Source organism: Chenopodium quinoa, unplaced genomic scaffold (genome assembly GCF_001683475.1).
Source record: "Chenopodium quinoa cultivar QQ74 unplaced genomic scaffold, ASM168347v1, whole genome shotgun sequence".
NCBI lineage: Eukaryota > Viridiplantae > Streptophyta > Magnoliopsida > Caryophyllales > Amaranthaceae > Chenopodium > Chenopodium quinoa.
Window position 1 is genome coordinate 2,186,562 of NW_018744718.1, and position 131,082 is coordinate 2,317,643.

At 34.7% G+C, this 131,082-nt stretch overlaps 15 protein-coding genes and 1 non-coding gene across 22 annotated transcripts; 6 read left to right on the forward strand and 10 right to left on the reverse strand.

The window, feature by feature from the left end:
• The first annotated feature begins 15,348 nt into the window (after nt 1-15,348).
• Nucleotides 15,349-20,150, forward strand: LOC110703335 (probable sulfate transporter 3.4). The gene is made up of 12 exons (XM_021881127.1): nt 15,349-15,741; nt 16,187-16,235; nt 16,319-16,526; nt 17,351-17,522; nt 17,736-17,801; nt 17,921-18,034; nt 18,173-18,289; nt 18,410-18,536; nt 18,640-18,926; nt 19,020-19,210; nt 19,292-19,377; nt 19,616-20,150. The coding sequence occupies exons 1-12, from the start codon at nt 15,349-15,351 to the stop codon at nt 19,834-19,836; spliced, it is 2,031 nt and encodes a 676-aa protein (XP_021736819.1). The 3' UTR covers nt 19,837-20,150.
• Nucleotides 20,151-21,699: 1,549 nt separating this feature from the next.
• On the reverse strand, nt 21,700-27,505 carry LOC110703336 (protein SYS1 homolog). The gene is made up of 3 exons (XM_021881128.1): nt 26,936-27,505; nt 23,332-23,558; nt 21,700-22,163 (listed from the first exon to the last, which is right to left on the reverse strand). The coding sequence occupies exons 1-3, from the start codon at nt 27,157-27,159 to the stop codon at nt 22,156-22,158; spliced, it is 459 nt and encodes a 152-aa protein (XP_021736820.1). The 5' UTR covers nt 27,160-27,505; the 3' UTR covers nt 21,700-22,155.
• Nucleotides 27,506-27,589: 84 nt separating this feature from the next.
• On the forward strand, nt 27,590-27,663 carry TRNAR-UCG. Its single transcript has one exon. It is a non-coding gene; the product is annotated as a tRNA-Arg (tRNA).
• Nucleotides 27,664-33,685: 6,022 nt separating this feature from the next.
• Nucleotides 33,686-40,496, reverse strand: LOC110703337 (MAR-binding filament-like protein 1-1). Of its 2 annotated transcripts, none has more exons than XM_021881129.1 (4): nt 39,839-40,496; nt 36,188-36,231; nt 35,942-36,082; nt 33,686-35,735 (listed from the first exon to the last, which is right to left on the reverse strand). In XM_021881129.1, the coding sequence occupies exons 1-4, from the start codon at nt 40,125-40,127 to the stop codon at nt 33,939-33,941; spliced, it is 2,271 nt and encodes a 756-aa protein (XP_021736821.1). In that variant the 5' UTR covers nt 40,128-40,496; the 3' UTR covers nt 33,686-33,938. The 2 variants fall into 2 exon arrangements, with proteins under 2 accessions (XP_021736821.1, XP_021736822.1); XM_021881130.1 differs by having other exon boundaries at nt 36,188-36,228; nt 39,839-40,493.
• A 1,525-nt stretch (nt 40,497-42,021) lies between these two features.
• LOC110703338 (trihelix transcription factor ASIL1-like) lies at nt 42,022-44,321 on the forward strand. The gene has a single exon (XM_021881131.1). The coding sequence runs from the start codon at nt 42,821-42,823 to the stop codon at nt 44,057-44,059; it is 1,239 nt and encodes a 412-aa protein (XP_021736823.1). The 5' UTR covers nt 42,022-42,820; the 3' UTR covers nt 44,060-44,321.
• A 550-nt stretch (nt 44,322-44,871) lies between these two features.
• LOC110703339 (pentatricopeptide repeat-containing protein At3g16010-like) lies at nt 44,872-49,981 on the reverse strand. Of its 4 annotated transcripts, none has more exons than XM_021881133.1 (4): nt 49,858-49,981; nt 49,313-49,406; nt 46,813-48,648; nt 44,872-46,115 (listed from the first exon to the last, which is right to left on the reverse strand). In XM_021881133.1, the coding sequence occupies exons 2-3, from the start codon at nt 49,386-49,388 to the stop codon at nt 46,817-46,819; spliced, it is 1,908 nt and encodes a 635-aa protein (XP_021736825.1). In that variant the 5' UTR covers nt 49,389-49,406; nt 49,858-49,981; the 3' UTR covers nt 44,872-46,115; nt 46,813-46,816. The 4 variants fall into 4 exon arrangements, with proteins under 4 accessions (XP_021736825.1, XP_021736827.1, XP_021736824.1 ...); XM_021881135.1 differs by having other exon boundaries at nt 46,813-48,609; nt 49,313-49,434; XM_021881132.1 differs by having other exon boundaries at nt 49,313-49,434.
• Nucleotides 49,982-53,083: 3,102 nt separating this feature from the next.
• LOC110703341 (heat shock 70 kDa protein 14-like) lies at nt 53,084-58,635 on the reverse strand. Its single transcript, XM_021881136.1, has 10 exons — nt 58,468-58,635; nt 56,701-57,893; nt 56,098-56,325; nt 55,858-55,953; nt 55,550-55,759; nt 54,740-54,931; nt 54,504-54,650; nt 54,268-54,417; nt 54,046-54,176; nt 53,084-53,701 (listed from the first exon to the last, which is right to left on the reverse strand). The coding sequence occupies exons 2-10, from the start codon at nt 57,868-57,870 to the stop codon at nt 53,494-53,496; spliced, it is 2,532 nt and encodes an 843-aa protein (XP_021736828.1). The 5' UTR covers nt 57,871-57,893; nt 58,468-58,635; the 3' UTR covers nt 53,084-53,493.
• A 5,804-nt stretch (nt 58,636-64,439) lies between these two features.
• On the forward strand, nt 64,440-65,828 carry LOC110703342 (protein MAINTENANCE OF MERISTEMS-like). The gene is made up of 3 exons (XM_021881137.1): nt 64,440-64,977; nt 65,058-65,483; nt 65,567-65,828. The coding sequence occupies exons 1-3, from the start codon at nt 64,741-64,743 to the stop codon at nt 65,675-65,677; spliced, it is 774 nt and encodes a 257-aa protein (XP_021736829.1). The 5' UTR covers nt 64,440-64,740; the 3' UTR covers nt 65,678-65,828.
• Nucleotides 65,829-68,852: 3,024 nt separating this feature from the next.
• Nucleotides 68,853-87,543, forward strand: LOC110703343 (regulator of telomere elongation helicase 1-like). Its single transcript, XM_021881138.1, has 23 exons — nt 68,853-69,222; nt 69,642-69,886; nt 70,403-70,551; nt 71,430-71,511; nt 71,675-71,822; nt 74,083-74,245; nt 74,432-74,608; nt 74,825-74,943; nt 75,039-75,084; nt 76,782-76,929; nt 77,024-77,178; nt 78,304-78,395; nt 78,483-78,590; nt 78,678-78,746; nt 79,622-79,708; nt 81,783-81,842; nt 81,920-82,035; nt 84,050-84,107; nt 84,205-84,307; nt 84,885-84,955; nt 85,066-85,644; nt 86,556-86,701; nt 87,274-87,543. The coding sequence occupies exons 1-23, from the start codon at nt 69,121-69,123 to the stop codon at nt 87,353-87,355; spliced, it is 3,105 nt and encodes a 1,034-aa protein (XP_021736830.1). The 5' UTR covers nt 68,853-69,120; the 3' UTR covers nt 87,356-87,543.
• A 391-nt stretch (nt 87,544-87,934) lies between these two features.
• Nucleotides 87,935-89,592, reverse strand: LOC110703166 (transcription repressor OFP14-like). Its single transcript, XM_021880909.1, is given in 2 exon segments — nt 87,935-88,810; nt 88,812-89,592. Coding segments are annotated over 2 exon segments (891 nt in total). The 5' UTR covers nt 89,271-89,592; the 3' UTR covers nt 87,935-88,378.
• A 3,388-nt stretch (nt 89,593-92,980) lies between these two features.
• LOC110703344 lies at nt 92,981-96,434 on the forward strand. Of its 2 annotated transcripts, none has more exons than XM_021881141.1 (2): nt 92,981-93,747; nt 95,636-96,434. In XM_021881141.1, the coding sequence occupies exon 2, from the start codon at nt 95,685-95,687 to the stop codon at nt 96,231-96,233; it is 549 nt and encodes a 182-aa protein (XP_021736833.1). In that variant the 5' UTR covers nt 92,981-93,747; nt 95,636-95,684; the 3' UTR covers nt 96,234-96,434. The 2 variants fall into 2 exon arrangements, with proteins under 2 accessions (XP_021736833.1, XP_021736832.1); XM_021881140.1 differs by having other exon boundaries at nt 92,985-93,747; nt 95,680-96,434.
• Nucleotides 96,435-103,634: 7,200 nt separating this feature from the next.
• LOC110703345 lies at nt 103,635-106,515 on the reverse strand. The gene is made up of 3 exons (XM_021881142.1): nt 105,819-106,515; nt 104,805-104,876; nt 103,635-104,002 (listed from the first exon to the last, which is right to left on the reverse strand). The coding sequence occupies exons 1-3, from the start codon at nt 106,386-106,388 to the stop codon at nt 103,979-103,981; spliced, it is 666 nt and encodes a 221-aa protein (XP_021736834.1). The 5' UTR covers nt 106,389-106,515; the 3' UTR covers nt 103,635-103,978.
• A 1,526-nt stretch (nt 106,516-108,041) lies between these two features.
• LOC110703346 lies at nt 108,042-115,096 on the reverse strand. The gene is made up of 4 exons (XM_021881143.1): nt 114,394-115,096; nt 113,576-113,751; nt 113,163-113,386; nt 108,042-110,157 (listed from the first exon to the last, which is right to left on the reverse strand). Exons 1-4 carry the CDS (start codon nt 115,076-115,078, stop codon nt 109,329-109,331), a joined length of 1,914 nt encoding a protein of 637 aa, XP_021736835.1. The 5' UTR covers nt 115,079-115,096; the 3' UTR covers nt 108,042-109,328.
• LOC110703347 (translation initiation factor IF-2-like) lies at nt 115,023-116,034 on the reverse strand. Its single transcript, XM_021881144.1, has one exon. It carries the CDS (start codon nt 115,464-115,466, stop codon nt 115,050-115,052), a length of 417 nt encoding a protein of 138 aa, XP_021736836.1. The 5' UTR covers nt 115,467-116,034; the 3' UTR covers nt 115,023-115,049.
• Nucleotides 116,035-118,533: 2,499 nt separating this feature from the next.
• LOC110703348 (B3 domain-containing transcription factor VRN1-like) lies at nt 118,534-122,051 on the reverse strand. Of its 2 annotated transcripts, none has more exons than XM_021881146.1 (5): nt 121,879-122,051; nt 120,151-120,307; nt 119,465-120,050; nt 119,176-119,333; nt 118,534-119,019 (listed from the first exon to the last, which is right to left on the reverse strand). In XM_021881146.1, the coding sequence occupies exons 2-5, from the start codon at nt 120,265-120,267 to the stop codon at nt 118,705-118,707; spliced, it is 1,176 nt and encodes a 391-aa protein (XP_021736838.1). In that variant the 5' UTR covers nt 120,268-120,307; nt 121,879-122,051; the 3' UTR covers nt 118,534-118,704. The 2 variants fall into 2 exon arrangements, with proteins under 2 accessions (XP_021736838.1, XP_021736837.1); XM_021881145.1 differs by lacking the exon at nt 121,879-122,051 and adding an exon at nt 120,566-120,907.
• Nucleotides 122,052-122,556: 505 nt separating this feature from the next.
• LOC110703350 (methyltransferase-like protein 22) lies at nt 122,557-129,155 on the reverse strand. The gene is made up of 9 exons (XM_021881147.1): nt 128,945-129,155; nt 126,407-126,526; nt 125,588-125,661; nt 125,019-125,121; nt 124,541-124,591; nt 124,257-124,398; nt 123,948-124,086; nt 123,034-123,139; nt 122,557-122,917 (listed from the first exon to the last, which is right to left on the reverse strand). Exons 1-9 carry the CDS (start codon nt 129,078-129,080, stop codon nt 122,829-122,831), a joined length of 960 nt encoding a protein of 319 aa, XP_021736839.1. The 5' UTR covers nt 129,081-129,155; the 3' UTR covers nt 122,557-122,828.
• Nucleotides 129,156-131,082: the final 1,927 nt, after the last annotated feature.

Below are 131,082 nucleotides of genomic sequence, written 5' to 3' on the forward strand. Positions count from 1 at the left end.
TGTTTGGATTTACTTGTTGGTTGATAAAACTGAGGTTTTTCGAATGTTTTTAGCATTTGTTGCAATGGTTGATAGGCAATTTTCTCAAACCATTAAGGTGGTGCAAAGTGATAATGGCATTGAATTTAATTGCTTGCATAATTATTTTAGTGCTACTGGTATTATTTTTCAAACCTCTTGTGTGGGGACTCCACAACAGAATGGAAGGGTTGAGAGAAAACACAAACACATTCTTGAAGTTGGGAGAGCTTTGAGGTTTCAAGATAATTTGCCTATTTATTTTTGGGGGGAATGTGTTCTTGCCGCCGCTCACCTAATTAATCGTACACCCACTCCCTTGTTACAAAATAAAACTCCATTTGAAATTTTGTTCAATAAACCTCCCTTATTTGATGCACTTCGTAATTTTGGATGCTTATGCTTTGCTCATAATCAGAAAACTAAGGGAGATAAGTTTTCTAGTCGTAGTAGAAAGTGTGTGTTTATGGGATATCCGTTTGGTAAAAAGGGGTGGAGGTTATTTGATTTGACTGCAAAAGAATTTTTTGTCTCGAGGGATGTGAAATTTGTGGAAGAGGTTTTTCCTTTTGAGAGTCCAGAAGCTGTGAATATTTCCCATAATGAGTTTGATGCTCCAATAATTCATGAGGATTTTGCTGAATTGAGTTTGGAAGAAGACAATGGGGTTGGCGGCATTTTGGGTGAGTAACAAGCCCAATTCGTGGATAGCCCAAACCCAGCGGATCCGCAAATAGGGCCATCTCACGCTGGGCCTTCAGCAAAGCAGCGCTCCAAAGCTGCTGACTTACCCTTTGAAAATCAAGCGCCCGCTGGGCCTTCACATTGGCAGCCCAATGATGCCACTGTCTGGACTAATGGAAATCCAGCGTCCGATGGGTTTTCGCAAGAGCTTCAACATCCCATTATCACTATTTCTGATCAGGATACTAATGGGCTAGCATCAAATGAGGCTTCTATTGAAGTCGGTTATAATGACATTCAAATGGATCATGGTTTCCGGGAAAAAATTCCCAATGTTCGTCATCGTGATTATGTGACTCACTCAGTTTTTGCTAATAGTCCATCTCCGTCCACTCCGTCTCCAATCCCTCCTCCAGGTACGCCTTATCCTTTGGCACACCCTATATAAATTGTGATATGTTTTCTGTGAATTATCGCAAATTTCTTGCAGCCGTTGTTTTGGGAAAGGATCCAAAATCCTTTAAAGAAGCAATGAAATCCGAAGGTTGGCGACGTTCTATGAAAGAAGAAATAAGGGCATTGGAAGATAATGGAACTTGGACATTAGAGCATCTTCCTCCCGGCAAGAAAGCTCTAGGTTGTCAATGGGTGTATAAGACGAAATTTTTGTCTAACGGTGATATTGAACGTCTCAAGTCTCGTTTGGTTGTTTTTGGTAATCATCAAAGAGAAGGCATTGATTATGGTGAGACCTTTGCTCCGGTTGCAAAAATGACTATTGTTCGCGCTTTTCTTGCTATAGCAGTTTCAAAAAATTGGGAGATTCAATAGATGGATGTTCATAATGCTTTCTTACATGGTGATCTTGAAGAAGAGGTGTACATGAAATTACCTCCAGGTTTTGAGAGCTCGGATTCGAGTTTGGTGTGTCGTTTGAGAAAGTCTTTGTATGGGTTGAAACAAGCTCCGAGATGTTGGTTTGCCAAGCTCACTACAGCTTTGAAAGGGTACGTTTTATTCAATCTTACTCTGATTATTCTCTTTTCACATACACTAAAGACAATGTTCAGATTAATGTCTTAGTTTATGTTGATGATCTTATTATTTCTGGGAATGATTCCGCTGCATTAACTGTGTTCAAAGCTTATCTTGGTGACTGTTTCAAGATGAAGGACCTTGGTCCTTTGAAATATTTTTTGGGCATTGAAGTTGCTCGTAGTAAATCAGGTTTGTTTGTTTGTCAACGAAAGTACACCTTGGATATTGTTTCTGAAGCAGGGCTATTGGGTGCGAAACCAAGTGGTTTTCCGATTGAGCAGAACCACAAGCTTAGTCTTGCTAGTGGTGAGTTACTTGAGGATCCTGAGTCTTATCGTAGACTAGTAGGGCGGTTGATTTATCTCTCGGTGACTAGACCAGAACTGGCATATTCGGTTCATATTCTTTCTCAGTTTATGCACGAACCTCGGATTGAGCAATGGGAAGGAGCTCTCAGGGTGGTTCGTTATTTAAAGGGTACTCCGGGACAGGGTATTTTGTTGAGTGCAGATAGTGACCTGACTTTGCAGGGTTGGTGTGATTCAGATTGGGCGGCGTGTCCTCTTACTCGTCGTTCGTTGACTGTTTGGCTAGTTTTTCTTGGTAAATCTCCTATTTCGTGGAAAACCAAGAAGAAACCCACGGTATCTTTCTCTTCTTCTGAGGCTGAGTATCGATGCATGGCTTCAACCACACATGAGTTGAAATGGTTGAAGGCATTGCTTTTGAGTTTGGGTGTCCAACACCCTAAGGCGATCAAGTTGTTTTGTGATAATCAATCTGCTTTACATATAGCTCGAAATCCAGTTTTTCATGAACGTACAAAACACATTGAGATTGATTGTCACATTATTCGTGATGTTATTACAGAGGGCTTAATTGCTCCTTCCTATGTTTCCACTAAGGAGCAACTTGTAGATATTTTCACTAAGGCGCTTGGGAAGTCTCAATTTGATCATCTTCTTTCCAAGTTGGGCATTTACAATCCCCATGCTCCAACTTGAGGGGGGTATTGAAGGATATATTTTGGAGGATATATTTTGGGAAATTATTAGGATATATTTAGTTTCCATATTTTATGCTTAGTATATATTTTTATGCCTAGCATAATATCTTTTTAGGATATCTTTGATTATTTTCTAATCTATCGGGTTTGGGAACGATGTATTATTTATTGGCCATGGCCATCATCATTGTAATTCAAGTGATTGATTTTATTCAATTTATCATATTCTCATAAATATTTTAGCAATATGAAAGGTTAGTGTTAAATATCACATGTAAATACACTACGAGTTGTCCCACATCGAAAATTAATTACTTAGCCATGTTTGTTTATAAGTTTGATTTATCAAGAAGTTACTAACTAATTTTATTACGAATGGAACCTAGTCGGTTTGAAGAGTCCAGTTCGATCATCTTCCCATACATGATGACATTATTTTATAAATTTATTTTATTTAATTAAAATTTTAATTAGCTATATTTATTATAATTACTAGTTCTCTGCCCGAGCAAGACTCAGATGTTCATAGGAAAAAAAATTATATTTATACAATTATATAAGCTTGTATTTTTTTTTATAGATTTCGTATGCATTTAATATTTTAATTATTTAAAGTTGTTATTGTTCTATTATGTAGGCTTTATAATTTTTTTTCTTAATTATCATCTTACGGAAAAATAAAGGTTTTTGGCGGAATTTTTTTTAATATAGTCGCGACACGTTTATTTCTAGAATAATCCTAGTGATTACTTTAGTATATACTATTGAATTGATGATTAGTATCAGTATATGAAAACGAATCTAAATAATTTAATTTCTCTTCCTTAAGGTCCTTTCATCATTCAATTTTTCTATAAGCTTTATATGTTTTAAAAAAATATTGCTATTGTCAAAAAAAAAAAAAAATGATGTATGTATTATTAGTTTTGGGATTTTTTTAAAATATTGATGCATAAAAATGAACAAATCTATTAACTATTACTAAAACAAAACTTTGTTGATGTCATCACTGTCCATATGTCACTCTCATAATAAAAATTTTCCCGCCTAAATGCATGATGATGTCATCTTTTTTTTTTGTGAGCTATTATATTTAATAGATTTTGAAATTTGAATAGTAGAAACTTCTATATTACAAATACAACCTAGCAATTTATCCTTAAAAAATGAAATAATTTTAAGTTGTACACTAATAAATAGACTCATACATTAAAATATGTATTAGACAAAGTTAAACAAGTATTATATCATAATTTTGATGAAAATCTAAAATTTTCAAAATATAGATATTTTATACAAGGTTCATATTCTTATTTATATTTATCCTTTTTTTTAAAAAAAATATATATATACAAATTATAAAAATAAATTTTATATAAACCGTGCATCGCACAGGTTCTAACCTACTTTAGAATATTTTATTTGTTTAAAACGTGCATCGCACGAGACTAATCTAGTGTAAATCTAAAATAAATGGCTCTCACAAGTCTCAACATAAACTTCCTTCCACCACCACCGCCTCCTCAAATGTACATACACACATGTACAAGCGTATGGCTTACCCACCACCATTTGAGATACAGTTCATCATACATTTCATACGTATTGTAACTCAAAAATTACATAAAAATTAAAATTCCAAATAAAATTGATAATATATATTATGCATGTAACATCATAACACATTAAAACTATAAAATAGGTTATCATATATGAATTAAATGGTGTATCGTGTATGATCCTAAAATAGGTGAAGATATGGTCGGCACTCCAAAAATCCTACAAAATTGATAAATCCATGTTCAAAGGGCAGTATTGCCTTGGGCCCCAAACTCACCTCAAAATAGAATATTCACCATGGGATTTGGAGGTCCACCTTTAGCATTAGATTTTATTTTCCCTATTTTCTTTCATTATTCTTAACTTTAATTTTGTTATTAATTCTTCAAAAATTCATTATCCCAAGTTCTATTAATAAAATTATACTCCGTAGTAATTACTAAGTAATTCGTAAGTCAAGTAAATTTGAGGTTAGATTTTAAAATTAACGGTTGAATAATATACTTACATGTTGCCGTCTTTAATTACATTTATAAAAATTATACATAATTAAGCATGGTAAAAAAATTTAACACATTGACCTTGTGAATAGTAAATGGGTAGAACTAACTTAGGAAAACAGATAGATAGTATATGCATTCGAAAACAATTACTCTTAGAAACACGTAATAGATTCAGCCTGTAACATGCACACATTGTTTTTGATAGGTGTGTATGAATTATCACAACACACTTTCAAAACCTTTAATACACATAGATACTTTATTATTAACTTGTCAAACTCGTAACTAAAGACGTACTCAAGCATACACAAGATGGAAGAATCAAATTCCCTACCAAGTGATATATAAGCAAAAAATTGTTGTAAACCCTAACTTCAAAATTAAAGCTTATACCACATATCAAATTAAAGTTATTAAAGAATATAAAATCCCAATGGTGGTGTGACAAGTGTACACATCATAACATAGCTTGGCCTAAAAAATAGGAGAAGAATATTCCATTTCACCTAAAGGAGAAACAGTTAGATCCTTGACAAAAAATAAAATGATTAAATTTGGTTCACCCATTGTGGTTGTCCCATAAACTAAATTTCAATTTGCATAAATTATAATGGGTTTTTTTTTTTATTACCCTATAAATATGGGTATGTGCTACATGGAAGCTCTAACCTCTCGCCGCGTATAGAGAATATCAATGTTGTTCCTTTGACTTTACTTTTAAAAGTTGGTTTAAAATGATCCCAAACACAACTACAATTAAAATTCGCAAAACAATTTGGCCTTGAATTGATAGTCACGTTGATAATAATGTATAAATAGTACTTGCTTCAATTTTCAAGTGATGAAACATTATATTAGAAGGCGATAATATTTGTAATATAGTTACAATAACTATAATATATGTAAAAGTTACTATATAAGTTAAGATTGAAACAGAATGATAATAACTAACTTTAAATTAATTGAAATATAATATGGTTTGATTTACAAATTCTATATCACGTCTATATTCACCTTATTTTCATTAATTTTAAGAAAAATAAGTTCAAATGATACAAATTGCTCAACTGGGATAATTATAGGAGAATTGGAGATAAAATTAAATTATATATAATTTGAGTAAGTTATTTTGAAGAAAGGTTAGTAAGGAATGTTCAAATTTCTTCAATTCAATTTATAGCTAAAGTATATTCAGATAAGTTTAATTTGCAAGTTTGAATAAGTAAAAGTCAGGTGAATAAAAATGCACTATCAACTTTTAATTCTCTTGTAGGAGCTGAGCATTCTCTAAAGTTGGAAAGATCAAATTAATTAATATCCGTTCAATTAAGTGATATAATATAGGTTAAAATTCAGTCAATTGAATGAAATTAGTCATAGTTGAAGATATTCTATTACCATTACATCAGTAGTGGTTCCTCATGTCATGTTGGAAGAAGGCACAAATAGAGTAGTTTAAGAAGTTGAAACTTTTGACTAGCTATGATATGATTCTCCAATTGACAACCCAAAAGATTGGTTCTAATTTTTCACCGTTTAAAGATAGTTTTCTTTTCTTTTTTCTTTCATAATTTTAGAGGAAATTTTCCAACTCGTTAACATTATTGACCACATATATAGTATGGCATAGAGTTAGCATATTTTAGAATATCCTATTAAACTTCTTATGTTTAATTAGCTGGTGAATCGAACTATTCTTTTAGAGGAAATTAATGAAAGAATTAACATTTTCAATTAAAGGGGGTGAGCTTTAAGCGAGTGGTATTATTGTTTATAATAGTTGGATCGTTCTCATACTCTTGAATTTTTGATGTACATGGAAACTATTGTACATACGTATCAATTCTAGCCTCTAAGAGATGCTATATACTTCGTATATGTTTTTAGTAAACTCATTCATCATCATTGAATTGAATGGACTCATATAATAATTATTAAAGGTAAGGGTTGCTAATATACGAATGAGGTATTATAGTAGTAATGTATAAGTGTATAACAACATTGTTGAATTAGTAGACTAATATATAGATAGATAATCGGTTTACACAATTACATATAATAAAAAAATATGGAATATATTAGCTAGCATATATAGCATTTTCATCCAAATATATAAATAAATATTTCGTCTTTTTCTTTAGTCTATTTTTTGAAATCATGTACAATATCTTGAATGAGGACCTTTATATAAATGTAGTGTTATTGCAGCTCGTTGATCGATAGATGTATAAAGGACGTGTTAATGTGTTGATGTAATATACTAATATGTAAGTACATAGTATAGCACTATAGCAATAGCATGCAAGAATGCAAGATTGCAAGGTAAGGTTATTGTGGCCCGTGCCAATTAATATAATGGTGTTCATCGAGAAGAGTCTTATCCTGATTGTTTGTGCACGGCCATGCAATGCTTTGGCTAATAAAGCACATGCATGTATGTAATGTGTGCCACTAGATAGGGCACTCCATGTCCACACATATAACCAACATGTTGTATGTGAATATGTGATATATTAGTCCTGATAGAGTATAAAATATAATTCGTTCTGGACTTCAATCACCATTTTAAATTTTTGATTGAGATGATTGTCTAACATGGTATCGGAGCTAGCGTGATACAAAGGTCACGGGTTTGAATCTCATCCACCCCTTAGTGGAATATTAAGCGCATGGTATGAGAACTGAGAATGCCCCATGCTTCATCCACACTTCAATATTGTCATAGGTCGTCGGATCAATTTGGGTCACTATTGGAAAGGATCGAGCTGGGTCTAATTGAAATTGAATTATGTTAAATTATTGTACCCATGTAGATCAATTTGATCAGGTCATTTTTCGAGTTAGGTCAATCCAATCATCACATGGTGATTGGATTAGTGTTTTGCACCTCTCTTTGAACTATTATAGGAAGTTAGATATTGTAAACCATAATACCTTATCAACAACTAATCAGATACATTCCATAGAGTTCTTAATATAAGCTTGCTTACATTACTGCATTGTTGTAGTTTAATCCACCTAATTTTGTGGCATATATATATATATATATATATATATATATATATATATATTATATCCGTTGTTATAATATCTTGATCAGATTTACTCAATTATAGTTTGATCTCTAAGTCAAATAGGACAAATTCAGAGATTGGTTAACAGATTATATATGTAACCTTTTTTCTTTTTATCTAACTATTTATTTAATTAACAATTTTTTTTAGAGAAACATCACCATAAAAAGAATTTGTGTAGCAAAAAATGTCACTTTTCAAAAGAAAAACAAGGACCAACATAAAAAGTACTTATGATTATTATGGATATGCAAGGGGAAACTAAGGGGGGGCATAATGTTAGGAATTTTGAGAAATTGGCCAATAAGATGTACGTACAGCTCAATTAGGTAAAAAGGATTCCTACGAAGTATAATTTAATTAACAAAATCACTGTCAAATTTGTAGACCTTAATTATTTTAGTAACTGATTTTATTTTAGTAATATTTTGGTCACCAAGTTGAATTATCATTGATTCCTTAAAATGTAATGGAAAGATTGACAAGTACTGATCTATCACCTTTCTAAGTTTCTAACTTCTCACTGGCAAGGAGAGTAGGGTCTGTTCTTTTCGGATTATTTTCATTTCTCGTTCCAATAAGTTTAGTTCAGTTCAGTTCTTAATTAATTAATTTTCTTTTCTCATAAAATATTCAGTTCAGTTCAGCTCAATTCAGTCAATCAGAACAGGCTAGGCCCTAGGAGTATATTTATAATTTTATCTACTTCATCAAGCCTTAATCTATTCATCTTATTTTTATTTATATCACAAAAATAAGTTATTATAAGAATTAATAAATTATTCAACATCAAATTACAACTACAATAATTTTAATAAGGTGTAATAAGTTCAAGAAATTTCCGATGAGATATTAATATAAGTGAATAAGGTGAATAATAATACAAAATATGTAAGTGGCAAAAGTTTTGGAGCTAAACATAATCAAAATAAATTTTGGAATGGATTTTTCTAAACATTCCATCAAAATACAAATATGAAATAGCTGACTAGTGACTACCCTTGTTTGTTTTTTTATTTTCCATATGGTGCACGTAAAAACTAATATTGTACTATGTTCAATTTTGTTTCAGACAGTAAGATATGAGAGGCCCCTCCTATCACATACAGGAGGGGGTGGGGGGTGGTGTGAAGATCGAACCCTCGTCACTGGGGGGGCGGGGAGATGGAGGAACTATAACCTACCCTCCACTCCTTAATCCTCATTTGTACTATCTTAGAGTCTTAGGCTTTAATTCAAAAATAGTAAAATACCATACACGGTGTTAGGAGTAATAAGTTTTTAACATGCAAGCCTTAAAAACACTTGACACGAAGGTATCACAATTGACAAACTATTAAACAAGTCGACCAGAAAGCTAAGCATACTAGACAAATTATATTGTGGATTAAAATTTTCTTATCTACAAAACATTTTTAAGTTCCTTTATTTGCTCTTATCCAATTCAATAGCAAAACGTGAGAAATTAATCAATGATTGTTAGTTCTTTTCACCTTTATGATTTTTCTTATCTAGAATATATAGTAGCAAATGTTACATTCATATCTTTAGTTGGGTCCTTAATATCTATTTTACAAACCAATTCTTGAAAAGTTTGTTGTTCATCTTAGAACCAAAAGTACCATTAGTTTTGATATTTTTAGTAAAAATAATTATTATACATTTTCTTGTACTTCAAATCATCCAATGCACATCTAATCAGATCAGACCTCAATCCTCATGAATATTTTAATCGGTCTAATAATTACAGACTAGACATTTAGAGCATGTTCTCTTCATATTATTTTCAATTCAGTTCAGTTCAGCTCCAATAAGTTCAGTTTAGTTCAGTTCAGCTCATTTCAGTCAATTATAACATGCCCTAATTAAAAGTGGGAGGGAAATGTAAAGGGATCCCAACCCCTAAGTACCCTTAGCTTATTTAAGGAGATTTAAACTCAAACCTGTAAAATCTAAGGCAAGAAGTCTTATCAAGCAAGTCAAATCTGGTCCGACTAGCAACTTCTACCAAGTAATACTTCGTACAAGTATAATAATGTTTGCTTTCGTTAATCATATCTGCAGAAACATATCGGCCCAACTAACTGACTTATCCTAATGTATAATGAAATTTGAATGGTTGGCTGAGGTAGGCCTTGATAATTTGCTAAAGATTGCACTAAAGTAATCAAATAATATAATACGTATAAAAATGACCTCACTTTAATCTTTTATCAAGCTGGTAGGATTTACTAAACTAATAATGCAAATTATAGTTTAGATATTATATGCCCTTTCTGTTAACATAACATACGTGTATTATTTGTAATAATCAAGGGGAAGCAAAATATAAATGTAGGTACAGCTACAAAAATACAAAGTAGTATTGAATTGAAAAAGATTTTAAGTGTAGTTATTGTGTAAATTAAAATGAATATATCTCGATAAGATAAGTTGACGAAAAATAAGTTTAGTACAATTTACAATTACAATCAAAATAATTTATATTCACTTACTTTTATGCATTAATATAATTTAAATTTTGAAAATATAAGTTCAAATAAGTTATGATAAGATTTTTAAAGGGTTATCAAAGTTCAACTCACAACTATACTCAAAACACAATACCGATTTTGCTCTTAATTTTGAAATTAAATAATTATATATATATACATATATATGTATAAACATATATATATATATATATATATATATATATATATATATATATATATATATATATATATATATATATGTTAAGTCCCGTGCCATGCACGGTAATAATTGAACTTTATAACAAAAATTATAAAGAATGATGTTAATTTAACAATAATTTACCAAAAAAAATATTTGTAACAAAATAGTCTTTAATTAAGGATATTGATGTTTAAAGTTGTGTCTCGACAAATGTGCAAATCTAACTATAACATATAAAAAAAAGGGAGGAGTATAATATAATAAAATAACTAGATTAGTCCCGTGCGATGCATAGATCTTTTTTAAATATAGAGTATATATTTTATGTATTCTTACGTATCAGAAAATTAATTGAGACTTAACCATTAGTTGTAAATGCTAATTTTATAAAATTAATTTTGAAGAAGAACAAACAAAATATGAAAATTCAAGCATATACATAAAAGTTAGATTTTTAATATACAATTTTAATTAAGCAAATAAAAAATGATTTTAAACTTGTAATATATAAAGAAAAATAGAAAAAATATATACATTAGAGTATTTTGTTCAATGTAGCATAAGGGAAAGATGAATTAGATACCATTAGTTGGTGATAGAAGAAAAATAAATAAATTAAAGAGTGGATAAATTGAGTGGAGGAGAAGTTAAATTTGAAATTTAAAACCAAAGAAAATTCAATGACCTCAGATTTTTATTTAGGCGGGAAATTTTTTACTATAAAGCTACCACGTGGACAATATGATGTCAGCGGTTGTTCCTTTAGTTTATTTATAGATTTTGTTAAGTGTTCTTATAAACTTTATGCATAATTTTAAGATTTATACAAAGTATGCTACCAAAATATTTTTTTTTCTATTTTTAATTAAAATCAATTTTAAGTTGGAGGAAAAAAAATTGATAATATTATAATAATCTTGGATAATGATATACGAAGTAATTGAGTACCTTAATTTTAATCTATGTTACTATAATTTTTAACTAAAAGATTCCTTGTATATAAAATATATGCTAAAAAAATAATAATAAAAAATTAATTGAGTATGATTGAATTAAATGTGCTGTAAAAATGGAAATAAGTATTATTGTAGGTTAAAAATTGAAAGTCATTCAAATTTGGCAAAAAAAATAAATAAAGAAAGAAAATAAAAGGCGGGAAATTTTTTAATGACATCATGACAAGTGTCACTTTAGGTTCGTTTAGTATAGGTTAATTGATATATATATATATATATTAATGCTTATGAATGTTAGGATATTTCCTATATAGAATAATATTACTCGTATCAATTTTCGAACTCTTAAATTAATTAGGTTTACTTCATTAAACTTAGCTTTATGAATTATACGGTACACTTGTTATTATCATGATAACAAGTTACGTGCATATCATGCACACTCTTATATCATACTACATATAAAAATTCAACCCAAACCTTTTACAATAATACAAAAAACATAAGTAACTTTACCATGCATATGTTTGATTTGATTTTTAGAGAAAAATATCTCCCCTTCAGAAATTCTTCCATTATTTTTTTTTTTAATTTTTATAAAACATTAAAACATATTTGGCATAAATATATGAACGGAATTAATTATTAGTAAGAGAATCATAACCGAAAGCAAATTAAACAAAAGTCAAGCTCACAATTAAGGAAATTCAAAGAATCTCTTGTTTAAAAGAAGGGATATAAAAATTGTTGTTAAACATTTAAAAAAAAATTAAGAAAAAAGAGAAACAGTTTTTTTTTTTTTTTTTTTTTTTTTTGAAAAAAAAAATTAAAAAGAAAAAGAGTTAGGACTATTGAAGGAATAAACTATAAGACAGTTTGCAAAAGAACAAAGAGTAAACGTGAAGTGTGAAAAGTCATTGATAATTTCGTTCTTTTGGAAGGTTAGAATCTTATGCACTCACATTTTTAAGCTGGTTAAAAGTGATCAATATGTATTGGATTCTTAATTTTGATGGGATAGATTCTTATTTTTCGGTGTAAGTTGGAGGAAAACAATTAAGCTTTATATGTAAACGCGAACCAAGTTTATTTCAACTTATATTATCTAATACAAATAATAATTATTCTTTTTCAACTTATTTTACGGTAAGGGCAAAATAAAGTTTATCAGGGTGTTTTGTGCGTAGAAATTGTTATGTAGATCTTGGTGTACCATGGGCGTGTTCGGCGCTAGCTTTTGAGTAGTTTTTAGGTACCTTTTAGTGGTTTGACCAAGTCAAATCAGTAGTTGACAAAAAATGTGGGTGTTTGACAAAGCAGTAGTTAAGATAGCTTTTATAAAAAGTTAGGAAGATTAACTTTTGAAATTGGAGGTAGCTTTTAAGGTAGCTGTTGAAAATTTAATCTATAGTTTTAAAAATAAAATGATGATTTTTATATATAACAGCTAGTCAACCGCTAAAACCGAACACTCATATGTAAATTATTTATCTTCACAGCTAACAACTTGTTAACAGCTAACAGCTACATACACAGCTCACAGCTACCTCCACAGCTACAGCTACCTTCACAGCTATATTTTGCCGAACATGCCCCATATATTCGTACATCCAAGGGTATTGTTTTGATTATTATCATTCATTTTATGTTCAAATGAGCAAACAAATCCTTGGATGCACCGCGCACTTGAGTGTATATAACAATCCTCTTTTGTATGCAATTGGTTATATTTTGTCCTGCATGTAAAAAAACAAAATACTCCGTAATTCATATAACAATGACCGAGTAACCAATATAACGCTATTGATCATGCAAATAACCTATGTAACGCTATAACACTAATGAAGTAACTTCCATTATGTGGCCAGTCACATATAAAAGTTGGTGAATAAAATTATCATATTATTGTCTTAATATTATATAACATAATGCGAAAATCAATTACAACACTAATATGGAGGTCGGCATATAAATATAAAGCACAATCTATAATTAATTAAAACCACATTTGTTCATTTTATCGTATATATATTAATAATTTCGTGAAATACTCAACGTGGGAGATAAAGTTATATTTTCATCATAGTTTATATATAGATTTATAATTCTAATGTATGGTTGATGACAAAAGTTTATGATTTATTTAATTAATATAATTTGACCACAAAAGTCAAATCTAAGACTTAATTTGTTGATGGAGATCTTAATAATGCAACAGCTTTCACCGATTATAAGTAGGAGTTCATGTTCAATGTATAGCTAATCGAGAAAAACATGTACGTAAATGGAATATGCTGAAAATTGTCTTTATTTTGGTTTTCGAATGACAGGGCTATAGTATAGTACTACGTGATTGATTTTTTTTTTTTTTTTTGTTTTTTTTTTATCTACTCATTTGCCTATTTTGAGGGTAAATTTTTGAAAGATAAAAATTCTTCCTAATAATATAATAAGTTGTTAAAAATTGTTGTTAAAACTTCTTTTTAATGAATCTTAACTTGTTCTCCATCTTCATTCAAAATTGTTTTAAAAAAAATTAAGTATAATGAGTAGATATACCATTCAGATAAACAAATTGTGTTTATTTGTGTCAACTTTGGATTATTCACCAAATATATCAAGAATTATGTATGTAATACAAAGTAGGATTGTAGTAATGCATTAATTTTTTTTATCCAATCAGATTAAGTTCGAGCAACTTATTCGTGTATGACTTGGGTCAGGGTTGAGTTTCTCTTAGTAACTTCGAGTTAAGTTCATTGATTTACTTTTAGATTTGATAAAAAAAAATCGCATAGTTAATCAACTCGACTTACTTAATTTTAAGGGATGAAATTGGTTATCAATTCTCATTAATTTAGACTTAGTTTTCTGTTCAAATTTGTATATAAAACAGAGACATGAAAATTGAAAAGTACTACTCCATATTTTTCAATATGAATGACTTGGATTATCCATTTATTTATAAAGTTTTATTCCGTACACATGCTCACACTTTATACATAAATCAAGTACTTATAACTTCAGTCAATTAGACTAAATCTAGTTGTAAATGCTTATATCTAAGTTTAAAAATAATTATACTGTGTCCAATCACCCCGTAAACATATTCAATTGATCCAATAAGACACATCTATACTAACATAATAACATGCCTATCTCACACTTTCAAGTAAGATTTACAATTTACATACAATACAAGGTACTCTTTTGGTACATTCCGTAGATTCCAAACCATTATTTGGTGTTTATACACAAGAGAGCATGCAAATGATCAGAAAAAAAAAAAACCATTGTGTTACAAGCTCCATGAGCACAACACACGCACATAGATCCAAATTGAAACATAAATGACTCACACCTTCTAGTCAAATGGCTCAAACCCTTGTTGTATAATTCATGTACATACCTTATTGGTCCACTAACAACATCCTTTTTTTTTCGAAAGAAATGTATTCCAAAAAAAAAAAAAGAAAAAAAAAAGAAAAAAGTAAAACGCTAAATTACGAAAATACCCTTTACAACACATACACCAATTCTCCTCGTAACACCCATATAAATTCCAATTCCCATCACCCCTCATCATTCCTACAACTCTAGCTCAAACACACACTCTCCAAACAATTCCTTAATATTATTTTTTTTAATTAAAAAAAAATTAAAAATATTAATTTACCAAAATACCCTTCTCACCACCTATAACACCCACCCCTATAAATTCCAATTCCAATCCCCCTCTCATTTCACTCAACCCAAAACACACACTCTCTCCAAATTATCCTCTAATCAAAACCTCATAATTTTCCCATTTTTCTAAACTCTAAAAAAGAAAAATGGGAGTAAACTCAAATAGAGTAGAAGATGAGAATCATTGTTTTGAAACAACTCTCAATATCATCCCAAATCACAACAACAATATTAATAATACAACAGCACAAACAATGGTGGTGCAATTACCAAACCACCCTTCATCTCCAACACAATTACACCGTGTTTGTTTGCCACCAAAAAGAAGCACTCTCCAAAAACTAAAACACAGGGTTTCTGATATATTCTTCCCTGATAATCCATTCCATAAATTCAACAACCAAACATGGCTTAAGAAATTTATTCTTACTCTTGAGTTTTTATTCCCTGTTTTTCAATGGGGTCCCACTTATAGTCTTAAGCTTTTTAGGGCTGATCTTATTTCTGGCCTCACCATTGCTAGCCTTGCCATCCCTCAGGTATGTTTTTTTTTTGTTTCGTTAGTTCGGACACCACACACGTCGGTATTTTATTTTTATCAGAAAAACAAAGTTAGGAGCGCAAAAAACTTATATTAGTTTGTTATAAAAGTGCACAAAATTCTGGTTTTTTTTTTCTTCATATTTTTAAATTATGATATTTTGCTCGATTTATGAATTATAAATGAGTAGAGTATATGAAAATTAAGTAGAAATAGTAAATATCTAAATTCATGGAATGATCCACGATTTTAGTAGCTGGCCAACTTTATGCGTAGTACTACAATACAGTGATCCATAAGATATTTAATGCTTATAAGTAGCCCGATCTTATATTTTTATTTTTATTTTAAATTTTTGTTTTATAATGATATATTGAATGAGAAGTCTTAGTCAAAGAATTTAATGAACAAAATCTTACATTACTTCATTACTTGGATTGCAGGGAATCAGCTATGCAAAGCTAGCCAACCTACCACCAATCATTGGCCTATGTAAGCTATTCATAATAATTTTTCTTTACTGCATCCGTTTTTAAAAGTACTTCCTGTTTATACGTGGATTGTTCGTGCTGTAGATTCAAGCTTTGTGCCGCCATTGATATACTCAATACTAGGGAGTTCAAAGCATTTAGCAGTGGGCCCAGTTTCAATAGCTTCATTAGTAATGGGAACAATGCTAAGTGAAGTTGTTTCTCCAACTCAAGAACCAATTCTTTACCTTAAGCTTGCTTTTACTTCTACCTTTTTTGCTGGTGTTTTTCAAGCTGCTCTTGGTTTTCTCAGGTTTGTTATTTTTTCTCCTTTTTTTTTGGGTTTCAACACCTTTTTTTTTTTTTTTTTTAAGAATATTCTTAGAATATTCTTTTTTTTTGGGTGGGGTTGGAAAAAAAATAGTTGAAACACATTTAATGGCAAAAAATCATCATTATGCATCATGTATGTGATCTTACATGTGAATTGTTTTAGGCATAATATGTATACAACTTTGACAATTGGTATGTTTATAATCTATTTGTAAAAATTATAAGAAAAAATGTAAATATTTTAGAATACATCATTATAAGATAATAACACATGAAAAATAACTTACTAACTAACATTTGAATGTGATTGTATGTAAGAAAATTCAATTGATTTTTTCATAATTTTTATATATATGTGATGGTATATAAGCGGTTTTAAAATATCACTATAATAACCGTTTTATATCGTGAAAGATAGCTCTTGACTTAAAAGTGACGTCATTTATTTAGACAATACAAGTAATGTTACTTAAAAAAAAAAAGTAAAAGTTTTTTAGAATTATGAGCTAAACTAGTTGACAATCGACACCATCCAATGTCGGTACGTACTTCATACTCCGTATTATTTAAGACACTCTTCCACACTAAATGATGATAGTGCAATGAATTACTCCATGTTCCCAAAATAAAGAATTATATAGCGGTGGGATGATTAATAGAAAGAGCCAAAGGAATTTGGACTATTACAAAAAGAGATATACCCAAAATTGAAAAAAATTGTGAAAAATAAATAAATTTAAAGTAGCAATTTGTAATTTTGTAGTTGAAAGTAATAAATTCAAAAATCTGTGGGTTTAATTGCAGGTTGGGATTTGTGATAGATTTTCTGTCAAAAGCAACCCTAATAGGATTTATGGCTGGGGCAGCAGTCATAGTGTCATTGCAACAGCTCAAGGGTTTACTTGGGATGGTCCACTTTACTAACCAAATGCAGATCATTCCTGTTTTGTCCTCTGTTTTGAAGTACAAAGACGAGGTATTCTACGTGATTATGTTTTTCCGTATATATTCCTTCTCATTTTTATCGATGTATATTTGTACTTGTACTCGTAGGTCTTGTACGGAGTATAACCTACGAGTATAAGTATTTCTATTTAAAATTTTATATGGAGTAGTTAACGAAAATAAAATATTAATGCATTTATGAATAGGGTTGATATTGATAATTTTTTAATTTTTGGGATGGCAGTGGGCTTGGCCAACAATTTTAATGGGCTTATGCTTCCTTTTCTTTCTTCTTTCAGCAAGACATATTGTAAGTAGCACTTTTGCTATTGTTTTTCTTCTTTTGTTTTTGTTGTTGTATTTTTACAATTTTATTTGATTTATACTATGTATTGACACATTTTTTGTTCTTTCTAATTTTTTACCCAGAGTGCCAAAAGGCCTAAGTTGTTCTGGTTATCAGCAGCTGCACCATTAACATCAGTTATCGTCTCTACAATCATGGTGTTCGCTATTAAGCCAAATCCTCAACGTATCCCAATTGTAAGAAAATTATATAAATACTTGGATTTCATACATAAATTACATCATATTATATATAAAAAATAATGGTACATTTGAAGAATTTAAGGCATTGTTTAGATATCTAATAATATCATGCTGTTCTTTTGCATATACTAGATTGGTCACTTGCCTAAGGGTCTCAACCCACCTTCAGCAAACATGCTCTATTTCAGTGGCTCTTATCTCGTTCTTGCCATCAAAACCGGCCTTGTTAGCGGCATTCTTGCTCTCACTGTAAGCATTCTGCATACTAATTTACAATCATGAATCATTTGTCCAACAATATACGAAGTACTTTTCTTGCAAAAGATCGAAACTTACATGTATATCTTTCGTCCCCTTTCTTATTTGTAGGAAGGAATAGCTGTTGGAAGAACATTTGCAGCCCTTAACAACTACCAAGTTGATGGTAACAAAGAAATGATGGCGATTGGTCTCATGAATATGGCGGGTTCTTGCTCTTCTTGCTATGTCACAACAGGTAATAATCTCATATTCTATAATCTTTACTTGAGGAACACATTTTATGATATTTTTTTTCCCCTGATGTTTAGCTAATTATTTCTTCATATCATAATTTGCAGGATCATTTTCAAGGTCTGCAGTGAACTATAATGCAGGAGCTAAAACCGCGATCTCAAACATAGTCATGGCATCAGCAGTCCTCATTACTCTTCTGTTCCTCATGCCTCTGTTCCATTACACGCCGACTGTTATCTTAGCTGCTATCATCATCACAGCAGTCATTGGTTTGATCGATTACCAAGCTGCTATTCATTTGTGGAAGGTTGATAAACTTGATTTCTTGGCTTGTGTATGCTCCTTCTTCGGCGTCCTCTTTGTTTCAGTTCCTCTAGGACTTGCTATTGCTGTAAGTCAATCTGTTTCATACTCTTTAAGTAAAAGATCATATAAAGTCCTGCGAATGACAGCCTCATGATATGATGAAATAATCATTTTACAGGTAGGAATTTCGGTGTTCAAAATTTTGCTTCATGTCACTAGGCCAAACACAAATGTTCTAGGAAACATTCCCGGAACTCAAACTTACCAAAGCCTAGGAAGATATAGAGAAGCAATGAGGATCCCTTCGTTCCTCATCCTCGCTATTGAGTCTCCTATCTACTTTGCAAACTCGACCTATCTTCAGGAGAGGTTCGATTACTATCCTAATCTCATGGTATTCAGAAATAGATATTTTAAATTTTAATTATACTTACACAACTTGTGATACAGAATACTAGGATGGGTTCGAGAGGAGGAAGAGCGAATCAAAGCTAACAATGACAGCGTGATGAAATGCGTAATCTTAGACATGAGTGGTAAGTTTAAATCTAGCATCCCCTGTTTTTTCTTTAGCTCAAGTAACTACTTTCAAGTTTGCTACATAATGTCCCTCTATTTTGAACTATGCACATCTCACAAATTTGTCAGTCACTTTCTTGTTACATATATTGTCGAGTTTGTCTAGACCAACCCTTACCCGACAACCAACCCTACACTGAATGATACGCGTAAGTACACCACCTAATTCACCTATTTGCAATTTCTTTTATGCAGCCGTGACAGCTATAGATACAAGTGGGATTGAACTGCTAGGCGAGCTCAGGAAGATGCTCGATAGAATGTCACTGCAACTAGTACTAGCAAATCCAGCAGGAAATGTCATGGAAAAACTGCACGTTTCAAAAGTCATAGAATCCTTTGGCACACAAGGGCTTTACTTGACAGTCGGAGAAGCGATAGCTGATATTTCCTCATCATGGAAAGCTCAACCTTAACCAACCTCCAAGAGACAATTCAAGTAGACATAAAATATAATTTGGAATCATTTTAGGTTAGAATTAGTCTAGCAGAGTTGTAGCAGTACCATAAATGTAACTAATGTGAACCATCAAGTTCCAGCTCTTTCAAGGAGGAGATTTTGAGGCCTTTTTTTTTTTTTTTTTTTTTTTTTTTTTTAAAGTAGGTCTTGGTCCTTTCGGAAAAAAATAATGGAAGAAAAGTTGCGCGAAATAGCCAAAATACCCTGTGATTACCTATTTAATAATAGTGAAAACTAGTGACGGTAGGCAAATACCGTTATTTTTATGTTCTTTCCTTTCATTTTGTCGTTTTCGCTTTCATTTTATATAACCTTATCAAAAGAATAATTAATATGTTGATTAGAAAGAAAAGCTTCAAATTTATATTAATGAAAGGTTGGAGAAAAGGGAAGAAAAATGTGTGTATAAATTTGGCTGATTAGTACAGATCTTTGACACAAAATGGGATACCCCATTAACAAGATTCTGAAAAATAATATTAGAAGAAACAACAGTACAAACCATTAAGCCAATTTATGAATGTGATAAGCATATTATAGATTAGGTAACCCTACCACATTTCTACTTTTTCAAAATAGAATCAAAATTTTTGGTTTCTTTTTTTGATAAATAGAAACCATGAAAACTGCCTTCTCATCTTAAAGATGAGTCAATCTTTATCAATCACAAAAAAAAAAAAAAAAAAAAAAAAGAAAGCACTAATATTTTTGATATGATATAAGAACTATAGAAGTCTTTGTTTGTAATATACTTTTGGTAAAATGCAATATTTGTGATGGGGCTCAACTTCCAACTTGATGAGTTGACTCTCTCAACCATTGACAGTAGGATGTAGCAGTAATCACTCCAAAATTGATCTATCTCTTTGTCAAAAGTGTATGATTTTATGTATAACTACTTAAAAAAGTTCAAAGTTCACTAATTTCACAGTGTAAAAGTGCTTAAAATATAATAAATAATTATCACTATGATTGATAAAAGCTCAAAATATGAACAACCACATCTTTAACACCATTGTTGAAACATTCTTATCCTTAACACCTTAACATAAATGCACTTATCTATGAATTTTGCCCAATGCAAACTACTTTTCAACCCTTTCTTTTTAGGGACTCATGAGATGTACACTATTTACCAATCTCTACGGCGGAATCTACCCAAACGCGATGTTTGCATAACACACGATATCTTGACACAAGCCAAAATCGGCCTTATACTTATAGCTCCTAAACGTGGAAGGTACAATTTCCTCACACCAACTCGCGTCCATACAAGGCAAAGTTCATGCTCTAGAACATAGATTTGAGAACTTCAAAACTTTGCTTTGGGTGTACCTTCTTTATGTCCTATCAATGTATTATAGACTTGTGTAAAAGGAGATGGAAAACAAATGGATATGGCTAAGAGGGCAGCAACAATTACTGAGACAATTGGCTACTTTTTACTTGCTTCTAGATTTTACCTATGATTGTCTCCACCCACAAAGAACAATGAAATGAACATAGCATTTCAATAATTGTTATCTATACTAACTAAATGGATAATTAAGATGTCACTTCTATCTTCTTTTATGGCTCCACTTCGATTATTTACATAGATAATTCTGTAGATTTGGTACAGTAATTGTTAGAATATAGAGTTCTTGGTCTCAAAATAATGTCCTCTCTTTCGTAAGGAGGATACACTGAATTGAAAGCCGAAATAGCTTCAATGAGGCGGAAATGCAAATGAGTAGAGCATATAAATGTGATTCTAGTTGCAAAAAGGATAAATGCAAGCAAGTGTGCAGAGAGGAATGCATGCACAAAAAAACAGACAAACAAAGAAAGCCAAAAGTTGTACAGGAGGAGTTTATGCCAGCAACACCAAAGATTTTCTATTGTCAAGAAAAAAAATTACGGTACAAAACAATGGACAACCAATGAACCAAGGTATCTAATTGAGATTTGATTAAATGAAATCTGAACAATTGATTGATCCTCTTGAGAAGATGCCTAGAGATTTTACAAGTTCTTGGAAAACTATGCGTACCTAGTAACAGCAAAAGCTCTATGTTTCAAAATACCTCTTTAACTCTTGCTAAGTGTTGCTCCCATGTGGAATCAACCAAAACAATGAGAGCTCCGTGTAAAGCGCTCCAGTCAATACATCCTCGTGAAATATAACTTGATAATCTATATATACTTAAGTTTCCTCCACAAGCGCCTTAGAGAGCAAAGCCACCAATTCCAAGTTAAGAATAACAATTTCTCTCACATAAGTTTTTCCGATCAATCATACATCTGTACAAGCAAAGTGTCAAATCAGAACACAGTTTATGGATATGATTCATTTTGGATTTTCGGTCAATAAGAAAAACAATTGCACAAGAATAACATGCTCTCAACTTCGAATTTCAAGTTATATGCATTTCGACCATGAACAGAGCAACAAACTGATACCAAACACACTTCCCATCTAATTGATCCCATTAGGCAAAGCAATCAACCAAACAACTCCCAAGAGATGAAGAAAAAAGCAATCATCTTCATAAGTCTTACCATTTTGCAAACTGAAACACCCTAACTTCACCTAATGCTTAATATCTGCCTAATCTGAATTACCAACTTCATCCCACATGAGACTATTATCCAATCGCACTAAACCAGACTATATCACAAAGTAATTCAACATACCATCAAGACTAGAAAAACCATACCCCATGCATATATCACAAGGTAATTCATGGTACCATCAAGACCATAACATGCGATTAACACCTGAAACCCCCCAACAAGTTATGAAGTGAATCCTACAAATTCCAGTCTGCAGCTGCCTCCTCTAGTAGCCACTGCAAAACAGTCCTAAACCAGTGGATCTACAAGCCAGACACACAACTCATTATAGACCTTGAAACATTAATGACAATAGGGGGATACAAGGAGCTCGAACAAATGACAGAGCATTCAGACCAAGCCTCAGACCTAAGGTCTTTCAAGCCCAGACTACTCATGTCACTGACCTAGTGGGGAATGATTTTCCATAGGTAAGACAACAACATTTTGAGTACAGAAACAAAGGTTCAACATACAAGCATTCTGGTCCAGTATAAGGGTATTATCATAATATATAACAGAATAATCACAAAGATGCCAGAATATACAAGCTAAGTTTAGGATGTTTGCTATCAGCCCATTTGGTGCAGGTGTATTCTAGCCTTGGAAACAGCATTAAAAAAATTGATTTGAATCACTATTTGGTATTGTCTTCTCATATGTTCATCATTGGCACTTGCTAGAAAGAAAAATAAAAGAGCTAAGAAGTTAAGGATTTTTTTGAAGCAGCCATATAAGATATAACGAGTATATCACAGATATACACAGAATAAAATATACAGCTACAGATCACTGAAAACTAGAGTTTTGAAATAAAAAAATTAAATGTCAAGGTGTAAAATGATTATTTGCTTACTTGAACGTAAACGAGTAATAGGAATCTCCCGAAGTTCACGTCTTATGCACAAGTATTCACCAAGTAATGCCATAACTGCAAGTCCAGCGATATTAACAATCCACCACGTAAATGACGAAGGCCATCCACCATACACAACACAAATGATGAGATGGATGATGTAGATAGTTGCAGAAAAATCTAAGCACTTTTTTGCCCTCTCGACCAGATAAAGTAGATAGCCAGCTCTGATCATAGATGAAATTTCATAAATTAGATCTTTAATGACATCTAAGAATTATGATCAATTCTAAATAAACTGTTTCAGAACTTAATATGCACTTGAAAAAGGAGATAAGAGAACACCAAGATATATCTTATACAAGTCAGCAAAAGATTACGCTAGGTTAGAAAGAATGAAAAGCTAGTAAATTTTCATTTCCATTACTGCAAAGGCATTATGTGGTTCAACCATCTGCTGATCACAGGCACCCATATCCAACTCCATTGGACTAAGTTCTAGTTCAGAACACTGATTATTGGTACAATCGCATTCTTTATAGGTTTGTTGATGTATTACAATCAAGTACTCCCAGTCTACTCCATGCAAGAGAAAAGACAGCCCAATAGAAAGAAAAAATAAAATAAAATTAGTAGACACCAAAGGCATGAAACAACATCCCCCCCCCCCCAATGTTGCTTAAAAACTCTGCAATAATGCATTAAATTCTATGCTAATTTGATTAATAAAATATGTAGTCTAATTTTTGAAGAAGATTCCTCAAACAAAATGCATCAATTGTTGTCGAAGCTGCTAAAAACTCTTCACAAGTTGATGGTGTTACCAAGTCACTACTGTCTGTTTTTCAAAGTCCAGATGAAAGGTGTACGTCCATTCAGTAGTACTTTCTCTTTCATCTTGGTCAGAGACCCATTTATTATCAAAGTTTCCAACTAGTCTTAAATTGTCTCCATAAGCATAAATCATCCCATAATTTAAGATGTTTTTTTTTACCATCCATTCTTGTTTGCAGCACTTCAATAGGATATATAATAGGTGTCTCAACATATCTACTAACATGAACAACTCCAAAGACAATATTCAGTCATGGTAAAATGCCTCAGACTTCCAACTAGGCTGCTGTATAAAGTTGAGTCATTTAATTTCCTCTCCCCAATTTATTTTCATAACTGTCGCAACAGTACAGCATAATGGTTTGCAACTTTGCACGATATTCATTATAAACTTCCTTGGTAGCTTATTTGTGTAGTTCTTCTCTAAAACAGAAACTAAACTTTGATGTGGATCAACTTTTATTCCAAGAATAAATATAGTATAACATAGATGTCTAATTTCAAGCTCATCAACATCACAACATGTAAGCTAATTCTCAGGATATCTCCTACATACTCATATGGCCATTTAATCAATCCAAATAGAATCTTAATACCCCTATCAATGCCAGCAATTCAGCTGTTAAATGCCTTCTTTCATGTCTTCAAAAAAAACTTTTGGTACTTCCACTTACATGTCTTAAGACTGAAAAATGTGGACTTAAGAATGAGAAAAAAAAAAGAAAAAAAAAACTTCCACAATTAGTTTGTAGCCTTTTTCTACAAAACAACACCCCCCCCCCCCCTCTTCTCCCTCTCCCCCCCCCAAAAAAAAAAAAAAAAAAAAAAAAAAAAAAAAAAAAAAAAAAAAAACAGAACCAGCAGTATTGCCCATTAATAAGATGCTTGTAACATAACCTTTATGAGAGGAGCAATATCAGACAAATCAGAAAAGGCAAAGAGTCCGTCTCAATAACACTTGAATTAAGTCTACCATAACCATTTACTTTCTTCTATTTAACAAGCCGGAGGCATCCACCACTGGCCAGAAAAGATGGCAAAGATGACATCTTCAAATTAAACGTTCATATTATACATCTTTAAAGGGACCAGTCTTCCTATGATATCTTTCAATCAAAGTACCATATGCAATACTGAGAATCCGAGAGAAATTCAAATCTAGCTCATAAAGCTAAATGCATTCACTTTTATAAGATTGTGAAAAATCTACAACAAAGGTCTTTCCAATGCCAACTTGTAAGTAAATCTAGGCTCATCTCCACAAAAAAAAATAAAAAAAAAATAATAAAAAAAAATAATAATAATAATAATAAAAAGGGTACATGGTACAACAAAACATAATGATCTGCTAATGAAAAACAAGTTCCTAACAGCACAAACGCCCATAGCGTCCATAATAGTCCTAAAAAAAGGAGCAAAACCTAATAGTAATCAGATAAATAGGCCTAAGAACCTTCTCTTTAGGAGCAATCTTTAGATGCCTTTCACTGTCTAAAAACTTCCCTAAATATTTTACCGCTAAGACTAATTTCAAAGGAGCAAACAAAGTAGATTAGAATCCATGCCCTTGTTCATCCATTCATTTTCTACTAGCATCCAATGCCTTCAACAATACTCTTATTGACAAAATATAAGAGAAAGCTAGCAATAGAGGAGTCCGGAGTCAAATTTCTATGTCACTAATAGCCTTTAACATCCTCCTCACTCAAAGACCTTTCACTCATAACTACTTATGTCTTGGTAGTTGTTACCCACCAAAAAAATTCAAAACTAATAAAAAAATTCTCAACTCTAAACTATTGGCCATATTAAGAGGCGATCTGATGTTAACTTCCAATTGCCTCATCGTCCTTTATTCATGAAATAAATACAACTCATCTTGTTAGCCATTTTGGGAGCTAAAATGAAAATTTGTTTCTTACTTCATACATCTAGCTTTCGGTTGCAATCACAGAAGACATTACAACTAGTCCTTAGAGACTGTGCTCTTCCAACAAAGCCAAACTAGTACATAAAACACAACCTGTCTAACAATCTCCTGAATTGGACAACAGTTTTGACTCCATCAGTCTATGATTCATATGCTTCAATATCCACATAAGAGTAAACCAATCAAGCCCCTACAAGTGTACTGAATTCTCTTGAGTGGAGTTATATATTTAGGTTACAATCAGCTACAATAGCACAAGCCCACCAAACCCCTCCTCCAACATGTGCACAAAAACAGATCAACCTCAAACCCACATTACAATGACACTATACCACAACCGCGTACAACTACTCATCAAAATGAAATTGACCAAAATCCATAATTGAGTACCCACCCTTCTTTAATTCTTTTCTGTGATTTGAACTACAACAAACACCTAGTAACAAAAGACTTTTTTATTTAAACAATTTTCAACCACCACCGCGAAGCATAATCATAAATCTACAATCAGATCAAACATCATTCTTAGTAGTTAGTACATAAAGCACCATCATTACTCTTTCATAAAACTTATCAGATCAATCAACCAAATTACCCAATCCATTCAACTTCATCAACCCTCAAGCATATTCAGAAAACTTCCCTACCCCATTGGTCCAAACTAGATCATAATTCTCAAAATATAAGTTCAACCTAACAATAAAATACAAACCCACCTAACAAAATTAAAAATAAAAAACCCCAAATACATCAAAACATCAGAAACTATGATTACAGCATAATTAATGAATTATAATCAAGATTATAAGAAATTGAAACAAATTAAGAAAATGGGCTTACCCAGCAAGGGAAGTGAGGAGAAAGGAAGCAATGACACACCAACCAGTGACGGTAGAAGCAGTAACAGCGGCGAAATCGAAGAAATAAAAGAGGCTCATTCTTGAAACCCTAGTTCCAACTAAAAGGGCAAACAATAATCCCAGTGTTACATAATACAAACATTGCAAACATACAATTTGAGCGACGATCATCCATGGGTCCCACACCACCGCCCCATAGAACATGACTCTACTTTCTCTCTCCTCTCTTTCTCTTTCTCTCTTACTGAAATTCGATCAACACTGAATTCCGATTCCAGTAATTAGGGTTCTACGTAACCCATGAAATCAAAATTCGGATCTTTTGGATTAAAAATCGACGGATCAGATGTAAAAGAAAGATTAACAAATTGGGTAAATGCTGAAGATCAAATTGAACTGAATTGGGGGAGGAATTGTTGCAATAGTTGAAATTAGGGTTTGAGAATTGGAAAAAATGAGTGAATCAGAAGAGAAAAGGGGGAAGAAAGGAGACCGTTGAGACACAGCTGATTCTTCCACTTCACATAAACAGAGAAAGAAAGAAAGTGAGGAGAGAGAAAATGGGTTTATTTTATGTTAATGAACAATTATTTATTATTTAAGTAAATTAATTAACATAGAATGTTCATCAATAGACCGCATAGCGCAGTGGATTAGCGCGTTTGACTTCGGATCAAAAGGTCGTGGGTTCGACTCCCACTGTGGTCGGAATTGTTTTTTAGTTTGTGATCTATTTTTTGCTTTCTGCATGAATGTATTTTTTTGGTTTAGTATTTGCGGGCAAGGCACTTGGGACTTGAGAGTAGAAGGAAAGGTAAGGGAATCCGTACTCCCTAAGTACCCTCACTTGGTTGGATTCGAATCTCAAACCTTTAGATTTTGAGGTAAGAGTCTTACTAATTGAGTCAACACTCTGTTGGTAATGCAGCTTTATGTAGTGACTAAGTTTGAGTTTGGGTGATGCCCCGCTTTTTTTAAAGTCTGATTGATGCAGCCGTGCAGGTCTCATGACTTGAAAATACTGTCAACTTTCCCCAAAACAAGTGTGTGCCCGTTCAAAAGCACGGGTTATAATTAATAAATAGGATTACTCTATCGATTTCTAAATAAATATTCGGGTCTACTCACTATCTAGTTTACCTTATTTACACTTATTTTAGGTCTAATAAGTTCAGTTTATTTAAGATAGGTCAATTCAGGAAAAATAAGTTCAAATAAGTTTAATTTAGGAAAAATAAGTTCTCACAAGGGTTGCCTAAGCTCAAATTATAATTATGAAAAAAAAAAAAGTTCAAAATATAATTAAAATAAGTTTTTAATAAGTTTAGAAAAATTCGAATAAGTAATATTAAATTCATATAAGTACTATTATTAATGATGCTCAAGCTGGGTTTATCCCGGGTAAGCACATTGGTGACAATATTCTCCTGGCTACTGAATTGATCAAAGGCTACTCTCATAAGTTTGTTTCTCCTAGATGCATGATCAAGATTGACTTGAGAAAGGCCTATGACTCTGTTGAATGGCCATTTTTGCAGACTGTTTTAGAAGAGCTTGGTTTCCCTCATTCGTTTGTGAAATGGATTATGACTTGTGTCTGCTCTGTTTCTTACTCTGTGATGGTTAATGACTTTCCTGCTAAACCTTTTTCTGCAAAAAAAGGCCTTAGGCAAGGAGATCCTATGTCTCCTTTTCTTTTTGCTCTATGTATGGAGTACCTCTCTAGGTGCCTTAAGGAAATGACTGGGAATCCTAATTTCAATTTTCATCCTAGATGTGAGAAGTTAGGTATTACCCATATGATGTTTGCTGATGATCTTCTCCTCTTCTCTAGGGCTGATTCCATCTCTATTCAGCTTCTCTTGCAGGCTTTCAAGAAATTCTCTTGTGCTTCTGGTCTGGTGGCTAATTTAAGTAAGAGTGAGGTTTATTTTGGAGGTATCTCTGATTCTGATAAAGATCAGCTGCAAGCTGTTCTTGGTATGAGTAGAGGTAGTTTGCCTTTTAGATATCTTGGGGTGCCCTTGTCTTCTAAAAAGCTTACTGATGCTCAATGTAGGCCTTTGGTTGAAAGGGTTACTGCTAGGATTGGTTGTTGGACTTCTAGACACTTGTCTTATGCTGGCAGGTTGCAGCTTATCAAAAGTGTTCTCTTTGGTATTCAGGCTTATTGGGCTCAGATTTTCATTCTTCCTAAGAAGATTCTTAGGGAAATTGAAACTAAGTTCAGGGTTTTCCTTTGGACTGGGAAGAACACTTATGGAAAAAAGGCCCTTGTCTCCTGGCATCATATGACTCTTCCTAAGGTTTGTGGTGGCTGGAATATTACCTCTATTGGTGATTGGAATAAAGCTGCTATCTGCAAGGTTCTTTGGGATCTTGCTCACAAATCTGACAATATGTGGGTGAAATGGGTGCATACCTATTATTTCAACAATAGGAATATTTGGACTGCCACTACTCCCAAGAAGTGATCCTAGGTTTTGAAGAAAATCTTGACTTGCAGAGATATTATTGATGATATTGGTGGTTGGTCCTCTATTATGAAAAATGGAAAAATGAATATTGCTAAACTCTATGCCCGGATTTGACCTCGGGCTCCTAAAGTAGGGTGGAAAAGAATTGTTTGCAATAACCAAGCCGCTCCTAAGAGTATTTTTCATTACTTGGTTAGCTTTGCTTGACAAACTTGCCACTAAGGACAGAATTGTTAAGTGGAATGCAAGTTGTGATCCTATTTGCTTTTTCTGCCAGAACACTTGTGAATCTGTCTCTCACTTGTTTTTCTGCTGTCCTTATTCTAAGACTATTTGGGAACAGATTTTGATGCTTCTTGATGTGAAAAAAGCAGTTCAACCTTTTTACATTGAACAACAATGGATAGTTAAGAATTGCAGGAAGTCTAGCAGCAAGGGTAGAGTATAATATATGTGTTTTAATGAGGCTATCTACAGTATATGGCTGCAGAGGAATAGTTTGATGTTTACGGGTGACTGTAAACCTGCAGATACTGTCTTTCATGACATTATCTATCATGTTGCTATTAGGTGTAAAGGAACAGACAGGAAGCTGCTTTTGCTTCATTGATTTGGTGTTGCAGTTGCCTGTTGTTTTCCGTGTGTTCTGGTTGGGTGGCAACTGGTCAGCAGCCTGTTTTGGTTGGTTTTGGAAGCTGTTGTTATTGTGTTGCTGCTGCTTTCTTGTTGCTGCTGCTGTCTTGTCTCAGCTGCTGTTTTTCTATTGATGTTGCTGTTGGTTGTTGCTGCTTTCGTGTGTTGTGTGTTATTCTGTTGCAGTTGCTGTTGCTGTTTTGTTGCAGCTCTGTTTCTATTCTGGTATTGTTGCTGTTACAGTCTGTGTGTTGTTTCTGGTTGCTGCTGCAGTGCTGTTTTTGGTCTAATGCTGCTGCTTTTTGTTGTTGTTGCAGTTTTTTGCTGCCTCTGGTCTGATGTTGTGGTTAGGGTGGCAGCTGGTGGTTCTGTGGTGTTCTGCTAGGTGCTGCTGTTCTGGGTTTTGGTTGCTGCTGTTTGGTAGCTGGTGCAGGTGTTGTGTGGGTCTGCTGCTGCTCTAGTTGCTGACCTGAGCTGCTGCTGGTTCTTCTTGGATGTTGTTTGGGTCTGTTGCTGGTTTAGTTGTTGTCCCTGGGTTGCTGGTGTTGCTGTTCTTGAGTTTGTTGCTGCTGTATACTCTGCTTTTTCTGCTTTTTATAGTTAGCATTTTGATTTTCAGTTTGGTTCTTTTTTTTTTGGTGTTTTGCTTGGTGGTTTTTTCATGGGTTGTTGTATTCCTCTTTTGTCTAGTCCTGTTGTTTTGCAGCTGAGTCTAGGTGGGGATTTGCTTTCTTTTTCGGGCTTGGTGTTTCTTGTTGCAGGGTGTCCTGGTCTGTGTTGTTTTTTGTGTTCTTGGGCCGGGTTTCCAAAACCCTTCCTAGAAGGTGGCTGGAAGCTTGGCTCAGGCTGTTCTTGTCTCTTTCTTTTGAACCCTTCCTAGAAGGTGGCAAGAGATTGAGCTTGAACTGTTTGGTGGTTGGTTGGCCTGTGTTTCAGGTCTTGTGGGGTTTGGTGTTTGTTACTTCTTAGCTCCTGGAAGTTGTAACTCCCTCTTTTGGTAATAAAATTCTTCTTATTTACCAAAAAAAAAAAAAATCATATAAGTAAAATTCAAATGAATAGAACACACTCTTAATTTGAATTTTAGCATTATTCACGAAATTCTTTATTTTTTTTTACAAAAAAAAAATCACGAAATCCATTTTAACCAATGCTAATTATTTATATATGAAAAAATAGTCACATTTGCGTCAAATTTGTATAGTGCATAAATGTTATTTTTTGGTGTTGCACTTAACTCCTTGAAGTGTATGCAGTTGATTTGATCATGGATTCATGGGGGTGTGACCAGGGCCCTGGGATGCGGTAGTGGTGTGCTGTTGAGCATTGTTTCTTTAGTATGATTGATTAGTATATATAATACATGTTAATTTTTGAGATTCTATATAAAATCAAACATGTACAATTAATAATTTGGGTATTATCCAAGAATATAGATGAAAATGGATAGGGTTTGGTTGTATAGGGATTTGCAATACCTAATGTGGACTAAGTATTTTTGTTCCATACTCATACCCTACCCGAACCATTAGGGTCTTAAAATTTTAAGACCCTCACTTAGACGGATCCAATTTGGGTCCTTTGCCAACTATTAAAGTACACAATGTACATAAGAAATTAGTTCTATTAACATAAATGAAGGTTATTATTCTATATGGGGTTGACCGTTATCAATATACACCATGAATTTAAACTATTACTTAACCACATTCTGTTTGAGTGAAACGTTTGATAGTTTAATGATTACATTAAAAAATAATTGACAAAGAGAAAATAGTAATTGCACAAAGTCTTATATGTAGCTGATCACACCGTGTGACCAGCCACTATAATGGTTACTTTGCTAGTGTAATGGGAGTTACTTGGTCATTATTAATAATTAAATAAACTAGATTAATCCCATGCGTTACACGGTTTAAATAGATTTTATTTGTTTAAAATAGTTGTCAATATTCTTTATTTAAAAAAGTGTACTCCAATTTTTTTTTTTGGTGAAGGATTCAAAAAAGTGTAATCATAATCTTATTTATTAATTTTGAAAGAAATGTTGTAATTGTTTAGTTTTAGAACTTAGGAGAAAAAAAATGATGTCAAAAATACTTTTTGTGGGAAAAATTTTCATAAGAAATTGACAAGTGTCATTTAATGATGTCAGCATGTTTTGTTTTAGTAATAGTTAATAGATAAAAGGAAAGTAAAACTTTCCTAATAAGTGAATTTAAAATTCTTATTATGATATATTAGGATAATTGAATAATCTAATTTATTTTTGTTGTTTTATTAATACTAATATATTTTATTATTAAAAAAATCTAAAACTTTCCTTTTATTTTAAAATAAAAATCTTAAAATTTCCTAAAAAGTAAAATGAATAAACTTTCTTATAATAATTAAAAAAAAAAAGGAAATATAAGGGATAGGATAGTATGTAGCTTTTATTGCCGGGTGAGGAATCACATTTTACCCTTCACAAACAAAAAAAAAAAAAAAAAAAAAAAACAAAAAAACAAAAAACAAAAATGTCAACCTTATTTCTTCTACCTCCGTATTGTCTTCCATTACACCCACCATCATATTGTCCCCGGCTTCTCCGGCAACCTTGCATTCCGCCTCGAGAGTTTATTAATTGGCTTCATAAAAGTTAATATTGATGCAAGCATTAGGAGTGATGGAAAAGTTGGTTATGGAGTAGTTGCAAGAGATGAACAAGGTGTTTGGATTACCGGATATTGTGGGTATTATCTTGATGATCAATTTGACAAACATGTTGGTCCGAAAGCTGGAAAAGTTGTTAAGGGAGAGATAAAAGCTATATTGGTTGGTCTCTTAATATCAAAAGAAAAGGGTTTCAAACAAGTAGTCATCGAATCAGACTCATGATAAATGCAGTAAACAATAAATGTGGATATGGTATTGGAGTGTAGGGAATTGGCGAATGAACTATGTTATTGTTGCTTTCAACACAAGAAAAGGGAAGGTAATTTTTGTGCATGTTCTTTAATGTATTATCATGTTCTTTTTGTAAATATTTTATATTCTTTGGCTAGGGGTAATCAAAGTTAGACCGGCCCAGCCTGATTTTGGGCAGAAATTTTTCGCCCCCCAAATCGGGTCGGACCCAACCCGTAAATTTAATTTTTTGAGCGGGTTTGGTAATGAGTTTTTATGCATTTTAGTTTTTTTTTTTACTCGACCCGAAAAGCCCGCACGGCCGGACTATTTTGGGCGGGTTTGGGCACCAAAAATTGGCCCAAAACTTGTCCCGACCCGAGAAGTGAGCTGATTTTTTAACGTTGGCCCGGCCCGCCCAATGATCACCTCTATCTTTATCAAACGCAAACATGTTCTTTTTTGTCAAATATTATGTTTTTTTTCAAACACGTTCAACCACCCGAGTAACCATGAAAAATAACATGTTCTTTTTGTAAAGACTTTATGTTCTTTGTAATGGCATGTTCTTGTCAAACACAGGTATGTTCTTTTTCAAACACTAGCATGTTTTTTTTTTTTTCCCATGTTCTTTAAAAATGTCTAATGTTCTTTCGGGTGCACCCGGCCGACCCTGGTGCACTATACTATATGTTAAAACCATCTACTGATTTGAGGTAAAGAAAAAAAAATGCAAGTAGAAGCTTAGAGCACTAGAGATTAATAATAACTCAAATATTCAGTCAAATGTGCCTGTGGATCTTGACAAAAAAGATTTACATACATCAGTTTCTAGAAACTCATCTTTACATGGCAATGGCAATGGCATTAGAATATATTATGTGAAATTACAGAAGCCAGAGAAATTATAGGCTAGAGTAAAATAATGCGCGAGAAAAATCAATGATTAGAACCCAAGAAGGTGGACAATTTACCCGAGAGCTCTCACTGGCTACTTGTTCTTTTCCTCCGGGTAGTTTTCTTTACTGGTGCTGCAGTAGAATCAATAGCAGGCTCAGATTCTTGCTTTGATTGGTTGTTAACAACTGTTTGAGTTTGAGATTCGGTTTCTTCCTCAGAATCACTGTTATTAGCAGGCGATTTTCGTTGCTTAGGCTTACCGTTAGATGCAGTTTTTGAAGAATTTACTTCAGCTCTCAATCTTAAAATTTCACCCTTTGCAGAAGCTAAATCCTCCTCCAGTTTTCTGGCTTTCTTCTGCAAATTCTCTCTTTCAGTACCAAGTCTCATGATAACACTCTGTGCATCTTCAAAATTTTCTAGGGTTTCTTGGGCAGCTTTCTTTTCAGTTTCAAGAGAATTGTTGAGGAATTCTTTTTCCTCCTCGAGACTGGAAATTCGGGAATTAGACACCTCAAGATCTTTAGAAAGCATCAATGATTGTTGATTCATCTCATCAAGTGATCTAGTTGCTTCATTGAGACTGGTCTGGAGAGATTTCCTTGCCTCCTTGTCCTCCAGTATTTGGTTTTCCAAGGTTTGTACTTCACTATTTAAGGAAGCAACCATTTTCTTTTCCTCTGTCAAATCATTGGTTGCACTTTCAGCCTTTTTATACACTTCAACCAATTCCTGCTGAAGGCTATCACAATTCTTGGATGTTGCTGTCAAATCCTTAGACACAATTTCCAGCTCCTTTTTAGTTCTATTCAGAGCCTCCTTCACTGAACTTAGCTCCCCAGCTAGTGTTTCTGAATGTAAAGTAGCCTCATTTAGGCTTCTCTGAAGTGACTCTCTTGTTGTTGAAAACTCTGCTTGAACTTTCGAGAGTTCAGCCTCAAGCCCTGATGACAACTTTCGCGACTCTTCTAACAGCTTATTCAGATCAGATGCTTCAATTTTTGATGATTCAAAAGCTTCTTTTGTCAGTTGAAGCTCCTGTTTTAAACTTTGCACAAATTTGGTTTCTTTATCAAGCATTTCCATATAGTTGTCCCTGTCTTGAGTCAGATCAGATATCAAAGCTTGCTTAGCACTAGCTTCGTTCACAAGCAGCTCGTACTTTTCTTTTAGTACATTCAGTTCACTCTCTTTCTCCTCTAAAAGTCTCCTATCATCAGCTGTCTTTTTCTCAGATGATGATTTCAGATCATCATACTCATGCTCAAGCGTGTTGAGCTTTAATTTTAAATTGTCACGATCAACCGTCAAAGAATCAACACTAACATTCAGATCGTCCAACATCGAATTCTTCTGCTCTAGTTCATTTTGATACTTCAGCAGCTGTTCATTCAAATTTATAATCTGTGATTTAAGGTCATCAACTTCATCCCTAGTTTGTCTATAGGAAGAGTTCAACTCAGTCAGATCAGAATCCTTTTGCGCAAGAGAGGAGTTAAGGCCTTGTATAGTTTCCTCCTTTTCCTTTATTTCTGAACTCAACAAGTTAACTCTTTCTTGCAAGACTGCAACTGAGCCATCCTTCTCCTTCACTTTCTCTTCAAGTGAACCTTTTTCTTTTGCAGCCTTATCAAGTTTAACCCCAAGATCTTCAATATCGAGCAGCAGCTGTTCTATTTTCTGTTTTTCACCTTGTAGCTCTTGACCTAGCCCAGTTATTGTGCTGTTTGCCGACTCTAAACGATTTACCAAAGACAGCTGCTCTTCTTTTGCTTTGTTGAGTAGCTTATCTTGTTCATCCTGTTTGGAAGATAATTTTGACTCAAAGTTCTTCTCCAAGGTTACAATGGCAGCATCCTTTTCCTTCAGTTGGTAGTTAAGCTGCAAGTTTCAAGACCGTTCAATAAGACAATAACACATTAAAAGAATTACCATGTTGCATCAAATATTTGGGGAAATTTCAAGATAAGTAATCAATCACATGAGGAAGCCTTAAAGACTAAATATACAGATGAAAGCAGACGTTGCTAAAAATAGAGGGAAAGGGAAGATTACCTAAAAATAATCAATAAGAAGAAATGACTTACATATTCTATCTTCGCCTCTGATGTTGCCTTGTCCTTTCGCGCCAAAGAATAGAGAGCAGCAAGCACACCAGAACCAAGGAGTCCTATTGCATTTAATAGAGATAGAAAAGGATTCGATGATCCATTTCTTTGACTTGTTTTCTGCCAATAAAAGTTTCTCATTTCAGCTAATAGCTAACTTCACCAAGACAGAAAAAAAGTAAATCAATTTGAAGTATTTATCACAAAGAAAGAAAACAAATAAACCTCAATGGCTTGATTTTCTTCTCCGCTTCTTTCTTTATCTTCTGCTACAAAAAAAGTTACAGAACCATGTAAGAAACTCAGGATCACATAAACAGAAACCGCATTTACCATTAAAGCGTGTATATTGGTACATCTATCTTCCTCCACCCCCTAAAAGATACCCTTTAGATATCAACCCAAAAACCCTAACAATGGTGAGTATCACTCCATGGAAATCCAACCAAGTGTGGGCCAAAAAGATTGGAAAGCTATTAGCCAAAAGCCTTTGAGTCTCTTCATGGAAAACCACCCAAGTTACGCCAAGAACCTCATTGTCGCAATAGAACTAGTGCTCAAATTGCTCTCCTAAGTGAAACACTTGGAGAACTCCTCCAAGATAACCATTGCACATGGACAAGGGGTTTTTTTTTTTCCCAGAGGCAAATCTGCATAATTAGGACTGAGAAGTCCATTTTGAACAGCTAATTCACAACTTAAATCATGAGTGTTAGTGTGTTACCATGTTTCATACTATAAAGAAAATTATTAAACTCTCAATCTGCACCTTCCACACACGCTCTTTTAAGAAGAAAATAGATAAGGGATTTGAAGATATCCAGCTACAATACGGAAATAAGTATTTATTGGCCTCTCAACAGACTATGTATTATTTTTTAACACAGATCACCAAAATTATCTTCACGCCAATTAATGTAGGATACATGCATCTGAAAGTCAACTGAGAGTTTTGGAATATAAACCCTAAGTTACTAAAAAATAATACTTCATAATATTTAAAAATTAATGGGTTCTTTGACCAGAATTAAGTTGAGAAGCCATTTTCTGGCAACTAGATTAGTGTTGTCAATGAGCCAAGCTTATTAAGAAAGAACAAAATTAATCAGTTGATTGAACAATATAGTATAAATCACACCAGAAAGAGAGAGGGGAGGGGGGCAGTGCAGTAAGAACTACAAACAAACTAAAACTGAGGGACACGTCTATTTTAAGGATATATTTCAGTCACCGCCCGCAAAATAATGTAATGTAGAAAGAAAATGTTATAATGAAAGTGGACAAAAAACGAAGAAAAAAAAAAAGAGCAAAAATGGGAGCAGTGTAAGTGAATGCCCAAAAAAAGAATACTAAAATAAAAATTTTGATAGTAGGGGGGGCAAGGGGAGATAAAAAGAGAGGGAAAATGTGAGTGAAAATACCCAAGTTTGAGAAAACCTTAACAAAGGAAATGAATAGACTTTGCAAAACACAATGAGTTTAGGAACAACCAAAAAAAGAAGAGGGTACATTTAAAGTCATGACTTGTCCTCAACGTAGAGTTTTCCCTCCACCCTATCCAATCCCATATTTTCCCTATCCTTAAAAACTCATATCACTCTACGTTAGGTCTTCCCCTACCCCTCACAAGTCACAATCCCATCACTTTGCCACTCTTCAAGCCTCCTTAACAGAGCCTCACTCGATCTCCGTCTTACATGGCCAAACTACCTTAGGTGATTCTCCCTCATCTTGTTCTCAATAGATGTAACCCCTAATTTCTTCCAAATTATTTTATTTCCAACCAACCCTTTCTAAAATTCCTCCAAGGATTTCTAAGATATTGTTTCACTTCCTTAAATAAATAAATAGCAGGACAATTCAGATCAACATCACCTTCACCTACTTAAATATCATCATTTGAGAGGATTGTGGAAGCCATCAGTCGAAAGGGCCTAGAGTCTTAGGCCATTACTGCTTCTTACAGTTTGACTATAACATGTTGTTTGGATAGCAAATAAGGAAGGAAAGAAGGGGAAGGGAATGGAAAAGAAAAAAAAAAAAAAAAAAAAAAGAGGGGGGGGGGGGGGAGCTCCATTTCCTCTCCAAATCTCTCCAATTTTGGAGGAATTATGCTTATTAAAGAGAGAGGGAAAATGGATCCCTCCCTCTCCTTTCTCTTCCTTCCCCCAATCCTTTACCCAAACAAGAGAGTTTGTCCCCCTCCATTTCTCTTCCTTTCTTTTCCTTCCACCCGCTTCTATCCAAACAAAGCGTAAGACTCTTAAAATTTGACCACCACCATGAGAGGATATGCTAAAGGGGGAATTGAGTTGACTACAAATGATGAACTAGTTGAGGCTTCGTTCTTCCTCCGATTGGGAACGATCAACAATAATGATGGACAATTCTCTAGGCTTTGTCCCCTCTCTCTCACCAAGGAAAACAAAAACAAAAAGAAAACACAATAAGAATTCACAAAAACAAGCCTTGCACCAAAATATCTACTCATCCTTTGCAAATAAGAGAACATATAGGCGGTAATGTGTAACAGTTCAAGCTTACTGTTTATGGCAGCTTCAAGGAGGCAACCTCCAGCTAGAGAGAGGAAGAGAGGAAATAGAGAGAAAAGAGGAGGATTTATTATCATTCTCAACATAAGGATCAATTACAGCTTGTTCATTATTTATATCAGCAGCTAACAAATGAATTGGTTAGTAAGCAAATTAAGAGTTAACAGAATTCCTAGTTAAAGGAAAAGAGAACTAGCTCCTATTCTCGTAATAATCCTGTTACATAATGCGATATAAGAACCATATCGAACAGGGAATAAAAAAGGAGTGTCCATGAACCATAGTGACCTAATCATTCATAGATCTGTAAATAGCGAGGATATCAGAAGTCAGAATACACCAGGCTTTGAAAAGCACAGGTAGCAAACAGAGGTAACCCTAAGCACTAAAAGATTATGTTATGAAGTTGAGAAGAGACAGGGGTTTGAACAGAACCTTTAAGAAATCTACAGCCTGCAGAAAGATGGGGAAACAGTATCAAGACTACCCACTATCGAGTCAACCAAGGGTGATCAAGAAGATGAAAAATGATGTAATGGCTTGTCCTCACCTCCTCTCTTTCATCAGACTGCAAATTTCATGTATGCCCTCTAAAATCATTAATAAATAACAGGAAAGGAGGACAAACAAACCATAAAAAACCCAAGGAATTAGTTCCACCTCCATATATCTTTGCTGGTCATGAAGACTCTTAGACACGTCGCATTGTCGCTTGAAAGCTTTGAAACCTTGAGATTAGGCCAATAATAATCTACAAAATCCTTAAACCTGCTAATCCACTTCCTAATTCTATATGTCACTGTCAAATTGCACATTCTTTTACCACCACCAAATCTTCTCTCCTTAACACCACATTCAAAGGATTATAATTTCATCTGAAACTATAAAATGTATGCTGATCCTTCTCAATCATCACATTCCTGTCAATAGATCATCCAAACAGCCCAACTTCCTTTCCTCATCGAAAAGCCGACAAATTATTAGTTAATCTGACCCGCAATCTCCTATATAGATTCCAATACTAATACAGCTGAAATTTCAACTAAACTACTTCACATCAATGTATGACTGGAAAATAATTAATTACCAAATTCAATACATATACAGTAAAAGATGTAACAGTAACAATTCAATACACAAATACAGTGAAATTCGAGCAGAATTCCAGGGTTGAAGAGCATGAAACACCAGATTAAAACCCAGAAAAATCACAGCATCTAAATAAATAATAATCAACACCCATCTCATCAAACACCAAAATTAGCAAATGCATCAAATAATTCCAAACAAAAATTCAAAAATCAATACCCTAAAACAGATTTACCAGAGGCAAAAGCATCATTATTCCAAGGCAAAAGGGGGAAAACTGAGATGCCCAGAAGCAACAAAGCTCTCCTTTTACAAGAATCAATATCTTGTGGGGTCAATTGGCGATGCAAAGAAGCCATTGGAACTCTGCCATTTTTACTGCTTCTTCTTTTACCCTCTGCATTTCGAAGGTAGAGGAAGAGTGGACGAGAAGAGAGAGAAAGAGATGAAGAAGAAGAAGGGTGAGAAGGAGGAGGAGAGAGAAAATGGTGAAGAGGAGAGTGTAAAAAGTAAGAGCTTCCCATTGTTAAGTGTCAATCAACAATGGCGGATTTGGGTGATTTTGTTGTTTCTGAGATAGAGATGAGCTCAGAGACTGACACCTTGGTTCAATGGTGTTTGATTGATTCTTTCTATCTCTATTTTATTTTAATTGTTTTTTTGTCAACAAATAAGATGAGAAAATGTGGCTGAAATATAAAAATGGAATTGAACAAGTAATGGAATGTGATACTTTTTTTTTTTTTTTTTGACAAAATATGATACTGTTATCAGTTTGTTGTCAACTGAGAAATTTTTGGAGCCCAGTCAAAGATAGAAGTGAGTGAGTGACTGAGTGAGTGATGCATAAGCATTTTTAAAGAGAGGGAAAAAAAAAGGTTAATATGAGATAAAGACTAGTAAGTTACGATAAGAAAAATTATTATCGTAGTAGAATATATTACCTTAATATACCCCTTAATGGAGCATTATGATCCATGAATTGTATTCAATTTAGACACATAAATAACACAATTATGAAATTTGTTATATACACCCGAGTGCAAGGTGTACCCAAGTGTATTATGCTCATTTAAATTTATTTTTTTTGCTCATATTAAAATCTAAAATGAGCAAAATTATATCAAATGAGCAACAAAAACACTTTTTGGTGCACCTACCTTCTTTATGTATACCCGGATGTATATAAAATTCCACATGCAATCAAGTTCTCTCTAATGCCCTCTAGACTTGTCGTAAGTGCCTTTTGTTGGAAGCTCAATAGAGTGCTCAAAATAAAAACTCACATACGAGTACTCCGTATAAAGGAGAGGGAAAATGGGTGAACAAAACCTAGGCCATTGTCTTGTGGATAGAATACTTATGTTTTAATGTACCTAATGTATAAAAAGGAGTTAGAAGGCTTAATGGACCACATACATGCACAGCCAGACTAACTTGGATATGTCATTTGTGCTTCTATAAAGACATTTTTTTTTCCTCTCGTGAATTGCATAATATTTTACTTGTCTTTATTAGCAAGATTTCTTAGCCGTTACAAATCAACTGCTACTTTAATTGAATCCTTGATTTTGTTATGTATTTGATTCGATTCCGTGGTTTGCTCTCTAATCAATTGCTACTTGCTTTTATTCTCCAAGTCTAGCCTATTTAAACCCATTCCTTATTCAAACTAAAATACATAGAAATCATCACACATTTATTTTCTTAAAAATTATTCTCTAGTTCTGAGCAAAAATAATTTTCATCTGTGAATTGTGAATGCACACAATTTGCAAAGTGGTGCTCGTTGGAGGGTGACGATGGCAAAGTTTTTACTACATAGGGTAGTGCGATATCGCCCTTGAGGACATTGTTCATCTCCATGTAAGTTTTTATTGCTTTATTTTCAACCTCTTTTGATTCAAAATATGAAATGAATCATCTGAATTTCTATGCAAGTCAACCAACGTTTTTTAGGCAAGTTTAATCAATATCTTTACTACTAAAGTGAACCAATGTCTATAAGGCAAGTTTAAATGACTAAAGAGAATGTTCTTATGGTATTGAAAACAATCTCTTGCCGACATGTTTAATTGTCTGTCCGCCTTGCAGCAATGCAGCCTGCCCTAATGTGTGCATCGATGTCGTTGCTAGCTTGCTACCCTTACGATATACATGATTACATTCCATTGTGACCTGAAGTAGATCCACCTCGACTTACTTTTCTCACCTCCTACAATTCCGATCAATATACATCCAAATAAACCATTACAAATTTAAGAGTTAATGAAGTTTATGATATCAAAACTACCTTCAACCACTTCAACACAAGTACGAGTAATTAAACTAGTTGACATTCACTTTCAACCACTTTAACACAACTACGAGTAATTAAACTAGTTGATATTCACTTTTAACTCGATAATCTCATGTTCTCATCGCCCAATCTCGTACAGCTATCTCTTGGCTCGAAGTAAGAGGCAACATGTGATCTGATGACATGAACGGTAACTGATTAGCTGAAGCACAAAAATGAGATCATCACCATCAGCTGGCCGAGGATAACGCACTCAGCTTACTTTAGCAGGACACATTCCCTGCTCCTCCTTCCTAAATCTTCAAACCCCTTTTTCTCTCTCTTCCAAATTTGTTCAGTTTTCCCTTTTTAATTTCATCTGAAACCCTTGACTGCTATTAAAATAAACAATTTCCATCAAAATATTATTTGGGGTTTTTCAATACCCTTGAAATTGGGCGCTAATCAATGCCAATTTTCAATCATGAACTGTATTTTTTTGGGAATTTTTTCTGGGTCACAAAGATGCAATCTTTGAGGTGAGATTCTGGATTTTTTTGCGTTTTTTAGTCTTTTATGATGGAGATTTTTTGTGGGTTATTACTGAATCTTGAGATTTTTAGGGTATTTTGTTGTTGTTTGTTGTAGATTTCCCTGGATGTTTCAATAAAGGGTTTTGAATTGCATGTACATTTCATTTGTAATTCTGAGCAGATTTGATTAGTTTAGGTATGAATTTAGCCTTTTTATGGAAGGATTTTGAGGTTTGATTGAAGATGCATTGGGGATTGTTTGGAAATTTGGTGCAGAAAATTATTTAGTTGCAGTAAAAGCAGGCCTGAATTGTGAATTTTGTTTTAAGGTAATATTCTTGTGGTTGGAATGCAATCTTAATAAACCAGTTTGAGGTAACTTGTGATTTTGTTGCTTCAATTGAGAATGGAGGATGATAAGGGTAACGGTTCGAGGTATATTTCGAAAACATATGGTCAGAATGACCAGCAAGAGTATGGTTCCTCGCTCCGCCCTAAGGGTTCTGGATTCAGTGATAGGTACCCTAGGGAGAGTAATCAATATCCCGGTGATGAGGAGGAAGATATAGAAGATGAAGAATTAGGGGAAGAAGATGTGGAAAGGAATGGTGTTCGAATGATAGGCAAAGATACTTATGATGATGAGGAGGACGAGGAAGAAGAGGGGGAGGGGGAGGGGGAGGACGAGGAAGAGGAGGATGACTCTGATGATGAAGAAGACGACGACAATGATGATCATGAGGATGGTAAAAGATTTAATGGGAAGGCAGAGGATATCAGCAATGGAAAGCCTAGGAAGAAGCGGAAGTTAAAGACTATAATATCAAATTATGAATTTGCTCCGCGTGTGCCCACCCCAACCGTTCAGAAAGCTACATTGCCTCAAGCTCAACCTACATCGAGTGGGCAAAATTCTGTGGGAGATTGGACTGAAAAAGAGACTTTTGCCTTATTAGATGCATGGGGAGAGCGGTTTCTTAGACTAGGCAGGAAGAGTCTTCGTTCAGATGAATGGCAAGAAGTTGCAGAAAAAGTGTCACAGGAGACAAATGTTGAAAGAACTGATGCTCAATGTCGAAATCGATTGGATACATTGAAGAAAAAGTACAAAAAAGAGAGTACCAGGTTAACAGCAGGTGGAAGTGGCGTTAGCCAGTGGGTTTTCTACAGAAGGATGGATATGTTGCTGTCTTCTTCACATCAGCAAACTGGCCTTTCATGTGGAATTGACTCGGGAGAGTATGTATTTATGAACTCTAACGTGTACTTGAATCGTGCAAATGGATTGGATGAGATGAGAGATAGCCCAGGAAATTCAGATTATCTGAGAGATGAGGACGGCGATGATTCAGATGGACTCCCACCTAAGGGAAAGAAGAATAAAGGGAGAAGAGTTGACGGTTCTTCTGTCCAATTGCTCGCTGATTCTATTGAGAAATTCAGTGAGGTATATGAGAAGATTGAAAGTAATAAAAGAAAGAAGATGGCAGAGTTGGAAAACATGAGGGTGGATTTCCACAGGCAACTAGAAACACAGAGGAGGGAAATTCTGGAGAGAGCTCAAGCCGAGATTGCAAAAATAAGACAAGGTGATGATGATGATGATGAAGAAAATGATCTCTCTGCTGAAAACCTCAGTGGATAATGATCTAATATGTAGTGGTTAGTATTCAGTTGTAGCTCGTAAATAATGTAATTCATGTTCATCGATTGCCTGCTAAATGTTGTACCATATTCTGTAATAGGGGGTTAGCATGGACAGGTTGTATTTTTACAGATTCAGGCACCTCATTTGACAGTTTATATGAGTTTCTTAGGTTAAAGTCGATTCAAAGACTTCAACGCTTGGCAGAACTATATGTATTCCAAATCAATGGAAATTTATAACTATAATGCCTGTTTAAGTCCTTTAGGCCTGCTATTCAAAACTTTGCTGCAGAGAGCTTCTTTTACCACAATAGTTTTCTGGTTTCAAAAATTTAAACACAATTAGCGTCAACAAAGTGTATCTGACTCACCTTTGTCATGAACATTGTAACATTTGCTATCAGCAGCGAAGGCATAATATGGATCCGGCCATCAGCATAGCGTCACTCCTTTCCACTGCACACAGATCGAACTTGAGATGCCCAAGCTTCTTTATGTCCTGGTTCTTCCTCACCATCCAAGATCCAGGTACTTCAGTTCAGTCAAGGAGCAATTGTTCAATACACGAGTTTAACAAGTTCCCAATGCTTCTATAAGGAAGTTTTCCTCAACATTTCAACAACTTCAGGCTAAATTATAAATGGGTTTTTGACATCTCCAGAGCCCCAATATAATCCAAAGATAGGTCACATGCATTCAGATAAGACAATGCAAATGCTCTACTGCTCTAGTCTTTAAATGGATATTTCAAAATAATAGAAAAACATGTTATCAAAATAAACAAATTAATAAAAAATATATATACACGTAGTATATGACTAAAGGAATGTGTTACAATAAATACTACATACTCTGTATGAATCATAAGTTCTTAAAAAGATGATAGTTATGTAACCAAAATATGGAATTAGCGAGAAACATGTCCATCAGTACAAAAGAAGCAATTTCCAGAGAGAGTGATTTTCCCACGCTCAACTCCAAAAGGATTAACTCCAGCTAGATGATGGGCAGCTGTTCCCATCACTTGTAACATGAGAAAACGATAAGAATTAAAATTATTACTCAAAACAAGAACGTCCTCCAGAATGGCATCAAGGTCCGTGTTAAAAATCGCTGCTCTGTTCAATCTGCTCACAAGTAGTTCACAATTCGACTCCACCACTATGGCACTATGTGCTTCAGTCCGTATTTTCTACCAAGACAGAGCGCCATTACTATGGCTTTAGCTTCAGCTATACTAGGGGACCACCAGGCTTTAATGCGGCACACAGCAGCAAGCAGAACCTCTGCTTGACTGTCCCACGCCACCACTCCTAACCTGGCCGGCTGGCCCAATCTTCAGTATTCAGGGCTGCATCAATGTTCAGCTTAATCACACCAACAGGAGGGGCTGACCATGTTTTCTGATGGGAGGGTTTCTTCATCACAGGCTTGGAATAAATTTGTTTTGCATACTTACCTTGTTCTTCCTTTAACCTGAACACACGATTAAGTAAGATGGTGTTTGGCGTTTCTTTCCTGTCAAACATTTTCTTATTTCTTTCAGCCCATAACCACCATGCTAGGATGGCACCACCCTACTTTAATTTGGTGTCAATATTCCTCCCCATCACAGGAGGATTTTGAGTCCCCAACTCCCCATCACGCATCAAGATATTGCACTTAGTCTCCTCCCACAGACTCCTAACTCAAATACATTCATACAGTACATGCCATGGACTTTCTTGTTCTGACTGGCACCAAGTGCAAGAAGAATCCTCAATCAGGTGGCAGCTCTTATAAATAGTTCAGGTAGGAATTGTGTTGGTAAACAATTTCCAAAGAAAGTGCCAGACCTTAGGTGAGACATCAAGGCTCCAAATTTCAACCCAAGCGTGATGAAAATCATCAAAATTACAGCTTTTCCTTAGCATATAAGCTGATTTTACAGAATACTCATCTTTCCTTCGAAAAAGCCCAGGATATTTCATCCTTTGGGGTACTACTGATGGGGATATCAAGTATGCATTTCTGATCCCTAACAAGTACCAAATCAGTCCTCCATTCCATACGCTCTGCATCAATTAGATCACTCTCATTAAAATAATCCTCTAACAAATTAGTCCTCCATTCCATACGCTCTGCAATTCCCATTTGATTATGTTTTTTGTTATGTATAGTTCACTAACATTGGTCAAAGTAGAGCATATGAATAGTGCTTAAGTCTAAATAGGCATATTTATTAAAAAAAAAATGGACTCTAATGAGTATTTTTTTCATCCATTAAATTTATTGAAAAAAATAAATAAATAAATAAATTTTTTTTAAAAAAAAAAAAAAAAAAAAAAAACCCAACAAAACTAAAAACTGTCCTGAGGATGACATATTAACACTAAAAAGGTGCTGTCATAGGTGCATGATTTTGTTTGTTGCTTGGGATGTAAGATTGGAACACGAAGACTTGTTTAGTTGTTATAGATGAAAACAACACTACAAAACATAAATAGCTAGAAAATCAGAAATGCAATACTGTTACAAGTGATGAATAGCTTACTCATGTTACAGCCTCACTTCATCCAATACTATAACAAATGGCTCATCAGACTAATATGAAAACCAAAGAAGCATTATAAAGAAAATATCCTCATAAATCACACAGACATCGACCTATCATTGCACTGGAAAGGTTAGTATTTAGCTTTCATAACCCATGAAAATTTAAGCAAATGAATAGTCAATTAAGGCAGCAACAGTAACAAATAAGCTGCATACCTGACTACTGTACAAAAGTTGGTGGTGTAGGCTCATCATCTATCTTTCCCACTGCCTCAAGAAGTGATGAATATGTTATTTGGTCATACTGAAAACCATTGTTATTCATCTCTTTCATCAATTTCACAGACTCCTCAAACATACCAGCACGACTAAGACAACTAAGCATAGTATTGTAGGAAACAGCATCTGGTTTGATGGGTAAATTCTTCATCTTCTCAAACATTTCTATTGCTTGTTTTGGACCACCTGTTCGAGCCACACCATTTAATATGATATTTCGTGAGTTTATATCTGGTGCACAGCTATTTTCTTCCATAGTCTGAAGCAACCTTTGTGCTTCATTTATCATGCCAGCCCTCGCCAACGCAGACATGAGTGCATTATAAACATAAACATTTGGATTGCAGCCAGCTTTCTTCATCTCATTGAAAAGATCTATTGCTTCATCAAGACAACCACTTTTACCATACTGTTTAATCATCACGGCATAAACTCTAGCACTTGAGGTACCAGAGGTTTCTTTCAGCTCCTGGAATAGCTCCTTTGCAGCATCATATCGTTTTGCTTTTCCAAGGCTATTAATCAGACTGCAATATGCTGCTGGGCAAGGAGGAAAACCCTTCTCATCCATTTCTTCAAGAAGCATCAAAGCCTCCTCAACTCTATGCTTCTTGCAAAATCCATCAATCAGAATGGAGTAAGTGTAAGAGCTAGGAGCAATCCCAACTCCCTTCATTTTGTCGAACAATGCAGAGGCCTGAGCTAGTGGAGCATTGGCTTCAAATAAACATTTGATTACTGTGTTATATGTGACCACATTTGGTATGCACTGCAAAGATTCCATATCTTCAAACACCTTAAGTGCCTCAGCCAAAAGACCAGACCGGCCTAAAACATTTATTAAGTTGTTAATTAAGACAACATCTGGCTTGCATCCTTCTTTTAGCATACTTAAAAAGGTCTCATAAGCCTCATCCACTCGGCCAAGTTTACCAAGTCCCTTAATCAATTCAGTATACGTGTAAACAGTTAGAGAACACCCCTTTTCTTTCATGTCTTTGACCAGATCCAATGCCTTGTCAGCCCTGGCCTGCTTGAAATAAATGGCCAATATTGTTGTATAGATCTTTGCGTTGGGAACTAATCCATTAACCTTCATCTCATCAAACAACCTCACAGCAGAATCGTCACGGCCCAGTTTTCCAAATGCTTGTATCAAAGCACCATATGTTACTGTATCAGGGAAGCAGCTGTCATCATTACACATCTCAGTATAAAGCTCATGCACCTTTTCATAATGACCTCCTTGCATCAACATCAAGATGAGGGAGTTGTAAGTGCTTGACGTTGGTTTACACTTGTGCCTTTTAATCTGATAGAAGATTGAAACTGCTTTGTTCAGCATTTTAGCATGGCCTAAAACTCTCAGAACTTCAGAAAATTCAGATGGGCTAAAGTGACATGAGCTTCGAACAAAGTCTTGGATCGTCTTCCAAAGTTCACTAGCTGATCCAGCTTCAAACAAACAATGGATCAAAGCCATGTAACTGGTAGAGTCATGCTCAAAATTCCTCCTTTTCCCTGCCCACTTAAAGAACTGAATCTTGACATTTATATCAACATCTATTTTAAGAACTTCACATACCAATCTATGATCCACCCTTAGCTTCAGTACTTCCAAAGCCTTTTCAGCATCAGGCCCCCACTTAAATACTTTCAAAATCCTGATAAATCTCTCGTCTAATGCTCGAGCATAACTCTTTCGACTTGGTGACGTGCTTTGGGAATCAGACACTGGATTTTTTACAAGAAACATTTTGACAATCTCATTATCTGCAGTGTGACAAAAGGCATGTAGGAGTGAAGGCACATTATTCAGATGTATATACACTGAAGGACATATGACTGATAGAAGATAGCAGGCAAGAAACAGACTCCAGATCATTTTATTATCATTAAATACTCGACCAATGAAAAGAGCAGAATTCAGAACCGATGTTCCATTCAAGTATCATTTGATGCTATACAAATCATAGTTGTCTAGAAGTGCACTCATTTCAAACACAAACTAAAATGCCTCAATGGTCAGCTCAGTTTATTTTTCCAAGAATATGTTTGTAAACAATTTTTAAAAAAATGATAAATGAAGTTCTAAGATTTAGGAAGAAAGGAAGAAAAATAAAGTATAAGGTTGGTTGAATTGGTTATCTTAAAGTAGAGACAACATAACTTCAGTTCACTTCTTGCTATGTCTTTGTCAAACCAAACTCATGCAAATCCCGCTTATCAACCAAACAATTCAAATGCCACTTCCTAAACTTTCTTCTCTCTTCCGTCCTCTTCCCATCCAATCAAAGCAGCAATTCAAAACTAGCATGGTTTTCTTTTTGGAATGAATAGCCAAAATACATACATTGTTAGTTTGTAACATTATATGCACGACCAAAAACCCTAAAATTAGCGAATTTTACATAAGGATCAATAGCGTGCACTCTACCTGTTTGTTTAATTCGTTGGCATAATCTAGGAATCGTTGATATTGCTCGCCTTCCAGTAGCCAAACCAATCATCATTTCCCCGCGTTAAGCCCCCTATAAGTAAGTTATTTCGCACGAAACCCTGTCAAATGATAGATTAACTCAACAAACCAAGAACACCCCAAAATGAAGAGTTCATCACTTTGGGTTACTCAACACATTGCTAACATTTTCAATTGACAAACAAATTCAGGCTCGTCGCTGAATCAGGGCAAGAGAGGCAGCTGATTTGGGTGATAATTCCATATTTATAGTTCAGTCCAAACATTAAAGGGTTTTGCAACACATTATCAACCAAATTTGATTCAAATATCAAATTAATTCTACTTGTTTAAGCAAACGAATAACAAAATTCTAGCATAGTGATATTGTTTCAGTTAATCACATTATAAACAATAGTGCAATAATCAATCCACCATAAAAGAACCCTAAATTGAGTTAGATTAACGATTAATACTAGATTGTGAAACTGATATTTGATGATGAAGAAAAACAAACATCTTACTTCACAGTAGCTGCTTCAATGGAAGAGAGAAAGCTCAAAAGCCGCTTCAATAAAGGAAAGAAAGCTCAGAAGCCGCTTCAATGGAGAATTCAGAGTACGCTTCAATGGAGGAGAGAGGGTGCAATTAGGCCTTGTTCAATTTGTTTTTTTACTTTATTTATAAAAAAAAAAAGTAAAAAAAAAAATAAAACCTTAGCCGGTTCTGATACGATTATTTCTAGTTCCGTTCAGCTTTAATAAGTTCAGTTCATTTTATTTCATTACATCTCCTAATTTTCTTCTCCTATAAGTTCAGTTCAGTTCTAATAGATACGGTTCAGTCAATGTTTAGGAACTGAACTTATTAGATCTGAACTGAATTGAAGTGAAATGAATATTTTAAAAGAGAAAGAAATTAAGAGCTGAACTGAACTGAACTGAATTTATTAGAATTGAACTGAACTGAACTGAAAATAATCGTATGAAAACAGGCCCTTAGACTTGGTTCATTTAGTAATAATAATTTCATTCATTAAAATTAATTTAAATTCAATTAAAATAATTTCAATTCAAGAAAAATTATTTCAATTTAGCAAATATCGGTGAAGTAAAAAAGGGTTTTACTTTTCAGTAATCCCTTCGCATTTTATTACGAGTACTTACCATTTAGTAAACAGGGTTTTACTCTTTAATAATCCCTTCATATTTTATCATACTGATAAAAAATTCAAGAGAAATGGAGAAATAATGAGTACGAGTATCAATTTAATTTCTACTATTACTCACTCTCTAATCTCTATAGTACTTGTATTATTTTTTTATACTCCATTTTTTAGGGTGAATTTAGAGTGTCCTCTATTTGGGTAAGGGTAAAATTAGAGAGTCCAAAATTTGGATTAAATTAACTTAAAAATTCAATCTATTCCAAATCAAATTAGTCATTCAAATTGATTTTTTTGGATCAATCAAAAACCTGAAATTGCTCTTGAAGTCATTAAATAGTGGTGTAAAATATTTAAATTTATTAACATAAATAGCACAATAAGTTAACCCAAAACTTCTATATCTATATCTATACTTATCTATTAAAAAGCGTTTCAAAAAACGTTTATGTGCCATGTGGCACTTTGCCATGTCATCATCCAAATATGAGCATATTCTAATGAAAATGTCTATCTTGAGATTTGAACTCACAACCTAAAATTATGCATTAAAAGCTTTACCATCTCATCTATTGATTAATAATGCTTTTATACTTGATTCATAAATATATATATGGGCTGAAGATCTGAATATACATTTAATGATTGTGGTTCTTAAAATACCTATTCTATTATTTGCTAATAATGCTCATCGATAAGGTAACGCAAACAAGAAATATTAACTATTGTTATATACTAATTTTATTTATTTAATTATTTTGATAATAATTATGTCTTTATTTTCATATTGATTATAAATTATATACAAAAGACATGTTTATATAATTAGTGTTTGTTCTATAAATAAATTGTTTAAAGGTTAAATGAAAATCTATTATATAAATAAACAAATAATGAATAAATGGAATAATATAGAATGAATCTATCTATTCAATTATAAGTGTTCAAAGTAAAAACCCGGGGCATACACTAGTATATAACAATGGTAAGGATGCCCCGGGTCACATACTAGTTAAAATTTAAAACATTCTTCTTAAGACATGGTCCATTGAAATTTTTTAATAGGCTTGAAAATGCTTTTTTTATGCAATTTTAGTTGTTTTTTCCTAGCCTGAAAAAAGTGTACGGCTCCACCATATTTGGCGGAATTAGGCACATAATTTCCTGAGCGAGAAATGGGTTTTTTTTTTTTTTTTACCTCAGCCCAATCCAACCAATGATAACCTCTAGGATCAACATAAGTCAATTTGTAAAACCATTTCCATTGGTGAGACTCAATTTTGAGTACAGAAATACAAAATCATCTCCCTTGGTAAAACCATCTCCATTGGTGATACCTGAACCACTTCTCAAATTAACATATCATGTGAAGTCTAATTTCCCAATAGTGAAACTCCTTGAAATATACTAATGTCACTTTCAATTTAAAACCCACCAAATCCATATTGAAAGTTTTTTATTAAAAAAAATTTAAATAAAATTTAAATAATTTATAAAATATATTATAATATTGATAAGGGCCCAACACTTTTTTACAAATGATATCAATAAGTTGGTATCTAAATTTGCAACTTTTTTTTGGAGTTGTTAAGTTTAAATACCAACGAGTTCCTAAGTTTAAATACCAATTTATTGGTATCCTTCGCAAAAAATACTCTCTTTCTCTCTCTCTCAAAAAAAAAAAAAAAAAATAAAAAAAAAAAAAAAAAAAAATAATTTCCATGAAGGCATCAAGTCTCACCAATGGAGATGGTCTAATATTTCGTAACATATTTAATAACATTGTTTATAAATATATCTGGTCATTTGGCCAAAAAAAATGTAGTTTAATTTAGTTAAAATTTTGAACTTGATCCAAACTATCAAAATCTAATTTAGATTTGATTTGAGAAAATTGATCATATTTGGACTCAATTACTATATTCAAAACTTGATTTTAATTGTCTCAAAAAAAAAAAATTAAAAATTGATTTTAATTCACATAGTGATTTTGGCCCGGATTAGAATTACCGAATAAACAAATCTACTACCTCCGTTAAATATTACTCTATAGTTGCAACTTTATGGTATTATTTATCAGATATAAAAAATTCCAATGTTATAACTAATTAACAGAGATAGTATACCAAAATTAGAGAGGCACGGATATTCACATTCTAATGTGTCAAATTTAGTGAAAAATCAAATGGAGCAAGCACATAGGACCAAAGGAAGCTTTAATTAATGCATGGATTAGGTACTGGTATACTAATGTGCTTAAAAAGTTAATTGAAATGATAGTTTTTTTGGAATTTATCAATGGCTTCTCTTTGGAAATTTTTAATTTTCTAACTAGAGTAAATATCATGAACAAGCGTGTCCCAAAAAAATAATCCAATTTTTTATTTTCTAACTAGAGTAAATATCATAATCCAATTTACATATCAAGGGTTTTATGTAGATGATGGGTAGAGTACACCAGGATCTATTGAACCTATAATCCCTAATATGTACTGAAATGATAGAATTTTAGATCGGCTTGCGTGAATAGCCAAACACTAAGCAGCCGATTCACACGAATCTAAAACCTTCCAAACAAATTGATATCAGCAAATCAAAGAAATAAATTTCGTGATCATTGAACTTCAAAATAGCTTAAAAATACTACTTTCCAGTAACAAATAGAAGTGAAAATTCAAGTAAAAACATTAAGAAAAGTCTTCTAATCCCTCATCATCCCTTTAAAACCCATTCATAAAACTGGATTTTAAAGGAACCTCGTCACACACCCCTTCCCACCTATAAAAAAGTAGATAATAAGCACTCCTAATGAGAAATCAATATTACAATATTCTAACCGGATGAAGAACAAAAACATCTGGTAGCTCCTCCCTTCCTGTAAGAGCCCCTCCTGCAAAGGTCTATGGGCTCAAAAAAGAAACGTAAACCTGAACAAGAAGAAAAACCAGCCAACCCCTTGTAAAGAATTATCCTGAAGCAAACCCATTGCATAAACTTAGGCAGAACCAGGAGCAGTTTCTGGCTTCTCAGTCTCCATGGGCTCTGCATTTGGTGTCTCGTTGCTGTCATCAGCACCACCATCCGCATTAGCATCTCCACCTGGAGAAGGAGCCTCACCACCTTGAGCCTGCTGAGGTTGTGGCTCAGGAGTAGCTGGCTTTGGAGGGGCTGGTTTGGGTTTCGTCATTATTGGTCTACATAGCCTGTTATGCACCAATGCATTGTTAATTAGGCACAAAGAAACAAAAGTATAGCACATCACATGCTTCATACGTAACTCTATGTATATCAGCTACAAGCCTAAACCAGAAATGTATTTCCAAGTACGCTAAATTGATAAAACAAAATCATTTTAAATTTCCCAAAAAAGTACTAATAACTCCTCCATACTGTAAATTGTAATGCACAATTGCAACCACGCACAATTGCAACCACCCAAAGCTAACTGAGCACTAGTATGGTGAAATCTTGGACAGTGAGATAAATAATAAACTCCTCTAAAAGAAAGAAAGAAAAACAAAAATAACATGAAGCAATGAAGCATTACCTGTCAAGCTCCTCAGTTTTCTTCAACACATCCGCTGACCTCAGAGCAGGAGTTGCATATTTAGGAAGTGCATCCTGTTGCTGCTGCTTCTCTCTGAGCCATGCTTCTGCTTCCACACAGGCATTTAGGACCTAAAATCATTCCAAAAGGTCAAAGAAACCGATTAAGTGGCTGAGGTAACATATGCGAGTCACAGTAGCAAAAGAAGTCCACGTATACTACCTTCTGTTTATCCACAAGATCAATGTGTTCAAATTTGGAATCATTTGACACTGCAGCATCTCTATAGCTATTGATACAGTAGGTTAGCTGCTGGATAACATTTCCCCGCTCCATGTGATCCTTGTAACGTTCTTCAATCGGATCACCTTGCTGCAGTTTATAAACAATAATGTCAGCAAAAATTTATATACAAAAGGGAAAGACAATATTAGGAACTGCAATCACATAAATCTTGCCTTTTTTAGCTCCTCAAGCTTAGCAACATAGACACTCTTAATTTCATCTTCACCATCCTCATACAACCAGTCTTCAACCTCTTGAAGTCTAGCAATAAACTCATCTTTCTCGGAAGGAGTGACAAACTCCTGGTATTTGTCATTAAGCTGGATACAATAAAAGAAAATGAAAGTTTAGGCACGACATTATATTTTGGCATAAACGACGATCCACTAAGTTACAGTGCGCCAAATACCTTGTTTCTCATGTCGTAGACATAGGCCTCAACAGCATTTTTCCGATCCTTTGTTTCCTCCATCACACGATCTTGCAAAGCTAATTCAAACTCCTTTTCAACTGCCTTTTGCAAATCAACTTGTGACAAACCACCATGAACTAGCTCAGTGACTGGGACATTTGTTTTCTTAATCTTCTTCTTAGCTTCAGCCTGTAAGAAAGACAGCAAAACATAAGAGCCACTAAAAACACAACTTCCAAAGTGCAACATCATGTAGCTTAGGAGTTCAACTGCAATAGCTTTCCACACAAAAATCAATAGCAAATCAACCATCTAAAAGCTATCTGTTTGAAGAGCCTTTAAAGTTCCCAAATTTATTTTGTAAAATGAGAAGCTTGACTAAGCAAAACAGAGCAAGGAAATTAACTAAATTATAAAGCAAATTTCATCAAAAAATAAAATAAAAATAAAATAAACAAAAACCAGAAAAGGGACAGCCTAAATTGCATTTCAATATTATAGAGACCTGAAGTCAGAAGACCACACCCACCAAGGTGTCACGTTTTAGATAGACAATTACACAAAGCAAAATTACAACCATCACAAATCATGCAACCCAAAAGGTAACATCAAAGTCTGGACATTCACTTCTTTAACAATTGAGTTATATTGAATAATTGAGCAATTTTGACTATAACCAGTAAAATCTAAAGTGAGTTGTTAGTAAAAAAAAAATTATTAGCTAACACCTAGAAGCCAAATTGCACTATAAGCCTACGTAGAACCTGGTCCTAAACAACAGAAGCAGGTGAAAGAGGTCACAAATACCTTGGCATCAGTATCCATCTGCACTGGCTTATCATCAGCTGCTGTTGCTTCAGGGGTACCATTTTCTGCTGCTGTTGCTTCCGCAGCACCCTTAGCATCTTGCATGTTCACATCAGCTTCACCAACATGAGTCTCATTTGCAGTATCATCAGTATCCATTTTAGTAGTTTCTTTCACCACTGGAACCTCAACTTCTTCCTCTTCCAAGAGCTGAAATAACCAAGAATTTCCATAAGTCATGTAAACATGAAAGTAAATACAGCTTACATCACCACATTCACCAGTAATCAAATTAGTAGTAGACTCACTGTTGCTGATTCAATAGCCACAATTCCATGAAGATTCAGCCGCACTCTGACCTTAAGCTTTGCACGATCACCATTAGTTGATTGAATAGGGCCAATCTGTCCATTCCCCAGAAATATATAGAGGGCCAAAAGCATATTTAGAATAGCAGTAGAGCAAAATTACCAACAAAAAATTGTATATTGTAAAAACATACGATAGATACGTAACAAAGTAACCAAGAGTACTACACTACTACTAACCGTGTAGGAACTAATCTTAGCTGGAGCCTGCAACTCACTGACATCAGCATACTGCACATCAACAGCAAAAGTACCTGACCGGAGGATTGTTACAGCCTTCAAACAGGGTATAGTACTCCCTTTAGGAATTACAGTTATAGTTTGCTGCCCCTCTGCAGCCTCATTCTGACCATCAGCAGCAACCCCTTTCCATGACAATGAAATGGAAAACGGGAAACTTTCATTAACCTGCAGCAGGGAAAAAGAGCATAAGAAAAGAGAAATGATATGAAAATAATCCAGCAGCAATATCACACTAAGCATTTAGGAAATCCCTAACTAACACACAGTAGTTTATGAGCCTTTTAAGCCACGCATAAAGATAATGTATAGTCCATTAGTCCGTACAGGAATTTGCAAAGTATGACAGAGTATAGATGACAGACCGAAGGTCAGCTGCAACTTCATCATAACAATCTCATGAAAAGAGAAGTTTAAAATGGAACACAAATGTAGCCACAACAGAAGCCACACAATAATCACACTAGACCGCAAAATAATGTAAAGTTCTAGCAGCAGACCACCATATCCATTATAAAAGACGAAGTGGAATGTAAATCTCACCTGAAATTCTTTTACTTTGAATGTAGGGCTGAGAATTGCACACTGTAATGCACAGCCCTTTGCTACACACTCACTGGCATTCATTGTGCGGCGAGGATCCTTCCCAAAGAAGTCAGTCAAAATCTTCAAAACAGCAGGAATCCTAGAAGCTGAGCCTACCAACTCAACAGCATGAATTTGGTCGACTGTAAGACCTGCCTCTGCAAGAGCCTTTTCCAAAGGCTTCTTCACACGCTCCAAAATTGGTATGCAAATTTGCTCAAACTCATCCCTCTTGATAAATCCTCTAACATCCTTCTCCTCCATAAGGCACTCAATGTTCAACGGCGCCTCTGGATTAGCACTGAGAACCTTCTTCAACTTCTCACAGGCTGCTCTCAGCCTGAGGCAAGCTCTAGCATTTTGATAAACATCGATCTTATACTCGTCCTTGAACTTAGCAGCGAAATGCTGGAAAAGAGCATCATCAAAGTCACGCCCACCCAAAGACCGGTCAAATGAGTGAGCCAACACTTTGAGTTGGGCTTTCTTGAAAGCAGCAATGCATACTTGCAAACTTGAATGTCCAACATCCACAAATGCAACATTAATTGGGTCACTTTCAGGTAGATCTGTCTTGTAGATTCCATAAGCCAGAGCAGTAGCCGTAGTTTCATGAATCAATCGCAAAGGATGGAGTCCAGCAATGGTAGCTGCATCTATCACAGCTCTTCTCTGAAGATCAGTAAAGTACGTCGGGATTCCAATGCAGCAATCAACAACTGCAGCATTCAAATTCTTTTCTGCTATGCCCTTCAAATTCGAAAACAGCATACCCAAAACCTGAGTCGGGGTGAATGTTTTGGTCTCTCCCAAGTACTTCACATGGATCAAAGGATATCCATCAGGCCCTTCAGTCACCATAAATGGCATTGATTTCAAATCATTCTGCAGCTCAGGATCAGAATATAGCCGACCTATTAATCTTTTTATCTGTGAGATAGTGGTCTTAGGGTTCATCATCGCTGATGCCGCTCCAGCTGTCCCAATAAACCGCTGCTTGTCACCAAAGCAGACAATTGCAGGGGTCTCCCGTTTAGATTCATCATTCAGCACAACGTCTATCCCTCTTTGCCTTGCGACAGCAACGACACAGCTCTCATTACCAAAATCAAACCCGACCACGCTCATCTTTACAACAAAACGTGATCAACCTGAAGAAAACAAATGCATAGGTAAAATACTTTGTCAGAATCGGGTCTTCCAATTCACCAATCCACGCTTAAACAACCATAAAATCGGGAAAATCATGCAGAAACAAAATGCCGAAACCCCAAAATACTAATTACGAGCAAATTATCAATATATAACCTTAAAAAAAACTATTAGAAATTTAAGTAGCTCAATCCTTTCCTATAGACAAATGCAGCAACAAACATACACTCAAAAGTTTCCATTTTCGACGTTTTGAATTCAAAAAATTCCGATTAAATAAAACCATTTTCAATCCTTCACCAATTAATCAGATATTACAAGTATAACCATCACAATGCGTTCATTAAAAGTTCATACAGATTCATGATTATGAACTGAAACATCAATCTAATCAAATTCGAGCATAATCAATTACAAAATTACTTCATAAAACAAAAAATTACGACAGAAAATTACAATTCATACCTAAAACAATCTCAAGCAAAAAAAAGCAAACAGATCTAAAATTAACCAAAAACAAATCTGAATCCAAACAAAAAATCGAAAAAACTAGGGTTTGTAGATCAAACTCACCTCGAGGAAGAAGATCTAATGGCGCAAAGAAGATCGGACGGCTGAGAAGAGGAGAGAGAAACGACGTGAAGAAAGGGGGTTCTGGAAAATCCCCTAAATAAGCACTTTGTTAGAGAGAGAAATGAGGTGGTAAGGCGGAAGAGAGAGAGAGAGTGGGGGAGATTTACAAGGGTTTTAAATATCGAACCCAAACGAATGGTCAAGGGTTTATATGTAATTAACTACTTCGTGACGTCTCTAGAGAAAATAGTTTGTTCTAGAAACATCTTTTTCTATCTTAGAAGTATGATGCGTTTACTTGTGTTTTATTGGTGTTTAGGGCGTTAAGTGGGTGTGATTATATTAAGCTCGAGCGCGGTTAAAGTTTGTTTAGGACTTTAGGCCCTTTAGGGTAATAGGATTATAGGATTGTTTATTAAATAAATGAGTCAAGTTTTGAACTTGTTTTTGAAGATCATATGCGTGTTGTTTTTATGTTTTTTTTTTATGATAAGATTGTGTTTTGAAGACTGTATTATCGATAGGGTTAAAATGAAAAAAGGGTTTAATTATTTTTGTTAATTCTGTTGTCAAAAATATTTTTGTTAATTCTAAATTGTTGTCTTCAAAAAAAAAAATTATAAATTATATTGAGAATGAACAAGATGCTTATGATTTTTTTTTTTTCTGGCAATTATTGCAAATTTGTTGAAATTTTAATTTTCTGTGAATTGGATTTCAAGGGTAATTTTAAATAGTGTTTGGCTAATTACTTAACCATGAGAAGTTCTACTACAACATGTCATAATGCCACGTCAGCAACACGTAAGCTTAAAGGTGTTCCTTTTAAATGAACGGTGCCACGTGGCACTCTTCAATGTATATGACAACATGTCATAATGCCACGTCAGCAACACGTAAGCTTGCGACTTCATTTAACAAAATTAATAAAAATATGGTTTTATTAAGAATCGAACCCTCTACCTCTCACAAACAAGTGCTACACACTTACCATCTCCACCAACTTTTATTTGTGATTTAATTTCGCATATTTAACATTATATATTCCTTTTAAATTAGAGTTTATGTAATTTATTTATTTTTCACAGTATTAGAAAATAAATACATATATAGTAAAAAAAACCGTAACGTCCGGGACAACGCCCAAATCACACACTAGCTATACAACACTTGAACATAATTATCAAGTTAAGGAAGTACAGACTAGCAATTTGGGCGGGGCATCGCCCGGGACACACACTAGTTTTATATGAAGTGGAGATTCCTTGAGATTTCTACTTTGTATTTCTCATAAATTTGTCAACCAAACATCATAAAAGAATTATAGTAATTCTTAGGAATTTTAAATTCTCATGATTTTATTATTTATTTTTCAACCAAATGACACCTTATTTATTTTTCAATATAATGGCATGAATTAAATAATAATCACCGATGCGCTCGACCATGGCTAGCCAATGCGGAGAAGTTATCAAGGCTTGTCTTTATACTTAAGATTTTAGCTTGTACATAGTTATTATTAGTAAGCAATTTGCACGTAAAATGTCTTATGCAATCTTTAAATACCTTTAAACTGGTAAGATTTAATACAATGAACCTTAGAGTAATAATCGACTATTAAGTTCAAAATCATATATCATTAACTTTTTTTTTATCTATTTTAAAGAGTAAAAAATAGCATTTATATGCTTTTCTTATAGAGTCTAGATGATTCTCTAGAATAAAATTTTGATACATATTACAAGGTGAAAAACAAAGAGAAACAAATAGAGGAATAATGAAATTTTGCTATTATGCCTATGAATTGGAGTAATTTCTTACACTTTTTTACTTTCTCTTTGTCTATTCATTTTCTTACCCAAAATGAAAGTTGAGCTTTCACTCTCTTCTTCATCTCTGTTCACCTCCCTTACTAAGCATTAATTTTTAACTTTCTATTTCTTCTCCATCTTCGTTCACATCTCCATTGAATTGAAGTACCTAATTCCACAATCAGAACAAATAAAATCAAATTGGGGCCAAAAAAATTTCCAAAATTCCCAAATCAAGAACAATTATAATCAAATTGGGGCCAATAAAAGTAGATAATATGACGAAATAATCCAATAAACAAAAGGAAAAAGAAGGATTGACAAGGAAACGAGGAGAGGGGTAGGTGGTGGAAGAGGGCGGCCGGGGTCTGTATGAGGTGAATGGGAAGATGAAAAATACGTAATAACAAAGAAAAGATGTACAATATTTAAAAAATCTTGTAATATTAAATAGGGGCAAATGCGTAAATACGCATTTTTGGGGTTATAATTGTTACAGCATTATTCATAAAAGCAAGATTCTACTTATTATAAAGTAGGGATAAACCGAGAGATGTTCAAATGTGTAAGATCCACTCAAAGATCATAGTAATCTACAAATTAAATCTTTATTTGATTATGTATGTTATGCATTTGTAAATTTAGATTTTCTTTTGCGTAAACTACATTTTTCTCTATCTACGCTGCTAGATTTTGGCCTTTTGGTAAGTCTTTACACTACTAATTATAATATTATACAAGTACCAACTACTTACTATGACAACTAGCAAAATCATGGGTAAATTAACTAACTTTTCTTAGGCGGAAAAATATACTATTTTTTTTTTGTTGAAACTAAGGGGAAAGCCTCAACAAGTGAATAAAGCAAACCACACACGAATGAAAACAAAAAAAGACTACAAAATCAAAGGCACACGAAAAAAAAAAAGAAAAAAAAGAAGCTTATAGAAAACAAAAAGATCACTTGCATCCGTCATGGGAATGCCACTCAACCCGAGTCATCAAATAAAATGATACAAAGATCCTTCGAAACCGTCTCAAAGATGCCTAGCCTTTTTTGTTGCAAGTGAACCCCACATTTAGTCAACCAACCCACTACTCTACTGTGTTCTCTACAACAATGTTTGATAGTGACTTATCAATTGTTTTTCACAAAAAAAGGTCTTACACTTTCACATGAAATGAAAATAAAGAGATCAAGGTGGGAGGAGTTAAACCAGCCAACATATGAACCGTCAATTATGAGTCTATTTCATTTGCACCTTATGATGCCCCCTATTCTATGCTATCACCAAACCTCGTAAAATCAACAATAACTCAACTCTAGTACATAACAGGAGTCAGTGACGACAATTTGAGGCAAGTAATTCATGTAATTCACCTTCACTGCCTTAAATAAACTCCACTTGCACCCGCTAGCCCGAGGTTAGGACAAAAAGAAAATTAACTATTTACACATGGATCATTATTATAATGACCTTGCAAAAATGCCCCATGGAAGGAACATAATTTGTTGTTCGATTGCCTTCTTTATAGGTATGACATGAGTTAATTGAAGAAAAATTATGGAGATCTAGTGTCTATGTTCGAGTGTGGGTATGGTTGAATATAAAAATATTATACACGAATCCATAATGTACTCAATGCCACCTAGATCCATACCCTACCTGACCCATACTTATTAGAGTAGGATTCGAAAACGTATGAATAAGGTTTTGGACCCACAACCTCCTACTAGTGTTAGATAACTAAGGCTTTGTTTGGTTACATTAATTTTATGTAGGCACTCAAAACTTGTAGGAAATACATTAACGGTGAGTTGTTTGGTTAACAAAAAAAGTGTAAAATGGAGGAAATAGAAATTCCTAGAAATTTCAATTACTCACAAAAATTGGGAATTCGGAATTATAATTCCCCTAATGCCAACCAAACAACATAAAGCAATTTCGTAGGAATTTGAGGAGGAAAATAATTTCCCACAAACTATACATTATGAGGGAGTCCATGTTATATTAGAGATTAACATTTTAGTTAATTTCGTCTCACAACTTTATGCATTTATTTTTGTGCCACATCACTATTTTAATTTTATCATTTTAAAATTAAAGAAAAAGACTAGAGTGTGAGAGGAAATATATTTATTGATTTATCTCAGAGAAAAACTTGAATTTTCTCATAAATTAGCCTGTTTTGTGTGTGGCTGGCCACACCGTATGACTACTTATAGAAAGAATAAAGTAATCCATATAACATTGATCAAATAATTCCGATAATACTGATCGAGTAACCCTATAACATTGTTAGAGTAAGTGAGGGCCTGTTCTAATTTACTGAAATTATGAACTGAGCTGAACTGATTGGAGCTGAACAGAACTGAGCTGAAATTAAGCCGAAGAGAACAGGCCCTGAGTAACCCTTTTGACACTGACCAAGTAATTCCCATTACACTAATGAAGTAATGAACTGCTAAACATCGCCCGCAAATCTCCACATAAAGCCCACAAATTAAAAGTGAAATGACTCTTTTGCCCTCGAACTAAAATTATATTCTCTTTACTCTAGTAAAAAACACACTCTCATCTTCTCTTAACTTTGTAGTCTCACTTTCTCTCTCGAAAATATTTTTTCAAAATGTCGAGGCGGCAAGGCAGGGAAGTGGCGGCACCGGTGGCCGGAGCAAGGGGGTTTGGAGGAGGAAAGGTATGTTTTTTTTTTTGTTAATTTTTTTATTTAAAAAAAAAAAAAAAAAAAACCGGAAAAGGTGGCGGCCCGGCGGCGACTGGTGGCTGGACGGCGGCGAATGGGCGGCGGCGTTTGGCCCAGACGCCGACACCACGGTTCCGGCGCCTGTCCCAGACGCCATTGCCACGGTGATGGCGCCTGGGCAGGGCGCCGGTACCACGGTGGCGGCGTCCACGTCAGACGCCAACACCGTGGCACCGGCGTCCTGCCCAGGCGCCACCACCGTGGCTCTGGCGTCTGGGACAGGCGCCGGAACCCTAATTTTTTTTTTTTTTTTCATTTTCTTTTATTTTTTTTTTGAATTATTTTTTCAAATTTTTTTTTTGCTTTTTTTTGTTTTTGTTTTTCCGTTTTATTTTTTAATTTTTTTTTTTTACTTTGTTTTTTCCAATTTGTTTTTTTTGGGTAATTTTTTTTTTTGCTTTGTTTTTTCCAATTTTTTATTTATTTATTTATTAGGTTATTAATTTTTTTATTTTTAGGTTGTTAATATTTTGTAATGTTTTTAATTTATTTTCCATCATATGTATATTGTTTTATTTATTTATTTTAATTACTTTTTTTATGTTTATATTACATGTTTATATTGCATATTACATGTTTTGTTATTTTGTGTTAGGCATCGTATTTTCGTTCTGGGGCTGGGAAGAGTATGGACATTATGAGAAGTACGATCAACTCAATGGAGAGCTCGGGGCCCAGACACGTTAGATCCCGTGGTATTTCGGCCTCGGCTCGTAGAGAACGGGTGCACTATTCTGAGGATGATGAAGATGATGATGGTGATGAGGAGGAGGAGGAGGAGGATGCAAATGAGGATGTGGACGATCAGAGTGGACCATATGATGATTACGGTCCATTCAGTCAGAGGCTTGATGATGTGTATGAGACGCGTAGGGTAGACGTGCGTAAGGGTAGAGATGGTAGATTTGTTAGTAGATCTGGCACATCATCTGCGTCCACTGTGTCTGCGGTTAGCAGAAAACGGTCGAGGGCCGTTAATGATTCTTGGGTGGTGAGGGGCGAGGTGGCTGGGGGACCTATAGACGGGAGTGTGATTCCTAGCTTTCTAGGACACATCGCTACCCGTATTTGGGAGGACCAAGAGCGGGCTTTGGATAGCGGCATTTTGAAATGCCAAACCCGGGAGAGGACTTGTAACTTCTTATGTAGTTGGGCTGAGGCTTGGCCGGAGGAGAGCGAGATGGTCGGCCGATTGAGGGGCACTAGAGTGAGCCACCTTCCTGCCACCATGCATGAGAGGATTGACTCGACGCTGATCACGGCTTTCGTTGAGCGATGGCAGCCGGACACGAACTCTTTCCACCTTCCGTTCGGTGAGATGACGATCATGTTGCATGACGTCGAGGCCATCCTTGGGATTCCCGTAGAGGGAAACCGAGCATCTGTTGTCACAGATGCGGATCAGGCAGATTTATTGGCGGAGCTGTTGGCGGTGGATAGGGTTGCGCTGTACACAGCGGCACTTGGTGTGTGGGATCACGGCGGTGTTAAGATCGCAGCAGTTTTGCAGCGATGTTTGCACCCCACTTCACGTAGGACGCAGGACACACAGCTGGCTGCATATGTTTTTCTTCTTCTCGGGTGTACCTTGTTTCCGGATAAGAGCGGAAACAAGCTCAGGCCACGCGACATAGTTGACGCGTGTGAGCCCGACAGAGTAGGCCAGTTTTCTTGGGGGTCGGCTACATTAGCGTACATGTATCGCCAGTTAGGATTCTCGAGCCGGGCTGATGCGGCAGGTATCACTGGATGTATGACGTTGTTACAGACGTGGATATACGAGTATTTCCCGGCGTTTCGACCACACCGCGACCCGGTTCCTATTGGGGATGGCCAGCCACGTGCCTGTGCGTGGAGTCCGCGTGTCGAGAAGAAGTCCATTGACCGCCTGCGATCGATACGGTTATTGCTTGACAGGATGTCCCCATTAGAGGTAAAGTGTTTAAATTATTTCTACTTTTATAGTTTGATGTGTTTATTGTATGAATCTTACTAATTTTAAAAAATGTGCAGGTGAACTGGATGCCTTTCGGCCAGAACCCTAGTAATAGGGTACCCAGGACCCTCTACACGGGACTGATTCAGTATCGTGAGATCGTAGAGGCGTACATGCCGCAGCGCTGTCTTCGCCAGCTTGGATATGTCCAAGTTGTTCCTCCTCCACCAGCATGGCCCAGTAAGGCCGTCCGATCTGCGTCGTCGAAGGAGTACGTCGTCCAATGGCCGGCAAGCATGATTGGCACGTGGGAGCAGTTTCCGATGGTTGCCCGCATATGGATTGAGCAGCTGCAGCGGCCGCCAACTGGGGTGGCTGCCATGTGTGACCAGCACTACATGGAGTGGTACAACCGGCACTCGCACCCGAGTTTGATCAGAGACGTCCACCACGGCGACGACGCCGATGATGATGATGTGCCACCGCCCACTGCCGTGGATGCGGTACGTCTCATAAAACATTTGTAGTTGTGTTTTTTTTCATATAATACGTCGTTATTGAATTTTATGTGTTTTGTTATGTGTAGTGGATGGGAAAGATGACGCAGTTGGGACACAGACTTTTTGAGGAGAGGGACAACATGACGACTGCAACAGGCAGAGCTGTTATTGATGAACTGGAACGGGCCCTTGAGTAGTGGCAGTGGGCGTCACAGAGAGATTATTGATATGTCGGCAGTGCATTTATATAACATTTTCCTAGTTGTTTGTAAAAGTTAACATTATCTATTCTTATAATTATTATTTTAAGTTCTTAGAATTTGACATTATATTTTTAGTTTTTATAATTTTTATTTTAAGTTGTAATTAGTGGGCATACGAAAATTAAATACAAGTTCACATTTAAATGGGAAAACTAAATACGAAAATTAGAATCCGAAAATTAAATAAATGGGAAAAACATAGCAATAACAATAGAAGGTCACATAGAAAAGGCAACTAGATTGTTCCACTGCTGCACCCGGTCATGATATAGCGCATCCTAGCCCTCTACGCTTGCTGTACGAATGGTGTACCACGTTGGTATGATCGGTGGGACCGGAAAATCGGGTGACAGGTCCAGTCGGATGAAATGTCTGTATGACGGCCCCAGAAATCCAATAGCAACCTCTCTTACCGGTCTGGTGACGGTCTCACGCGAACACCAAGGCAGAACCGTGGTACATGGATAGTAAGCTCCACCATGCAAACCAAGGCCGAAATGCATCACTGCACACTTGTAGATGTTTGCAACGGCGAAGAGATCAAGTGGCGCGTCGAACCAATGATTTTGACCGCAACGTCCTCCTCCCCACCGGATACGCTGCAGAGACCTATCCAAGTCCTGTCCGTACACGTGGCGATAAACAGCTCGGTTTGAGGCGATTTCACTGTACATCAACTGACGCACTAAACCGTAGTTGTCTTCACCCATCTGAAACACATCAGCCACAACCCGAAATCCGCAGTTACCATCTGCAACCACATCATTCCACCCGTCCAGGAACGGCATCATGATGTTAGGGATCCTGTCTTTATATGGAAAATGTTCAATGTAGTAGTGTTTCCAAAATGAAGAACTTGGTTTGTCCAATATTTGACAAACTTTTCCCTCTGAGGCACCCACTGCTGCATCACATAGTCTACGATTGCCGGGCACCATTGGTATGCATCCTTGAAGTTATCCAAGGCTCGGTCGTACTCTGCCTCCGTGGTAGCTTGCAGGATCTTCCGCCACTTACCATTTACCAATCTCTCTGCTGAATCTAAGTTCTTGTTGAAAAGGTTGTAGGCTTTGACTTTCACGCAGTTGTTGATGTGCCATGTGCACAGTAAATGGCTCGACTCCGGAAACAGCTCCGCTATAGGGGCAAAGAGACCTCCCTCACAATCGCTGACGATGGCCGATGGCTGAACACTTGGGCCGATGTAATTTCTCAACTTCTCCAACACCCAACGGTAACTCGCAACCGTCTCATCCTTCATAACTGCATAACCAATCAAAAAGTTCTGGTTCGTTGGAGTCATCCCAACCATCTCAACCAGTGGAAACTTATACTTGTTTGTCTTGTACGTTGAATCGATCAGAATCACAGATGGCCAAGACGAAATCATATCAGCACAATCAGGATGCACAAGGAACAAATGAGTCACCTCCGATGTGTCTTCATCAGATTCAAACCAGTACAGGTAACCACGTGCTTGTGCCTGGTGTAGAAGCTGCTGTATAGGGTTCCTTCCCTCTGACCGTTCAAACCTCAATTTCTGTCTGACGTTGTAGATGTGTCTTCGGTTTGGCTGGTCTTCAGGAAATTTCTCCAACACAGATGCTAATATTTTAGCAGGCTTCACTTGAGCATCACTCATTTCTTTTACAATTAGTTTCGCACCAGGACTTAGGCCACTTAACTGTCGATGACCCACTTCATATGCGATCATCTCATGGTTGTGATACCCCCATTTACCGTAACTCTTCACTTCCCAACCGTCACCCCTTTGTTGTTGTCGAACCTTTACTCTGAACTGACACCCACAACCTTTCCGCTTTGTATCAAACCGAATCGCTTGACTGAAATCTCGTTCCTCCCTTTTGCGATAACGGTCGCATCTCAAAATGCGATCCATTCTACCATCCCGTTGAGATTTATGAGTTGCTACTACTAAACAAAAACCTGATCTAATTGCAACATGTTTCGCCCAATCAACCGCTTGTTGAGCATCTTCGAACAGACCATCGTGTACAAAAATCCCACTATAATCATTTCCGTCTCCACCATAATCCTGCAACAATAATATATAAATATAATCACATAAGATTAGATTAAATTAATACATTTGACACAACATTAGCACAAAAGCAAAAACAATAATAAAATATAAACAACAAACAAAGAAATAAAAAACATAAACAAAAAGTATTCAAAAAAAAAAAAAAAAAAAACAAAACACAAAAATAAAAAACATAAACAAAACTTTAGATTAAATAAAAAAAAAAAACCAAAAAAATAAAAACAAAAAAAAACATAAACATAAAAAACATAGCGATCAAAAACACAAAAATCAAACACAAAATTTTACATTACATTTTAAAACAATTAAAAACAAAACAAAAAAAAACAAAAAAAAAACGAAAAAAAATTGTAACACAAAAAAAAAAAAAAAAAAAACAAATTTTAAATTAAATTTAAAAAAAAAAAAAAAAAAAATGCAGTGGCGCCTAGCCAGGACGCCGCTACCGTGGCGGTGGCGTCTAGCCAGGACGCCGCCACCGTGGCGATGGCGCCTGGCCAGGACGCCGCTTTCATGGTGGCGGCGTCTTGGCCAGACGCCACGGCCACGGTGGCGGCGTCCTGGCCAGGCGCCATACCTACGGAGGCAGCGTCCTGGCGAGGCGCCACCACTACGGTCACGGCGTCCCGGCAGGACGCCAGCCGCCAATTCGTGGTTTTAGATGGCTTCGTACCTCCTTTTCCGGCGTCAACGGCGTCTCTCCGGTGCATCTAGCCGACGTTGAGGGCTCTTCGGTTTCACTCGGCGATCCAGTCCTGCTCCACATTTTTGGTGAGTGAAAATTTTCATTTTCGGTAAAAATTAAAACAAGGGCAATAATGTCAAAATTTTTAAAAAATGTGGGCTTTATGTAGAAAAACGCGGGCGATGTTTAACAAGTCCCATGAAGTAACCATACGAGTCCCGTGACTAAACACATACAGTATAAGAATTTATATTCTTAAATTACGAAGCACCCATGGAAAATTAATTCCCATTACAACCAAACGAGTCATGTGGTCACATATAAAAATTTGCGTTGATAAATTACGATGGTAAATTGATTCACATTACAAATTTTACAACCAAACGAGTCCTAAAAACTTTCTAAAAAGCTAAAGCAAAGGATTCGCTAAGAAGCCACGAGTCCCTACTCCCTTCGACTCTACGACCTTGGTTAGTCCTTAGTCGGGACAAATTGGCGGGAAATTCCATACACTCTCAATTTAAGCAACCCCATTTCCTCCTCCAATTTCTAGGGTTTATGTTCACTGTGATAGATGATTATTAGCATTCCATTCCCCAAATTATCAATTTTAATTATTCAATAGCAATGCCGATATACAACATCAGAGGAATCAATGTCGATTTCCCCTACAATGCTTACGATTCCCAGATCGATTACATGGATAAAGTCATTCAATCACTTCAACAAGTAAGCTTTAACCTTCTCATTTCATTTTTTGGGGATAATTATTGCCGTATATTATTTGAATTAATGCTTCAATCGTAGAAATGCTGTAGAATCATAGAAAATTTCGACATTGTTTTAGTTTTTGAATATTACCCTATTCCGGATTTAATTGTCACGTTACTAGTTTAAATTACGACTGTCAATTAGTAATTTGGGATGCAGTGAGTATACCGTGTGGCGTTTTCGTGACTTTTAGTAGTCGATTGAGTGTTTGAGAAACTGAGTAATCTTGTTTGTAGATTATGCTTTTGAATTTTTTGGGAATTAGTTAATTTGGCAAGCATCACGGTTCGAATTGCCCGGTTTAATGTAGTTGGATGTATTAGTTTTGTTGGTGGATGATCAAATGTGATTAATTGAAATTATGTTTGATATGACAGAAAAGCAATGCATTGTTGGAGAGTCCAACAGGAACTGGGAAAACATTGTGCCTTCTATGTGCTACATTGGCTTATAGGGCAAGTTTGGGTCCTTTTTCTTCTGGTCTATCTGTGAATAAAAACGAGTCGTCAGATAGCCAATCATCGCAGTCTGCTGGCTCATTGCTGCCAAAAATTGTATATACTTCTCGGACTCATAGTCAGTTACGACAGGTGATCCAGGAATTGAAGAAAACAAATTACAGGTGAATATGTTGAATGTTTGCCTGATTTCGCTTTAAAGAAATTGTGACAATTTGAATCAAAGTCCTTTCTTTATTGTGCAGTTGTGCTGGCGTAGATTTGTTTGGACTTATGTGTACTGAGCTTTCTTCTTTGATATTTTCTGTTCCTTATTGCCAGCCGAGAAGTATGTTTTTGTATGAATGTCTTACAAGCTACAACTATAAGATCTATTTTTTTTATTTTTCTCCTTCTTGTTAATTTTAAAATTATATGATTTTTTGGGGGGCTTGGTTACTGCCATTTCATTAACTTTATTAATTAATTATCTAGTACTTGCAGTGTAGGCTTATACATCACAATATGTGCCACTGATTTTGGGCTCAGTAGTTTTAATATTTTACTTTTCTTCAATAATATATTGTTGCACATTCATTTTCTCTGAATGTGTGGAACAGATGCTTAGTTGATTATGTTAAGCTGCATTATCATATTAGTATATGAGTATGCTTTGTTTGATACATGAGTTCATTGTGCAGACCGAAAATGACTATTTTAGGATCTCGTGAACAACTTTGTATTCATGATAAAGTCAAATTTCTGAAAGGGAGAGCGCAAACCAATGCTTGCTCTTTTGCTCGAAAACGACGGAGCAAACATTATTGTAAACATCACAAGCTTACAACCGGTATTATCCTTTTCTCCCTTTATATGACATATTTTCATAAAGATAAAGATGGTTGTTTTGAATGTGCATGAGAGAATTGTGAAAATGAATTACTCCTATCAACAAATTTATGCTCCATTGCCCTTGCCTCTCATAATTAAGAATTCTCTGTCTTTCTACCAAAAAACACTCCTACAGTCTCCATTTTTAACAGTTTATGTTTGGAAATCTAATTCTATAATTTATATGTAGGACATGTGGCATTTGATTCATGCCATCCTAATATAGTATACTATACACTTGACTACTAATTTTGGCCTAAAGTACTATTCTACAAATCTAATATTAGAGCAATGAGATTGACCCTAAAAAAAAAACTTTAGTTGGCTCATTGACAATGTCACCAAAGTTCTCTTTTGAAAATTTTCCATTCCATGTTCACGTTGTTTATATTCATTGGAGTTATTTGAAGTTGAGGAATATCAGAAAGTGTATGAAAGTTATTTTGTTGTGCTGCATTTACCAAATTACAAGGCTTAGATCTCCATTGTTAAGGTTATGCTTACATATTGTTCTCCCTTCTCATGACTTCTAATTCACATTTTTTTTGTTAATACCCTCATGCTATGTCTCCTTGTGATTTATTGATGCAATGTCTCCTTGTATTTATGTCTTAATGATTAAAGTTTCCCTGTGATTTTGGTAGGTTTATAGCATGTATTACACTAGTGAACCCCATTTGAATCTATTATTGGAAATTGAGTGATAATTGTCTCTTTGACGTTCCTGAGTTATTTTAAAGAAGTTTCTCTCTAGTTGGGCATAGATTTATACATGATTGTCTCTCCTTGACATCTTATAGTGTCCGCACTTGTGTGTTTAACTTCTTTCTTTGGCAGATTTCGTCAAAAGCAATCCTCACATTGGAGATGAACCTATTGACATCGAGGATCTACTTAACGTTGGGAAAAGCTGTGGACCGTAGGTGTTAATACTAGTATACTTATTTTTCTTCCTTGAGCTCCTACCCCTCCACCCCCTCTCTCATATGAACTTAATGGTGACAAGCAATTGATGAGCTTTGCTTGTATGCTATTTTATTATTGTTGTTTAGCGAGATTGGTGACCAGTTACTTTTGTGTAGGTGCCCATACTATGTGTCACGTGAGCTGATTAAATCTGTTGACATATTGTTTGCTCCGTACAACTATCTCATTGAACGTGCATATAAAAAATCCCTTGGAATAGAGTGGAACAGCAGCATATTGATATTTGATGAAGCTCATAATTTGGTGAGTAGGATATCTTGTATTTTGTTTCTGATGGAGTTTTCTGTCAAGTCTCCATAATTATACTACTGGCCCTTTGTCATTTTAACACTATTTAGTACTTTTGTATGTAATTATATTGTTCATTACAGTTTTATTGTGTGTGCTTAATCATAATTTTAATAATCGTCTCTGTATGTATACCTTGCTTTTGACTGGGGCTCCAGGTAATTCCAGGCAGGTTATAACCCCGAACCTAATCTACATATTTTCTTGATTTTCTTCCATACTCTCCTCTCCTTGTTCCCTCACACACATGACCATGAAAGTCTATCCAATCACCCAAGGGTGGGCAAATAAATTGTCCTTTCGGTCTACCAACCAGCTACTCTGATGCTTATTCACATGCTTTGATAATAGTTTTAATTGGGCTTTAATTGTTTTTTCATAGATTACAAAAGAGATTCATTAATATTCATGTCAACAATGGATATATGCTCACTACTATGTTCATGATTGATTATTCTGTCTTATTCCACTAACAATGCTTCAGCCTTGTGGCCTGTGCAAAGCACCCCCTCCCCTCGTTTTCCCATAGAACATGCACCAACATCTGGTTTTCTTTTTAATTATGTTGAGGAATTTATTCCACCTCCCTCCTTGACTTGTGTTTTTTCTTCATTTTTTATTTTTTCATTGTAAAAATTAGGCAACAAGCTGTTAGGTGGAAATATGTTACAATATTTCTTTGCCAGTTAACCCTAACCCAACCAGACCCACCTTCTTTGCTAGTGAACCCTAGCCCCAACACCAAGCACCAGACCCACCCTCTCCCATCCCACTTGAATTGTCCTAAGTCACCGCCGCCACCACCACCACCACCACAAGTAGTCAATCATACCCCCTTTTCCGAGAATCCACAAGCATACCTCTTCCCCAAATGTCTTTGACTCCCATCGTCATGATCACCATTACTGTCGCAGTGATCAACCACCACATTTACAGTCATCGTCCTTAAAGACACAATGAAGAGAGAAAGAGAAAAAGAGCGGAACCACCTTCGCCACCAAGTTTTGTCCTACAACGGGTGTGTTCGGCACTAGCTTTTGAGTATCTTTTAAGTAGCTTTTAGTAGTTTGACCAAACTTAAATAAAAAGTGTTTGGCAATGTAGTCGTGGGGGTAGTGCTTAGTTGTGGAGGTAGCTTTTATCAAAAGCTATAAATATTAGTTTTCAAAAAGTAATGGTAGTTGATTTTATTTTCTTTTCTGTTCTCTCTCTCCTTTTATTTCTATTTTTTTTTATTATATTAGTTTAGGAAAAAGTATATTTAATTTTAGGGCCTCTTCACATTTACTAGAACCGAGCTGAATTGAACTGAACTGATTGGAGCTGAACTGAACTAAATTGAATAGAGCTGAAATGAATAGTTTATGAGAGAAGGAAATTAGGAGCTGAACTCAACTGATTGGAGCTAAACTGAAGTGAATTGAACTGAACTGAACTAATTGGAGCTCAACTAAACTGAAATTAAGCTGAAGTGAACAGACCCTTACATTTTGACGGGCTAATCAACAACTACTTTATAGAACATTCATACTTTAATCATCTATCTTCTCAGCTAGTAATTTGTACAACTATATTTTGGTCAACATGGCCTACAATTAGAGAAAGATCTATCCCTTCAAGTTTCTCCAAAATAATCTTTGAACTATACATTTTCTTGTTTCTAATTGATGTTTTTTGGGAAATTTCTGAAATTTTGGTTTTCATATTTAAAGAATTCTTCTCATTCTTGTGAAATAGAATTTGGTGTATGTGAACTTTGGTTTAGTAGGTGCTGCTTAAACAAATCATTGGGCTATAAATGTAAAAGAGTAGAGGTGGTTTCCTGGCTTACCATAGAATTCAGGTGAGCTTTGGCAGTGGTCTCATATCTGTTAAGGAGAGAGAGGTTGACTGGTTGATGATGTGGTATTAGCCTATTAGGGTATTTTTGTCATTTTCACTTGCTCTCACCTTTTTTTGGTTTGTGTTCCTTTCTACATGGTTGCAAGTTATAAATAAAAAACCCATATACCTTACATTTTTATGCAGTTGCTCAGCCGTCTGCAGTTCAATCTATATCATTTTTTGACTCATAAAAGAGTGGAAAAATATATCTTCTATGCTATTTCTATTGCTTAGGTTGAAATGGAAATTTCTTGCTTTCTTAGCCTGGCACTGCATCAAATAATTTTGAGTAGCAGATGAGTTTGAAGTCTCTCTGTTGTGTAAAATGCAGGAAAGCATATGTTCTGATGCAGCGTCTTTTGACTTGCCTTCTTCATTGTTGTCTGCCTGCATTTCTGAAGCAAAAAGCTGCATTGACATATCTATCCAAAGAAGAGATATAGAAAAGTCCAGTGACAAGAGCTCTAATCCTGACAACTTTGCTATCCTTAGAGGTATTAGATCTATGACTGGTACTCTGGTAGTGCTTGATGTATGGGGACTTTTGATTTTTTTAATTTTTATTAAAACCTGATTATCATAGTTTTTCACTAGAATAAGTTTGTTTTATTTTATATGGGATCTCTACTGGCCTTTGCCCTGAAATTGAATTTGATACTTTTGCTCTGTTGTTCAAACAGCCCTTTTATTGAAGCTTGAGAAGAGAATAGCTGAAGTGCCAATTGAGTCCAAGGAACTTGGTTTTACTAGACCAGGCCCTTATATTTATGAATTACTTGCTGATTTAAATGTCACCAGTAAGACTGTAAGCATGCTCACTGGAAATATTGAAGAAGCTGTTCTGCTTCTTGAAGAAGGTAAACAAGGAGCCTTTGTTAGTTTACGAGCTTGCATGATCTGAATTACTGACAATCGTATATATGTCCCTTCACCCTTGTCACCTTGTGTGGATATGCTTGTGTGTATGGATGCTTGTACTTCTGAGAATCCATGTATAAGCGTATGTGAAAATTATTACCATCGACACAACCAACTACCATATGTTGCTCTCAAAATCCATGTCTTTGCTGTAGATGCCAATGGAACTGAAAGTAAAGAGTCACATGGAACCTCCTGCAAGTTAGAGACTTTGGGTGATATTCTGAATATGATCTTTAGAGATGGAGATACTTCTCATGCAAAGTATTACCGTGTAAGTTCTGCTATCCTCGATCTCTTGCTCCATTGTTTAATTGCTTTCCTTGCAAAAAAGGTGATGTCTGACAAGTCCACTTTGCGTAATTGCAGTTACATGTTCAAGAGCGTACGGCAAGCGATTTTGATGCTAATAAAGGTAAATCTTCACGAGTTGCTTAAATCTGGAGTTTTAAATGTTTTAATAGAAGAAATGAAGTTTGTTGACGTGTTCGTTTGTTTAAGGGAATGTCATTTGATCCATTTATCACAATTATAACTTATAATTTTTAATTTGCATTATTAGTCTATTAAATGTCATTCTCTAAACAACTTTAACTATGTACTCCATACATAATTTCAAGTCTGCATTTTCAGTCAAGGTCTAGCATGAACAAGCCTGATGACTTTTCTGCAATCACTAGCCCCTGCACTACTTAGTAGCTTCGAGTACTGTTTTGTTGATTTACCCTGGTGAACCTTGAGTTAGAGATATTTATGCTTATTTGAAAGAGGGGGGATAGACTGATAGGTGGTGAAAATATGAAAAAATTCATGTCTTCTCTACATTATCATATAAGTGTTGTCACTTGTCAGGGTCAGGACATCTTCTCTCGTAGTTCAGCATCATTAACACTGTTTATAAAAACTTCGACTCTAGTTGATGTGATAGCTGTTTTTGTTTCATAGCTCAAATGAGTTAAATTTGGTATTTAATTTTCTTTACTTATTATTTATTATCATCAAGCTGGAGAAACCAAATGTGCATGCAAACTCTTATTCTTAGTGAATAATACTAGGAGACTTGGGAGTTTGTATTTCTATGCTTAAGTGGTTGTACGCTTTCCATCCCCAAAATATTCTTCACATTATATTAATAATGTTGAACATATAGCTCAGCAACTACGAATATACTCCCTCCGTTTCACGAAGTTTTTCCCATTTATTGTAGATACATACACTTGCATACCAATGTTGAGGTGGTGTAGTGGCGTTGCTGCCCACGTCGTACCCTTGAGGTCTAGGGATCAAACCTTGTGGAACTTATTTGAGGGATTTCCCTTATCCGAGTTATCTACCCCCTCAAGCGAGTCCCCCATTCTTCTTATCCTAAAAATATCCTCCATTCTTATAAAAAAAAAGTTATTGTCATAAAAAAAACATAGTCTCCTTCTCTCATACCAAGGAAGATATATAAAGTAATTTTTTGAGGAGAGAGATACACTGTATTAAGAAATGTGGTAATAAAAGAGGGCCAAAGTGGGGTAAATATATAGTTTTCTTTTGGCAAAAATGAAATAAAGAAAAAGTGGGAAGAACTTCATGGTGCGGAGGAAGTATTGTTCAAAGATATAGCTGAATTAATATAAACATATAGCTCAAAGGTAACGTATAATTCATAGTTTATGGAGATATAGGTCATAGTGTTTTTAAAGAAGACAAAATTTCAGCAGCTGAAGTGAATTTGTATTTAAAAAATGATGAGCATATTTGTTATATTTGAACATATATGTTCATAATTATTGAACTCTATTAGCATGAGGGACAAGAATGCACACAACGTGGTCCTAGGTCCATGCTATTATTGGTCTTTAATTAGCTTTTTTCTCTTGACATCATGTCCCTTCCATTGAGTATTTTCTAATTTTTTTTGTTCCAAAATCTCCAATTACTGAAATACTATGCCTTCTAAATTTCAATTGAGAGAATTCCAAATATATCTTGGCATGTTTTGAAGATTGTTTTTGTGATTGTTGGGGTTCATTGTATTTCTTGCTAGTTTACATGTTCTAATTCTCCTATTTTCTGAGGAGTGTTCTTTGTTTGAAAAAAGTGCTCACTTATTTTACGGTTCAGGTAATGTGTCTGGTGCTAGGACACTCAGTTGGTGGTGCTTCAATCCAGGAATTAGCATGGAAGACTTCTCCAGAAGAGGTGTTGGATCAATCATTTTAACATCAGGAACGTTGTCTCCCATGGATTCATTTGCATATGAGTTGAAGCTGTAAGTTGGGACTGCCGGTTTTCTATGTTACACTACTACTATGTTCTTAATAGCTCTCTTACCACAACAAAATGTAAATTTCTCTTCAAATCAGGGAATTCCCCATACGATTGGAGAATCCTCATGTTATATCGTCAAGTCAGATCTGGGCCGGAGTTGTACCAGTGGGCCCATCTAATTATTCTTTCAACTCTTCTTACCGGACTCGTGATGTCTTAGAATACAAACAGGAATTGGGGAATGCCATAGGTATGCTGGACTGAATATTCTTCTTTTGCCCTTTTAAAATTTGATTGACGATACATTTTAAGGCGTATTGTGATTATAACCTCTGTTATGAGTTATGACTATGTATGGGAAAGATATAGTATGTGAATGATAACTGATAAGAGATATCATGTCTCTCTATTGTTTGAGGGATTAAGATTAAAGAGAAAGAAGAAAAAATTATTGTGGATCTCATGTAGATGAAGTCTGGCTTGTATTTGTCATAATCTGTGGCTTGAGAAATGTATAATATGCACTTTCTCTTTTGATATTGCTTGTCCTCATCTTCTTTAAGGAAAATATAATCTGGTCTCGGCGCAGGACTGTGACTCAATTTCCATATACATTATGTTCTCTATGTGGTCAAACATTGTTTTTTGGCTGTTAAGAGAGTGTAGAATTTTTAAAATGGAAGATCATCAGGCCCGCATGACGGGCTGTCTTGGGCTGACTCTTTCTACGTTAGCTTGGATGTTCGCAAACAATATATTCCATGGGTTACTACTGTAAAGATACATTGATTCAGAGTTGATTGACTTATAGTTCAACTTATTCTTTGTTTACTTATTTATCGGAAGTAGCTTATCATTTTGATTGTACACAATCCCAGGCCTATAATATTTTATATGCCTTGTAGAAGACCAAGGCTTAAATTAGTTAAATAACAGACCTATTCACCTGTGGCATCAGTCGTATATCTTAGAGGATGAATCTAATTTTTTTCAGAGAATTCAGAAGCTATGTTCAGTCTTTAATGGATGTATGATAGTAGCGAGAGAACATTAAGACCGTAGAAAAGAATGGAAGTGAAAATTTGTTTGGATAATCCTGCAGGATACTACATTATGGCCTTTTCCAATCAACCTTTCCCTCTTGAGCTGTAGTAGTAGCTCAGCTGGTTGGAGCTCTGCTCGAGTTCTTGGACATCCTAAGATCAGGGCTTGTGCTGTGTGTGTGTATGTCGTGGATTTTTTTTTTTTTTTTTTTTTTTTTGGGGTGGGGGGGGGGAGATATTGTATCATTTCAGTTCTATGCAGTGCGAAAGTTTTTTACAATTCCCTTTATCTGTCGTTTCTCACATTTGTGTCTTACTGATTCATATTGCAGTCAATTTTGCTCGGATAGTGCCCGATGGCCTACTTGTATTTTTCCCGTCATACTATATCATGGAAAATTGTATCAGTTGCTGGAAGGATCATGTAAGAAATTGGATAAGTTGTTTTTCCAGAGTTTGTGTTTGATTGGATTTCATTGAAATGATTTCACATTAAGCTTCATTTTGCTAGTCTCGTGGAAATTTGGCTAGTCAAAGTACTATATGGGAAAGAATTTGCAAATTTAAACAACCTGTGATTGAACCTAGACAGTCTTCATTATTTTCTACATCGATTGAGGTAACTTAGCTGTTCAGTTTCGTCAATTGGCTTCCTTTCTTATGCCATTTTCAACTTGTGAACCTGATGCAATGGTATTAATTGCAGGATTTCACATCCAAGTTAAATAATCCATCTACATCTGGAGCTGTGTTTTTTGCTGTTTGTCGTGGCAAGGTACAAAATAAGAAATAGTGATGATGTAGCTCTCAATGTTATGATGTTCTCTGGCACATTGAATTAAATGATCTAGGATGCTTGATTATGTGATATATGCTTCAATGCAAATAAATTGACCTGGAAATTTGAGAAGACGAGCCTAAAAATGTTGAGTAGATTAAAGGTGTTTCCCGTACCGGGGAAGTATTGGGTATAGGTATGGCCTAAATACGTCCCTGGTACTTCTCACTGAAAATGGGTACAGCTAACTTTTGTGAGTATGGAGGGCGTGATTATTTGGGATATCTTGGGGATGGAGCAAACCGTCAATCTGCTGCCCCCCTTCTAATTTTGAAATTTCAGCCAATCAAAAAGATATAGGAGCCAAAAACTTTTCTACGACTGGAAGATCTAAGGAAGCTGGTGGCCTGGTGGTATCGGCAAACCCATAAAATCGGGAAACCATACTAGTTTGAGAAAATCATACTCGTATTTTATGTACTAGTACTACAATGCGTCAGACAACATAAGAAAGATTAGTTAATTTTGGACCTGAGCCTTTTCATTCGCTGGCCCAACTTCAATTTCTTCGGTCTCTTTTTCTTCTTTATGCTTGAAGATGTAGTTAAATTTTGTACACATGACATATGTCAGAAGCACATTGCAGGTCTGGACTATACTTGCGAGCTGGGCCATTTAGGTTATCTGGTTCAGTATCCAGTAACGAAACTTATATCCTTGAGCCTTTGGGAGAAGTGTGCTTAAAGAAATTTCCAACTTTGATTATTAGCTTTAAACTTTATTTTGGCATATTGCTGTTATATTTTCATGTTTCATTTGAAAATGAACGACAGCTTCTTCAACTATCTTTCTTGTGTTACCGTGATTTACAGGTCAGTGAAGGATTGGATTTTGCAGATCAATATGGGAGAGCTGTGATTGTTACTGGATTGCCATTTGCCTTAAGAACAGATCCTAAGGTTCAAGTCTATTTATATAACTTCCAAATGATGTTTAGTATTTTAGTATCAATTGCATACTGTTGATGAAGTCATAGATTACTCAACTTTCTATCGATGTTTGGTAAAGAATAATTGGATGCAGTTTCGGAACTGAGAACATGGTGGTTCATATCATCTCAAACATGACCTTTTTCTCTTTGATTGTTAACGTCGTGAATATACTTAAAGTATGTTTTATTAATCACAGCAGGCAGTCCTCCTGTCTTTACTTCCCCAAACCATTTTGTGATAGTCAACAAATACTCATTCACCATTGAACTAAAACAAGGCTGTCACTTTACGTAATAGCTGTTCTGTAACAGAATTTAGGATTTCCATTCACGGCATGCTGTACTTTGTGTATTACTAATTTGTGTTTAATATTATGCATCATAGACTGTTTTTCGATATCATATTGCAATGGTTTTAAAGGAAAAATATGAATATCTTCTTGGACACTGTAGTTGGTGCTGAATCAATAACATACAATAAGGGCCTGTTCTCTTCCGTTGAAATCCAGTTCAGTTCAGTTTAGCTCTTAATTTACGTCTAATGATATTGCTAATGATATAAAGCCAAATTTTATTCTTTTAAGCTCTTATTACAACGACGACGACGACAACAACAACAATGATAACAACAACAACAATAATAATAATAATAATAATAATAATATTAACAATAATAATAATAATAATAATAATCAATAAGTAATAAATAATAATAATAATAATCATCAATAAGTAATAATAATAATAATAATAATAACAATAATAATTGAAATAATAATACTAATAATAATAATCAATAAATAATAATAATAATCATCAATAAATAATAATAATAATAATAATAACAATAACAATAATACTAATAATAATAATAATAATAATTAATAATAATAATATGTACATTTGTATATACACATATGTATAGTAATAAATAATCAATAAATAATCAAAGATCACTAATCCGTAGTTAAAAATCACTAATTAATAAGTTCAGTTCAGTTCTATTCAGCTCAGTTCAGTTCAGCTGAGTTCAGTCAATCGGAACAGGCCCTAAATGTCTTTTTTATTGACACATAATTTTCTCCACTTATAGAAGGTCAAATTGATACAATAAGCATTGTGATGCAAAGAGCTTTGCTTGATGGATAGTAGGAACAATAGAAATGTATTTATTACCTCTGTTTTATATTGTGTGCTACAAATGAGTTTGTACGGACTCCTTGGCAAAATTAGTTCATGAGTGTTGAATGAAGAGAGGAAGATAGAGATGCATGTGATGAGGTGAGATAGAAAGAAATGACAACATAAAACGGATTTTTTTTTTTTTTTTTGTCACACATAATGTGTAGAAATCGTTTCTAGTAAATATTGCACATAATATGAAGCGGAGGTAGTAATTTGAGAAAATACCCCCCTGAAAACGCTTTCATAGTAGGCATGGGAGAATTTGTAACGCAAAATGAGTTTGAAATAACTTAGTACTGAGAGTCTGAGATGTAGTTTATGTGGAATTTGTGGGGTGGCTTGCACAACCTTTTTACTGCGATCAAAGAGAAGCTTGCTCTATTAACAGCCTTCATCTTATATAAAAGGACCAAAAATCCAACATACTTCTCGTCGCTAATTCTTCAGTTTCTTAATTAAGAATTTGTATGGAAATTTGATTTTGCTTTTTAGTAATGTTGGGCATGTTACTCTATATATATCTCGAATTTGATTAGCATGTGATGCTTAGTATATTGGTTCAAAAGATTGATTTCCCACTAATCTTCTTTGCTGTTTTGGGTCTGATCCTCTTGAACATAATTGTTGATTTCTTTTAATTCCATCTGTGATACATAATTGAATAGTTTGGCCTTGAATATTCGTATTCCAGAATGGTCAATCCAAACATATTAGAGGGTAACAAAATTGTGTGGTATTCAATTGTTTGTTCTTCCCTTGAAATTTAAGCTACTCCTATTTATTTATATGGTTGGTTACTTACATCGTTTGTTCTTGTTATTGGGTCTGAAGTTCTTCCCACAATATGTTAACTGTAGGTCCGACTTAAACGTGAATTTTTGGATGAACATGCACGGGATCAAAATACAGGTCATAAGGTATGTGGATGGAGCATATAAGGTTGCTTCTGAAAAGGATTTTTTTGCTCTTGCTAATTGAAGATCTTCAATGACAGCCTCTAACAGGAGAAGCATGGTATGATCAACAAGCTTCTCGGGCTGTAAATCAGGCTGTTGGACGTGTAATCCGTCATCGGCATGATTATGGAGCAATAATATTCTGCGATGAAAGGTTTACTTAGTTCCTATTAGTGTTTTTGATGAATTCTTTCCACTTTTGCTAATCACAGTAAATAGTGAATCTGCTATGTTACTTGAAGGTCTGTGACTTAGTGAAAGTTCATTTTTTTTTGCAAGATAGGTTGCTACTCCATTTCTTTGTTATCAATTTCCTAAGCATTAACATTTATTATCCTAGTTTCTTTTGTCTATCTGTCGTATCAATTTGCTTGATAAAACCTGTTATTATTATTAATTTTTTTTTTCTTTCAGTGTGGCAATTGGGTGTAATATATTTTATTTATACCACTGAAAAATGAAGCTCATCACAGTACTTACCCATTCTTATCTATAATTGAGTACAGTCAGGAAGACATAGTACTTTCAGTATAAAACAAAAAGTCTGTCAATAGTGATCGTTGAATGACAGCAGAAACCTGAGCTACTTATATATTACGTAGTATTTCCTGTTTCCCACGTAATGCCATTCATACACAAGCGGAGGGATGAAAATTAAATTCTTTTGGTGTCCTCAGGATATTGTCTTCTACTTAATACCTCAAATTTAAGAGAATACCTGCTATTCCATAAAGCAGCACTGGATCCAGCTAGACAACACCTTCTGACAACTTAAACTCACTGATCTGAATAGATGAAAGTATGAAACTTCAATCTCAAACGTCCTTTGCTCCTCTCCTTTTGCATGCACCACTTGATTCCTTGCTCAAGGTGCCAAGTTTAACTGTCCTGTGATCCTAGGCAACTATTTTTTTTCTTTTCCTAGCCACTGGAACTTCTTTTCTTATATTCTGGAACTCCTGAGTCCTGACTATGATAAAGTTTGTAGGAGAAAGAACTTTAGGAAAAAATGGAATCTTTCTTTGAGATAAGACCTTTGGAGGAGTTTGCCGTTCCATAGTGCTACAGAAGGGACACTAGGATTCTAGCAACTCTTAATGGTAAAGGAGCCTTTTATTTCAGTCATGCAGCTGAATGTACTAAGCATAACCTTTTTCAAAACCTGTCTTGTAGAGCGACTTTAATCCAAAGCTGCTTCCTCTCCCCAATTATCTTGAATATAGAGATTGTGATGTCTTGGTGTTCATGCTTTCTGTGTTCCTTCATTAACCCATCCGAAATAAATATTGATCTATACCTTACTCAACCAGCCAATAAGTAATTGAAGCAAAGTAAAATCTTCTTGCTTGACTACAAATTTCCAGATAGTGACCTTATTTCATAGCATATCATGATCTGTGAGCGTCTAAACCCTCTCTTTATAATTGCTTCATCTTCAACCGTAATTATCTGATTCCCTAATCCCCTCGCGAACTGCAACTGATGAAAGGAGTATAAATACATGGAAGTGGTATATTTTGGCCTAATGTAGTTATAATCGGTAGCAGTGTATTTGTACACAATCTTGTACTGGAGAATTAGCTACCAATTGATTCCGGACCGTTGAATCCATTTTTCATTGCTTTCCTACTTCCTATCCATGGGAATTTGCTGTCTTATCTGGCTGGCCATGTATTTAGCATTTTAGGTTGGTGAATACGGACACTAGGATTTTTATCCCAAAAGTTTCTGTGATCTGTGCAGTGACTGACTAACTGGTCCTGAATTTCTGCACATCTAAGGTTAACCAAGAGGAAGAGTAAAAGAAGATGGAAAAGATAAAATGCAATAAGGTGAATTCAGGATTATGAATTGTGGACTTGCTAATTGTGAATGACAATCTTGTCTGATTTAGTCATAAGCTTTTCATGCTTATGAGAGCAAAGGAGCACATAATAAGATTTTGGCTTCTCTTTTGAGCAATTCTACTTTGTGCTTGATTGAACTATGTCTTAGACTATTGTGTAAATTGAGTAGCACTAAAACATGTAAATTTATGCAAGAAAGTGTAACTTGGAAGTCATGTGTTTGTACACAATATACTCTTATTACGCAAAATTGAATTTGATTAGTCATCTAGTGATCAAAGTTTTGGCTTGGTTGATGGTTAATTTTTTAGTTTCAAACAGGTTTGCATCATCACATCGTCAGGCCCAAGTTTCACGTTGGATACAGCCTCATATCCAGGTGCATTTGTGAAGTTCTTTTTCAATCTGACGTACAATTGTGAAGATTTTCATTTTCTAATTCTGGTCTTTCTAAAATTTGGGATTTCATGTTGCAGTGTTATTCCAAATTTGGGGATGTTGTATACTCCTTAACCCGGTTTTTTCGTGCTGGAGCTCATCTTTCTGTAAAGGCTGAGCCTGTAGAAGCTGTTTACAACGGTTAAGTATTTTTGTTGGTGATATTTTTTCATGTAAATTCTTTTTGTGGAGTATTAATTTATTGTCCTATTCACGGGGCCATGAACGTTGTTTGTACTGTTGTGTCCTACAACTGCAGTTTTTCTCAAGTCTCTTAATTTGCAATCAGTTACTCTGTCACTTGTGCCCTTAGTAACTTTTCTGCCATCACATGGCTGCAAGAAGGCAAGAATGAATCTATTTTTTTTAAAAAGTTATTTTTATCATGCCTTTTATGCCACTGTGAAAGATCACCAATAAAAGATCATACTAAATAATAAGTGTTCATTTTCTTTCTGCGACTTCATTCACATACAACAACAAAACCTTAGTCCCAAAATGATTTGGGGGAAGCGACTTAATTTACATCTCAGTGATGTTTCTGTGATTTTTGAATGAATAATTTATTCATTTTTTTACAAAAATATATTATCGTGTTAAGTTGTCGACTTTGCACATTGCTGTACAGTAGACCATGTACTATTGTACTCTATATCACTTGTTACAGCAGGACTATAGGAATAATGGTTGAAACTTGACAGTTGAAATCTTTCTGCAGGAAAGGCATGCAGCGAAAAGGCCTCTCTTTCTCGTGACAATTGTTGTTCAGAAATGAAATTCAAAACTGTGGTAAGGTTGCATATTGCATGATCTGGAACATTCTGCTGGGATATGGATATGCTGTTAATGAATCCTTTTCCCACTAACTATTCCACTACATTTATGGAATTTTTTGGTAGGCTGTGGATGAAGACTGCTGTATGGTGTCATCATCTGCCAGAAACAATGCTGAGAGAGGCAAAAGTGAAAGGCAGCTATATGAATTTCTTCCTGCTAATCAATCGTCCCTTGCGCGTCAAAAGCAAATGCAACCGAGTATCTTACTTGGGAGTGGAAGCAAGCTGCGTCCTTCTGGGACAAGTTATAGGCATTTGACCTCTGAAATAGTTGACTTGACAAGTAATGTTTCATCTAATCGAAATCTAGATGTTGAATCGATTGTTAGTTGCTCTTCTAAGAGAAAGGGAGTTCATGAATTGAAGCCTGACAATACAGAGTACAAAAAGGCTCCTTGGGAGATGACCTCTGGCATCAAAGAAGTGAAATTGAAAGACACTGTGCTAAGAAATGGCTATATGGAAGAAGTAAAATGTCCAATTAGTTTGACTAAGAAATTGAAAAGCAGCATTGCTAGTCCTTCAATAGAGGTTGGTGGTAATATGACTGCTCAAGCAACATCTTCCAGCCAGGCAAATCAGGGTACCCTTTCTTCATCTTGCCAGAATGATGAAGCTAAGGGACATAATTTTTTAGCTCAGGTAATTGTCTCTGCATTTATTAAGAATACTTCCAGATAATGTCCTATTCATGTATGATGCAAAACTGTTCGGCATTCTGAGCTATTGAAGCAGAGATATGCCTTTCTGCCTGTCTATGAGATAATCAGTTGTACTTGTGATACATAGTTGCTGGATACGTAGCCCTTTATTATTCACCTTAATAGACAATTATAGGGAAACTTTATTCAGATAAGATCTACCAAGCTCAATTCACGTCTGAAAATGTCAGATAAGCTATAAGGGGGTTTCAGTATATATGTGTAAGATGTTGGAGATAAGAATTATCTATCATTAAGATATTGGACTCGTTATCAGATGAATTTAGCTGTATAAAACTATGAGACTTATATTCCAGGCTTCCATCATAAGTGCTAACTTTTAAGCAGTAAAAGTAAGTAAACTAGTTTTGTTCCTTCACCCACCACCCAAACCTTTTAGCTCATTTAAATGAAAATTAATCCAGGACTGGAGTTGGAGGTGGTGATTTCCTTTATCTAATATCAGATTATGACTTCTCCAATTTTATTACGTAGGATAAAATAGAACCCGTGTTAGAGTCTGCATGCTGTAGCCTGAGTGGCTTAGCAGCATTAATGAATTAGTGGTATGATAAGTTTCAAGTGATGAACTCTTATGTTGCAACTCTTTGACATGCAATAGTTTTTTTTGGCTTGCATTTTTAAAAGTTCAGCGATGTAAAGGAGGATTTCCTGTTTGCTTTGAATCGTTTATCATGCTTTATTGCAGGCCAATGCTAACCATTGGTAATATCTAGGAATTCTCATGTTTTCTCTACACAACAAATGGGCTCAGAGCTGTTAATAATTATTTGGTTTATGATCTAAAATGGAATAAATGCTCAATGCAAATGCTTTCTCTTGACCTTGCAGGTCCAACAGAAACTAAATGAGTCGGAGTACAAAGATTTTGTCGGTTATTTGAAGGCACTGAAGTCAAAAACTATGAAAATCGGTTCTGTTTTGCAATCTATTGCAAAACTGTTTTCTGGGCAAGAAAGGCTTTCTCTTCTAAAAAGGTAAGCCCGTCCTTATGTTGGCAGTGTTGGAATCACCTTCCAAGTACCGTAACACTCAAGATATCTACTGCCCATGTTCCGCACACACACACGCGCGCGTGCACGCGCACACACACACACAGCTACTGTGCACGCATACATGTATAAATGTATAATTATTTCGCACCATTAGGATCAATACAGCAGAGGGAAATCGTTATTCACTCTCTCATTATATTATATTGAAGATTACTTGCTACATGGTCAAACTGTATGCAATAGTCAGCAATACTAACGCTCTTGAATGTTTATCCTCTCCTTTTTGCACTATCTCTGTACCCTAAGCATAAATTTCATATTCAATTGGAATTCAAACCACATAATGACCAACAGCAATTTTAGGATATTTGAGAAATGCTATTGTTTTGCAACAATTATTTTGATCACTGAATCCCCACCCCTTTTTTTGTTATTATTGATTTACATACCTATGTTTCTATCCTATATTCCTTACTCTGTATTTCAGTATTATAGCAATTTAACAACAAATGTTATGTTCATGCCTGAATGATTTTTCTGCTGATTTGTGACAGATTCAAGCAATATATCCCAGAGAAGTATCATACTTTGTATGAGGAATATTGTAACTCAGTTGATGGAACAGATAAACCGTAAATTGTAAGAATATCTGCTTGTTGATAATATATTATTTATAAACTGTTACCATTTGATTTATGTCTACTGGAATGAAGGATTTGGCCAACGTTGAAGAAACTTATTCCTTCCCTATGTAAATGTGCTATACATAGCTAAAAAACATACATATCATTAAGAATTGCATAGTCCTCTATTTGAAAGACTATCTGTTGTCGCCCTTCACCTGTTGGGTTCTTTACCTGATCTTTCTTTTTGGTATAATTATGGGCCATGCCAAATTTACGGGGTGAAGATCTGTCTATACCTGGGTAAATGTTGTGTAGGGCGAGGCTCAAGGCCACCGGAGCTGAAAGGCATTTCGGGCTGTAATTATGCTCCGGGACAGAAATTTTAGCCAAAGTCCTGCTAGATAAACTGGGTTCGAATAATTCACCTAATTTTTTCCTTTATTAGACTGACCGAATAATCTCCCTAATGGCTGGCCACATATAAAAGTTGGTGAGAATAGTATGCTCTCAAATAATATACTTGTATGTAATTCAAAGTACATAGATAACATCGTAATTTATACTATTGATAAATTATCTTATGCTCTTGCGCTTTTATAACGTTGTATTTAAAAATCAATTACTTATTACATCATAACAGGAGCCCTAAAATGAAACCTTTACAATTGCATTCAAACGTACTTAAAAATCATTACTTATCACATTATAACGACTTAACGAGAGTTCTAAAATGAAAGCTTATAAGATCAAGAAATCCCGTAAACACTACGTTGAATGTACAACAAATAAAACTCACAAACATAACAAAGATCAATGCCCTAAATCAAAGATTTTTAGGAATTCGTTACATTTCACTTCACATTTATGATTTTTACCCATGAAACATGACGGTCAATGAGAAATCAAGTACAGTAATATGCATAACATAAGGAGGAAATAAAGTACTACAAACTAATGTGACTAGCAAATAAACATTTTTACTTTTTTAGAGATTACCTAATTATTATATTTTTGTTTGTTAATTTTGTTTCTCTTAATTGCGTGACCCTTCCGGCCCTCTAATGCTCGAATTTTGACGCAAAACCACAATCAAATCCACAAATGCACTAAGAATGTACCTATATTGTTTTTTCTCATTCAACCTTAAGTAACAAAATAATAATTCTTCCATGAAATCCCAATCTACCCTTTCTTGGTTGTTAACCTTGGCGTCTAACACTTGTTGCATGGACTTCCTAAAATCCTCATATGGACTTGGTGACACCGTTAGAAGCGCGATACAATCTTCTATTCCTCCCGGGATGGCAGACGTGCCATCCTTAATGTAGTTTTGGGGGTGGGTTTGGGTGTCCCTTTTGGGTGTTAAGGGGGATTCCTCGTCCTCTGATGAGGACGAGGGCCCACCTTGACCACTAATCCTCGCCTCCTCAACTAATGAACTTGAGGAGGAAGAGGTAAAAAAAAAAACGTTGGGACCCACAGAGATCGCGAGGGGGAGTGAAAAATCTTGGAGATTCATAGAGTCTCCCTAATCCCTCATGATTACCAATAGTATCTTCTATTTGGTTAAGTTGATACTCTTGGAGAGTGTTTTTCCCATTTTTCCCTTCATTTGTTGACTCATAACCATCATCAATATGGTTATCATGACCTTGACCATACAATGACTTGAAATTTTCAATAAGAAAATTATCAATGTCCTCCAAGGTGGCCGCCGTGGCCACCTCCTCATCGTGTTGTTGTTGATCATGGTGGTTTTTGCGCCGGTCCTTGCCGGTGAACGAGAGGCTCTTAGGGTGCTTGCACCCCGCCACAATCTTTCTAGTGGTGGAGGAAAGGGAACTATGAGAAAATTGGAGGTGTGGAGTTTGTTTTTTGATCTTTGAGAGGTAATCTTGAAGGGATTTTTGGAGTTTCTTAGACATTTTTTTTTTTTGCTCTCTAATTTACAAAGCTTGATATGATTTTATATGGGGAAGTAGAATTTGATGGCAAATATATACAAAGAATTGGATTGCTATTATATTGATTTCTTAAAGAGCTTTCCAAGGTAAAATAAGATATTATTTTTTCAAAAGAAAAAATAAATGGTAACATAAGATATTTGTATAAATGCTTTCATGAAATTAAACGTTTTTAATGGCTAAATCTACCTGAATATGGAATCAGGAAAGAGTTGTTACCATATATTAATATATATGCTCTAAGATATGATCCTTTAAGATTTTTTGTTAGAGTATAAATGCAATATTAAGAAAGTTACTCCATTGGCTATTTAATGATTTTGTACTAATTATGTGAAATATAATAAAGTTGGTATGTTATGTTTGCATCACGTCATTATTTGTAGGAGCTAAAACTAGTAGCATTGAATTAATTTTAATTTTGGCTCACATAATTGGAATTAAGTTTTTAATTGGAGTAATTGATATTTTTATGTCTATTTTTGTATTTGCCATTAAAACCTTATCGTAATATAATGGCAAATACAAAAATAAAATTACTCCGTGATAAATTATATTTTGATAAATTTTGACGAATAGGGTTTCTTTTTATACATTGATTAACAAACTAAAATTGTACCTTAGAATAAAATAATACGAGTAATAGTTTGAATTAGTGCTGTCAAATTTCAAACCGAAACCGTTTAACTACCCGAAACCGACCAACCCAAATAAGAACCGAACCGATTAAAAACCGATTTTGTAAAATCGAAAACCGACCCGAACTGTATTTAAGTAAACCCGAAACCGAACCGATCCGAATAATGTCAAACCGTATAAGAACCGGACCAGTTAACAAACCGAACCAGTTCTAAACCGAACCGAAAGCAAACCGAACCGAAAAAGAACTGAACCGTTTCTAACCCGAAACCGTTTTCAATCCGAAACCGTTTGAATCGAGGTAAAAACCGTTTACACCAAACCGTTAACAAACTGCAACCCGTTTGCACCGAACCGTTTATAAACCAAACCACTTACAAACCGAATCGTCTATAAATCAAACTGTAATTTTGACGTCACAATAACTCATCAAATCATGATTATGACACATCAATTAGTTGATTGAATAAGAAGCAGCTAATAATGTGATAGTAAAACAATAATAATTCATTAATACACTAAACTTTTATAATCTACGTTAATTCGTAATAAACTAGTAAGATCAATATGACTAAACTTCAAATAACATGATATGTATTTTTGAAATCGATGAGAATTTGTATATAATATAATGCCTAATGCCTAAATATGAAGTGATGAAGTTTCGGCTTGATATAAAACTTGTTAACCAGCAAAAGGTTAGCAAGTACTATGAAACTTCAAACCAAAATCGTTTAACTGCCCGAATCCAAACGACCCGATTAAAAACCGACTTTTTGAAATAAAAAACTGTTCCGAACCATAATTTAGTAAACGTGAAATGGAACTGATCCGAATAACGTTAAATCGTATAAAAGGCAAACCCGTTAACAAACCGAACCAAAATAAAACTGAACCGAAAAAGAACCGAACCGTTTCTAACTCGAAACCGTTTCCAACCCAAAACTGTTTGAACCGGTATAAAAACCATTTACACCGAACCGTTAACAAACTGCAACCCGGCTGTACCGAACCGTTTACAACCCGAACCGAATTAAAACCGATCAAGAATAAACCGAAACCGAATCGAACCGATAAGTATTTAAACCGAACTGAAACCGACCCGCGAGACACTTAAACCGATTTCAAACCGACTCGATTTAATACCGAACCGATTCCAAACTGAACCGAACCCGAACTGTCAAACCGTTTTGACAGTGCTAGTTTGAATATGTTAGTTATAACTTAAGTTACTCCATAATATATATGCATTAAATGACTTACAATATGTAGTATTGTTACCTCAATTTGTGGTTCAACGAATCAATTTGGATAGACCATTTATAGCTTTGGATTCACCACCAAGTATGGAAAGAAAGTTTACGAAATTAAAAAGTGATCCATCATTAAAGAAGCCTTATTTATATGTCTCCGTAGTCTACGTGCGGTTCTTTTCGATTGGAGCTTGCCGCTACCAAATCATCTTTTGTCATTCAATTCAAATCAATTTTTGGAAATTCATGGATTGAAAAGAGTAATTAATTAACAATAGGGAGATTTATCAAAGATGAAAGGAAAATCTTTAATTTATTACTTCATACTCCGTATCAATGTTTTCTTATATTTGATGGTTACTTCCAAGTTTTTTTTTTTCTTCGTGGTATGTACATATACTACATAAATACTCGTACATAATACAAGTACGTAATATATATATATATATATATATATATATATATATATATATATATATATATATATATATGACAAATTATTTTTCAAGGTTTGAAAAGTTAACATTGGTATAGTTGAATTAGTAAATTAGTACACACTTGATATAAACATAGATTTGAATTCAAGATCAGTAAAAATTGGAAAGTCAATGGTAGAGCTCATACCTCTCATCCATGGCATCAAAATTCAATTCTCGATTTCCCCAACTTAATGGTTTGATAAAATTCTTGTTATCTGTCCAAATGAATGACTAATTAAGTTTTCACATCTTAAAATTTTCCTAAAAAAAATTTGTTTGCCCAACACAAAGTCAAAACCCTATGTCCCCCTTCTAATTTAATCCTATATTACATCATCTATTTTTTTATGTACTAATCTTTTTTTTTTGATAAATATAGCTACATCAATAACATCATCTTGTATCATCATGTTTTAGATAACAAGGCAAGAAAACGACCAAAAGTTCGATAAATTTGGCATCCTTATATCATCATCCTTGGATGCTTGTTGTTTTTCATGCCTCATGTTTTAATCCATCATCATCAACTCACCATCATTCATCATGCTACTTACTCATGTAACACATTTATATTACACGCATCAACTCTGATCGTGTTCACTTATATATTTGACACCTTGGTATTTTCACGCATAGACTAAAATTACTTTGACTCATTGAGACTAATATGCATTGATTCGTACTAATTTTAACAGACTCCTAATTAAAAATAAATTAATTGTAATTATTGTATGTTGAATATCTTAAATCATTATTCAATGGAATAATTTACAAAATAATTTTCAATTTAAAAATAGATTCAACTATGGTTATCATACCAAATATATCAATTAAGGAAAAATGCCAAGAACATTTCAACTAATATAATAAGTCTTACAAAATATATTGTTCTTTATCTATTTTATTAATATTAAACAATTTGCTTTTTAGGGACGTTTTACAAATATTGTATTATACCCACTTTTAAAATAAATATCCCTCTTCACGCTACAAAAATTGTTCTACTACGTATTAATGTATTTTCCCAACTTGATTTGATACTATAGTTGATATTTATTTGTCTGAAATTGGCCTATTTTGAAAAGGTCTAGCCAATTTGGAAGTGTTGCTTTGTTGAGTTGCTGGCCTACTAGTCTTGGCCCAATTTAAACCATTGTGGGCCAGCAATTTAAACTCATGATTAACACTTTTTTAGTATTTTGAGAAAAATACTCATGATAGACTCTTTGATGGAAATTGATGGAAAAGAAGGGAATGGAAATAGAGCGATGGAGTCTTATATTTGTATGACAAAAGAGGAAGGAAAAGAATTGGAGGGGAGAGAAATAAAGACATTAAATTATTACGTTTAAGAAATTGAAGGAAAATTAATCATTCTTCCCTTTCCTTCCCACCCTTTTTTGTCCTTCTCATTTCTCTATCCAGTATCCACACATAATGCAACTCTAAAGCAATTAGCTTTGCCGAGAATTATAAATAGGGGGCCTAGACACGGTTCAAGCCTACATGTCATCATATTATGTCAAACTCGTGTATCTAAATATTTCACCTATCTTAATAGTGTTACGGTTCAAGCCTACATGTCATCATATTATGTCAAACTCGTGTATCTAAATATTTCACCTATCTTAATAGTGTTTGTCATTCTTGAATGACAAACTATATACCATGACCGAATGCAATTTTCGTGTTGGACTGTGCTATACCATGTTCCAACCCGATCAATGTCACCTTTAATGTTCAATTTGTCAAAGTTGAAAACACGACCCAAACACAAAATATGTAGATTATCTATTTATTTAATGAAATGAATTTAACAAATAAATCGGGTTTGTGTTACCAAAGAGGCAAAGACATTATTTCAATATTCAAATCAAATCTCTTCAAAAAAAAAGAAAAAAAAAAAATCAAATCAAATAAATTCATCGACCATTATGTCCTAACTCCTAAGCTGGCCACCCAAGATTCTTACAAGTTACAACAATTTTAAATTTGGTAAAAAAAAATTGATGGAAGAAAACAAAACTGGCAAACATGATCTATGTGATCATCCCCTTCAACCCAACGGTAAACCCTTCATCCTTCTTCTTCATTAATTCTCAATATTTCATCAAAGCTGTAATTTAACTCTTTAAATTTTCAATCTTTTTGGTTTTTTTTAACTGCTATGTACTGCTTATATTGTATTTGATTCATCAAATTGGACCATTTTCTGGTTTTCTGATATTGAGCTTGTTAACAAACTTTGTCTTTATGAAATTTTGGGTGTTTGACTGCTTGCAGAAATGATGATGTTTAGGGTTCTAACTTCTAACATCAATTAGTTTAATTTCCTTAGAATTAGAGCTTCTGTTTTAACAATTCTGTACATAATTATTATTCTTATTTTCTGGGTGGAATTTATATTTGATTATTTGTATTGGAATTTATTTATTTATTTATTTATTTTACCATTTTTGCCAATTTCGCATTGAAGAGTTGAGTGTCTTAGAAAAGTTTAAGAGGAATGGAATATTTTGGTAATGCTTGGGATCAGTAGATCTAAAAATGACATAAAATGGGAAATGAGAGATTCTCTTGAATGGTGTTTAATAACTATCTCCGATTTTTTTAGTTGCAACTTTGGGTATTATTTGTGAGATATAAAATATTCCAAAGTTGCAACTAATAAAAATCGGAGGTAGTACTTTATACATTGAATTGAATGGTAATGCATGGTGAAAAGCATACAATGTTTCTAAGGGTATACTTGACTGAACCACTAGAAGTAGATGGAATTCAACAACTATCTCAGCTTGAATGTGTAATTTCAATTGATAGATGTGGGAATTGATCAATACACACACATGATCATGTTGCTCTATGCTTAGAGTTCGAGCAAAAGATTAGTCAAATAGAGAGGCTAAGATTGCCTGCATTGGAGATTATATTCATAGATTGTCAAACAACAAAAGTTCTACAAGTTCATGTGAAGCTGATTTGTTGCTTGAGTTGTTGAACCCTTTCTTTCCTTATGGCTTATACTTTATATATGCTCGAGTTAAGTCGATCTCATCTGCAGACAACAGATTGTTATGCTTGCCTCAGCGTTAATTTGTTAAGATTTGTGAATCTGAGATAATACCTGAGACTTTTATTGTATGTTATAGTATTTGGTTTTTGGAGCGGTTGCTTTTTTCTGTGGTTTACTCATCTTCCAATTAGCTGGCTTTGGCCTTCGACATTTTTCAATGATCTAGCTTTGACTAGTTAATATACTAACCTCTTAACAATTTAATGTATGCATCACCTTCCTCTCATGTACATTTGCACTTTGCCTTGAATTGCACATTTAAGCATGCCTGAATCTCTGTAGTTGTAAGTGGTAAGATGTACTTGGTTAAGTACATCAATAGCTTTCTCCATGCTATAGGATAAATAAACAGATTTACAATTAAAATCATGGCACTATATGCTGTAGCTCTGATGGTTTTTTTTTTTTTTTTTTCTCTGAAGTCTGAATGCAGAATGTGCATTGTAGGGCTGGTAAAGTAAGAAAGGAACTAAGACTTTTTTTTTCCACCATAATCCCCTGATCTGAATTTAGGGTGTGTTTTATTCACGTAATTAATCTGAACTAATCTGAAACTAGTTTGAACTTATTATTACTTTATTAGAACTTATTTTAGTCATAAATTTAACTTTGGTAGCCCTTATTAACCCTTATTTGATCTTATATGAACTTATTTTTCTTGAACTTATAATGTCGAAAATCTTAACTTATTAGCTCTTATATGAACTTAACTTTCTTGAAATAAATGGAAATAAGGTGAGCTAAATAGTGCCGTTTTATTTTGCTTTTTGCTCATTTCCTTGGTGTTAAACAAAGAATGCTTAAGGTTATTAATTTCAGTCATATGAGCATATCTTCTAAAATAGCTCCTTATTTCCTGTTTCAATTTGTCTGTAAATGTAGTTACATAGTATGAACCAAATAAATTGATGACACTCATGGTTTAGGCCTGATGAAAGACAATACAATTGGGGATGCTTTGAGGCGAGAATCTTTGAATATGGAACAAGAATTACGAGTTGCTTCCATTGTTAAAGACAGGCTCCCTGGCAAGGACAAGGATTCAAGACCAAAACAAGACCCCCAGCGGCCCCTTTTGTTTAGTGCGAAGGAACTAAGTTCCTGCATCATAGCCTCAGAAACTACCCGTATCATCTGTTCTGTTTCAATAGCTCTATTAGTGGTTCTATCTTTCATAGATTATCCAGTACTTGGAGTAAACATCGTGAACTCAAAAAGCATCATTGCTTTAAGGCCGCTATACTTGCTGTTAGTGACAGAAATCACTGTCATAATAGCATACCTTGTTTTCAGAAGACGAAGATATGAAGCCTCTGAAGAAGATACAGGGGTTTCGAAGGGAGGTGGAGTTAATTGGGAAAGAGCAGAGACGTTGGAGCGAGGACTAGTGGCTCACCAGACTATTCGTGCTGTATTTATTGATTTCAGTGTTTATGTGGTAATTGTGATCTGCATCCTCTCCTTGGCAACTCTAATTTAGTCTCGAGATCCATTTTGTTAAATTTATTTGTATAGTTTGATCTTAACATTGTAACACTAGCATTTGTTGGTCTCCATTACTTATGGTCTTTGTAAATAGCCTTTGGACACACACGAGGCTCGACCTTTACTTGAGTTCTGTATGCCTGTAAATCTACCTGATTTATTCGAGAAGAACCGGTATCCCCCTGTTTGTAATTCATCATCACCTAATTATACTGTAATTAGAATTAGTGATGTGTGAAAACTCTAGAGAAGAGTTTGCAAATCAGCATACTTCTTTTCAGTTAAATTGAAATTAATGATACTAATTATTGCTGTTCTTTACAAAAAAAAATTGCCTGCTTGATTTTCTTCAAGGCTTGACAGTTAGAGTAGAGTACAATTGAAGGCTTGAAGCCTCACCAGCCACCAATCTCACCGCCATGGCGAATATTCATAAGTCCATTTTTTTTTTGAGGTGTTGAAGACAACCTTAGTTACATAACTAACGTGTTATTTGAATTGGATGGTGAAATGATTTTGGTTTCATGAAGCAAGTGAGAGCTGAAATATAAACATTGTAAATACTCCAGTCCCTCAAAAAAAAAAAAAAAAAAGTACTCCGTTTATTTTTATTAAAAGAAATCATCCTTGTAAATACTCGTACATTATAGTTTGAATCCTACCAAGGGAGGATACTTATTGGAGTAGGAATTCTCTCACCATCCCCTCAACTTCCAAGTGTTTGGCCCATAAATACTGATTTCAATGCATGGTTCGTGCAAGCGGATGCCCGATCCACATGGTGCATCTCTTCCAAAAAAAAGCGGAAAGAACATTGCATAGAAATATAAAGAACATTTAGTTTAATTGAAAAGAACATATTATAGAATTGTAAAGAACATTGTATAGAAATGTAAAGAACATTCACTTAAAGTGCAAAGAACATGTTATAAAATTGTAATGAACATAATTTGCAGTTAAATAATGTTCTATCTTCATGTTCTTTGATTGTCAGAATAATGTACTTTTATTTGTGACATATGTTAATTGTTTATTTTGAAATATTCTTTGAATTTTGTCTTTAGATTATGGTGGTTGAATAAAAATAATGTTCGTTACAATATATTATCATTAGAGATGATAAAAAATTCGGGTCGGGCTGGGCCTTAAGATAATATCTCGTGTCAAAACGGAAAAATGTAGTGGGCTTTTCGGGCCGAGTTTGGATTTTTTTTAACTAAAAATTCACTTTTAGGCTTGTCTAAACCCGCCCTATTTTCGGGCTGGATCGGGTCGGGTCGAGCCAAAGTTGATCACCTCTAATTATCTTGTTTTTAATTAATATTACGGATGTTCTTTAGATATACATATAAAGGACATGAAGTTGGATGTTTTTTTTTTACAAAATAGGTACATGTTCTTTATAAAACAACTATATGTTCATTACAATACAACTATATGTGATGTTCTTTATGAAATAACTATATGTTCTTTATAAAACAAATGTATGTTCTTTACTGAACAACGAAATGTTCATTCCGCGTTTTTAAAGAGAAAACGGATGCACAAAGCATCGTGCATCCGCCTCCATAGAAAAAAAATTCATACTGAATTAAAAAAACCATGAGAGTTCAGGTCTGGTTAAAGTCTTCCTTACCAAAAAAAAAAAAAAAAAAAAACTCGTACATATAGGTAAAAGGTAAAACTACGTACTCCCTCTATTTTCTTTCGCCTGTCCATTTGAAATCTTGTAGGGAAAAAATATACGAGTACTATCTTTCGAGTTTGGATTAAAATCCATACACGAGAAAAGTACGAAATTATATATAGCCATTCTTATTATCCTAGATGTTCTTGCTTCATCGTAATGTGTTTGTTAGTTTTTTCATGCCAAATTTAGAAAAATACAAGTTATTCTAGAAACGTCAAATACTGGGAGCCCAATATCATAATACCAATTCATAAAACAAGAGGCAATAGTTTGTCTATATTGACTAGTTACTACAAAAAAATCAAAAATCATGGTTTGTGGGTTGTCACTTTTAATTTGTTCTTAATTGACTTTTAGAAATATTAATTAATTAATTAATTATTTTATATTGTAATCCTCTCAGTCATATGTCATAAATCATGTAGAATACTATTCTTTAAAATTTAAAGTCTAAATAATTCAGCTATTATCCTTATGATAGATGAGAACGTTTGACCTAGCTAATTGATTGATTGGGTAAATACCCAATAATTAATCATTTCATATTGATTTTAATGGTTATTATCAAAGAATAGTTTGTACCAAGTGATTTATACGTCATATCATTGAAATAGCTTTAAAATAAATTAATGATTACAAGCATAATATAGTGTATGCGCCCTCACTAATTTCTTGACTTGAGAAACTTAAGATTTAATAGTTACCAAAATAAGTAGGCAATATTGAACATCTCTTTCATTATATATGCATACAATAATAATACTCTATCTCTTCTGTTCTTGTTAATTCGTTTTATTGTGTATTTTCAAAATCTACTTGAAATTTATCTTAACATGAAATTAAATATATTAATCGTCAAATTTATATATTGGAGACTACACAAAATGCAAATAGACGTACAATTGTATGAGAAATGGAGAGATCGAGTAGCTAAGCTAGCTCAAAGCTAATTTGCATCTCAATTAAAATGTATTTAATTTATCTGATTTTTACTTATCTAATAAATTTATTTTAGTGGCAGATTGATCTAACTTGATTATTCCTTATCACTTATTTTAGTAAAAAAAATAAGTGAAGACATCAATCAAGGAGAATACTTAAAAGAAAATTGTTGGCAACAAGCTGGTAATTCTACTAGCTTCTAAAAAATTGTTTTCTACCCTTTTCATCATAATAAAATATAATTAGTAAATCTAGAAGTATTTATTTAGAAATAGAATTGGTAAATATTATCCGTGATTTATTAAACTATATTATGGAGTAACTCATTTCAAGATCATTTTTTTTTAGGAGAAACTAAAGTTATCCATCAACTAATATTAAAGTGGTTATGAAACACTAAGATTTGACAAAAGACAATTGTCGTCTTAGTGCAACGTAACGTAAAATTAATAATAATAATGTACTCGAATCATAAATTCATGCACGAACATATACAAATATACAATAAATATCTACTAATTTACGTAAATGTATAAAATCAGGTTTAATAAGTTTCAATAAGTTTCCGTATCTAATTTATATATAAACAAAAAAACAAAAAAAAAAAATCCCTCAATTATGGATGATGCATGGCTAGAGTTTTGAAAAATGAAAAAAATATAATAAATAAATAAAAGAGAAAAATATATAAAGCTATAATCTCTTAATATAATTTAACCAACCTAAATACAGAATGAAGAAGAAGCCTTTGCATAAAAATTGTTTCATCTTATAGCTTGAACCCTTAGGATGACCGAAGGCGGGGTGGCGAACCGAGCCGAGAATGATCTAGACAAGTTATCAGGCTCAGCTAAGGCCAAATCTTTATCTTCAAAGTTTTTGGAATAAGTATAAGAGTTATAAGGAACTATCATAGGGTTTGAACCATAAGTTTTCTTTTCTTTTCTAAATTTTCTTCTTATTCTCCTAAAAAACCCTTGCATTTTAGATGATGAAGTTGATGAAATTGATGATATTGTTGGTAGTGATGAGGTTGATCTTGCCCTTGCCCTTGTCTCGGCCTCGGCCTCCACACGGGGTTGCTCGAACGACAAACGCCGGCCATTATGGTGTTCCGAGAAGTTTTTAAGAAGATAAGTTGATTGTGGGATGTTGTTTTTGCTTGAGCATGATAATGATCTCCAATGTTTGTTATCATCCATTGTAAATAACATAGAAATAGAATAATAACAATAATTTGGCTATAATTTCATGGGAAAAAATGGAGAATTTATACGAAAGAATTTCATGAGTTTGTTTGATTAATTGAGGAAGAGATATTAATTAATCAAGAGATAAAGTTTGTTGGCGAAGTCTGAAATAATGTAAGCTGGCTTAAGTTGGAAATATAACATTTGTATTATGTTGCTTGTATGTTTGACTATGTGTGAGGTGGCTGGATTGGGTTGGTATTTGTCATACTTGTCAACGGCTAATAATATTATCCTAATATTCTTTAATTTAATTTAGGAAAATTTGCAAATTGCAGCCATTTAATTTTTTTTTTTTGCAAATTGCAGTCCAAAAGTTCGTATAAATTGTAAATTGCAGCCCGATTCAATTTTTTCATCGGTTTACATGTTGAAAAATCTTCGGTTACGGTTTTAGGGGTCATTTTAGCCCTTAGAGACCCGAATTGAGCTCGGAATTAGCAAAAAAAAACGTAAGTCTCATATTTACAGTTCCCCACAAATCGATACACTTTTGTTACGCAAAACGAGATACTTGCGTTATTTTTTTTTGCTAATTCCGAGCTCAATTCGGAATCTTAAGGAATAAAATGGCCCCTAAAACCTTAATCGAAGATTTTCAACTTGTAAACCGATGAAAAAGTTGAATCAGGCTGCAATTTACAATTTATATGAACTTTTGGGCTGTAATTTGCAATTTGCAAAATACGAATTTTAAATGGCTGCAATTTGCAAATTTTCCTTTAATTTAAGAAATTTAATAATTGGTACTAATGTACTTTATAATCAAGTTGAGGTGGAATTATATATTTTTCATAATTTATGGAACATGAGCTCGTGGAGTACACGATTTTTTCGTATTTAATTTTGAGGGATTTTATTAGTATGAGTGATTGACAAATTTAAAATAAAAAATATTTGAAGATTAATCTAAAAACACAAATTGAATCATCAAAATGATGGACAATTTGTACCATATTGAGTATATAATACATGAAGTATATACTATTGTTATTTCACTGTAATAATTTGACTTTTACACTATTTATATATGTATTTATATTAATTTTGACTATAAATATTAATAAATACTCCCTCCGTACCAAATTATTCGCAACGCTTTGACTTTTTAACTATTCACACATCTATAATGAGCTCATAATACACGATAGTATTATTTTTCCTCAAAAAAAAAAAAAAAAAAAACACCATAGTATTGTAATGAAGAATGTTTGGTGAAGTTAGTGAGAAATTCACCTCTTAACTTTGAAACCACAAGTTCAAGGTTCACCAAATTACATTCGCTTGTAACTTTGTAAGTTGTAAGTAAAGGAATTCCATTATCCCCCACTATTCTCAAGCGTTTAAATCATACGAGTAGTAATTACAACTAGTGATTGAATTAGATTTCACTTTGGCCTCTTTTATGATGGATCAAAATGAGCCCAACATCACACAAGACTCAACCTACACAAAATACATGACTTGCTAGATTTTAGCCAAGCCCAGCACTTGATGCTTTTTTTTTTTTTTTTTACTCACACTTGATGCCTAATTCAAGTAGAGGTGCTACACTGCTACATTGCATGATATGCATATTTATTTCTAAATAAAAAATAAAATTGATGGAATTTCTTCTTTGATGGACGGAAAATATAGGACCACAGATGATTTAGTACGTATTCATAGACCACATACATAACACTGAATTTATCACTTGTTTTTGTAATGAAAAGACATCTAACCTTCCTCCCATGTATTTCTTTGTTCAAAAAGGAAAAAAAAAATCTAGTATAACCTCTTTTTTTGGGTTCTAAAGAGAGGCTTAGCCTAAAAAAGAAACAAATATAACAATTCAACAATAAAACGTGGTAAGGCCACTCTTATATATAATCTAGCTTGCTAAATAATTCTCATGGTGGGGTTTGTAGATCGAATTGTAGTCGTATTCACTTGTACATTTTCATATTGATTTTTCTTATTTTATATACATTTAAATGGTATCAGTATGTACGTACGTAGCTGCGACCACTCTATATATGTGTATATCCAGTTTTATTACGTATTTTTTTGGCCAAGTGTTCATCACCCAAATCATATGGCACAAAAATAACTCCAATCCAAAACTTTTGGGACTCTATGCCCTCCACACAAACTCCAAATATTAACTTATAGCTCTATTCTTTTAGTCTTTCATTACGACATCTAACTTCACCTTCATTCTATTATATATATATATATATATATATATATATATATATATATATATATATATATATATATATATATATATATATATATATATATATATATATATATATATATATATATATATATAGCCTTAAGCTAAGAAACAACAAACTCTATATACTCTCTTTCACTTTTCTAAACTTTTTGGCCTCTTAATTTTTACCTAAGCTAGCTATGTGCTATTCAATTGTCTCGTTCCCTACCGGTGCCAATGATGAATCTCTTGGAGGCCAACCTAGGAGAGGCACACGGCGGTCACCAGAGATGGTTGTGGAGGTGGTGGTGCAACGCGAGGTGGCTATAAGCCGCGGTAATGATGGAAGAGAGGGACAATGTGTTTGTTCACCCACAAGTCATCCAGGATCCTTTAGGTGTAGGAATCATCGTTCTGATTATAAGTGGACTAGTCATGCTAAATCTTGTGAAGCTCCAAAACCATGCTTTACATGAAAGCTGAAAAAGTATAGATATTGAATTTGTTTGTATTGTTGTATGATTGTGTATGTGGAATGGTAAATTTGTTTGTACTTGTAATTTTCTTGGGTTATTTGATTGTACTATTTGGAATTTTGTGAGGAAATGCATGGCCTTAGATTTTGATTGTTCTCTTTCAAAGCAAAATAAGGGATCTTGTAACAATTTTAGAAAAAAAGGAAAGTGTCAAGTGTCTTTATTAAGACTGTTTTCACATTATCTAAGAATTAAGAATTTGCTTCAAAATTTTAAATTGATAAAGTGCTGAGTTTAAAATCAAGCAAAATTTAGTACCTACAATGTGTGTACAAATGTGTAACATTTGACATGTCCATGTGATACAACGTGACATGTTGTGCAACCACTTGAATCATCGTGCCTCGTTCAATGCTAGCTAATGTGTGTACAAATGTGTAACCTTTGACACGTCCATGTGATACAACGTGACATGCTGTGCAACCACTTGAATCATCGTGGCTCGTTCAAAGCTAGCTAATGTGTGTACAAATGTGTAACCTTTGACACGTCCATGTGATACAATGTGACATGCTGTGCAACCACTTGAATCATCGTGGCTCGTTCAAAGCTAGCTAATCAATGTGTGTAGAAATGTGTAACCTTTGACATTTCCATGTGATACAACGTGACATACTGTGCAACCACTTGAATCATCGTGGCTCGTTCAAAGCTAGCTAGAATGTCAATTAAATAGTATGTTGCAAAATGACTTTCAAGCTAACATACTTACTAGTCTTTAAATTAGTACAAATTAAAACAACCACATACGTTGATACGTATTACTAGATGTAGATTACACAACAACTAGGATCATATTATAAAAGATCGATCCCTCCATAGAATTAATCTTCATATGATCACGTCCATTAATCTCCCAATACATGGAGAAGCTTTGTTTAACATATACATCTAATTGTACATAATTAAATAGCAAAATAAGTAATAATCACACGCCTTACCTTTATGCACAAGACCTAATGACCTAAATGTGTATAAAGTTCGATCTGTTTAGAGCTAGAACTTGGCACCCAAATTTAAACTTGGTAGGTAGTAATATCATCGATCGAGTATGCATGTATGAATATACTTCGTAAACAAGATATTATCGATCGAGTTGCCCTTATCTTGCCTTCCAAACTAGGCATCGCGCTTTTCCCCTAACTGCAAAAGTGAGCCAAGTGAACACATACAAGTATATATTAGGTGCTTCTTTTTTTTTTCAAGGTAAGAAAACGGAAAAACATTAGGAAACCCTCTTCATGAGGGGAATTCCTAATGCATCTGAGGAAAAAATAAGAATTAAACTAGAGTAATTACAAGGTATGATATCCACATATATATTAGGTGCTTCATTAGCTATGATCTTAGAAAAGTATGTATGAATATACGGAGTACTTCGTAATACCTAAAGGTGAGGGTTTTACTAGGGTTTGTTTAACCGCAAGATCCATTTCAATTTCGAGCTTGCATTTAGTTGGATTTAAATTTTAGTTGAATTACCTTTTTAAACGTCTAGGGTGGCTAACACGCGCGATATGCTCGCCATACCTAGTCTTGTTTGTGAAGCTTTTTCAGTTGTTGGGTTACATTAACGAGGAAATATATGTACTCCGTAAACAAATATATTTTTTTAGGGTAAAAATGAACACACATTATTTCTAAATGGAAAAATAAAAATTTGTAAATATTAACGAGGATAAACATGTAAAAGTGCATCATAGTAGACCTTTAATTTTATCATTTGTTATTCTGTTTGTTTAAGTCATTATTAGCTAGCTACCTTCAATCAAATTACTACTTCTGACCCAAAAATTACGCATAATATATAACGGGGGTAGTAGAACAACAAAACAAGCTTAATTATTAGTAATTATACAGCTTAATTAAAGCAATAAGACAATTATTATTATTATTATTATTATTATTATTATTATTATTATTATTATTACTATTATGAGCTCACCTCAGGGTAACAATTTTGACTTGTGAGTGTCTGCTGCTTCAAGCTCACAACAATTTCACATGATATCTTTCCCTGTCAAAAAAGAATAAATTAAAGCCCGCATAAATATTCTCAAAATTAGTTTATTGAAACTTGAAAGATATAAAGATCACAAAAACAAAATTGTACTCCGAGCAAGGGAGTACATTCTAAAGAAGCCAAGTTCTATCAACGTATAATTGCAATATATATGCAAGTACAGTCGTAGCTGTGTACGTAAATGAGCTAATATGTTCACGACCAAGTTCGGCTTAAAATCTTATGTTAAGTTAATACTATTTTTTTTTTAGTGTTTAGAGAGCCATAAGAGATGGGTGAGAATCGATCTCAGGATTTTCTGAAACCGGAAGGAAAGCTTGAACCACTTGAGTTATCCCTCACTCTCATCTTATCTTAATAAATAAGGTTGAACAAAAATTTTAAGCATGTAAAGTAGATCGGATGTTCATGAATAACATAGTCTTCCTCAATTGAAAATTAAACATAAATAAAAATCTAAGAGAAATAATTCAGATCAGTGACAAAATCGAAAGTATCCACTAGAAAAGAGAGATGGAAGAAAAAATTGAGACAAAATTATTTATCAAAGATATTGCATGATCTATACATAATGAGTACTAATTAAGTTTTTTTTTTTTTTTTTTTTTTTTTTTTTCTACAAAAAAAATTTATAATGCATCCAATTACAAAGAATCTCATTAGCCAAATATCAATAACTGAATACATCAAAATACCCCTATTTTATAATGTATCAAAATTATTGATCTACATAATTACATTAGTATAATTCATAATTAATTAATTTATAGATCTTACATGGTACATTGGCACAATGTACACAAAAAAAAAAAAAAAAAGCAATGAAGGGTAACATTAAATTTAATTTGTTTGAATCTGATCTCAACACACATAGATGAGTTTTAATTGACGCGTTACTAGTTCAAATTACACTATCAACGCGAGATAAGGGCTAACCTTAAGAGGAACTCGAAAGAAGGCAAAACCGAAGAAACCATCAACTTGAGTAACAGTATCAAACTGAATAAACCCTTTAGCCAAATCCTCCACCAAGTAAATCAACTCCCTAACAACTTCAACCCTAGTAAACTCCACTTTTGTGTCCACGTAAGACGACCCTTTAGCCCTCACGTGACCTCCACCGGACATCACGTGACCTAGCTCCTTCCCCCTATACCCGATCGCCACGTCGAGTTTAGAGTAGTCCATGGAGTACACCGCCTTGTTCTTCACCTTAACCGTAGCATCCAACGACACATCGACGGATATACGCGGGCGCGTGTGGATCCTTACGTGGTGCGTCCTCATTCGTACGATCTTTACGTCGGGATCCGACGGCCATAGTACAAAGGTAGATGTGGCAATGATTAGTAGGAGGAGAGTAGTCTTGTAGATTTTTTTCCTAAGAGGGGGGTCACAAGTAGGGAGGTTGAAGGGTAGGTGTAAAACGACGTAGTTTGGGGGACGTCGTCGGGGTTCGAGTGTCGGAATAAGCGGGTTTGGGTCGAGAATTTTCCTTGAATCCATGGATGGGTGGTTCTAGGAAGAGAAAAAAGAGCGAAGGAGAAGACAGATAGAGGGAAAGAGGGGAGGAAAGTGGATAAATTTGTCTATATCTTATAAGGTTGCATTGTTATCACTTTTTTCTAGGGTTGGTTTATTCGTTGTTGTGCAGTAGTAGGACACACTGCTTACTAAAAGAGTCAATAGGAAGCTAAACTTTACGGAGTATTATTATTCTTGATGTATTCCATACTAGGAAACACGTATGGATATACTTGATGTTACTTAGCTTAACATAATTATTGTTTCGGGGGAGCTTCGGTAAATTGAATCTAGACCGATGATGATTTATTGTCTAAACGAACCTGCACAGTCAACGTAAATTAGATGTTTTTGGGATTTGTCCAAGAATAATCACACTTGATGATCAATACGGCAGTGGCGGAGCCAGGATTTTCAACTTGGGGGGACAAAATCGTACACTGAATCTTCCTCTAATGGTACATTACTATTACTTGAACCAGCCATTTCGATACCATTTTCTTGACTTTGAGGGGAGCTTAATTAAGGTGAGTTATTAGACTCATTTTCATTGAGTTTCGGTCAAATCGTCCGCAGGTACATAAACTGCTTGAATCGAAGTTATGGAACCTTCTTTTGTAGAAGTAATTCTTTCCTGTAACGTACCCATTTCGGTACTAAGGGTAGGTTTATAGCCTACAGCGGAAGGCATTCTACCTTTAAACAAGAATTGTCGAAGATCGGGTTGTTTAGTTGCCTTGGATTTGTTTGAATTTGGTGAATCTTTTGACATTACCTAATTCAATTGAAAATTATATATCAATTTCCACAACCACATCATTACATAATAACAAAACCTAAGATTCTAATTTCTAAATTTCTAATTCAACTATACATTTCAATAATTTAAATTCACAAAAACAGGGGAAAAAAATAATAAACTATAAAACAAATTTTCAATACCAATAATTCAAAGACTAAACATTTTAATTTTCAATAAGTTCAAAACTTCAATACCCACAAATCAACAAATGACAAATCCACAATAATTCTCAATCGAAATTAAACAAGTAATAAGTTGATATATACAACACTTTCATCAATTAAACAAGTAATAAGTTGAAATTCGTCTTCAATACCCACAAACGACAAATCGTCAAATCCACAATAATTCTCAATCGAAATTAAACAAGATTAACAAGTAATAAGTTGATATATACAACAATTTCATCAATTAAACAAGTAATAACTTGAAATTCAGATTTACATACCTCCATTGATTTGGGTGAATTGGGTTTAGCAAAGACCGGAAGACCGAAGACAGCAAGACACCCGACACCGACACCGCACACCGGCGACACGAACTGTCGTCTGTCGAACTCCAAATCGCGAACTGGTGATTTGGGTGAACAAAACCGGCGACGGGAGCAGGGGCGGAGACAATTAAGGGCGGAAGACTGAAGACAGCAAGACACCCGACACCGCCACTGGATGGGAGAAGACGCGAACGAACCGACAAACGGACGAAGTGCCGCTGACAAGCCTGACTGACTGAGAACTCCAAGTCTCCAACTTTCGAACTTCGAAGAGAGAGAAATTGAGAATTGAGAAAGTTGGGGTTTAATTTTGCAATTTCTTTTCTTCTTCTTTCTGTCTCAGCGTGTTTCTTTCAGTTTTTTTTTTTAATATTTTTTCTTTTTTTTTTTTTGAAAATGGGGGGACAAGTGTCCCCACATGTCCCTTAATTGGCTCCGCCCCTGCAATACGGGTATGATATGAATAAGAATGTAGTTTAAAAACATTTAGGTTAAAAATATTGACTTTAGAAGTAAGATATGTTGGGATATTTATATAAATCCCTTAGCAAATGTTATGTTTCGGTCCACATGAATGTCTTGTCAAGTGGGCGGTGGATGTCCACGTGGCCAGAAGCAGGTCTCCATGTGGATGGCGATAGATGCCAATATAGGTAATGGGCTGGTTTGGACATGATCCAAATGCAAAAACCCAACTCGATTAATTACCTAATCCATATCGGCGACAATGTTATTCCACACACTTAAATAGTATTTTATTTAATTTTTTTTAGGTAAGACAAACATATATGTTAATATGTACTTCAATTCAGTACTTGTACCAGACATGTATTCATAACACAATACTTGAAAAACATACAGAGACACGGATTAACACATATCCAACACTAACAATAATTGCAAAATCATATTATGAGGCTGGTTCACACTTATATGGCCATGCCTTGCAAAATCATTTAAATCACCTAAATAAACTGAACAGCTCACTTTTAAAACAAAAACCCAACACACAGCCACCATACCCGAAATAAGAAACCGTTGTCCATGGCAATTCCGGCCACCACTGGCGGAACATCTCTGGACGGAACAACGAAAAAGAGGAGCACTTTCCTGTAGCCCAGGGCGGCAGGGCTACCTAAACTCTTCTTTCTGAATCAAGTGTAGAATACAATTCTGGGGACCTTTTTTTTTTTTAATCTCTATGATACTTACTGTTGTGGCTCCGAGATGTCAAATTTCTTGGAGTATATTGTTTTCTGGTTCAGAGTTTATGAGAAAGAATCTAGACAATGTACATATTAATATTGATATCAGAAGATAGCAGTCAATTAAAATGATCTAAGAAGCCAATAACTCGTGCAAGATCGATGTCTCGATGAATGCCTCTATCAAGTTTACTTCAGCAAATGCTTTCAGAGGATAATAATCACAGTAACTTCGTTAATTCAACCTCTGTATCTTCACAATTACAATCTGGCTAATGCAACTACAAATCTACAAATCTTCACACTTGTATATTTTAATAGGGCATTTTTTTCACCCCTCTCCTTCCTCCGAAAAGAACAAATAATTTTTTTGACAAAATATATAAACACTAGCTCCAAGTTCGGCCAATTAAATACCAGTTCTATGCATTCGTGGTTTCCTTTTGTTTACGACTCTGAGAAGAGTGAGAGTGAGTGAGACTCTTCAGATTACTGTACATATCTGAAGCAGAAAGCGCAAATTCTGATAGTGTTCGGAACAACTCTGGCAATCTAGTCTTAAGGCTTGCCAGTGACTTCTCCCTTACCTGAGTACATAGCCGTTCGTAAATCTCAGTATCCTCTTCAAGTTTCTTCTTAGCATTCTCAACCACAAATTCCTTCTCCACCATAAGTTCATCCTTGTGGACAAATTCATCTCCGACAGAAGCAGGGTCAGCATCATCGTTAGGAATCTTTTTCTGCATATACTCGCTAAGCCATTTATTATAGTGGCGCTGTTTTTTTTCCAGATCCCTTCTTGATTCTTCCACCTTTGCCCTTGATCTCATTTCTTCTTCCTGCTGTTGGACTATAGTATCCAAAAGAGCAGCAAAGTTATGTATTGCACTCTTTGCATGTTCGTCGGGGAGTTTATCAAGGTGATCATGCCAGGCAAGGAGGAGGACTTGAATGGGAGGATTCTGAGGTCTTGGGGGAGATGAAACCTTCTCTTTCAAGCTGCTTTCAATAGGAATAAGATTAAGTTTCAACCAGCTGTTAAGGGCTTTGATATACTCTTTTTGATGGTTCACCATTTTTTCAAAACTTGTGTGCCAGTCCTGAACTATAACCCAAAGCTGACAGGTTTGCTTGTAGTGTTGGTCGGTTGTTTCCTTGGTGGACTGGGAGATGTCAATCAATCTTAAGTTTGAAGCTATCTTTACCTGATTCTGATGGTGCACTTGCATAGCTTCCCACATTGTGGCCATCCTAAGAGACACCAAGGCAAAAAAATGAAATGAGAAAAAAACAGTAGATCTATGCAAAAATACTGAGGATGCATGAATGTTGAAAGCAATCTATAATTGTATACGACAAGAGAGAAAATTTCAAGATTCTGTTCAGATATATTTGAGGTGATCCTCTTACAAAACTTATCAAAGTCCTAAAGCTTTCTTTTTGTTATTTAAAACTAAAAAATTCCCTAGACCGTTCTAATAATGTATTCGCCATGAGCAACAGTTAAGTAGACCCGTAGAGACAAAAATTTGTCAAGAAAACTTCTTATATGTTTGCTGTTTGCAGTTGTTCCTCTTTTACAAACCAAATGATAGAAAATTTCAAAACCTTCCAATATTTTCTATGTGTAACCAAACAAGTGAAAATAACAATTTCTACGGAGTTTCTTTTCTCAAATTTTATATCTCTGTAGATTTTTCCATAATAAGGTGAACTCCAAACAATAATAAACAGCTTAAGAAACGAAATACTAGTCAGTAAAATGTATAAGGTGAACTCCAGTCTCCTCAGATTTGAAATCCTAAAGAAGAGACAGCTTATTGCAAGCTCAGACTTAATGAGCATTATAGATCATTAACTTTGACAATATTGTAAAGCAAGTCAGAGTGTTCAGATGGAATGATCAACTTTTTAAAGACAATAGTGTAGAGGCTCATTTTTATTTAATTTACAGATACTAACAACATTTATGGTTTAGTAATTACTGTCACCGCTCCACGTAATCATCAAACCCTGAAGACCCAACTCAAAATACAGAAGGCAAGATCCCAATAAGAGCAACACTGTTACTTGTCAAAATATAATTAAAGGTGACAATTGGATGATCAAGAAATGTGATGAAATTCAGCCAGTGATTCCATGTCCACACATGTGATGGAAAGAGTAAAATCTTTAATGTTGAAAAAGCAGATGGCAATAGAAGAAAGTGAAATGTTTTCGAGAATGGCTTTATTTGATAAATATTGTGATGCAGAGGTGCTGAAGTAAGATTTTGATGTAGTAAATTTAAAGTAGTCAGTCAACCCATGCTAAAATTCAAGATAAAAGGAACCTTTGGAGTTCGGACACATTCTTCACTCCTAATCTGGAACATATGATCAAAGGTTGAAAGGATTTCAAAGAAAGAAGCTAATGAACCATGAGTGCAGTAAACCGGCAGATTTTAAGGGACAATGGTTTAATTGGTTTGATAATTTAGGGAGTCCATTTATCACAACCAATTATGATAGGCTGATAGCTTCCAAGTGATGATGGAAATTCCAAATATATTTAGATGTTATCAAGAGTTTATCTGTTTAAATTGCAAGCATTGTACTAAATTTGAAAACCAAGAAAGACCGGGGAAGAATTAGATGCATCTTGATATGCCATGCATCTCTTCACAGTTCTGCATAACTGTGGTCGTTGGACAAAAGATAGGTTTGGCATCTTCAAAAGTACTTATATGGTTTTAAAATGTTCGTCTGTTTTAGCAGAGTACTTGTGATTCTCATTAATCTCATATGGATATATGATTCCTAACCTATAAAATATTGCTAGGAAGTTTCTACGTCTTACTTGTAGTGCTACCTTAAGTAAGAGGCCAAGTGATATATTTTGTATTAATTCTTAGTTTCATATTGGTTTATTAGATAAGGTAACTCATATATTTTTACTTCTATGTTCCAACAGCTTCATACCTAGAAAAAGTAACAATTTGATACTAGTACATGTGATTGAGTAGGCTTTTCTCAAAACACAAACATACAATCATATCACAATACCACTCTCTTCACCCAAAAAAAAAAAAAAATAAAAAATAAAAAATAAAAAATAAAAATAAATCACCACTCTTACATGTTATTTATTTATTAAAATAATGCTCTACTATTACTTCTATTTTACAGAATCATTAAAGCCCTCTCAACGCCTTCATTACCTCAGCCAAAACCACCTACCCAACCACCTATAACCACACCTCACCTTAGCTGCTGCCTCCATCAATCCACCATTTGAAGAAGGCAACTCCCTCTGATTCTCTCCCCCGATAACAAGCACCAAATGACAGTATCAGTTGATTACTGATTCCCCATTCAAGGAAGATAAAGAACAACAATGGAAATAAACCTCAACATCATGGCTTTAAATTGGGAAGGAAGGGAAAATTTATTGCGAAACTGAATATGAAATAGAATAAACATATTTGCTCCCATAATCTTATTGTCCAAAAAAAGAAAAAAAGAAAAAAAGGTTGAATTGGAAAGACAAACCTTTTCACTATTAAGAGACAACAAATTATAAAAAGTAAGATAGGAAATCCCTAAAGCAATCTCCTTGGTCCTTTACTCCTGCAACTTATCTATTCTATATCCCAAATACCATATTCGTAATTAAAAAAAAAAAATCAATTATGGCAGTTTATTGATGACAATAGTTGAAGACTTGAAGGAGGAATTGACTTCCCTTTGTGCATTCATATCAATCGAAACCAAAGACCAAATTTTACCATAGGAGATAAAGAATTAAGCTAAAAATCATAACTTGGCAGTCAATGCAAGAGGTAGAGACATCTGTATAGGGAGATAAAAGAATTCTGAGTAAAAAATAAAAAATAAATTAAGGATATACATTCTGCAGTACGAGGTGGGGTGTTGATTGAAGAGGGAGGAAGGATGAAGAAACAGATTTAAACTTGAGTACAAAACTCACTAATCTGCTAATACAAGACTTTTTTAGCATTGATAACTTGCAGAAACTGTCGCAAGGGAGCTATCAAATATTCAAAAGCAGAGGAAATAATCTACTCTAAAAAGAAGTTATACTGGCAGTAAAACATTGCTAAACTAAGATATACTGGCATACAGAGGAATATGAACAACTTAGCAGCTAATTCATAAACATATTTTCATCAGCAAACAACAATTCCAATGTTTAGGAGTGGTGACATTGACAAGAATAAATGTCTTGTATTGAAAAAATAAAATAATTAAACTTACCCATCAACAAGTGCCACAAGCTTTGGGTATAACTGCTCATCTCGCAGCCGGCTTATTTCTGAGACCGTTGAATCCATAGACTGCATATCCACAATGTACCTTGTGTGTAGATGGCTTACAGCAGCTTTTGTCTTCTCCAATGATTCAGGGTTGGTACCCCGTTTCTTTTGTTTGTTCAATAGTGCAACTTTCCTCTGATAGTCAAACTTCATGATTTCACCTGCCTGTCCAATATATAGAAGCAAAATAAACATTATAATGATGCAAACGAAACTATAGCTTGTTACACAAACAACTACTATTCACAATTGACAAGTGCAGCAAGTAGAAACTATTTTAAAATGACGATAGGATGTAAAGGCAAAGCCTTTGAAATTTTGAGGAAGGAAACTTTTAAAGGAAAAGAGAATTACCTTCACTTCATCATATAACTTTTTCTCCCAAGCAAGCAGCTTATCCAGCACAGTGGCATGAGTTTCATTCTCTTCAGAATCAAAATCATCCTTAAATTCTTCTGCATTGGGGAGACCTCTAAAAGATCTATTCCATGTGATAACTCGCATGACTCTTGCTGAGTGATCAATGTGCCCTATAAAAGCAAATGTAATTTCAAGTTAGAGGTTACCTTGTAGGCTCCTTAAAAGCTCAATTACCACTATACCATATTGCAAATTTCTTTCTTTCTTACAACAATAGTAAAGATCACAGAATTATAGCAAATAAAAGCACCAATAACAGAAGATAAGCTTCACGCATGAACAGCCTTGCACTAAAGTAATACGACTCTTTGTTATTATCGAACTCCCTTACTCACACAGTCACACACGAGCAATTTATATAGCATTTACAGCTTTATCATACTCTTCCAAGAACATTCAACCCTAGAAATATCGACTACTTGGTCCAAACAATCTCAGGCTCACTTATCACATTTCACACAATCCACTCAATCGCTTCCCCATCCTATCAAGTCTACCCCGTCCCTTTCCTATCATCATAACCAACTAACAAGCACCCTCCACAAATAACAATACACCCTACTCCACTTGAGTAATTTCACTTTACTAATTCTAAAGTACACTATCAACATGACTATCGTCGATTCAAGACAAATGAAACTTCAAACACTTTGATATCTACAACTCATCAGGAAAACAATGTAACACAAGCAAACCAAAGACATAAGAATTAAGATCATATTCAATTGAAAGACAAGATAAGATGAATATACCCCTATTATCAGCAAAATTAGAATGGTAATGCAACCGAGTAGCCTCAAGCATCTTGGAAACCAAATGAGCACTCTCAGAAGCTTTAAGAAAACAATCATCCAAATCACTAAAAATCTGAACTAAATTCACATTCTTCCTTCTCCCTTCTCCACCCCCACCACTCCCACCTTGCCCCACCACCTGCTTCCCCTTCTTCATCATCCTCCCTCCCCCACCTCCTCCTCCCATCATCGGCATTGGCGGCTTCTCCGATACCGGCATTACCATCTCCTCAACCATCTCAATCGAAGGCGGAACCGTAGTAGTAACCGAAGCAGAAGCAGCTGAACTCATCATTGCCCTGTGTTGATGATACACAGTACGATCATACTCCCCTCTCATATCATCATCATCCCTCAAGCTCCCACCCGGCATATCCTCCGTATTGAAGAAGTAATCCCAAGTTTGGTTACTCACCTCGGGCGGCGGGGGTGGCGGTGTTCTGCTCCCTCTATCATCATGAGGCGGCAACGACGGCGGAGGGGGCACCACATTGTTAGCAGTACCAACATTAGAGCTACTTGGAGTAGTCTCCATTCTACCACCAACACTCCCACCTTTGTTACCTCTCCTATGTCTTAATCGGCCATTAAGTTCCTCCTCTTCTTCTTCCTCTTCAATCGGCGTCAACCTCTTCACCTTCATCAATTGTATCCTCCGGAACCGGCTTCGGCCCCGGCTTGACCACAAACTCCGGCATCGACGTCGCGCGCTGCAGCGGCGGCGGAGGAGGCGGCAAATCACGCACCGCCGGGGGTAGCGGTGGCGCCTGAGATGGGAGTTCTCCGATTGAGGGGCCAACCCCACCTGGGGTGGGACCCACCGGAGCAGAGGAAAGAGAAAGAGGGTTCATCACTTCACCTTGAGCGAAGTCGCTGAGGGCGGCGCCGGCGTTTTTGAGGGACATGGTGTAGGAGATGTGCGCGGCGGCGAAAGCGTTGCGCGCGGAAACAGCTGTTTTCATGAACGCTTTCCTGTCTTTGCATCGTGACACTGCTTCTTCGTTCTCGATCTTCGATTGAGAGCACCCCATTATCTGGGTTGCTCTTAATTTGCAGAGAATTTATCTGGGTATGAATCAATTTGGGTCAATTTTGATTGAAATTCCTGGGAAATTGATGGAAAACAGTGGGAAATGGGTGGTTTTAGAAAATGGAAAGAATCATAAAAAGGAAGAAAATCGGGATGAAAATAAGGAAAGTGGATGAAAAAGCAGAGGAGGAGAGAGAATTTGTGAAGCAAAGATTCTTGAAGAACAGGAAAGAGCTGGAGAGAGAGAGAAAGAGGAGGAGAGAGAAAGTGCAGAAGAGTGTCTCAGGTTGAACAAAGTGTGAGAGTGACGTTTGTTTCCGTTCTGAAACCATTTTTTGTATTTTCTTTTTAATTTATGCTCTTGTTTTTTTATGGATTGAATAATAATTAATACAGTAGACTATGGTAATATAAGAGCAATTATTTTATTTATGTCTAGTTTTATTCCGTATAAAACAAATGCTTTCCAAATCATGTTTATTGTGAATTTGTGATACTTGTCCAGCTTTTCTTTGTACGTACTTCAATAATACTCCCTCCGCTTCCTAATAAGCAATATACTACTCCGTATTCTATAGATCTGTTACGAAATTTGTTCTCCTAAAATTCTCAAATTCGTCGGTTTATTTTCACAAACCCAAAACGTTGAACGGATATTTGATTGGTTATTATGGTTGAATTGGCAGCTCAAATGGATTATTCTCATGATGGAAAGACAAAGTGTGAAACACTGTGGCCAATTTTCAAATTGCTCATTAGAAGAGTCGTTACATTTATGATCTTTATTATAGAAGTGAGATTTCCAAAGAGCTCTATGAGTTTTGTTTGGACCAAGGCTATGCTGATAGAAACCTTATTGTTTCCTCGATTCGTTGCTTCATTTTACTAGTAAATTTCTTGGATGCTATCAAAGTCTACATTTATGTTACCTTGCCTGAAATTCGTAGAATTTATCGTAAGTTTCTTGGATGGTGTTAAACTTAAACCAATGTTGTATGTATCCTAGCTCAAAACTTGTAGAATTGGCTGAAATCAACACTTCATTATTACCAAAGTGTTGCTCTATTGTCCACTTGTCCTGTGTATATTATTTACATTGTTGTTAATTGTGATCAAATACTCGTATACTTGTATGACATATTTTTGACCTTTATATTGGTGGACTATGTTCGTACCCTCCCAATTACTCGATTTAAAACTGGGTTTATCAGCAATTGGAAGACATTATAATTTTAACAAGTGTGACTGTTTTTCTGGACATATTGATACAGTACTACGTATTTGTTGCTTATATTTCCATACAGATGTAGTGTAAATTCTAAGTTGGCTTAGCATTTTCGTTGTCAGCTTGAATCTAAACTAGGCACAATTGTGCTTATAAGCTGAAAAATATTAGGAACTCTGTGAACTGTTGTCTTTGCTTGATAATTACTGTTATTTCATTGAATCTATATCATGTTCTCGTATTGATTTAAGTAATGCTGATAGTGTAATGTTCATATTAGGATATGAGCGTCTGTGTTGCCCACGAGACCATAACTTTAGTGCCCAAACATCTGAGGGAGGAGAAAGTCGTAGAATGCGTTCACTTTGGATGTAGGGGTTGTGCTAGTGGGGATTAAGCTGCAATCCTAGGCTGTGGGATGTTTAGCACTATGTTGTAACTGTTTGCACAACCAATGACTAATTTTGCTATCTTGATATAGCATCATGCTTTGATTATTTAGGTTATGTCAATTACATCTTAGGCAAAATCTGTGAAAATGATTTGTGTAAGCTTTAAATGTATATCATACCAAAACTCATCAAAGCAAATGGAAATATGATGTAGTGATTTGCATTCAGGATTTGGTAATGCAGATGTCCATAATTACACTTTTGTGCAATAATAATGAATAGTTGCATAATGTTTTACAAGCTGCAAACATTTGAAGAGACAGAAGAAAAAAAGTGCATGTTAAGGTGAGATAATGTTTCATTTAAAATCTCTTCTATCAAATCTATTGGTTTCTTTTCAATTCTATCATTTAAGCCCGGATCAAACTAATAATGAATCTAACCAAATAAAATGAATACAACTAGGGGCTATAATTGAGTGAGCTGAGACTAAGCTCTTGGGTTGCTTGCTTATTACACTTGCATTCAAACTCGAGCTGAATCTAGAGCTGTTTTGAGCTTAGATGCAAGTTCAATTTTCCATATAACTCAAATTTTGAGTTATAAATTTTCAACTGATTTATTTAAGCTAGTTTTCTCTAGTTTTTTTTTTTTTTTTTTTTTACTAGTTTCTCATCGATAGTTGTTTGCATTTTTACTACTCCTTGGTGATGCATGTTAGATGCTGTACTATATAGAGTAAAAACTAAAAGTTCAATAGGTAAGAAAAAACACATGTACACACATTTTGACCTATTCACGAGATTGACAAATAAAAATATATTGAGCCAAGCTTGTGAGTCATGAATGATTCGAAGTGAACTTAAATATTTCATGAACTAGTTTAGCTAGTTAATAAAACCTCAATATACAACCACCTCCCCAATCATTCAACAAGTGGATTTCAAAATTATGACAAATTGTTTCTATTGCATCAATATCAAATCTAAAGAAGGAAAAATAACATGTGTAAGTGGTACCATCAAATAATTAAATTGAGACCCAAAACTACAAAAACTCAATGTTGTCAGAGAAGATCTGATCATCACATAAGCCAAAGACTCCTTTTTGTTCTCCCATTTTAAAGCTTTCATCTTATCTTTATTTTTCCTTTTTTGTTTTGTACTTTTAAAAGTGGCTTTAAAGGGAGGGTTTCAAGCCTTGCCTAGAAGGTTCTTGTCACTCCCACAACCCACTAATTGTGAGAAAAACACAACTAAGTTAACTTCCAGATCTCATTTATCAGATTAATTAAAACAAATTACATTGCTTTTGGTTGTAAAGATTCATTCTTTTGTCGAATCGAGATCAATGGAAGAAAAATGAAGAATATTTGCTACTAGAATAAGCTTGAATCCATACCCTGTAAGAAAACTTGTACAATTCATACATATCATATAATATTATTATAGAGAAGAATGCAATATTGCATACATAGTAATGCAAAAGGTAACAAAACTACAGAAGTCTGCATTTTATCAGAGCTGAAAATAAGTTGCAAGTCTACATGTTGTATGCTCTAGATTTCAGTACTTTATCTTAGAAAATAAACTCATGTTAGATAGTCAGAACTTACAATTACATTAGACGCTATATTTAATGCCTCTCAACACAGTCAAGGGAACTACTTCTTTAACAACCCGGAAAATGTGAACATCAAAGACAGAATATTTCTTGTTACTCAAATCTCCTTTCTGAAGCAGCTCAAATACACAAACATCATGCTCCTCAAGATTGTTCTCAAAAACAAAAGTCGACCACCCTGGTCTGAACTGACATTGCGAAGGTGTCCATCTGCATCCCACCGTCCAGCTCTCCTCTACTCCTGGAACCCGGAGTATAACATCATGATCAGACTTCTGAAGCAAGTGTTTTACAGCCCATTCTTTAGGGATGGTCTGCAGCCATAGTAAACCAAAGTAGCTTAGATTTGATTATTAAAAGATGTTCTACTTTTACATTGAGAGTAGTAAAATGGTTATGATGATTATGTCACTCTTCTTAGATTAGATCCTTAATTACTACGAAAAACAAGGTGTATAAGGATACCATACCAGATGAAAGCCGCGATAAACATGTGTACACTTCATCACAATTTCAATCATATGACGCCTCTTACTCATATGACTAATGGCCTTGCTAAGTGCACCTTGCTTCTCTTGCTCTGTAACCTTCCGCCTGTTTGATTTGTAATACTTTTGAGGTTGTCTCACTGCAAATAATTAACTTACAGTTGCATAACTTAGAGATATATATAGTTATCAAACAAATGAACTAATCATTATAGCATTGATTGCAATTATACATAAATTCTTGTTGGAAAATGTGTGATGGATTTTATACCTTGGCATGCTCTATTTCTCACATTCAGACTAAGATTATGAAAGCGCTTCACATTATGAGATGAATCAGATAATGATTCCAGATCTTCTTCTTCATGTACTATCTCAGTCCTGTTATCTGCATCTTTACATTTTGAACTCTTACTACCTCTGAAATTGTTTTCTTGAGATGAAGAATCTGAATCATGTTCCTCATCTTCCACTGCAATTACTTCTACAGAGTCATCAATATCAGCTTGTAATGTTCTGTCACCTTTAGATTCATCGTTCTCCACGTGTAAGAGGCTTCTACAAGTAGTGTTCAAGGACATGTTTGTATTCCTTGTGAAGTGTGAACCTTCTACCTCGCATCCAGTAGCATCAAAAACCGATACCTCAAAAGAGGAGTCTCCAACATAGCTAAAGACCAAGAAACAACCATACTTAATACCATGATCAGTCACAAAGTTACCCCAACCATCTGCAAACAGGACATCTTTCTCAGTTTTTTGTATTTGAACTTTCCATATATTCCCACTTTGACCTCTTAGAGTGCAAGAGCTTGAAAGGTCTGCCTTAGAGCATTCAACAAATTTCCTAGGAATTCGCTGCAGAAATTTTATCAAAAATCAACTGTGTTAGAACTAATATATGACTACAGTATTAACCATAGGAATTCCTTTAGGCCTATCAGGTGTGTTAACTTACCAGCTGTTGCTCAAAATTACCAATCGTCAACTTGAAAAACCGGTGCTTCCTAGGTGGAATCTCATTCCAATATTTGTCCTCCTCTAAAGCCTTACAAGTTTCACAAATATGTGTCATTTTGCTTTTAACTCAAAATGCCCTTCAAATAATCAACCACCTGAGACACCAAACAAAAGGAAAAAAAAAAAAAAAAAAAAAGGCATTCAGATTTTTTTTTTTAAAAATACTTCTTGAAATTGAAGGATGACACAGTGGATCCTCTAATGTGTTTGTACGAAAACATTGATCTAAATTTTAATGACAACAGGAGAGATCATGACTCAACTCTGTCTATTTAATCTGATAAAAAGAGTCTAACAAACCATGGAGATTCTCAATCCAACAACAAATAATGAAAAATAAAGGACAAAAGTACCTTAAGACGCTTGGTAACTGAGAAAATTAAAAGAAAGCACAATAGTTGGCTCATGCTCAGCTTCTTCTAGCTATGTTACGGTTCTACAGAAGTTGCAGCATACAAATATTTTGATGAGATAAATGGAGAAGATAGAAAAATGACTAGGATGATTAAATGGGCATAGGTAAAGTTTTTGCCAGTTTTGTAAAGCTCAACTGCTCAAGTCAATGAGATAGCAGAAAAGGAAAGAATCACAGAAGTGTAGAGGAGGGAATTTTGGGGAAGTTTAACAATGATATATCGAGGGTCTATTTATTTAAAACCTGAGAACGACATTAAACTAATTTTCACTGTAATGGTTTATTTCTTCTTATATTTTTATGAAAAAAAAATAGGGGCTTCTTAGACTTAGTTTCCTTGGTTATTATGCAATTTGCCAATTTCCTATGTTAGGCATCTACCAATGTATGTGAATGTATATGCAACAATTTTTTTTCGCTTTTTTTCAGCTTATAATAATACATATAAGAACAATGTCAAAACCCTGTAAGAAAACTTGCAAGTAACAAGCGATATGAATCATATAAATTAACTTAGAAATACTCATAGGAACTCTGTTGAGCCTTTTCAAGCATGTTAATAGACAACTTATTACCAACCTAAGAATTATTTTGAAAATGAAGAGCTGATGCATTAAGGGTGGGATGTCATGCCAATTATGTAACTCTCACAAATACGAAGTATAGGATACAAATACTTTCAAAGTACAATTCACACGCGAATGACAAAAACAAAGAAGGATTGTTTTTAATAAGGAAAATTAGCCTCATTCCTCAGTCAGAGGTGATCTTTCCTCGTTTCAATCATAAGAAATATACAAATAGTCGCATGTTCTCCTTTGGTGATCTCATTTTCTGATGTACAAATAGTTTAAATCACAAAAAAAGTGATCTAAAGAATGAAAAATGGAAAGTATCATAACTTAACAAAGTACATTAACGTCTAGACAAAGCCAAGGGGATTTTCAAGTGCAGTTAAATCAAACAAACGTCTAGACAAGCCAAAGGGATTTTCAAGTGCAGTTCAGAAAAAACTTCTGCATAATAAGTAGTCTTGCACTCATACAGAAAGAAGTAACAAGATAACATAAGGATTTACAATTTTACACGCATAAGAGAACCTAAACGAAGCAATAAACACAATTTAGTCCAAGCAGAAACTTGAAGTCATATTACTCTCTACTATTATACAGCTAGATCATAAAACAATCTAAAAGAGATTAACAAAAACAAAAGACAAAAAAAAATCTAGCAGCAGGACTGTCAACTTACAGGAGTTGTAGGCTTAACCGGCACAAAACTGAAAGGCTTCACTAATCTCTTAAGAGCATCAACAATACCACAAAAAAGTTTTCTAGCTCAAGTTCTTTTGGAGCTGCATAGAATTCTCCAATAAGAGAATAATGGTGGTGAGCGAAAAAGCAATGTGAAGGATGATTACTGAAGGAGATGGGCATAGTTGTGTTTTGCTGGTTAAGGGATATGAGAGCTAAAATAGAACTGACAGAGTGAGTTGTCATGGAGGGATTTTTGGCAATGTTTAAAATGATGTTACTTACGAACCATTAAGTTGGATTAAACTTGATTACAAGTTTACAACGCATCACTACTTTTTAAGGGAATGGATTAATGGTAGATTTAATCCCCTTTTCCTTAATTACTTCAAGAGATAATTATTAGAAATTTAATCCCCTTTAAGGTAATGGATTAATGGATTGATATTGATTTTTAGGAATACATTGATGATTATATGTAGCTAGTCGGTTTACATATAACAAAAACCTTTGTACGATTATACATGGTATTATATTAAGGCCTTCTAAATATGCTTGTTTTGTTTTCAATTTCTTCTGACATCTGCAATTGTATATGAAAAGTATTGGCACCCATATTTTCTAGCATTAATACACACTAATTATTACTGTAATAAAATTACGTACACTCCACTATATAAAAGTTGAATCATATAGCCAAAAATGCACTCATTTTGAAGCCACACATACATCTTATTTCACTATTTTTGGACCAAGGAAACAGATGTATATACTCCAAATAGTAATTCCATAAGGATCATAATCAACACACTAGGAAAATGAAAAGCTTATAGGAAGGTAACTAAAGAATAAACCAGTAAATACTCAACACTCATACACTCATTACGTATCTCTTTCGTGTACAGGCTGCATCGTTCAGTAGGAGATAACCAAGCAAACTTCAGTTCTTTAACATTTATGGTCAACATCTTTTCCTCTCTCATACTCTTGTACATATTGAGGAATTTCTGAAAGATCGATACGCTTGCCAGTAAAACCTGGAAAAGATACATTTGTGAGGCTTTCATGTTATCCAATTACAAAACTAATGCTTGTCAAACCATAGAATTAAGAACAAGGTTATAACATAATTGAAATGTGATTTATAACTAACCCTTTTCGTTCCTCAAAAAGCTAAGGAAATGTGAGTACCCATTGGCAACAACATCAAGATCATGCAAGCTGAAATTGTAGCGCTTCTCCAACGCAAGATACAGAACCTGAGGAGCAAAATATCTACTTCATTATAGATGAAACTCTCTTTCAATGAGGCTATAGGAAGTTGTAAAAAATGTTGAAGAAAATTATGAAAGATCTTCGATTTCCTGCTAAGCATTACTATAGTTTAATACTGCCAAAACAACAATAATCCACGACATAGTTTGGATCCTATCATAGGTTGAGCAAAATTGAAGTGCCAGAACGACATGCTGTTTACTAAGCAGGCTGATACAAAGCCCATCAACACCACTAGTAATAAATCCCAGCCTCAGATTCAATTGCAAGAGGTATTGAAAGGTAAGGAGGCACATAAATTGTTTAAGAAGCAGAATTTCGGCACTTCAATGAAAAGTTTGTTGCACAACCCAAGGGCCAAACAGTTGAGTCCCAAATCGGAGGTCTAGGAGAGTAGGAGGTAGTATCTTAAGAAAGTTTGTTGTCCGATCCTGTGTAGTTCCATTTCCTTGAAAGTGCAATATATTGTTTGACTGGCCACTGGAAGTTCCATTACCTAGGGAAACAGGGGTTTCCTATAAAGTGATTAAATATGTTTTTGCCAACCAAACAACTCCACACTTTTCCACTTACTTTGTTTTATACATGTCAACCACATAAGTACTAAGAGTTGAAGAATGCTCCAAAGTCCAAAGGATAGGAGTGTCATTAAAGAGGTCTTTACACCTCCTTTTAGACTTAAAAAAAGGTGGTCTACTAAAAATCATCCTTGATTCAAAATAAATTGCCATAAATTTATAATTAAAAAGTTTTTGGAATTTAGCATACAGCACAGCAATTTATTTTAAATACCTTTTTAGAATGCTGGCACATGATCTTCTGCAGAACACTGAAAAAGGCATCAATTAACTCATCACTATATATCACATCTGCAGCTAACAGCACAGATGCTCTATTAACTTCTTCAACCTCAGCAGATGTCCAGGAATACCTGAATGGAATATTTTACTACTGTAAATAAGCATGCCCTTCCCACTGAAAAATATATGTTAACACAAATGAGGAGGATTCGGATGACCCTCTCTAATGTAAAGGGAAATTAAATCTACAATGAAAAGTCCAGTCACTCCAGAGAGGGATAAACAATATGGTTTTCTCTACCTTACTCCAGAATCCAAATCCAAAGGTGGCCATGGTTTCTGCCAATCAAGCTCTCGTACTTTGACTGGAGATTCACCTCCAAACAATCCAGAGTTGATGTGAGCATTCCTTGCACAGTTGTCGAGAATTTCAATGCCATGGTCTAGGAATGGTTATTATACAGTGCATCATTAGTAGCACATATAGTGCACAAGATTTTGCATAACAATTAATAAATTGCATAATCTCGATCCAGACTTTCAGGACATGAAATGCAGCTTGAGTAGCAATTTAATTAAAATTACCTGTTATGAATACAGCCTTCGCAACATGTGCAATTAATATACCAACCAATCCTGACAAAGACAGAATCAGGATCCTGTGAAACAATGAATAAGGGTTCTTTAGGTTACCAGCATCAGCTTCACATAACACATTTAAATCCAGATTCATAGAATTTTTAAGCATGTTAGAATGTGTAGAGTTATAGCTTGCCCAAGGGCTCCAACATCATCAAGGTAAACTTTAATTATACTATTTCCTCAGTTTTATGATGTTCCTCCTTTTCCTTATAAAATGTTTCAAGATGGATGTCCCACTTTCGGAACTTTTACTCTGTTTTAATGCATAACCTTTGATAAATTTCATTCATTTCTCAATTCAAATAAGATAAACATTATGGAAAAGATGAAGTATTCAAGATCCTTTTTACAACTAAAAGCTTGACTTGCACATCCAATTCTTACGTCATCATGATGAACACATCATATAAGAGAACATTACCTGTGCCAGCACCAAGTTCAACAGCAACAACACCATTGAACACAGACGAAGAAGACATCTTGTGCAATACATAATCTGCTAATATCAATTCGGCCCTCCAAACCTGAAAAGGGAAATTTATAGAAAAAGCTAACAGTCTAGAAAGGCACTTATAATTTCATTCGTATTCAACATTTTCATAATAATAATAACAATAGCTGTAAAATGCATGAAACCCAAAAAGAGTAAAGTCGATAAATGGTGTATGAAAAGCTATAAATTCTTTCACTGGTATAGTCATATAAAACTCTTATGAGCTGTGTAAGTGAACTACTAAATCGTGTTCCAAATTTGACTACATCATTGCCGTGAACTACATGCAAGTATGCAACTGTTGGAGCATAATGATACAAATAGTAACAGTGTAACACACATACACTACTGACAAATTGTGTACTGCTTTCAGCATAAATATTTATAGCTGCATATGGCTTGAAATCTTGAATGCTTGAACACATAAATAGATTTTCATTTCATCTTATCCTTAGTTATCTTTCTTATATTTTAGTTTGAGTGAATTGGACAGTCACCTGCAGACCCACACTTGGAATGGTTGATGTAATATTGTGCTGAATGCTGACAACACCAGTGTGGTAAGATTGTTCTGCACAAAAACAGATTTCTTCAAACAAGCAGAAATCATAGGTATGGTAAGATTGGTAACTTGCAATGTATCTAGATGAGTGAATTCAGAAGGAAAGGAGTCGAGGATACAATATCTCTTAATCTGATACAAATATAAATTAGGGAATGGGAAGGGCAATAAAGGGATCCATTTTTCTTCTCCTCTTCAAAATCCAGATCTTTCCATTGCTAGAAAGACATGGAAAGAAAGATCTAGCATACTTCTTCCATTCCCTCATCTTCTTTTCCCTCTCCTTCCCTCCAATTTTTTCCAAGCATGATATTTAAGGAAAATTACAGCAATTAAAGCCACTCACAAGATTTCTAATAATAAAAGCAGAAAACAATTGAACCGACACTATTTAACTTCTGACCATTGACCTAAAGCCAAATCATTCCATGATATGTTAGAACAAGGCACATATCAAAATGGCATTTCAGGCATAATAGCAACAGATACTTTACTTGACAATATGACACAAAATATAACAGAGTGAGCTTTAAGAAATTAGTTGACAATGTAACACAACAAATAACAAATGAAATTGACTTTTCGAAAATTTAAGTTTTAAAGACTGGTTTGGTTATATATTGATCATTAAGCACCAGGGTAAGCTCAAAAGTCTGGTCACTACCTTACAAAAATGTCAGAAGTAGTAAAAGTGGATAAAGGAGAAAAATCACAGATAAAGGAGGATGATAAATGTGGACATGCTTTGACTTACTGGTTCGTGTTCGTCGAGCTACAATGAGATCACCATCTTCATCTAAATCAATAGTTTGCTCTGGAGAACTAGATTCTTCTTTGACATGGTCACCATGTCTACTCCCGGTGAGCTCATCTCCTATAACACTCAAAAACAAGAGAAACTTAATGGGTGGAATTCTTCCAGTTAACAGTTAAGACGAAAGAGCACGAATAAGCGACCATTGAGGCTCCACCAAAATGCAGGCTGAAGAGGGTTCGATGCGAAAATCACCTATAAAATTGATGGTGCAGAAAAGAGTTACTTCTATCGACACAGTATCTAACAGCTAATTATTTTTGTTCAATATGTAACTTCTATGAGCTTTGTCCATTTCCAGCAAAGTATGGTCATAGGCTCAAAGCATAGCTACTGATGTGTTTATTAGCTACAAGTGCAACTTCAATGTAATACGGTGGTTGCAACAAAAAAAAGGACTTTTTCTGTATTACTGAACTGAACAACCTATTATAATACCTAATGTCCTCTATCTCGTCAAGTTTTCTCTACAGGTTACTAGTGCCATTAGGTATACTGCGAAAGCTGAGAAGAGCATGTGGCCTTTTTTTTTTTTTTTTTTTTTTTTTTTAATATGTTCACCTTCAACCATTCCCTAGCTTCCCATTTGCTCTAGTCTCTCCAAAGCTTTGGATTTAAAAATAGCTGCTTCTCAATAAGTCTTATTTCAACCCTAGTTGCTTGCCTATTTCAGCGTAGGATTTGTTCCAATGACAAATAATTGCAATCATTCTGAAATTAGTTTGGATGACATTCAAAAATCCTTGTTACGGTACCATGGCCTGGATTCAATCACTTTAGGTTGGCCCGAAAAAAGGGCCTAACCTAATTTCCTTTCCACATCAAAAAAAATTGGCTTGAATCTAATCAAGCATTAAATAAACACTAGGGCCTGCTGACTACAGAGGATGTCAACAGAGCCCCAAATATCCTCAGACATATAAACAAAAACCCCAGGGCTTGTCAGTGACTGAGTGGCACAATAAATCAGTATAAATGATGTTGTGAAAGATGACCAAAGAGACACCTGGGTCAAGTTCTGGCTCCTTAATATAGTCCCTGAAACAAACAAGAAATCTATGGACTCTGTACGAACATTTTGGATAAAGTCAGCAAATAATTTGGTACCATCCGGGTTGCAGAAGTATAAATTAAAAATAAAGGAGTCATGTACTCATGTGAGATTAGAAAAAAAATACTTAACTGAATGATATATTATACTACTTTGCAGGGAGAGCTGATTTCATTGGTCACAACTGATTGTGTTTGTTAGCTACATGTTACAAGTTTACAACACTTACCACGCAAGTAATAATGAATCTATCTTACTCAGATTCTTAGTTTCTTCACAAGCACCCCTGTCAGATCCAACACTCTGACATGGGTATGGTCATGGATACTTGACACTTCATTTTGAACCAAAACATGGAACTTTTTCATACAAACAGATAGCCCAAAATTCGGATACATAACAATCTCTAACACAAATGGTCAAGTCCGAGTAACATAGGAAGTAATAAGTTTGTCATAAGATTCACAACTCTTAGATTTATATCAAATACACACTAGTCTCTACACAAATGGTCAAGTCTGAGTAACAAGAATTAATAAGTTTGTCATAAGGCCAGTCTCTAACACCATTGAATCAATGATCAAATCCAAGAAGCATAGGAAGTAATAAGTTTGTCACAAGATTCACGACACTTATATTTACGGACTTAATTTTCCAATTTGCAGAACAACTGAATAGTCTATAACATTCCCTCCCAAATTTTCTTGTGATGACCACAATTACTTGTTTCCCTCTCATCAAGGTTTTCCTGTAAGTCAATAGTGCCTACTACACTTCTACCTTATAATGCACAATGCTTTTTCTCTAACAAACTCCACTATTTGTGAATCAAATCTTTCCACAGATGATAGAAAATAAGTAATGCCTCAAATAGACAGTTCATTATCCCAAGCTAAATTCAAATAAATTCATCAATCTAGGCCCCTAATTAGTTGATTGTACCACATTATAAATGAATAAAAGCCTATTCCCTAAGTCATTTAACAGATTCATTATTAGCTAGCAATTCAATCCCTCGCTCATACCAACATAGCGCGTCATTCAATTCAAACTTGTCATTTGATCTAATGTTCCTGTGTTGACACTATGACATGGGTATGAATCCTACGACACTTGGTGTTGGACCAAAATCATGGAGTTTTTTCACAAATTAAACGGGTCTGAAACAATGCCATGTATCACACGAATACCCAATTCGAGTAACATTATAAACAACAGCCAAAAACTCATACATGATGAAAATCAAGCTAAATTCAGTAAATTTAAAATAAAAACACAAACCAAAAGTAGTAAACACTCAATCCAAACAAACTTAAACATTAATCCCCAACAGAATTCACGACACAAAACGCAAATTAACGGCGATAATAGCATAAAAACAGTAAGAAGAGATGAATGAAACGAAGAAGATAGAAATTAGGGATTACCAAATGGGAGAGAGAATGTGAAGTGAGAGGTGTAAGGACCAGAGAAGTTAGCAGGGCAACCCAGATGAACTTCGCTCATCACCTCCTCATTTTCCGCCATAGATATATTTGCACTTTCGTCCTTGTGTTCTTCCATTCATGTACTAGTTTATGCAATTTTATTGCTGAAACCACCAATATAACCCCTCATATATATCAACTATCAACCTTATAAACTTGTCCTGGAGTATATACGAGTACTTCAATATTGAGTAAAAAAAATACTGATAATTCAGTTTAGCAACAATAATTTATGTGTTAAGAGGTAACTATGATATTGTATATTTTATGATGATGAAGATGGAAGAGAGCAAAAGAGCAATTAGAGAATGTCGGTTTTTCTTCTTACTTCACTAGTTCACAAGATAGTGAACTTATTTATAGGCAAATATTGCCCATAAAGTATGTTACATAATTGTACTTATATACAAATTATTGTCCTAAATATAGCTCATGTGATGAGCTATAAGCTATTGTGCTCCAAACTCATGTGAACTTCATTTGACATTTTCTTAACACTCCTCCTTGAAGTTCGCATGAAATGGAGTATGGGTTGCTTTAAAGAAAAATATTATATGCTTTGAGATACTGCCTCGTTAAAAACCTTGTCAGGAAAAACCCAGTGGGATAAAAACCTGATCGAAGGGAAAAAGAGTGCAGTGCATATAATACTCCTCCTGATTTCAGCATAGATCACGAAGATGTCGCATTCCAATTTTGTGAACCAATTGCTCAAATTTCTTGGAAGGAAGTGATTTGGTGAAAAGGTCGGCAAGATTTTCACAAGACTGAATTTGCTGGATATTTATTTCCTCGTCCTTTTGCAGATCATGTGTGAAGAACAGTTTTGGGGCAATATGTTTCGTTTTATCTCCCTTAATATATCCTTCAGTTACTTGAGCGATACATGTTGTATTGTCTTCAAAGATGATGGTTGGGTCTTCTGTTATTGCGTTCATTCCACACTCCTTTTGGATATTACTGATCATCGACCTCAGCCACACACATTCCCGTCCTGCTTCATAGAGGGCTATCAACTCTGCATGGTTTGATGATGTCGCAGTCAATGTCTGCTTTGTTGATTTCCATGATATTGTAGTGCTGCCATAAGTGAATACATATCCATTTTGTGACTTGGCATTTTGAGGATCTGATAAGTATCCAGCGTCTGCATACCCAATGAGAGCAACATCTTGTTTTGGTTGGTAATATAAACCAAGGTCTCGTGTCCCTCGTAGGTACCGGAGTAAGTGTCGAACTCCCTTCCAATGCCTATATGTTGGTGCATTGTTGTGCCTGGCTAACAAATTCACAGAGAAAGCTATGTCGGGTCTAGTATTGTTAGCTAAGTACATTAAGGCTCCAATTGCACTTAAGTATGGTACTTCTGGACCCAGAATCTCTTCATTTTCTTCTCGGGGTCTGAATGGATCATTTTTCATATTCAAAGAACGAACAACCATTGGGAAGTTGGTTGGGGTTGCTTTGTCCATGAAGAAACGTTTCAAAACTCTTTCTGTATAGTTTGATTAATGGACAAAAATGCCATGACTCAAGTGCTCAATTTGTAGTCCAAGGCAAAATTTAGTTTTCCCAAGGTCTTTCATCTCAAATTCTTTCATCAAGTATTTTGCAGTTTTCTCGAGTTCATTTGGGGTTCCGATGATATTTAAATCATCAACATAAAATGCAATGATAGCGAATCCTGATTGTGATCGCTTTATGAAAACATAGGGACTAACTTGGTTGTTTTTGAATCCTTCTCTCATAAGGTATTCACTCAGACGGTTGTACCACATCCTTCCAGATTGTTTCAATCCATAAAGTGACCTTTTTAGTTTTATGGAAAGCAGTTGTCTAGGCTTGTGGTTTTCTGGTAGTTTTATCCTTCGGGGACTTTCATGTAAATGTCCGTATCGAGTGACCCATACAAATACGCAGTCACTACATCCATTAATCACATTTGCAGTCCTTTTGTGACTGTCAAACTTACCAGAAATCTTAATGTAGTTGCATCAACCACTGGAGAATATGTTTCTTCATAATCAATCCCTGGAATTTGAGAAAATCTTGGGCTACAAGTCTTGCCTTGTATCTAA

Excerpts from the sequence above, each read along its gene's own strand:
- LOC110703335 (XM_021881127.1), top strand. The coding sequence starts at position 15,349 with ATGGGAGTAAACTCAAATAGAGTAGAAGATGAGAATCATTGTTTTGAA. Across the intron at positions 17,523-17,735 it reads TTTTGAAGTACAAAGACGAG|TGGGCTTGGCCAACAATTTT; the intron begins GTATTCTACGTG and ends TTGGGATGGCAG. Across the intron at positions 18,035-18,172 it reads ATCCTCAACGTATCCCAATT|ATTGGTCACTTGCCTAAGGG; the intron begins GTAAGAAAATTA and ends TGCATATACTAG.
- LOC110703336 (XM_021881128.1), bottom strand. The coding sequence starts at position 27,159 with ATGTTCTATGGGGCGGTGGTGTGGGACCCATGGATGATCGTCGCTCAA. Across the intron at positions 23,559-26,935 it reads CTCCTCACTTCCCTTGCTGG|AGCTGGCTATCTACTTTATC; the intron begins GTAAGCCCATTT and ends ATCTATGATCAG.
- LOC110703337 (XM_021881129.1), bottom strand. The coding sequence starts at position 40,127 with ATGGGAAGCTCTTACTTTTTACACTCTCCTCTTCACCATTTTCTCTCT. Across the intron at positions 36,083-36,187 it reads AAGAAAATCAAGCCATTGAG|AAAACAAGTCAAAGAAATGG; the intron begins GTTTATTTGTTT and ends TTTTATTGGCAG. Across the intron at positions 35,736-35,941 it reads CAGAGGCGAAGATAGAATAT|CTTAACTACCAACTGAAGGA; the intron begins GTAAGTCATTTC and ends TGAAACTTGCAG.
- LOC110703338 (XM_021881131.1), top strand. The coding sequence starts at position 42,821 with ATGGAGGATGATAAGGGTAACGGTTCGAGGTATATTTCGAAAACATAT.
- LOC110703339 (XM_021881133.1), bottom strand. The coding sequence starts at position 49,388 with ATGATGATTGGTTTGGCTACTGGAAGGCGAGCAATATCAACGATTCCT. Across the intron at positions 48,649-49,312 it reads CCAACGAATTAAACAAACAG|ATAATGAGATTGTCAAAATG; the intron begins GTAGAGTGCACG and ends GTCACACTGCAG.
- LOC110703341 (XM_021881136.1), bottom strand. The coding sequence starts at position 57,870 with ATGAGCGTGGTCGGGTTTGATTTTGGTAATGAGAGCTGTGTCGTTGCT. Across the intron at positions 55,954-56,097 it reads CTAAGATTAGTTCCTACACG|ATTGGCCCTATTCAATCAAC; the intron begins GTTAGTAGTAGT and ends GGGAATGGACAG. Across the intron at positions 54,651-54,739 it reads TCTACGACATGAGAAACAAG|CTTAATGACAAATACCAGGA; the intron begins GTATTTGGCGCA and ends TATTGTATCCAG.
- LOC110703342 (XM_021881137.1), top strand. The coding sequence starts at position 64,741 with ATGTATCGCCAGTTAGGATTCTCGAGCCGGGCTGATGCGGCAGGTATC. Across the intron at positions 64,978-65,057 it reads ACAGGATGTCCCCATTAGAG|GTGAACTGGATGCCTTTCGG; the intron begins GTAAAGTGTTTA and ends AAAAATGTGCAG. Across the intron at positions 65,484-65,566 it reads CGCCCACTGCCGTGGATGCG|TGGATGGGAAAGATGACGCA; the intron begins GTACGTCTCATA and ends TGTTATGTGTAG.
- LOC110703343 (XM_021881138.1), top strand. The coding sequence starts at position 69,121 with ATGCCGATATACAACATCAGAGGAATCAATGTCGATTTCCCCTACAAT. Across the intron at positions 78,396-78,482 it reads TCAGTTGCTGGAAGGATCAT|TCTCGTGGAAATTTGGCTAG; the intron begins GTAAGAAATTGG and ends TCATTTTGCTAG. Across the intron at positions 78,747-79,621 it reads TTGCTGTTTGTCGTGGCAAG|GTCAGTGAAGGATTGGATTT; the intron begins GTACAAAATAAG and ends CGTGATTTACAG.
- LOC110703344 (XM_021881140.1), top strand. The coding sequence starts at position 93,690 with ATGGAAGAAAACAAAACTGGCAAACATGATCTATGTGATCATCCCCTT. Across the intron at positions 93,748-95,679 it reads TCATCCCCTTCAACCCAACG|GCCTGATGAAAGACAATACA; the intron begins GTAAACCCTTCA and ends CTCATGGTTTAG.
- LOC110703345 (XM_021881142.1), bottom strand. The coding sequence starts at position 106,388 with ATGGATTCAAGGAAAATTCTCGACCCAAACCCGCTTATTCCGACACTC. Across the intron at positions 104,877-105,818 it reads TCTTTCGAGTTCCTCTTAAG|GGAAAGATATCATGTGAAAT; the intron begins GTTAGCCCTTAT and ends CTTTTTTGACAG. Across the intron at positions 104,003-104,804 it reads GTCAAAATTGTTACCCTGAG|TTAGGGGAAAAGCGCGATGC; the intron begins GTGAGCTCATAA and ends TCACTTTTGCAG.
- LOC110703346 (XM_021881143.1), bottom strand. The coding sequence starts at position 115,078 with ATGAAGGTGAAGAGGTTGACGCCGATTGAAGAGGAAGAAGAAGAGGAG. Across the intron at positions 113,752-114,393 it reads TAATTTTGCTGATAATAGGG|GGCACATTGATCACTCAGCA; the intron begins GTATATTCATCT and ends TTGCTTTTATAG. Across the intron at positions 110,158-113,162 it reads CTTGTGGCACTTGTTGATGG|GATGGCCACAATGTGGGAAG; the intron begins GTAAGTTTAATT and ends GGTGTCTCTTAG.
- LOC110703347 (XM_021881144.1), bottom strand. The coding sequence starts at position 115,466 with ATGGGGTGCTCTCAATCGAAGATCGAGAACGAAGAAGCAGTGTCACGA.
- LOC110703348 (XM_021881146.1), bottom strand. The coding sequence starts at position 120,267 with ATGACACATATTTGTGAAACTTGTAAGGCTTTAGAGGAGGACAAATAT. Across the intron at positions 120,051-120,150 it reads GTAATTTTGAGCAACAGCTG|CGAATTCCTAGGAAATTTGT; the intron begins GTAAGTTAACAC and ends AAATTTCTGCAG. Across the intron at positions 119,020-119,175 it reads TTTATCGCGGCTTTCATCTG|ACCATCCCTAAAGAATGGGC; the intron begins GTATGGTATCCT and ends CTATGGCTGCAG.
- LOC110703350 (XM_021881147.1), bottom strand. The coding sequence starts at position 129,080 with ATGGAAGAACACAAGGACGAAAGTGCAAATATATCTATGGCGGAAAAT. Across the intron at positions 124,087-124,256 it reads GATTTGGATTCTGGAGTAAG|GTATTCCTGGACATCTGCTG; the intron begins GTAGAGAAAACC and ends TATTCCATTCAG. Across the intron at positions 123,140-123,947 it reads TGTGCCAGCATTCTAAAAAG|GTTCTGTATCTTGCGTTGGA; the intron begins GTATTTAAAATA and ends TTTGCTCCTCAG.